The sequence below is a fragment of the Puma concolor genome, chromosome A1, assembly GCF_028749965.1.
Source record: "Puma concolor isolate L17-30 chromosome A1, mPumCon1.1.hap2, whole genome shotgun sequence".
Classification (NCBI taxonomy): Eukaryota; Metazoa; Chordata; class Mammalia; order Carnivora; family Felidae; genus Puma; species Puma concolor.
This window is the reverse complement of record NC_141667.1, coordinates 188,327,205-188,471,383: the sequence shown is the minus strand read 5'-3', so window position 1 is coordinate 188,471,383 and position 144,179 is coordinate 188,327,205. Positions and strand designations below refer to the sequence as shown.

The following is a 144,179-nucleotide window of genomic DNA, read 5'->3' as shown; positions in this document are numbered from 1 at the left end:
CAGATTATACAGCTTGTACCAAGCCACAGAGAACAGACAAAACTCATTTATCAACATATCTTGTTTTAACTAATAACCCAGTGTTTTTTTTTTTAAGTGGAAAAAGCAGTTATATAAATTTTTAAACTTTTCACTGGAGAGGAATTCTCTGTAATTACTCTTCAGAACAATCGCAAATACAAGAGCTGCTCCTGTTTTCTAATAGTAAAGTCCCAGATACCGTGGTTTGGATTCTAGCTCTACTGGTGCATGGATGCTTTCTCTACTCAGCTCTAGGTATCAGTTTCCAGGCCTCAAATTTTTATCTTTCAGGGGGTATTTAGTTGTTAATGAACACCTGTTTGGAGATCATTAGGACATTCTCCGTTAAATGTAGTAAAGGTTTTATCATTTTTGCATTTGTGCTTCTTGCAGTAGTATGGTTAAGCTGGAAGAAAAAATGTTTTTCCTTAATAATTTTTCCATGATTAGGCTACATTTACATGTTATTGTGGGGATTTACGTATTACAGTCAAAAAGCACTAAGATTTTAGTGATCATGAACAGAAAACTCAATTTTCTTTTGTTTATTAAAGAATGTAAGTGAATATATACGTATATTGTTTATTCTTCTTGTTAGAGAATACAGGATTGATCTACCACTGTGGTCTTCAGCCCAGTTAAATCTGAATATTTTAAATTTCTTGAGTGAAATAACTGTTTCTTAAAATGCTCATATTTCCCACAGTGCCTAGCAGACAGGAAGCATTTTCAACTCACCTTGAAAAAAAATACTTTAAAACTCCTTGTGTTTGTTTGATAGAGCTGTCATAACAAAGTAACACAGACTGGGTCATGTACACAACAGAAATTTATTTCTCATGGTTCTGACCACGGTATCAGCAAGTTGGGTTTCTTCTGAGGCCTGCTTGGATTGCACATGTGCATCTTCTTGCTGTGTCCTCACATGGTCTTTCTCACGTGTGCATGTCTATGTCCTGATCTCTTCTCATAAGGACACCAGTCGTATCAGATTAGGACCCACCCATATAGTATCTTAATTACCTCTTTAAATGCTCTATCTTCAAATACAGTCACATTCTAAAGTACTGGAGGTTAAGACTTCAACGTATGAATTTTGAGGAACATAATTCAGCCCATTACATTCCTTTATGTTAGTCTCATACATTTTAACTCTTATCAAGTTCGTATACTAAAACAAAAATAAATACTTAAATTATCTTTTTTATTTAAAATTTTGATTTTAGGGGTGCCTAGGTGGCTCAGTGGTTAAGCATCTGACTGGCTCAGGTCGTGATCTCCTGGTTTGTGACTTCGAGACCCATATTGGGCTCTCTGCTATCAGAACAGAGCCAGCTTTGGATCTTCTGTCCCCTTCTCTCTCTCTGTCCTTCTCCCACTTGTGCTCCCTCTCTCTCTCTTTCTCAAAATAAATATACATTAATATATATACATATATAATTTTTATATTTCACTTTTTTAAAATTTTTTAGAGAGAGAACTAGTGCAAACCAGAGAGAGGAGCAGGAGGTGAGAAGGGGTGGGGGGGAGAGAGAGAGAGAATCTTGAGCAGGCTCCACTCGTGCCCCACTTCAGGTGAGCCCTACTTCTTTCTCTCTGTCTCTTTCTCTCTCTCTCTCCCTCTTCCCCTCCTGGGATTCTCTCCCTCTCTCTCTGCCCCTTGCTCACTTGCACACTCTCTCTCTCAAAAAAAAAAAAAAAAAAGAGTCGGACGCTCAACCTACTGGGCCACCCATGTGCCTCTTAAATTATTTTTTTTCTGTTTTTGTGAATATATGTTTTATTTTTTTCTATTTTTTTATTTTTTAAAATTTACATCCAAGTTAATTAGCATATAGTGAAACAATGATTTCAGGAGTAGATTCCTTAGTTTCCCTTACCCATTTAGCCCATCCCCCCCTCCAACCAACCCTCCAGTAGCCCTCAGTTTGTTCTCCATATTTAAGAGTCTCTTATGTTTTATTCCCCTCCCTGTTTTTATATTTGTTTCCCTTCCCTTATGTTCACCTGTTTTGTCTCTTAAAGTCCTCATATGAGTGAAGTCATATGATTTTTGTCTTTCTCTGACTGACTAGTTTCACTTAGCATATATACCCTCCAGTTCCATCCACGTAGTTGCAAATGGCAAGATTTCATTCTTTTTGATTGCCGAGTAATACTTCATTATATATACATCCCACATCTTCTTTACCCATTCATCCATCGATGGACATTTGGGCTCTTTCCATACTTTGGCTATTGTTGATAGTGCTTCTATAAACATTGGAGTGCATTCGTCCCTTTGAAACAGCACACCTGTATCCCTTGGATAAATGCCTAGTAGTGCAATTTCTGGGTCATAGGGTAGTTCTATTTTTAGATTTTTGAGGGACCTCCATACTGTTTTCCAGAGTGGCTGCACCAGCTTGCATTCCCACCAACAATGCAAAAGAGATCCTCTTTCTCCGCATCCTCGACAATATCTGTTGTTGCCTGAGTTGTTATTGTTATTCATTTTGACAGGTGTGAGTTTTGGGATTTTGATTTGTATTTACCTGATGCTGAGTGATGTTGTGCATTTTTTCATGTGTCGGTTGGCCATCTGGATGTCTTCCTTGGAGAAGTGTCTATTCGTGTCTTTTGCCCATTTCTTCACTGGATTATTTGGTTTTTGGGTGTTGAGTTTGAAAAGTTCTTTATAGATTTTGGATACTAACCCTTTATCTGATATGTCATTTGCAAATATCTTCTCCCATTCTGCGGTTGCCTGTTAGTTTTGCTGATTGTTTCCTTCACTGTGCAGAAGCTTTTTATTTTGATGAGGTCCCAGTAGTTCATTTTTGCCTAAATTATTTTTAAATAAGAGTTATGATTATAGCATTTGTTTTTTCTAGCATTTGCTTGGAAAATTAGGTATACTAATTACAATTTAGTAGCTGTTATAAGCTATATAAATGTTCCATATGTGAAGAAGCAAATATTAATGAGGCTAATGAGAAAAATTGAGCTTCCATTTCCTAAACACTTCATATAAATAAAATACAGAATTCTCTGAGACAAATCTAGGACTTTTAATTAGCATCTCTTTTATTTATTTAGTTTTGAGAGAGAGAGAGAGAGAGCACAGGAGAAGGGCAAAGGGAGAAGAAGAGAGAGCAGACTCCACACTCAATACAGAGCCTGACTTGGGGTTCGATCGAGTCGGACGCTTAACCAACTGAGCCACCCAGGCGCCCCTAAAATCACTTTAAGTGTAATGTAAGTAAGGAAAAACCTGGGAGTGTTCTCAACAAAATTCCTTTTCTTTGTTGTAATTATAATGAAAGGCATTTCATTTATATGAGAAACTTTTGTCTCAGAAAAGGTAAAAAAGAGAATAAACTATACTTTGGAATTTTGGTTTTTTAAAAAAGAATTATTTATTTAATTAATTTTTTATGTAAGGTGAGTCAAGTGAAGTAGTGGGACTGGAGAAGAAACAAAGAAATCTGTAACTGGCTATGGTCAATTAATTGTAAACACCACTGCACTCAGACCAGCCTCTGGCTTTTTTTTTTTTTTTTAACCAAAAGAGTTTGGATCATCTGAAGATAATGATACAATATCCTGGGAAAATGGAAAGAAGGGGATGATTATCTTCTTTATGTGTTATGTATGCAAATAGGTGACCCAAGTCACCTATTACAGAAGGCCTCTATATCAACTTTATAAAATATGGATATCTTGCCTATGGCAAACATATATATTTCAAGAATATATACTTGATATTGGATTGAGGCTGTTCAACTTAGGGTTAGCTATAGCCTTTTCATAGATGCTATTATTAGGTTGAGAAAGTTCCTGTCTATTCTAGGTTTTGAGAGTTTTTATCATAAATAGGTGTTGAATTTTGTCCAATGCTTTTTCTGCATTAATTGGTAGTGATCACATGGTGTTTTTCTTTAGGCTATTAGTATAGTGAATTACAGTGATTGAATTTCTCATAGTGAACCAACTAGCCCTGTATTCCTGGGACAAACCCCACTTGGTTGTGATGTATTATTCCTTTTTATATGTTTTTGTATCTAATTTTCTAATATTTTGCTGAGGATTTTAGCATCTATGTTCTTGAAGGTATGATTCTGAATTTTCTTTTCTTCCAGTGTCTTTGTCTGGATTTGGTATGAGAGTTACTCTGGCCTCATTACATGAGTTGGGAAGTGTCTTCTATTCTATTTTTCTATTTACTTCTACTTATTCTATTTTTTGCTTCTATTTGCTGGAAAGAATGTATTGAATTGTTTTTATTTCTTCTTTCAATGTTTACTAGAATTCTCTAGTAAAATAATCTGGGTTGGATATTTCTTTTTCAGATTCTAAACTACGAATTCAATTTGTTGAGTAGTAATAGGATTATTCAGATTAGATAAATTTTAGTAGTTTGTAGTTTTCAAGGATTGGCCCTTTTCATCTTAGGTGCATAGGAGTTATTAAATTGATGTGCACAGAATTATTTATAGTATTCCCTTTTTATTTTCCTTTCCTTATTATTCTTTTATTGTCTGTGGGATCTATAGTGATATCCTCCCTTGCATTCCTGATATTAGTATTTTTGTACTGTTTCCTCCATCTTGCTAGAGATTTATAGATTCTGTTTATTCTTTAAAAAAATTTTTTTAATGTTTATTTACTTTTGAGAGAAAGAGACAGAACGTGAGTGGGGGAGGAGCAGAGAGAGAGGGAGACACAGAATCCGAAGCAGGCTGTAGGCAGTCTCTGAGCTGTCAGCACAGAGCCGGACTTGGGGCACAAACTCACAGACCACAAGATCATGACCTGAGCTAAAGTCAAACGACTACTATTGAGCCACCCAGGCGCCCTTCAATTCTATTTATTCTTTTCAAAGACCCTCCTTTTTGTTTCATTGGCTTTCTCTATTGTTTTTCTGTTTTCTCTATTGTTTTCTGTTTCAACTTGGTTGATTTCTGCTCTAGTCTTTGTTATTTCCTTAATTCTTCTTGCTTTGGGTTTCTCTCTTCTTTTGCTAATTCCTGAATTAGAAACTTAAATTATTGATTTGAGACTTTTCTTCTTTTCTAATATAAATATTTAATGCTATAAATATCCTAGTAGGCACTGCTTTAGCGATTGTCTATCAGTTTTAAGATTCATTGTATATTAAGATTATTAGCCCTTTGTCCATCTTATATGTCACTAGTATTTCTCCTTGTTTGCCAGTTTATGACAAACTTTACGTTTTTTTGTCATGCAAAATTTTTAAATGTTTATGTAGTCAAAATTATTATTTTCTTATTTGTCTCTGGATTTTGAATTGTGTTTAGAAAGTCTTTCATTACACCAAGGTTAAAAAGGAATTCACTCATGTTTTCTCTTTTTAAAAAAGTTTTAAAAAATGTTTATTCATTTTTGAGAGACAGAGAGAGACAGAGGATGAGCAGGGGAGGGGCAGAGAGAGAGGGAGACACAGAATCTGTAGCAGGTTCCAGGCTCTGAGCTGTCAGCACAGAGCCCGATGTGGGGCTCAACCCATGAACTGTGAGATCATGACCTGAGCCAAAGTTGGACACCTAACCGACTGAGCCACCCAGGCGCTCCACTCATGTTTTCTTTTAGTACTTTTATAATTTTTTAATTTAGGTTTAGATTTCTAATCTATTTGGAGTTTAGATATGGATCTAATTTTATCTTTTTCCAAATGGTTACCTAGTTGTCCAAGTACTTTTATGTTCTGAGGTTAATAGAAAACTCAGCAACCAAGAATGAATGAATGGATAAATGAATGACAAGATTGTTGAGAATACAGACTCCTCAGGAATTAAGTTTGAGATCATTCCACCAAGTGAAGAGCCCCAGCTAGCTGATATCTTTCCTGAGAGCAAACAAAATGTGGAAAGGATAGTAGAAGAAAGAAGTCACAGATGTCAACTACAGTCTCGGCCAATTACAAAAGCTGGGGCTATAGCAGCTTTGCATATTTTCTGTTTGCTTAAATGCGTATATTAGTGATTTTTTTCTCTCTCATTTATGATTTTATATACGTGTTTTTGAAGGTTACATTTACAATTTAGCCTTTAGATAACAGAATATTCAATTGGACTATGATTGAATTATAATACAGTAACTCTTGGCACTGTGTGTCTCTCCATTTTGGGAAGAGGGTAAGAACTTTTTCACGTGTACAGAGGACAGCTGTAACTTACCGATGGAGAACTTGAGTTGTTTTGTCATAGAATAGAGGTCTAAATGTGTGGAGAAAAGTGTATATGGAAGCTGAATAGCCAGAGGATGGGCTGTGAGGTTATCGATTTATTGTCTGTCAGCTACAAATCCACCATTATTTGCCCTACTTTGTAATATTACAGCTGGACTCTAAACACTGGTGTGACCCTCCAGGCAATAGCAGCAGGAACATACTTCTCTTCCAGATTCCTGTCTTCCAATATTATTCTTTAGAGCAGATTAGCAGCTGGCTGTTCAGAGGAGCTCCTGGCATACCCTAAGGTTATGATCTCCCTACCAGAAGCCTGAGCAGCTCTGGTCTGCCTACGCTTTCAGGCAATGGTGTATCACTTCTAGAAACCAGCTCCAGCCCACTCACAACTGCCAGCAATGGTGCACCCTTTTCTGCAGACCTATACTCAGTCAACTTCTTCGGCTACCAGCAGGCTATGTGCTACTGTGGTAGCCACTTTCTCTCTGAAGACGTCAGAATCTCAGCCTGAGCTATGGGATAGTCTGCTTCTGGTGATTAGTTCCTTTATTATCTATGGTTTCACAGTCTATAAAAAGTAGCTGCTTTTTTACACCTGACATTTCTGGACTCTTTTTATTCATTTTGGTAGATGACCACCTTCTACTTTCTAGCAATTCTTTATATTGTGTTATTCCTGTTCTAATAACTGGTGTGATTTCTGTCTCCTGACTGGACTCTGACTCATAAACCCTTTGAAAAGAATATCATTTTTTTGAATCGCAAATTGCCTATTGCTCATTGGTTTACTAGGTTACGAATAAATGTCCTACATCAGATTGCATTTTGTTTTATAGTGAACTTTCTGTTCTCTAAGCTCCTGTCCCCAAAAAGAAGATGTGCTATGGAACTTGATTTCATCTATTAGGAAATACACAATAGCAACCTTTGTACTTGAGTAAGTGTAAAAGTTTTGTTGAAACATTGTCATAAATAATTGCCTAAAGTCATGGAGTGAAAATTGATGACGGTTCGTAAATTTTATCGGTTGGTGCAAATGAATCAGCAGCAAGTTTACTGGTTTTTAAAGTCTTTCATTTTCAGAACTATGAAAAGTTCATTGTAACTCTCAGTAGTTAGAAAAAAAACAGTCACTTTTTTTTTTCTGCAACAGACCTTTTCAACAAAAGGATTTGTGACAGATTCCTGAAATCTAAACACAATGCAAAAATTTTGGATGGCTTTTTTTTTTTTTAATAAAAACCGTTAACATATAACAATCAAGACAAATACTGGCCCTTAGAGTTAGACTGAGCTTTCTACTCTCATTAAAATAAGCTGCAGGGGTGCCTGGTGGCTCAGTCGGCTAAGCATCCTAAGCATCCGACTTCAGCTCTGGTCATGATCTTACAGCTTGTGGGTTCAAGCCCCGCATTGGGCTCTGTGCTGACAGCTCAGGGACTTGAGCCTGCTTCAGATTCTGTGTCTCCCTCTCTTTCTGCCCCTACCCTGCTTGTGCTCTCTTTCTCTCAAAAATAGAATAAACATTAAAACATTTTTTTAAAAAAGCTGCAAACACTAATGTTATAGGGAAGTGGTTCTCAAACTTTAGCGTGTACTAAATCACCTCCTGGGCTTGTTAAAATCTGGGTTGCTGGATCCCGCCTAAGAGTTTCCTATTCAGTAGTCATAGGGCAGGACCAGAGAACCTGCATTTCTAACAAATTTTCATATGATACTCATCTGGGGTCCACACTTTAAGAACCAATGTTTTCTAGAGCAACCACTCAGGGCCTACTTCCTCTATTATCTCCCATTTCTCTCCCTTTCCTTCCATTTAGTCCCAAACTGTTTGCACTTGGTATTATTATCTGGGGTTCCATATTCTTCACACCACATTCTTCCTTAAATTCCTGTAACTCTTTTTCCAACATTATTGCAAGTTAGCACATTTTTTTTCTCTTTTTTTCCTCAGTCACCTGACCTTGACATTTCCCATTGCCAAAGACTTTTAATTGCCTGCCCTAATGTTCAGTGTAATATTATGCTAACTTAAATTGCAGCCCTGTAGCCAGTGTCCCTCCTTTTCCCCTCTCCCTCTTCTTGAAGATCACAAACACACTCTTCTATTCCTAGTAATGAATGGTAAGTGTGAAATTTGGAGAGATGAGTTCAGGGTGTGTTGATCTTTTCAAGTTAATCCATGCTGGGAACTAGGAGGACATGAAGCATTCCTTAATAATCCAATTAGAATCCTCCCAGAATCTATCATTTCAAAAATTTATGGAATGATCTTATCTCTTCTGAATGTTATATAATCTTTATTTTACTCCTTCTCTGCATCTGTCTTTCATGTGTCATGTGGGTAGCAGTGTTAAGAACAGGATTGCAACATTTCCTCTATGTTTAGACTTGATATTTCTTTCCTACCATGGTTCCTGATGCTTTTCCTCACTTCCTGCTTTTTATGATCTGATCTTTGCCTCTTGCTCCTAATGATTGATAAAATTCTTCTGATACTAACCAGAGGATCATATCCACTTATATGTGTCCTCTCTGAGTAAGCCCTATTTCTGGGACCATAATGTGATGTTAGTTTTGTAGAAATTGGCTTTAGAGTAGCAAAAGTAAGCACTCTGACATTTATGTGTTATACATTTTATTGTGTAACTTACAGTGATACATTTGCAGGAAAGAATAACAGAAGGTATGAAGCTAGGGAAGTCTTTCTTAACTAATTCCAGGAGAGAATCAGGCCTTATTGCAATAAGGCATCCCTTGCATGCAATGGATTGACTTCTCTCCTATGCATCTAGAGTGGTACTAGTTATGGAACCAACTTGGGAAAATTAAGAAAATTGTCACTCAAATCATTTTTCCATGTTCTTTGGTTGCGATGGGTAGAGAATATGGCTTCTAGTGTCCCACAGAATGGTGCTGATGGTTTTGTGATTGTTCAGGGTAAGGTCTTGCCACACTAAAGAAAGTCCCCCGTTGGAGCAAAGGCAGATTTAAGCTCAAGCTTTAGGGGCCTTTGCTTGCTTAAGCCTATCCCCAGGCCTTTGGAGAGACCATGTAAATTTTGAATTTGTCAGTTTTTATTTCTTAAATAGGGCCCTGCTCCCAAACTGACTACATTTCAGACCACAGAAAACCTGAATCTGTTACTGTTCTTCTTATTCAAACTATGTTCACCCGAAACTCCAGGATAATTACCTTTTACGGTTTCTAAACTGTCTTAAAAGTACATTACATGCATCTCATCCAGGTTCTAGGTACAATATTTACTGTCATAAATACCATATTGCTACATGGTACATCGGTTATATAAAAATGACTAGGGCTTATCCATGTAGAGTGGCACTGCAGTCATGTTACCTTGGCACTATGCAACAGTGACCAGTCTGCAAACATGCATGTGGCATGGCAGGCCTGGCTGGGACCCATCACATGTGGGTGCCAGCCTTAGGAGCTTGAACTTCGTGTTCTCCTTTCTTTTTCCTCTCTTTTCCTTTTCCTTTTCTTTATCTCTTTCTTTTTTCCTTCCTTCTTTTTTTTGTGAAATATAACAGAAAAAGAAGGAAGAAGGGAGGAGAAGGGGGATGCAGGGAAGTGAGCAGAAAGGAAAGAAACAACTTGCTGTGTATGGTATTTTAAAAATCATCTCACTTTATTTAGGCACATTACTGCCCTCTGACATTGCCCATAGTTACATGCTTTTATTTCCATTACATATACATACGTACATGCATGTGTGCATGTGTGTGTGCATGTGTGTATAAGTAATATCACAATCAAAAATATAACTTAAATGAGAGATTACTAAAAAATTCACTGTGAATCATATTGTTTCTTTTGATATCCCCCCATTCACTCACTCATACTAAACCAATAACACTATATAGTCTAGAGTATTTATTGGTGTGATTACTGATGCCATTTGAACTATATATGAGAAATAGATTTCTGGAGTTGCTTTTTTTTTTTTTTTTTTTTTTAGATTTCTGGAGTTTTAAACCCTCTTGAGCTATATAGGAGCCTTAGAATCTGTTCCTCTGAGTTTTTTGAAATATAGTTTCTTAAATTTAGGAAAATTGATTTATTTTAGATTTTAGACTTCCCAAAATTAGATTATGCCCAGTTTTTCTCTCCAGACCTATGACAAACTCTAAAATTACAAAACTTAAGCTCTTTAACACTGTCTCTCCTACGTCATCTCCTGCCATTCCCACCTTCGCACCTTGTGTTCCAACAAAATTGGGCTGCATAAAATTCTCTAATCCAGTTGGCTCCAGGCTAGTGACAGGAGTTGAGGACATTCACAAAGACACATGTTTCATGCCCCTCCACGTGGGTACTCCACTGTATGGGAGGTTAAGTTGCAAATAAGCATGCCAAGATCTCCAACATAAGACATCAATTCTAAAAGGTGGAGGATATTGACCTGTAACACTTTTAAGCTATAATATAAAATAAAACAAAGAAACGAATATACCAGAATCATGATTTTTTTTTTAAAAATCCATTGACATTGCAGAATAGTGCAGAGATCAGGTGCTGCAACTCTAGTTGCGTTGGGAATCCTTGTCATTCCAGGAGAGGTATTGTATGCAAAGCTATGAATAAACAGATCCCAAATAGAATGCCAAGGATTGCAGTTCTGTATCTTATTTTGGACAATTACTGATAGCATTTAGTGGGAAATACAGTTGACTGTACCACAGAAAATAAGATCTTCCTCCTGCATGGATTTTTTCCCCCGATGGAAAGAAAATATTTAACTGAGAAGCAGAAAAGAAAGCCAATTTTATATAAATGATATGCAAAACAAAGTTACTGATTTTAGACTTAATTTAGCTTGTGTTCAAATAAGTAAGGAGATGCCTACAAGAGAAATGACCAAAAATAAATGAAGTAAATAAATAAAGATAGGAGTTATGTTTGTCCTTTAAAATGGCCCTAAGGAGAAAGAGGATGAGTCATAAAGCACCTCAGCAGAGCTGAAGATTGGGGCAATTCCCCAGAACTCTGTGTGTGGGGAGGTGCGGGAGGAGTATGTTACTACTGAGCAAACAAGTACCTGGCAACAGCAGGGCAGTGATTCATGGCAGGGAGTCTCTTCTGAGACAGGAAGTGGCTCAGCCACTGCTAGACCCAGTCCTGAGATCTGTGTCTGTATAATGAAATTCTACCTGAATAAAAATGTTGGCTAACCAGCTGGAGGGAAGGGTGAAGCTGTGATGTTTGTCCCTGCCCACCCAAATTGTCCTAGAACTCCATAAAGAGAAGTTAATGCTGTTAGATCATTTGGGGGGGGGGGGGGGGAAGGGGTAGAAAGAGAAAAAGAACAAATCCAAGGCAAATTCAACAGCTAGATAAGGTGTAAAGATTTTTGGCTGGGGCGACTAGGTGGCTCAGTTGGTTAAGCATCCAACTCTTGGTTTTGGCTCAGATCATGATCTCACAGTTCATGGATTAGAGCCCCACATGGGGCTCCATGCTGACATTGCAGAGCCTGCTTGGGATTCTTTGTCTCCCCGCCCTCCCCACCCCCCACCTCTCTGCCCCTTCCCTGCTTGTGCGCAGGCTCTCTCTCTCAAAATAAATTTAAAAACTTAAAAAAAAAATTTTTTTTGGCTACTTGGTTGGGCTTTTAAGAAAGACCTAACAACAGCAACAAACACCTGAGAGAGCTACAAAGTGTAAGTTTAGCCCAGTTAGGAAAGAGGGTCATAAAGAACGAAACTGAGGGAAATCATTCTGGGTGATAAAGTTTGTGGACCTCAATTATTACTGTGCATCATATCAAAACAGAAACCCTCTTTCTAAAGCAGTGTGATTTACATCTGAACCTAAGGAATCCTATAGCCAGAAAATTAGAAGACAAAATGAAATATAAATTGATCTTTTGGTTCTTGTGAGAGCTCAGTAATAAGAAAATAGACTTCTTTTCTTAGAAATCATTCTCCATCTGTTATATTGTCGAATGCCTGCTGTAAGCTAATCCACACAATTTGAGCTGTATCTGAATTCAAAAATTGTAGCCCCCCTCCGCGTCGCCCTGCCCGGGGGGCTCAGTTGGTTAAGCGTCCAACTTTGGCTTGGGTCGTGATCTCGCGGTTCATGTGTTGGAGCCCCACGTTGACAGCTCAGAGCCTGGAGCCTACTTCAGAATCTGTGTCTCCCTCTCTCTGCCCCTCCCCTGCTCATGCTCTCGCTCTCTCTCTCTCTCTCTCTCTCTCTCTCCCAAATATAAATAAAAACATTAAAAAAAATGAATTCAAAAATTGTCGTTCCATTGATTTACACAAGGGCAGTCCTGAAGCTACTTTGAGAAGTAAAAAGTCAGATCCTAAATCATTCCTGATGATGTTAGAAAGTGGGTCAATGCATTATTTCCTCATATTTCTCTAAAGACTTTTCAATGATCTTTTCTGAACCAGTCCCCAAATTCTAATATACTGGTGCATACCTAACCTCCCCCAAGATACTGCATTCCTAAAAAATAAAAATAAAAAACAGGATGAAGTGGAAAATGGTAAAGAAGAGTTCTTAGAAATTATACAATAGACAAAATCTTTGTTAGAAGAGATGAAAGATAATGTTAAGAAAATCTCCCAGAAAAATAGGACAAAAGGACAAAGAAAAAGACCTTCAAAACTGTAATGGAGCCTAAGGATTGATCTAGGAGAACATCTGAAGAAAAGAGTAGTTCCAGAAAAAAGAGAACAAAAAAAATTTCCTGGAATTGAGGTCATGAGTCTTCAGATTAAAAGGACCCCATTGATTACCAGCAGAATAAATGGAAAAAGATCCAAACCAAGGCATACAGTCATGGAATTTCAGAATATCAGGGATGAAAGAGTCAGACTTGCTAGCAGTAATTTAGCATCCTAAAGGACAGTATAACTATTCTTCCATTATTTGTGAGACAATGATTTTCACCTAGACAAGTTAACAGTCAAATATGAGGGTAAATGAGGACATTTGCAGACACATGGGAATTCAAATGTATGACTTTTGCAGGAAACTACTGGAGAATATACTCCAGCAGATGAGGGAGTATACATGATAGCAAACTTCAGAGACTACAGGAAGAAAGGGATCCAACACAGGTAGGAGGCAAAGCAAAGTCCCAGAGTAATAATCGTGAAAGATCACCCTAAGTGAGAGCTGGGCAACAAGCCCAATAATGCATCAATGAATATCAGAACAGGAGGATGGGGGAGGCTCTCTCTGGGAAAAAAATAAGATTGATAGATTTGTTATGTTTCAGCACTTGAAAAATAATGATACTTGATGTATAAAAAGTGCTCATGAGAAATTGAGAAATGGAGCAGTTCCTAATGTTAAGAAATGACAGGAATATCTGGGTGGCTCAATCGGTTAAATGTCTGACTTCAGCTCAGGTCATGATCTCATGGCTCATGAGTTCAAGCCCCGTGTCAGGTTCTGTGCTGACAGCTCAGAGCCTGGAGCCTGCTTCAGATTCTGTGTCTCTGTTCATCTCCTGCTTGCACTGTCTCTCTTTCTCTCTCTCAAAAATAAGTGAAGATTAAAAAAACGGAAATGACAAAGTATGGCAATTAATGCTAGGAAGAACAACGTTTTATAGCAAAGAATATGACTCTGAAGTGTGAATATTTACACAGCCATAAAAACGTAAATACTGAATATTCATGTATCCAAAAATTGTGATGTAACTATCTTGGGAGGGTGGCAAATATAAGGAAGTGGGATTGGTGGTATAAGAGATATAAATCCTCATTTACCATAATAGGATATCAATAAATAAATTTGAAATTGATTAAATAAGACATACCAATATAAGCAGATTATTTAGAAAAATGGAGGTAAATACCAGGAAAAAAAAGTGTAAGTGTTAAAAGAATTTTACCTGGGGAATGAGATGGAGATGAGCAAGGGATTATAGTAAGAGTGCTGTATTTTTTTTTTAATTTTTTTTAATGTTTTTTTATTTTTGAGACAGAGAGAGACAGAGCATGAGCAGGGGAGGGGAAGAGAGAGAGGGAGACACAGAATCCGAAGCAGGCTCCAGGCTCTAAGCTGTCAGCACAGAGCCCGATGCGGGGCTGGAACTCACAGACCGTGAGATCATGACCTGAGCCGAAGTTGGATGCTCAACTGACTGAGCCACCCAGGCGCCCCAAGAGTGCTGTATTTTTAAATGGCTATTCCTTTACTAAAATCTCTCCCTCCCTTTCCCTCTTCCCTTTCTCTCTCTCTCTCTCTCTCTCTCACACACACACACACACACACACACACACACACACACACTTCTATGAATTAAGACTTTTGAGTATTCAAGTGTGTCTTAAACAAAAGAGGAAACCAAGAAGAAAGACTAATTTGCTTTCCACTTTTTAATTTTCACTTTTGAGAGAGAGGTGGGGGGCAATGGGAGAGTGGGAGAGAGAATCCCAAACAGGCTCCATGCCCAGCTCGGAGCCCAGCCTGGGGCTCAATCTCACAACTGTGAGATCATGACCTGAGCCAAAACCAAGAGTCAGACACCCAACTGACTGGGCCACCCAGGTGCCCCTATCTTGTCACATTTCTAATCTGAGTTCTTTACTGACTTCCCCTTGTCTTCAGGATAAAATCCAAGATCCTTAGCATACCAGATAGAGTTCTTAATTATATGGCTACTCCTAACCACTCACTCAGTACCCTTCTCCCCAAGAATCCTTAACCACCACAATCTCTCTAGGCACTGCATTCTTGTTTCTTAGGTTTTTCTTGTGCACCTTCAAAGCTCCTCATACCTGGAACACCTTTAGCCCACTTCTTAACCTTACTCCTTATCATTTAAGATGAAGGGATTAGGGTTAACTCCTGTACCTTGGCTATATTGATAGTGAGCTCCTGGATCGCAAACAAAGTATTAGATTCATTTTGGTGACCTCATTATATGCCACAACATCATAAGCTATTGTGGTAGGTACTCTGTCAAGGGAAGAGTGTCTGGATGAAGTACTGAATGATTAAATTAAAAAATTATTAAGCAGCCAACAAGTTATTTCTTGAGGAAGAAGTGTTAAGATGCCTTTTAAATTTTAAAAGACAACTGGAACTTAGAATATTAGAAAGGAAAAGGATTGCAGAGTTCATATAGTCTAGTTTATAGTTACTGTAGATTCACATAATTTAAAAATTAAATGTAACTCAGAGGTACACATACACCTTATCAAACTGAGTCCGTATTCAGCTATATTTGCTGCTTTGTTTTGTTTTCTTTTTTTTTCTTTGCCCTTGATTCTTTGTCTTTTCTTTGTTTTTCTTTCTCTTTACCATAAAATCACACTATGTCTACCACATTCCTTAATGCATCTAGTAAATGTAACTAGTGACCTCAATTCTGATGATCCTATATATATATATATATATATACACATATATGATGATAGGATGATAGTCATCCCTGTATCTGAATCTATGCTAAATAGGTCAAACATTTAACAGCCCATCTCTCTTATTTATTTTTTTTAAATGCTTATTTATTTATTTTGAGAGAGAGAGAGAGAGAGAGAGAGACAAAAACCCAACACAGGGCTCAAACTCATGAACCTTAAGAGTAGGACAGGAGCCGAAATCAAGAGTTGGATGCTTAACCGATTGAGCCACCCAGGCGCCCCCATCTCTCTTACTTCTGCCTGTGAGTAGGATGTTGTAACTGAATGAAACAATTTATTTCCTTTCAGCACAAACATTTATCATCAACTTTTTATGTTTTCTTCGCATTTTTTTCTAATTAATCATGTTCTCCACAGTAGTTAGAAATTATAAAATCTCCAAGCAAGACTGAGTTCCTATATGATAATATTGTTCTTCTTCAGGATGTACAGGGATCACTCATGTATTTGTCTATGCTAGGTTTTCAGACACATGTTCAAAATATTTATTAATATCTCTTGTTTCACCTTTTATGCTATAGTTTGTCTTATGTTGCAAGTAGCACAGTGTAGTCTGTGAATTAATTTTTTCTCCAGGTTTTATTTTTAAGTAATCTTTACACCCAACATTGGGCTCGAACTTGTAACTCTAAGATCAAGAGTCATGTGCTGTATCAACTGAGCCATCCAGGTGCCACCCCCAATGTTTTTTAATTTACATCCAAATTAGTTAGCATGTAGTGCAGCAACGATTTCAGGAGTAGATTCCTTAGTGCCCCTTACCCATTTAGCCCATCCCCCCTCCCACAACCCCTCTAGTAGCCCTCAGTTTGTTCTCCACATTTATGAGTCTCTTCTGTTTGGTCCCCCTCCCTGTTTTTATATTATTTTTGTTTCCCTTCCCTTATGTTCATCTGTTTTGTCTCTTAAAGTCCTCACATGAGTGAAGTCATATGATTTTTGTCTTTCTCTGACTGACTAGTTTCACTTAGCATATATACCCTCCAGTTCCATCCACGTAGTTGCAAATGGCAAGATTTCATTCTTTTTGATTGCCGAGTAATACTCCATTGTATATACATCCCACATCTTCTTTACCCATTCATCCATCGATGGACATTTGGACTCTTTCCATACTTTGGCTATTGTTGATAGTGCTTCTATAAACATTGGAGTGCATTCGTCCCTTTGAAACAGCACACCTGTATCCCTTGGATAAATGCCTAGTAGTGCAATTTCTGGGTCATAGGGTAGTTCTATTTTTAGTTTTTTGAGGGACCTCCATACTGTTTTCCAGAGTGGCTGCACCAGCTTGCATTCCTACCAACAATGCAAAAGAGATCCTCTTTCTCCACATCCTCGCCAACATCTGTTGTTGCCTGAGTTGTTAATGTCAGCCATTCTGACAGGTGTGAGGTGGTATCTCATTGTGATTTTGATTTGTATTTCCCTGATGATGAATGATGAGCATTTTTTCATGTGTCGGTTGGCCATCTGGATGTCTTCCTTGGAGAAGTGTCTATTCATGTCTTTTGCCCATTTCTTCACTGGATTATTTGGTTTTTGGGTGTTGAGTTTGATAAGTTCTTTATAGATTTTGAATATTAACCCTTTATCTGATATGTCATTTGCAAATATCTTCTCCCATTCTGTCGGTTGCCTTTTAGTTTTGCTGATTGTTTCCTTCACTGTGCAGAAGCTTTTTATTTTGATGAGGTCCCAATAGTTCATTTTTGCTTTTGTTTCCCTTGCCTCCAGAGACGTGTTGAGTAAGAAGTTGCTGCGGGCAAGATCAAAGAGGTTTTTGCCTGCTTTCTCCTCGAGGATTTGGGTGGCTTCCTGTCTTACATTTAGATCTTTTATCCATTTTGAGTTTATTTTGGGGTATGGTGTAAAAAGTGGTCCATGTTCATTCTTCTGCATGTCGCTGTCCAGGTTTCCCAGCACCACTTGCTGAAAAGACTGTCTTTATTCCATTGGATATTCTTTCCTGCCTTGTCAAAGATTAGTTAGCTATACATTTGTGGGTCCATTTCTGGGTTCTCTGTTCTGTTCCATTGATCTGAGTGTCTGTTATTGTGCCAGTACCATACTGTCTTGATGATTACAGCTTTGTAATATAGCTTGAAGTCCGGGATTGTGATACCTCCTCCTTTGGTTTTCTTTTTCAAGATTGCTTTGGCTATTCGGTGTCTTTTCTGGTTCCATACAAATTTTAGGATTATTTATTCTAGCTCTGTGAAGAATGCTGGTGTTATTTTGATAGGGATTGCATTGAATATGTAGATTGCCTTGGGTAGTATCAATATTTTAACAATATTTTTTCTTCGTATCTGGGAGCATGGAATCTTTTTCCATTTTTTGGTGTCTTCTTCAATTTCTATAATTATAAGCTTTCTATAGTTTTCAGTGTAATAGGTTTTTCTCCTCTTTGAAATCTAACCTCTTTGGTTAGATTTATTCCTAGGTACTTTATGGTTTTTTTGTGCAACTGTAAATGGGATCGATTCCTTGCTTTCTCTTTCTGTTGCTTCATTATTGGTGTGTAGGAATGCAACCGATTTCTGTGCGCTGATTTTATATCCTGCAACTTTGCTGAATTCATGAATCAGTTCTAGCAGTTTTTGGTGGAATCTTTAGGGTTTTCCATATAGAGTATCATGTCATCTGCGAAGAGTGAAAGTTTGACCTCCTCTTGGCCAATTTGGATGCCTTTTATTTCTTTGTGTTGTCTGATTGCAGAGGCTAAGACTTCCAATACAATGTTGAATAACATTGGCAAGAGTGGACATCCCTGTCTTGTTCCTGACCTTAGGGGGAAAGCTCTCAGGTTTTCCTCATTGAGGATGATACTAGCATTGGTTCATTCATATATGGTTTTTATGTTCTCGAGTTATATGGTCCTTCTATCCCTACTTTCTTGAGGGTTTTTATCAAGAAAGGATACTGTATTTTGTCAAATGCTTTCACTGCATCTATTGAGAGAATCATATGGTTCTTGCCCAATTGTTTTGTTGTAGTAAACTATATAACGTAAAATTTACCATCTTACCATTTTAAGTGCAGAGTTCAATGGTATTAAGTCCATTCATATTGTTGTGCAATCATCATCACTATCCATCTCTAGAACTCTTTTCATCCTGCAAAACTGAAACTCTAGTCCATTACACAATAGTTCCCCACTACACCCTTCCCTCAGCCCCTGGAAACCACCATTCTACCTTCTGTCTCTATGATTTTGACTACTTTAAGTACTTTACATAAATGGAATCCTACGGTATTTGTCTTTTTGTGACTGGCTTACTTCACTTAGCACAATGTCCTCAATGTTCATCCATGTTGCAGCATGTGTCAAAATTCCCTTGCTTTTTAAGGCTGAATAATATCGCATGGTATGTATATACTGCATTTTGCTTATCCATCCCTCTGTCCATGAACTTTTGGGTTGCCCATATTTTAGCTATTTTGAATAATGATGCTATAAACATGGGAGTACAAATAACTCTTCAAGAATCTGCTTTCAGTTCTTTAGAGTGAATGCCCAGAAGTGGAATTGGTGGATTATAGTAATTCTATTTTTTATTTTTTAAACAATCAAATGGTATGACAATACTGCTTCCCACAATGGCTGCACCACTTTACATTCCCACCAACAGTGCCAAAGGAGTCTATGTTCCCCACATTCTCACCAACACTTATTTTCGGTTTTGCTATTGTTGTTTTGTTTTGTTTTTGATAATAGCCATCTTAATGAGTGTGAGGCAGTAACTTGTTTTTGTTATTAGGTTTATTTGGCCTATTTTAAATAATTGGATAGCCTAAAGTTATTTTTAAGTATGTTTGTGGAGTTTTTTTAGTTGTTGTTAGCAAATAATAAATAAAACACACTGAGCTCATTTCCTGAATATTGATCTCTAATGCTTCTGACACCAAGTGATCGGTCACCTTGAATTGATGACAACCTTGAAATTTGGTGTTAAAGTCAGAAAAGACAATTTGCTTTTTTGTTTGTTTGTTTGTTTAATGACTCAGTATTTGATAATATTAAGAGTTATTGTTAAGGGGTTTTTTTTTTCAGTTTGCTTTTAGCTATGATATTGGATGTTTTGATTATGCTTTAAAAAAGAGTTCTATACATGAATTCAGCAAAGTTGCAGGATACAAAATCAATGTACAGAAATCAGTTGCATTCTTATACACTAATAATGAAGCAACAGAAAAACAAATAAAGAAACTGATCCCATTCACAATTGCACCAAGAAGCATAAAATACCTAGGAATAAATCTAACCAAAGATGTAAAAGATCTGTATGCTGAAAACTATAGAAAGCTTATGAAGGAAATTGAAGAAGATATAAAGAAATGGAAAAACATTCCGTGCTCATCGGTTGGAAGAATAAATATTGTCAAAATGTCAATACTACCCAAAGCTATCTACACATTCAATGCAATCCCAATCAAAATTGCACCAGCATTCTTCTCGAAACTAGAACAAGCAATCCTAAAATTTATATGGAATCACAAAAGGCCCCGAATAGCCAAAGTAATTTTGAAGAAGAAGACCAAAGCAGGAGGCATCACAATCCCAGACTTTAGCCTCTACTACAAAGCTGTCATCATCAAGACAGCATGGTATTGGCACAAAAACAGACACATAGACCAATGGAATAGAATAGAAACCCCAGAACTAGACCCACAAACGTATGGCCAACTCATCTTTGACAAAGCAGGAAAAAATATCCAATGGAAAAAAGACAGTCTCTTTAACAAATGGTGCTGGGAGAACTGGACAGCAACATGCAGAAGGTTGAAACTAGACCACTTTGTCCCACCATTCACAAAAATAAACTCAAAATGGATGAAGGACCTGAATGTGAGACAGGAAACCATCAAAACCCTAGAGGAGAAAGCAGGGAAAGACCTCTTTCTTTCTTACTTGACACATCCCCAAGGGCAAGGGAATTAAAAGCAAAAATAAACTATTGGGACCTCATGAAGATAAAAAGCTTCTGCACAGCAAAGAAAACAACAAAACTAAAAGGCAACCAATGGAATGGGAAAAGATATTTGCAAATGACATATCAGACAAAGGGCTAGTATCCAAAATCTATAAAGAGCTCACTAAACTCCACACCCGAAAAACAAATAACCCAGTGAAGAAATGGGCAGAACACATGAATAGACACTTCTCTAAAGAAGACATCCCGATGGCCAACAGGCACATGAAAAGATGCTCAATGTCGCTCCTCCTCAGGGAAATACAAACCAAAACCACACTCAGATGTCACCTCACGCCAGTCAGAGTGGCCAAAATGAGCAAATCAGGAGCCTATAGATGCTGGAGTGGATGTGAAAAACAGGAACCCCTTGCACTGTTGGTGGGAATGCAGACTGTTGCAGCCACTCTGGAAAACAATGTGGAGGTTCCTCAAAAAATTAAAAATAGATCTACCCTATGACCCAGCAGTAGCACTGCTAGGAATTTTCCCAAGGAATACAGGAGTACTGATGCATAGGGGCACTTGTACCCCAATGTTTATAGCAGAACAGTCAACAATAGCCAAATTATGGAAAGAGCCTAAATGTCCATCAACTGATGAATGGATAAAGACATTGTGGTTTATATACACAATGGAGTACAACATGGCAATGAGAAAGAATGAAATATGGCCCTTTGTAGCAATGTGGATGGAACTGGAGAGTGTTATGCTAAGTGAAATAAGCCATACAGAGAAAGACAGATACCATATGTTTTCACTTTTATGTGGATCCTGAGGAACTTAACAGGAACCCATGGGGGAGGGGAAGGGGAAAAAAAAAAAGAGAGAGAGGTTAGAGTGGGAGAGAGCCAAAGCATGAGAGATTCTTAAAAACTGAGAATAAACTGAGGGCTGATGGGGGGGGGGGGGGTGGGAGGGAGGGGAGGGTGGGTGATGGGTATTGAAGAGGACATCTTTTGGGATGAGCACTGGGTGTTGTATGGAAGCCAATTTGACAATAAATTTCATATATTTAAAAAAAAGCGTTCTTAGTTATTGTGGTAATCATTTCACAAAAAATGTAAGGCAAGGCATTATGCTGTGTACTTTAAACTTATGCAGTGCTGGATGTCAGTTATATCTCAATAAAATTTAAACAAAATAAAAATAACAACAAAAAAACTTATCATCTTTCAGAGATACATACTAAAATGTACATAGACAAAATGAAATAATGTCTGAAATTTTCTTCAAAATAATCCAGTGGAGGCCAGGGGTGAGAGAAGGCAGGTTATAGATAAAGATTGGTTATTAATTGATAATTGTTGAAACTACCTGATGAACCCAGGAAGATTTATTATATCAGTCTCTCTACTTCTGAGCAAATTGTGATTTTTCATTATACAAAGTTTGTTTTAAGCAGAGTTTGATCTATTAAGTATTTAAAAAGATAACAGGGTTGCCTGGGTGGCTCAATAGGTTAAGCATCTGACTCTTGATTTCAGCTCAGGTTATGATCTCACAGTTCATGAGTTTGAGTCCCTCATCAGGCTCTTTGCTGACAGTTTGGAGCCTGCTTGGGATTCTCTCTCTCCTTCCCCCCACCCCTCCCTCTATATCAAAATAAATAAATAAACTTTAATAAATAAATAAATAATAGAGAGATAAATGAACAAATAAGTAAGAAGATAACATTTGTTAAATATGATAGGAGTAAGTTTTCACTTAATGCAGAAAAGAAAAATGTGAAATAAAACATTTGTATCACACTCACATATCATTTTTCTTACATTTGATCCTTATTATAGATGATTAGTTTAGTTCTGAAATAATATTAAGTTTGTAGTATACTATAAAAAAAATTTCTGGTTACCAAAAATTGAGTAATTTATTGAATAAAATGGAGGCAAAAAACATAACTCATGAATTAATGCATAATCCAAACGTGCCACTTTCTGCCTAAAGCCATAGTACAGCTCCATCCAACAGAACTTTCTGCAATAATTAAAATGTTCTATATCAGCTCTATACAATATTGTAGCCACTAGCCACATATGGCTATTGAGCTGGCTGGTGTAACCAAGTGGCTTGTGGCACTGGGAAATGGAAATTTAAATTTTATTGATTTTCACTTGTATTTTTAAGCACTTTTCATTATATCTGAGAAATTATGTTTTTCAGTGAAAATGTATATCCCTTGGACAAGTGAAAAATAAAATTATAAACTTAGTCCCACCATATATTAAAAATTGGTAATTAGAAGTCCTACTATGTGACCTAAAATACTTTATAGTATTTATAGTACTTTATAGTATGTTAAAATTTAAACAGAAGGCTGTATAAATAATCTATAAATAATATTACAGATTTTAAGAGTAGTTAATTATTGTATTTGTCTTGTTGAAGATTTCAGTATTTAGCATACCAAATATGCACTTAATAATTTTGTGTGTATTTAATGTGTTGTAGGTTAACACATTTAATTCTTATACCAATCCTATCAGGTAGGTACACTATTTATATTCCCATTTTTCAATGAAGAAACTGAGACACAGAGAAGAAATAACTTACTCAAGTTAATGCTAGCAACTGGTGGGACTAGGATTTGAACACACAAATTTGGCTTAGGTCTACATTCTTAATTGCTTTGTATGTTTCGTCTCTTGAAATAAGTTACCAGGAAAGGAGTTAAGAAAGAATAATTAGTTAGTTGTTAAAAACATGTTCAGGGGCGCCTGGGTGGCGCAGTAGGTTAAGCGTCCGACCTCAGCCAGGTCACGATCTCGCGGTCCGTGAGTTCGAGCCCCGCGTCAGGCTCTGGGCTGATGGCTCGGAGCTTGAAGCCTGTTTCCGATTCTGTGTCTCCCTCTCTCTCTGCCCCTCCCCCATTCATGCACTGTATCTCTCTGTCCCAAAAATAAATAAAAAACGTTAAAAAAATTTAAAAAAAAAAAAAATGTTCAGAAATTTAGAGATTTTCATCACCTTGGAAAAATTGTATGTAAAGTATTATAAGTTCTAGTGGAAAAGGATATAAAATTGAATATAGAGTATCATTGACTATGTTTACTCTCTCCATTAGCCCCCTAAAAAAAGAAATCAGAAATAAATATTTTGTCTATTTTTTTATATATACAGATTTCTAAAATTAAAAAAATGTTAATTATAAAACTTTATTATAATCATAAAGCATACTTAAAATTTCTTTATGGTATAAATTAATATTTTATATCAGATAAAATAAAAAACTATATTATTATAAAAGTTCATAAAAATTTGTCTGAATAGTTTGGTTGTTTATTTTCCCAGATGCTAACTCTGAGAATTAGTTCAGTCTGAAGATGCTTTTATTTTTAATAAGTTATTAATTCCATATTCCTTAAAGATATGATTCTACTTACTTGTTAGAAAAACAAAATGAAACATTTTCTCCCTGAAGAGACAAATCACTGATACTCCTTAAAAGTGAACTCTTTGAAGTTCACTTTTAACATTTTAACCTCTTTGAAGTTGGCAAATAGATTGGGGATAGAGTAAAAAAAAAAAAAAAAATGCATGTTTCACAAATGATTCTTTTCTTCCTTGGGTGATCTGAATATTTTCTTTTATTTTTTTTAAAGTTTATTTTTGAGAGAGAGTGGGGGAGGGGCAGAGAGAGAGGGAGACAGAGGATCTGAACCAGGCTCTGTGCTGACAGCAGTGGGCAGGATGCAGGCCTCAAACTCACAAACAGTAAGATCATGACCTGAGCCAAATGCTTAACTGACTGAGCCACCAGGTGCCCCAAGTGATTTGCACACTTTAGAAGTCAAAAATACCTTTTGCATATGCCATATGTTTATGACCTGAGATGACTTTTTCACAAAGCAGGTGATGCAGGAGATACATTGAGTACGTTAGTCTGGACTTCTGAGATGAATGGCACAGACTCTTGAATTGTTTGCCATCAACATGAATCATTATGTTACTAGCTACCCTTTATTTAATAGCAATTATATGACAGGCACTACACTAGGTATTTTGTTATCTTATTAAATCCTTACCCCAGTGAGGTGGGTAATTTCATTTCCATTTTACAAGTGGGGAAATTAATATGCAACGGGAAAATTCAACTTGACCAGTGTCAGTTGCTATGTAAGTGACAGACTCAGCTTTCAAATTCAGGCCTACCAGGACTGGTAATTGTGAAAATTAAATAAAATAACCCAAGTGGAAACAACCCAAATATCCACTGATGGATGAATGGATAAATAATATGTGATATATACATACAATGTATATACATACAATGTATATACATACAATATACAATGTATATACAATGTATATACATACAATGTATAATTCAGTGTTAAAAAAATGAAATTCTGACACATACTATGACGTAGATAAACCTGAGGACATTATGCTAAATGAAATAAGCCAGATGCAAAAGGATGAATCTATGATTCTACCTACATGAAGTACTTAGAATAGTCACATTCATAGAGATAGTAGTGGTTGCTAGGAGCTAGGAGGAGAGGGGAATGGGGAATTCGAATTTCATGGGTACAGAGTCTCACTTTGGGATAATGGAAGAGTTCTGGAGATGAATCGTGGTGGTGGTTGCATAACAGTGTGAAAGTATGGACTGTACCCTTAAAAATAGTTAGAAGAGTAAATTTTATGTTATGTATATTTATGTGTTACGTTATATGTTACATGTATATGTATAAATATATGTTATGTATAATAAGAAGTAACTTAGGAAAACTCTTCTTTTTGTTTTTAGAGAAAGAGAAAAAGAAAGTGTGAGCTGGGAAGAGGGATGGGGTGGGGGGAGGGGGAGAGAGAGCCAGAGACAGAGACAGAGACAGAGACAGAGAGAGAAAGAGAACCTTAAGCAGGCTCCATGCTCAGCACAAAGCCAGACATGGGGCTGGATCCCAAGACCCTGGATCATGACCTGAGCTGAAATGAAGAGTTGGGTGCTCTACCGACTGAACCACCCAGGTGCCCCCACCCCCACCCCACTGCACCTTTTTTTAAACTAGGCTTTATAACCAGTACAGAGCACAGCACAGGGCTTGAACTCACAACCCTGAGATCAGCACCTGAGCTGAGATCAAGACCTGAGCTGAGATCAGGCGTTGGACACTTAACCAACTGAGCCACCCAGGCACCTCATGAAAACTCTTTTTAATTCCTTTTTTTGGTGGGGGGTGGGGGTGTCTGGGTGGTTCAGTTGGTTAAGCAGCAGACTTCAGCTCAGGTCATGATCTCAATGTTTGTGAGTTCACGCCCTGCATCAGGCTGTGTGCTGACTGCTCAGAGCCTGGAGCCTGCTTCAGATTCTGTGTCTCCCTTGCTCTCTCTGCCTTTCCCCAGCTTTTGCTCTCTGTCTCTGTCTCTCTGTCTCTGTCTCTCTCTCTCTCTCTCTGTCTCTCTCTCAAAAACATTTTTTTAAATGCTTATGTATTCATTTTTGGCGGGGGGAGGGGGGGAGGAATGGGCAGAGAGATAGAAAGAATCCCAGTCTCTGCACTGGCAGTGCAGAGCCCAATGCAGGGCTCGAACTCAGAACTGTGAAATCATCACCTGAGCCGAAATCAATAGTTGGACACTTAACCGACTGAGCAACCCAGGAGCCCCCTCATGAAAACTCTTAAGTAGAGTTATAGCCCATTATAGAACCAGTACAAGGTTGAGAATCACGAGACTCTATCTGTAATAATAAATGAAAGTGGGGCGGGGCGCCTGAGTGGGTCAGTCAGTTAGGCATCTGACTCTTGGTTTGGGCTCAGGACATGACCTCATGGTTTTGTGGGTTCGAGCCCTGCATCAGCCTCAGAGCTGACAGTGTGGAGCCTGCTTGGAATTCTCTGTCTCCCTCTCTCTTCTGCCCCTCCTCCACTCTCACTGTCTCTGTCTCTCTCAAAATAAATAAATAAATTAAAAAAAAAAAAAGTGGGAAGGAGATCATTAGTGAGATGCTATTTAAGTGGTCAGACCTAGTTCTATTTACATTTCGTATAAACCAGGAAAATATTCATGGAGAAATACTAGAGACTTTCTAAACCTCATTTACAAAGTATGGCATTTTTTGTTATCTCTTGAAATATTTTTTTTTGATGTTAAAAATTCTTAAGAAACAAGACAACATTCTATGAATGGATATACTATGCATCTATTGCATGGCAATCAAATGGAGGCTTCAATCAATTACAGTCAACAAGTCAATAATGAGGGCCTACTTTATGCAAGGACCCATATTAGGTACTGAAAGCAAACACATACATCCTATCCTCTGTAGCCAGTGCTTGTAGGCAGGGGAAGTGAGCATACATAAACAGCTGTAAAAAAGACAGGCGAGCAGGCCAAGTGGCTAAAGCCTTTGAAAGGAATGTTGAAAAGACGAGGCAGATAGACAGTGTGGCACTCTGACAGACATGCACACACTCACTCGCTGAAACCCAAGGTCAGACTTAAAAAAAAAAAAATCCAAATAGACCAGATGCTGATGGATAGTTTTGCACTAATTTATTCCTCCTGTCACTATTTTAGGATATGATTTTTCACCTTCTACTCCTGGCATTTTAAACACGTGCGTAAGAGAAGGCAGAAAGTGAAGCAAATTACCTATATCTGTCACTTGCCTGAAGCCTACTTCCTAACTCTGAGAAGAGTGAAAAGGGATATATGTGTATATATGAAGGACCCATTATCTCCAAAAAAATGGGTTACTGCAAGTCCCAAATAAACGCAGGTAATTAAATAGAAAAAAAAAGCAAATGACCAGACCAACAAAATGATCTCCACATGATTAATAACGATATCAAAAAGGAGTTCGACTTTATTAATCATCAGAGAAGTCAAAATTGAAATCACAATGAGATACAACTATCTTCCCATCATGATGGTCTAAATAAAAAAAGACACCATACCAGATGTTTGTGAGGCTGTGGCTCAGCTGGAATTCTCATACATCGATGAGAGGAGGGGATATTGGTATAATCATTTTGGAAAACTGGCAGTACCTACTCAAACTGAACATATACGTACTCTAAAATCTATCACATACACTTGTGGGAGTATACTCAGCGGAAATAAGTACATGTATTTACTGAAATACGTACAAGAATATTGTTAGCAGTGTTGGCCCTAGTAGCCTTGTTACGGGTTCAATTGTGCCTCTCCCTACCCCCAACTTACATGTTGAAGTCTTAACTCCCAGTGTCTCAACTGTGGCCTTATTTGGAAACAGGGTCATTGCAGATGTTCTTAAGGTGAGGTCATAGTAGGGTGTGGCCCTAACCTGACTAATGACCTTTTAGAAGGGGAGACTTTGGATACAGACACACACACAAGGAGAATGCCTTTGTAAAGATGAAGACAGAGATTGGGTTGATGCTTCTACAAGGCAAGGAGCACCAAAGTTTGCCAGAAATCCTCCAGAAGCTAGGGGAGAGGCATGGAATAGATTCTTCCTTACATCTCTCCAAACAAGCCAATCCCGATGACACTTGATCTCAGACGTCCATCCTCTAGAACATGAGATAATACATTTCTGTTGCTTAAGCCACTCAGTTTGTGATACTTAGTTATGGCAGTTCTAGGAAACTAATATGAGCCCCAAATTAGATGCAACCCAAATTTCAATCAGCTGTATTTATTCAGCAAAACAGGTAATTAAGATATGATATATTCTTGCAGTGAAATACTGCACAGCAACAAAATGAACTAGCTACACCTATACTCAACTGTTTAAATAAATCTTACAAATATAAAGTTAAGCAGAAAAATCAGACTCAGAAGAGTACATATACTATGATTCCATGTATATAAAAGTCAAAACTATAAATTAGTCCAAACTACTATATGGTGTTAAAAGTCAGGATTATGGTTATTGTTTGTCTGGGAGAAGACACAGGAATTAGGCCAACGGTTTTTCTGAGGTTCTGGAACTATTCCATTTCTTAATATGGGTTCTGGTTGCATGGATTTTTTAGTTTATGTAAAATCTGTGAGCTGTATGTACACTTAAATGCATACAAGTATGTATATTTCTTATTTTTGTAATGTTTATTTATTTTTGAGAGAGAGAGAGAGACCGAGCATGAGCAAGGGAGGGGCAGAGAGAGAGAGATGGAGACACAGAATCCAAAGCAGGCTCCAGGCTCTGAGCTGTTAGCACAGAACCTGACATGGGGTTCAAACCCATAAACTGCAAAATCATGACCTGAGACGAAGTTGGACACTTAACTGACTGAACTACCCAAGCACCCCAAGTATATACATTTCAATAAAAAGTTGTTAAATTAAACAAACAAACAAACAAAAACAACAAAAACAAACAGAAAATTCCTTTTACCTCAGTTGTTGGTGACCTTTGGTAAATTTCTTGAGACTCAAGGTCTCAGTTTTCTGATATATAAAGTGGTAGTAACAATAACACTTATTGCATACGTTTGTTGTAAAAGATATGATGCACTTAGCAAACTGACTGGCAGCATTTAATGAATGTTAGCTATTATTACCATAATTATAATGATTGACAAACATACTTCTGGATAAACAAATGACATATTTTCTATGGCTACACATATTGGAGTCTTTTATTTATTTTAGGATGACTCCTGCAGAGCACACGCCCAGACACTTAGCTTAGAAAAAATAAGATGTGGCCAAGTTGGGAGGCCTAACCAGCTTCTGGGTTCTTTTGGCAAGTCTCCATCTTCTTCAAACTATAATATTTATTTCACATTTTAAGTATAAAAGGTATTAAACATCACTTTTTTTTTTCTCTTGCAGTCACTAGAAAATGAAAGAAAGGAAAAGAACCTCCAGGATTAATATTACTTTTTATTTGTATGGCTACATTTCATTTGAGCTTCACAACAGGCTGTGAGACAGAGAGGGAAGGCATTAGTATTCTGATATTTAAGAGGAGCAAACCAGCTCAGCAGGTTAAGTGACTTGCCTAGGAGCCACACTGTTAAGATATTCAGAGTTGGGACCAAAGCTATGAGAAAATTAGGCGGATAATTCAGGAAGTAAAAGAAGGAGGGTGGGGCGCCTGGGTGGCTCAGTCGGTTAAGCACCTGATTCTGGCTCAGGTCATGATCTCACGGTTTGTGGGTTCAAGCCCGCCTCAGGCTCTGTGCTGACAGCTCAGAGCCTGGAGCCTGCTTCAGATTCTGTGTCTCCCTCTGTCTCCACCCCTTCCCTGATCACACTCTGTATCTCTCTCTCAAACAATAAACATTGAAAAATTTTTTTTAAAAAGGAGGGTAATTTAAGATGAATAGTAAGGGGCGCCTGGGTGGCGCAGTCGGTTAAGTGTCCGACTTCAGCCAGGTCACGATCTCGCCGTCCGGGAGTTCGAGCCCCGCGTCAGGCTCTGGGCTGATGGCTCAGAGCCTGGAGCCTGTTTCCGATTCTGTGTCTCCCTCTCTCTCTGCCCCTCCCCCGTTCATGCTCTGTCTCTCTCTGTCCCAAAAATAAATAAACGTTGAAAAAAAAATTAAAAAAAAAAATAAGATGAATAGTAAGAGAACCTTTGCTTGAGCAATGATGGCAAATGGAACTTTCTGTGATGATGCAAGTGTTCTTTATTTGCCTTGTCCAACACAGTAGCTGTTAAACATTTATGGTTAGTATCACTGAAGAACCACGTTTTTAATATTAGTTTAAATGTAAATGATCACCTGTAGCTATCATATGTATGTGCAATGTATATCATTTCCAGGAATCATGGGAAAGTCCCATGGTCAAGGGGTTGGGGCGGCACTGAGAGCTGGCATCCTGTTCACTGTATGTGTTTAGGTCATCTTATATCCCAACCTTATCTAAATGGGCATGCTTGTATGGGATTGGGATTGTTTAGTTTTTAAGCTTGCATGCAAGCTGTAACTTTAGTTGTAACTAATGTTAGGTATCTATTGTATTTTCAAAGACTATCTTTTTGGAGGGCTCATTTATTGTATGTTAAAAAGTAGACTTTCATGGGGAACCTGGTGCTAAACCATTTGTAGACGATCTGCTTCTGCATTGGGGTTTCATAGTTAGCAGAGCAGATCTCTCACTGTGATCTATTCAAAGTCAGGCCTCAACGAAAGGGTTCGAAAAGAAATATATATGAAGAGGGGCACGTGGCTGGCTCAGTTGGAAGAGCATGTGACTCTTGATCTTGGGGTCATGAGTTCAAGCCCCACGTTGGGTGTATAGATTATACTAAAAAATATATAAACTTTAAATAAAAGAAAAAAGAGGGGCCCCTGGGTGGCTCAGTCAGTTAAGTGTCGACTCTTGATTTTGGCTTAGGTCATGATCTCATGGTTTGTGAGTTCAAACCCCATTACGGGCTCTGCAGGGACAGTGGAGAGCCTGCTTGGGATACTTTCTTTCTCTCTGCCCCTTCCCCTACCCCTCAAAATAAATAAATAAGTAAACAAATAAATAAATAAACAAATACATGAATAAATAAATAAATAAAAAGGACAGGAGATAAAACAATATTTAATATGTTTATAAAATTTTTAAAAAACACACACAAAAAGGACAAAAAAAAGTAGATGATTTACTTGTTCTGAAGCAGCAACCCCTGAAAGAATTAGCAACAATCTTAAAATTTATCCTGTTTGGTGGCAATACATTTCACTATAATATTTCTTCCAAAAGAAATGTTGACATGTTGAGTTCATGATGCGTTGGAGTTCTAGATTTATTTTTACTAGTAATGTTTTGGAGGGCCGTTTCTTGTTGGATGTGGTAGGAACAGTCAATGGGGTATTTTTTAATGTTTTATAAGTTACCACATTTGAACTAAGCTGGAAGTGGAGTGGTAGTTTCAAAGATAATCACTTCAAGGCACATTTACCTCTCTCAGCCTTAGTTTCTGTATCTCCAAAATGAAGGTTTTGGAATAGGTGACAAGGAAGATCCCCTGAAATGCTAAAATTTTATTAATCCATGAAAACACACATTTCTCTCTTTTTCAGACATTTGGGCTTTAAGGAAATTTCAGTGACCTGTGAGCCAAATCATCTGTTGTGTTCAAACTGAAGGAATTAAATTTGATTTTCTATTCTATGTGCTATATTTGTAAGTACACATGTGTTTTTCGCAACATTTATGCTTTTGTTTGTGTTTTTTTTTTAATTTTTAAATGTTTTATTTATTTTTAAGACAGAGAGAGACAGAGCATGAGTGGGGATGGGGCAGAGAGAGAGGGAGACACAGAATCTGAAGCAGGCTCCAGGCTCTGAGCTGTCAGCACAGAGCCCAACGCAGGGCTTGAACTCACAAACTGTGAGATCATGACCTGAGCTGAAGTCAGACGCTCAACAGACTGAGCCACCCAGGCGCCCCTATGCTTTTGTTTTTAAAAGTCAGTATCTGGATGCTATCATCTGAATGTTTGTATCTCTCCCCTCCCCCCTCCCCAAATTCAAATATTGAAAATCTAATGCTGAAGTTGATGGTATTAGGAAGTGGATCTTTAGGAGGTGATTAGGTCCAGAGGCATTGGATTAATGTCCTTTTAGTCCCTAGATAGATCCCTCAGGACCCCTTCTGCCATGTGAGGATACAATGAGAAGCTGGCAGGATGAAACCTGCATGGGGTCCCTCACTAGAACCCAACCATGCTGGTATCCTGATTTTTGCCTCCCAGCCTTGAGAGCTGTGAGAAATAAATTTCTGTTTATAAGCCACCCAGTCTATGGTATTTTGTTACAGCAGTCTAAACACACTAAGACACTGGATAAAGAAGATTTGAGCTTGATGTCTTTACTGGGGAAATCATGCCAGATTTCTCAGTGATCATTCTTCGTAAGGAGAATTTATAGACATTTCATGGGAGCTTCACATATTTTTGACAGGTGAAGTGGAATAGTATAAATATTTTATTTTTTCTATGATATCTAGCATATATAAAACAACTCCTTTTTTTCATTATCTTGACTTACTTAGGCTCTGTAAGGCCATTAAGTTTGTTTGTTTGTTTTTCCCTATTTGAATCTTAAGGCCAGGAAATGGGTATGAATTTCTTCTTAATTATGGAAAGGCAGCATCTTGTAAGTCACTCTGTCTAAATACTGTCATCATTTTGTCCCTTCAGATATTGAATGCCCTTTATCCTCACTACTGAAACGAGGCACCTTTATCATACGGCAACCTTATTGGTAATGTTGTACAATGTTGTTAATAGCGAAGTGTCATTCTGACTTCAGATGATTTAACAAATGAGGCCTGGTTCCTGTTACAGAAGGAGAGCAAACAATGTCTTAGATGTTACGAAAATCTTGATATATAAGAGATATTTGTCTCTCCTAGTATTTTACACACACACACACACACACACACACACACACACACACACCCCTACATGCACACAAACATAGTATTTGTCTTCTTCCATGATCATCTTGGCTTGGTTAGTCAAGAGAAACCTGTCATAATAGGCAATGTACTCAGTGCCAGTTCTGCTCTTCTATGATGAAAGTGATTATCAGGCTTGCAGAGAAAACAGGAGACAAATAACACATAAAATCCTGCCTTAAAATGGTCAAAGAACAGCCTTCTGTACTCAAGGTAAAGCAAAGAACGTTTTAATAATTTATGAATTAGCCCAATTTTAAATACGTAATCCCTAAGGCAAAATGGCTGTTGATTTGATTTGCTCATGACTAAACAAAAATGAAAATGATAAATAAAAGTAGTGTTAGCTTATCAAAATTCAAATATTTTCTAATTGTTGCCTGGTGATGCCTCCATATATATAACAGTATGTATTTAAAATAAAGCTGATAGGAAATACTTATTATGGAAATTTATTTTAATCTCTAAGCTAACTCTCTGTACTTCATTCTCTCTTCTGTTTCTCTCTCTCTCTATTTTATAGAGACAGTTTCAGCTTGTAGTATTTAATAAACACGGGATAGTCAGTTTTCTGTGTCAGCTTGGTTAGGTTATAGCTCCAATTAAAACTCAAACACTAATCTAGGCATTGCTGTGAAGGTACTTCTAGATACTATGATCAAAGTCCAAGATCAGTTGACTTTAAGGAGATTATCTTCTATAATCTGGGTGGGCTTGATTTAATTTGTTGAAAGGTCAAGAGCAGAACTGAGGCTTCCCTGAGGAAGAAGAAATTCTGCCTGTAGATAGCAACTTCTAGAATCTTCTAGAGTTCCAGTGGCCTATACTATGGATTTGGGATGTTTAGCCAGCCCTCACAACAGTTTAAGCCAATTCCTCACAATAAATCTCTTCATATATATCTTCTATTGGTTCTTTTTCTTAGGTTGAGTCCTGACTTATAAAAAACATGAGCTGTATTTTAGATTCTTCCTATATTCTTACTATATTGATATTCAACAGAGTGTATGAGAATAAAGAGAGAGACAGGAAGTAGATACCTGATTGTCAAATTGCTCACTCAGATTTCCTCTCTTAAATTATAGAGCTGAACAGATGACAGGAATCTCAGAACCAGTTAAATAAGGAACACTATGTGAAGCTAAATTGAGATACAAGCCTCCAAACTGCTAAAAGATCCACGTACATGGTAATAGAGGTAAAACTTTGGAGTAATAATTATGCTCATTTTCATTTACCAAAATGACACAATAGTTTCTTGTATTTTCTAAAATCTACTTCAGAATTTAGTGAGCAGAAAATAATGGCTACTGAATTTTTTTAGGTAGAGTTAGAAATCTTCAGACAGAGAATGCAATTTTACCTCTTTTTAATCATTCTCTAGATAAATATACAAAATCATACATATTCCAAATGCAATTAACCATTAGGATCTATGGTCACACTAACCATCAGCAGCTACTTGGGGAGTAGTTTTATGTTTTATATTCTATGTTGTAGTGGAAGTGATAAAAAACTAGAAGTCAAGAAGTAAGGAAAATTTGGAGCATTTGCCTACCTGTGATTTAGGCCTGTGTAGAAAGCCATGTGCTGGCAAGGGCACGTCTGTCCACTGCTCTTTAACTGGTGAGAATAACAACAAAGAATCCTGGCACATGTACATGCAGTTTAGCATATCTGGTTTGAACTAGGAGGAGGGTATGGAGGATGATAAGAAATCAGTTTATCTCTAAAGGGAATGGCTCTGCTTCTGGGAAGGTAGGAGGGATTCCCAGTGGGAAGTATATCCCAGGAAAAGGGGTCTCTATGACTAGATAGCATCACTCTACAGAACTTCAAAGTCGTTCTTGGTGGGAAGACTGTAGATACATTATGCCCACATGAGAAAATGGTAAAAATGGAGGGTAACGGGGGTGGGGGTGGGGATTATTCTGGGGATGACGCATCAATTAATGTGAAAAGACAGTTGTCACTTCATACAATTTTGATATTAACCATGTTTTATCACTTTATGTCTTGGCACGTGTTTAGTTTGGGTTCTCTAGGAAGCAGATGCTGATATGAAATTATGAGTACAAGAGATTTATTGGGGAGTTAACATCTGTGAAAAAGAAAAGGATTGGGCAGGGAGAGTCATCACAACATACTACAAAGCTAACAAAGTCTCTGCCAGGTTAGCAGGGAGTTCGGAAGCAAAGATTGCCTCTTAAAAGGGTGTCAGGCAAAAGTGGCTCCACCTGTACCACCACCAGTTGATGGCCAGATGCCACCCTGAAAATAAACACAACCACAGGTTGAAATAAACAACCTGTGGTTGAAATAAACCACACAACCACACAACCACAGGTTGAACTAAAACAACCACAGGTTGAAAACTGAAGGAAAACCGGGCAAAACAGCTGGAGGTTGTTAGTTAATCACACTCCTTATAACTAGTCACAGAGTATTTTCTTGATAGGGAATCCAGGCAGTTTATCTCCATGTCTGCCCCAGTATTGCAATGTGGCTCTGGTAAAATTTTGGGTGGCTGAGTATTTGAAAATGAAAATTGATCAGGCCAGAATAAGAGGTGTTCGTGAAGGGCATTAACATTCTAAAATTCCACCTGAAGTATTTTATAGTGGTACACTACCATCAATTCCTTAGGTGACTAGAGTTGTCACCACCAAAACATTAGGGGTTGAATACATCCGATGTTGTTAAAAGCTTCTAAAATGATAAGAATATTGTTTCTCCCATTTCATGCTCCCAGTGGGACAACTCAGGGCTTCTACTTGTGATGGCCTGTTACAGGTCACACTGGCTTAGTTATGAAATGGGCAAAAGGAGCTCAGAGTGGCTCTTTTTGGGATGGTAAGAAAGCATCATTCATTTCACATAGATCAAAAAGGTGGGATTTAAAAAAGTCAGATTGGCTCTTTGTGATGCATCACTATGGGGGAGGGGTATTTTATAGCATAGTGCTTAATATAGTGGAGACTCTGGAGTCTGTGACCACCTGCTAGTGATTTGGCTTTGGACAAGTTTCTGAACCTCTTGGTGCCTTAGTTTCCTGACTTGTTAAACAAGGATTATAGTTGTGCCTACATCATGGAGTTGCTGTGAGGTTAAAATGACATAACACATGCAACGCCTGGCTGGGGAAAGGCTCAATATCCATTAGCTGTTATTCTACTTCTTTCCTCTTTTTCTCTTCCTTTTCTTCACTGAAAAAAACACTTTCTGTTGAATTTTGTTGTCTGCTGTCTAGATTAGCAAAATGTTCACAAAGCTTGGGAGGAGGGTAAAATTGAAAGAATCTGTTACTTTAACAGGATTCAGGATGTCTGCTTTTGGTCTTTGCTTTTCACCATTATGTTCTCAGTAGTGTTCTGGGTATGCTAGGTGCAAAAAATGGCCACTGCGCTGAGCAGTAGTCTATTTGAAAAACAACAAATGGGCATATAAATGATTAATGAAAACACAAGCACATATAAAATTAAGTTCTAAAGGAACAGTACAGACCATAAGTGATGTAGGAATCTAATTTCATTTTTCTGTCTGTTTCAACACTGTGTGTTGTTTTGATTATTTAAAGGTGGTATCATTTGGGGTGAAATTGTGAAGGTGACCTCTTGTACAATAATACAATAAAATGTCCTATGTTTATTGTCTTCGAATCCAAAATACATGAATTTATATTAAAAGAAAACAAGTTTAAAGACATTTCAGTATGTTATTGCCTCCTTTTATTGTTAGTCTATTCATACTCTCTACCATTAGATGTGTTGAGATGGTAAAAATAGGAAGAACTGGTCAATGCTTTGAATAAAACTATCAAGAAAGCTTAAATGTTTTTAGCTGATTATTTCTCAGTGAGTTTGTCTTTATTGTATTTTTGCTATTTTAACTAGCCTATCAGACTCACTCAGTGGCTTTTTTTTTTATTCCAGGACTCTCCTTTGGAAATTCAGAAAGGAAGTAAAAAGTAAAGGAGATCGCTGGGCCAGATTATGTGAGATCATAGTTTTTGGGGTATAGAAAGGTTAAAAGATACTTTACTTTGTCCCATCATACTCTTCTACTCCGTAGAAAAACATGCTTTGTGGCCTTTGGGAGATACTCTCACATAGTAGGTCACGTGTGCCTAATCGGACACTAAGACTGTCTTACAATGTTGCACACCAAGTGATTTCTTACTGTTATTTCCTTTGGCATTACTGAAGTGAGTACGATGACAAAATAGTCCTATCGTACTTCCTTATTTTCTTGTATCCTTCCAGTAACGTAGGGCTCTAGAGGCCTCCTTCCTTGGCGAGACGTGAGTATGGTTGAAGAGTCCCTGTTAGATTCTCAAATCTCATACTACCAAGAAGGGGACAAAACAGTATTTAAAAAGATATCCTTTACCTCACTAATGATTTTGAACGAGCGTTTTAGGAACGTCTTAGAGACGGATCTCCCCGCATTGTCCTAGCCTGGGTGAGTTATAAGAGGAAGTGTTGGGTAAACGGATGACCCTTCCTGAGGTGTTCTAGGAATGCGTTCCCTTCCTCCTCGACTCCGGTGTCTGCGTGGTGTGATTGTGTACCCGCCTGTGCCGGCGCCGAAACCCGTCCAATAGAAAAGACCTATCAAGGACGGTGATTTTTTTTTTTCCGTCCCTTTTGCCACCGCCCACTCCCGACAAGCAGACAACCTAGACAGTTCCCCAGACTTGTCTTACTTTTCCATTTCCTTCCACCCAGCCAAACCGCCCCCCCCCCCCCCGCTCGCGACGCGAACGGACGCCGGAAGACCCCACGAGCATGCGCGACCACTGCGAGCATGCTCAGTAGCTCGCGCGGCGTTCTGGAGCTTCACCGCGCGGTGGCCGACGCGGAGGTTTCCGCGACTGCTGCGGGAGCGACAGGAAGTGAAGCGGCCCGGCCGGGCGACCGCGGCGGCAGAAACGGCAGCGGAAGGGGCTCTGCGGCCAGGACGTCGTCGACGGGGGTGGACGAGGGGTCCGAGAGCGGAGAGGACTCGCCCGCTCGGAAGCCGGATCCCGAGCCGGGCAGGATGGATCATCACCAGCCAGGGACTGGTCGTTACCAGGTGGTGAGTTCCTGCGTCCCCGCCCCGGCCTTCTGCGCTGCCCAGGACCCCAGAGCTGCCTCCCGCCGTGGACCCGGGAGTCCCCTTCCTCCGGCTAAAAACTGCCTAATTCTTCTTTTTTTTCTTCACACCTTTCCTTGTGGAGCTTGTCTCTGACTCCTTCGAGACCTTTTCCTCTCAACCCAAGGCTCCTACTGCCTCCCCATCCCTCACCCGCACCCTATATTTGGCTGTAAGATACCCTTCTCCCTCCCCCTTCCTAAAACTTCTATTTGTTTTACTTCTCACCTTCTTGGTCATTTCCTTATTTCCTGACCCAGTCACTTCTGAGATATTTCCAGTGGATTGTCTGCTGGAAATGGTGCTGAGTTCACATACCTGCTGGGAAGAGGATCGCCGTCAAAAATGGAGCGGGTAGGGGGGAAGGAGATGTAAGAACGATGTAGGGTGGGATGTGGATTCGGTGAAAAATGTGGGTTGAAAAATTGTGTAACTACGGAGAATAGTGGTGCTGATCTGTGTCTTCAGCTCTAGTTAACCTTGCCATTTTGTCCTGTTCCATTTTGTTAGTATTCAGATTTTATTTCTATTCTCACTTGGGGGGGGGGGGGGAGGCAGGAGAGGAAACAGGTTTTGCTAGAAAAAATGCAAATCCTGTTTGAAAATTATTTTTCACTAAATACAGGGTTTTCCAGTTCAACCACACAAATCTTTGTATGTTAAAAGAGTGAAAAGTGTCTCTACATTTTCAGTGTCAGTTTCTCTAATGTAGTTTTTCCTGTAGTCTTAATTCTGGTAGTGTCGTTGGAGATTTCTAAACCCTCTTTAAAAAATGGGCTCAGCAATAGTTGACTGTTTGGTTGTAGCTAGGTAGCATGTTATAAACTTTCATGTGGTAATTAAACCTTTTCACTAAGGAAGAATAGGAAAACATTAATATGTAGCATTGATGGTGCAATTAATAGTGCTGTTTGTGAAATTTTGCAGATGTAGATATATTAGTGCAGATTTCACCTCTCAAATATGTATTTGCAAATGTGAGACTTAGTTACGAACAAAGAATTCCTATCAATAAGTGCATTTTGACGAATACGAACGAAGGCTACTGAAAGATGAAATTCCAATGTATGCAGTTGTGCATTTGTCTAAGATACAAGCTCATGATGCTTCCATTTCATCTGGTTTACATCCTGTAAACCTTCAAATGATCTATGTTGAATTTTGTGAAAATTTATCTATTTTCAGAACGGTTTAGAAAATATTGCTGCCACTGTGGAAGGCATTTTTCTTTTTTCTTTTCTTTTCTTTTCTTTTCTTTTCTTTTCTTTTCTTTTCTTTTGTTTTCTTTTCAATGTTTATACTTTTGAGAGAGAGAGGGATGGAGGGAGGGAGGGGGAGGGGCAGAGAAAGCAGGAGACACAAAATCCAAAGCAGGCTCCAGGCTCTGAGCTGTCAGCACAGAGCCCGACACGGGGCTTGAACCCACAAACCATAAGATCATGACCTGAGCTGAAGCGGCGTGCTTAACCGACTGAGCCACCAAGGCACACCCCTGGATAGTTTTTTTAAAAAAGACCTTCTTTTTGCAAATGTTAGCTAAAATAAAATGCAGAAAATATTGAGTACTCTTTCCAGTGTCTTTTTTCTAATCCCTTTCTTTTCTTATTTCTATTTGTTCCCTTAATGGCATTAGCTTTATTTGAATTCTTTCTCGTTGGGGTTTTGTGTGTCAGAATCAACTGTGTTCTCATACACAAGTCACTACTCAAAACATTTTTAACTGATGTAGCTGTGTCTTAAAATAATTTGTTACAGTTGCTTTCAGTAATTATGACTAGTTGAGATTTGACTTAATTATTACTAAAAAAATGTTTTTCTGACATCAGTGTATTGAAATTTACTTACCCAGTTTTAAGATATTTTTTCTTTTTCTCTACAACTCCTTTTGCAACAAATGGGTATTGCATACCCGCCCCCGCCCCCACGCCCACCTGGAGATGTGTCCTACATAAACTTTGAAATAGACTTTGAATGGGTGGAAGCATTCCTTCAGAGCAGAGGGCAAAAATTGGTTCTTGTAAAGATACTACTCCTGGTAGGATATCAGTTGTTTTCTTTGTAAGGCAAAATGTTTGAGAATCTTAGCATAGTTTAAATTTGGATTTTAATTCCTGTTGCTTTGTAATTACATAGCTATTTCATCTGTCTAGTATAACTCTGGGTTTTATTGAGGATGGCCTGATGAATAACTATATCTAGGTATTCTGAAGAAGCAGCTGAGTTGTTGACTATTAGACTATTTGGGGACAAGTCTGCAGCTCTGGATTATATGATGAACACAACTGCTGTGTAGTTGTCTTTACTCAGTTTTTTTGAAAACTCTGGAATGATTAATAAATTATTGATCAATAAGTAATTTCAGTTGTTAAATGTTAAGAGCTAAGTAGGAGACAGGCAGATATGCTTAGGAGTACAATCGTCTGTAATGTTAATTTATCTCTTATTGATAGAGTTAAAATTTAGGTTTCCATATTGGAAAGTTAGTGGTGATGACCGTCAGAATGACTCACGACCATTAACCAGTGTACAAGTTTAATGTGGAAACAGCTTTTTCTGTGATGTCTTCTTTCCTTCCGTTGTTATACGAGTCTGAATTTTGTTAAGTAAAGCAGTGGATAATAATGTAGAGCTACAAAAAGCCTGAATTATTACCCTTCTCATTTTAGAAAAAGCTAGATATGCTATATGGTTTCCTTGGGTTACGGGATTAAGTTTTGTTTGGTAGAAAATGAGCAATGTTGCCAAACTATGTAGTTGTTTTAGCTTGGAGTTGTTAGGCCACATTCTAACTTTGATGTTTTCTATTGTAAAGGATTATGTACCTATACCAAGCTGACTACTAAGGTTTCAGAGATGTTCTGTATACAGGTTAAGTTGGCACTGTTGATTGTAGCAGTAGTTTCCCAAACTGTTTTCCAGAATGATGTAATAGATGGTCTTAGAAGATTTATGGCATATATTAGCGTGTTAAAACAAATATTTGCATATTAAAACAATGAGAAATTCTGCAGTAAAGACAATGGTTTAGATATTTAATCTAGCTCTTCCTAAATTTTGATCACAGATTTTTAAAGAAAATTTTGAGACTATATTAACATTTCCAAAATGTTAGTTTTCTGTGAACCTAATGAAGTATTCATACTGTAAAGATCTCGATACTTTGGCCTTGTATTTGGAGAATTAGAGTTGTCCTTGATAAATCAGGGAAGGGGATTAACTGTTGATGGTTAAAAAAAAAACACATTTTAAAGTCATCTGGGCTTATATTTAGGTTGTGCTGCTTACAATTTGTGAGCTCTTACCTTAGTTAACTTATTTAGCATTTTGAAGCCTCAGTTTTGTCATATCAGTACCTACCTCATAAGGATTATTATGAGAATTATACGTTGTAATATACGTAAAAGATGTAATACAGAGATTGTTACGTGGTAAATATTACGGATAACAAGGTATATAAACTGTAAAGTATTATATACCAGTTTTTGTTTGTGACCACTTTTGTATTTTTTTTTATACAGCAACAGGAATATCAACTACTTCTTTCTTGTTCATGTCAAGTACTGTGAAAAGTCTTAAGATTTGATTTTATCCTATTTACAGGCTAAGAAGTTAGTTTGTTAATGTTTCATGGTTACTAGCAGAAAACAGGAGACTCCCAGATGAGAAACAAATAGCATTCTTACTCATAGCACAGCGAGCTGCATGAACGTCAACATATTTGGGTACATTTTCCTTGCACCCACATCCCATTATGGTGATGGGTCTAGATAGATGCACTTGGTGGGTCACAGCACAGGAACTCAGGACCAAGGCTCTAGCACTTTAGCAAGCAACAAACAAGCTAGTTAACCTCTCCCTAGGAGTAGAGTTATGCGCTGTGGTAACCTTGACCTTCTTTGTTGCCTAGGTGACTTATTACAAGAATCCACTCAGTACCAGGAAATAGATAAGTTTTGCAGACTTTAACACTCAGCAAGAATGTGCACAGACACTTAGGCCCATGGCAGACTGCCATACCCAATAAATAGTACATGTTCTGGGTGAGATAATAGATGGGAATTTTTAGGTGTAGTCATTTACTTTTGTTTTCCATGTTAAGGAAATACGGCAGTCTTTTACCCTATGTTGCTGTCTAGGTTTGCCTTCTTTTCTTGGCCCACCTCTGTTCCTTTGATCCTTAATTGTTTGTTTCCTTTGCATTTATCAGGATTCTTTGGTTTATATTCTTACCACACCACTTTTACATCATCAGAGTTGCCCATTGCTTAATCCAATAGATACTTTTCAGTTCTCATCTTACTTGATTTCTGTTACATTGACCCTGGGAACCTTCTTATTCCTGAGAGGAAGACACTTTCTATTCTTTACTTTTCTGACTTCTCTTTGTAACTCATTTTGTACTTACTCCTTAAATGTTAATACTTTCTAAGGCATCAACTATTGTAATAGCTTACTTACTACTTTCTTCCTTCATCCAACCATTCTTCAGAATGTCTTTTGCACTGTGTGAGTCCTATTTGTAGAACCTAAATTTTATTTTCATTTCTCTGCTCAAAAATCTTCAGTGGCCTCTTAATTGAATGACCTGTTCCCCACATTTAATATTAAAACTTTAAAATACATATATAGAAATGTTGAAAAATTATACTGTTAACCCCCATATACCAAATACCAATTGTAGGATCTACAGTTGCCAGCAGTTAATTTTTTGTGTTGTATACCTGTCAGTCCATCTTCTTCTTCTTCTTATTTTTTGATGCTTTCAAACTTGCAGATACCTTGCAGTGTACCTCACTGCAAACCACATGCTTATCATTAGCCTAGAGCTTGATATTTCATGGTTCTCTTTCTTTGAGGTTAAAATTAACATAGAGTGAAATGCATAAATCTTATGTCCTTTATTGGATGAGTTGTGACAAATGCATACACTTGGTAAGTCAAGTCACTTTCAAAATATAGAGCAGGGATCAGCAAACTATGTTCCAAGTACTGTTTTGTAAATAAAGTTTTATGGTAACAGCCATGTCTATTCATTTACAATGGCAGAATTGAATATTTGAAACAGGGCTACTGAAGTATTTATTATTCTGCCCTTTATAGAAAATGTTTATTGACCCCCTGATAGAAAACATTACTATTACCCTAGAAAGTTCCTTCATGACTCTTCCCTGTTGATTCCTATTCTCTAGTTGATTGCTGTTCTGATTTTTTTGACTTCAAATTAGTTTTGCTTATTCTAGAATCATATAGCATATAGTCAGCAAAACTTCTTTCACTCTCTATGGAGTTTTGGAGATTGATCTGTGTTATTGTGTATATCAGTAACTCATCCTTTTTATTGGGGAATAGTTTTTCATTGTATAAATTGAATGAATACACTAAAGTTTGTTCATCCATTGCTCTGTTGATGGACATTTGGGTTGTTTACAGTTTTTGGCTATTATGAATAAAGCTGGTAGGAATTTTGTACAAATCTTTTTATGGACATATGTCTTCATTTGTCTTGGGTGGAATAACTGAGTAATAGGGTAGGTGTATGTTTACTTTTATAAGAAACCATCGGACTTTTTTGAGTAGTTGTACTATTTCACACTTCTACCAACAATGTATGAAATTTTGGTTGCTCTACCAACTTCCAAAATTTTGGTGTTGTCAGTCTTTTTAATTTTAGCCATTCTGGTTGACTGATTGGAATTTTGAAGTATAAATTTTTGTTTTTAATGTACAGACAGAATGGATGGGTCTTCTCATACCTGTACAATGCAATATCTTAGCAGTTCCCCCTTTTAATTTTTAAGCACTAACTGCTGTTGTCCAGCAGTACTACTTATTATTAGTTCTGTAGCCATAATGTATTCTCTGTTTTACTTCCTTGGTTCTACATGTTTGTTTATCATCTGACATTCTGTACCACACCCCTCTGATTTGTTTGCCTCATAAAATACTGTTCTTAAATGTGAAAACTACGAAACCATAATTGAAAGGTAGGGCAAGTTACTTGTGTCTGTCATCTACATCAAGGCAGAGAAAAGTTGAGAATCACAGTATAGTTATAATGAATCACGTTGTTGTATGTCTTTCTGCTTTCTAGACTGGTGTATTTCAGAGGTGCATCAGGGTTCCTGTGAATGTCTGATTTTTATCTCTTTAAAATAGGTTTTAAACTTATAAAAACTGTAATTAAGGAAATTTGCACTCAAATGTATTTTATATCACGTTTCTATAGCTTGAAGATTAGTATTACGTTATTGTGTGTTGTCAGGGTAATTTGTTTTTGAATGGAGGGCATAATTAGTTTCTTTGGCTATTTCTGTGCTTGTAGTGATATTTACTGTAAGTGGGTTACTGATTTGATTAGAGCAGCTCTTTTTTTTTTTTTTAATTGTGCAAATGAACAAGAAACAACAAGTTTTGGTGAGGACATGGAGAAACAGGAACCCTCGTGCACCGTTGGTGGGAATGCAAACTGGTGCAGTCAGTGGAAAACATTATGGTAATTCCTCAGAAAGTTTAAATAGAACTATCGTACAATTCAGTAATCACACTACTAGGTGTTTATCCTCAAAATACGAAACACTACTTCAGAGGGATGCATGAGTCCCTGTGCTTATTGCAGCATTATTTACAATGGTCAAGTTATGGAAGCAGCCCAAGTGTCCATCGACCGATGAATGGATACAGAAGATGTGGGATGTGTGCGCGCGTGCGTGTGTGTGGGTGTGTGGGTGTTCATGTAAATATAAATCAGCCATAAGAAAGAATGAAATATTGCTATTTGCAATAACATGGATGGAGTTAGAGAGTATAATGCCAAATGAAATAAGTCAGAGAAAGACAAATACCATATGATTTCACTCATGTGGAATTTAAGAAACAAAACAAACACACAAAAGAAAAAAAGACAAACCAAGAATTAAATTCTTAACTATAAAGAGTAAGCTGATAGTTACTAGAGGGAGGTGGGGGGGGGGGTGAAATAGCTGATAGGGATTAAAGAGTATACTTATGATGAGTACTGAGTAATGTATAGAATTGTTGAATCACTATATTGTACATCTGAAACTAATATAACACTAAGTTAACTGTACTGGAATTTAAAAAGCTTAAAGTACTCTATTAAAAAATTATACAAATGAGTATACTGTATTAGCACACCTAATTGGAGGTTGAATCAAATGCTAGTCATTAATTAGGGCGTATTCATTACATGAGCTAGTAATTGTAAATGATTTGTGCAGTAATAAGTAAATGCATTGGAATTATATCATGAAAATATCACATTGTAGCTTATATGCTTATTTTATGTTTTGAGTACCTCTTGTCAGATTTACACTTAAGGTATGGGAACAGTGTTAGATATCATTATTGATTATGAAAAAGAGGTCCTATAACTTATTTATTCAATATATAATTTATGAAGTATCTTTGCCAAATTCTGTTTTAAGTGCTGGTGAACAAGACAGTTAAGTTCTTGCTCTATGGCTTATACTTTGGTGGAGGAGGTAGAACTAGGTAGTTTAAAGAAAATGAAACAGGCTTGTGGGATAAATAATACATTTCATCAATACTAAAATAGCAGTAAGAGAACAGTAATGACTTTGCATTATGTCAGGAATATGCTGAGAACTCTGCCAAGTGCTTTATGCGTACGAGCACATTTAATCCTTGGACCACTTCTATGAAATAATGTCATGATCCTCACTTTGCAGATGAGAAAAAATGAGACATAAAGAGGTTAAATAATAGGCCCAGCTGTGATAGATCTTGTATTCAGATATAGTTTTAGTTTTTTTTTTTTTTAGTGTTTATTTTTGAGAGAGAGAGAGAGAGTGTGAGAGAGAGAGAGTGTGAGTGTGAGCAGGGGAGGAGCAGAGAGAGGGAGACACAGAATCTGAAGCAGGCTCCAGGCTCTGAGCCGTCAGTACAGAGCCCAGTGCGGGGCTCGAACCCATGGACTACGAGATCATGACCTGAGCTTAACCTACTGAAACAGGTGCCCCTGTTTTAGTTTTATATTACTTTGTAGCAAACTACTCCATACACAAGCATTTTATTATGTTTCAGAATCCCATGGGTTGGCTCTTATCAACAGAGTGGTTTTTCTGCTCCATGCGATGTTAGCAGGGTCTGCAGCCATTTTGTGGCTTATTTGGATTGAACACTCACTTGGCTAGCAGTTGATGCTGACTATTGATTGGGAGCCCAGCTGACACTGTTGACTGACTCATTTCAGTTCTCTTGTGTGTTAAAAGTTAAATCAGTCCTAGGTCCAGCCCAGATTCAAAGGGAGAGGAAATGAACTCCGTCTTTCAGTGAAGGAGAGGCATGCATGTACATGGTGGTAATAAATTAGTAGTGACCATCTTTGGAGATGTCACACCAGTTGGTTTGACCCCTTGGTTGATTGGAATCAGGATAATAGAGAACTGTATCCATTCTGAAGGTATGACAGTTAGGATGAGACTTGATTGAACTGTTGTAGTTGCTGAGTATTTCAGGTGTGGTAGTGGCCTATGGTGGAAATGAATTTATTTAAGAAATATGAAGAAAACTGTGGTAGAGCAAGATGAAGGGAGTTGGCTCATAGTGTAATGGGACAAACCATAGTAATTTTATGAATTTGATTGAAGAATGGAACTTTCACTTACAACTTCAGTTTATAATTTTTGTTTTATGAAAACAGTGAAGTCTAGCTACATAATTTGCAAGGTCCAATGCCAAATGAAAATGTGGTGTCCTGCCCTGGGGCAGTCCCTTTCTGTAGGTCTGCTGTCTCAACCCACAGCAGATGGACAACTCCCAATGGATTGCATCCTCCATGCTAGGACTTGCTCCATACATGAATCAGCAATAGGAGAAGACCTTGCTGGTTTGCCTGTGAATGTGTCATGGTGATACCAGCCTGGGATGGGGTCTTATCTACTTCGCCCCTCTACTCATGGGGCAAAGGTGGGGCGATCAAGCTGAGCCAGAGAGTTCAGCTGACTGAGAATTCTTCCTTGGGAGGCGGGCTGCTTATGAACCAAGGTTCTAAGCCCCTGGCACATGGTCTGCTGTCCCTTTGGAGTTCACTTATAAAACAGAAGACCATGGGGGAGGGGAAGGGGGGAAAAAAAGTTGCAGAGAGGGAAGGAGGCAAACCATAAGAGACTCTTAAAAACTAAGAATAAACTGAGGGTTGATGGGGGGTGGGAGGGAGGGGAAAGTGGGTGATGGGCATTGAGGAGGGCATCTGTTGGGATGAGCACTGGGTGTTGTATGGAAACCAATTTGACAATTTCGTATTTTAAAAAAAACTCAGATTCAAAGATAAAATTATTAAGAATTTTAAGATGGTGACCACAAAGCATTAAACCCCAAGCATGGGGCCTTTTTGAGGCAGGATTCTGTGTGACTACACTGGTCATGTGCTCATGAAGATGTCCCTGAAAGTGGTCTTACTATGAAGGGGTGGTGGTGATGATGATGATGATGATGATGATTATGATGATGACCTAGACCAGGTGTTGTCAAACTTTCTGTAAAGGGCCGAGTAGTGAATATTTTAGGCTTTCCAGGGTAACATGGTCTCTGTCATAACTTCTCCGATCTGCCATTGTAGTGCAAAAGTATCCATTCTTAATATGTAAACAAATTGATGTGGCTCAAAAGCAGTGGGCTGGATTAGGCCTGCTGGCTGTAATTTGTCCACCCCTGTTGTAAATGATTTGGGAATGTACCTCAATCAGTCCTGAATTTGGGACCCTTTGCCAGATGCTTTTGCCAAATTATTTATTTCACCCAGTCTCCAAAACAAACCCTTAGGAATGTGGTAAGGTTGTTTTGTGTCACTTACTTGTAATCGGGCAGCTACCTAGTCTGTCACTAGAATGGGGGTAGAGATGAATGGATAGTGGAATAGAGTATAACATTTTGCTGTGAGAATGGCAAAGACAGGTTTCTCATGTCTGGTAGAATCTTCATTCTGTTGGAGTGGTCACGTCATTGAAGCCATTCTTGGCCCTCTTATTTGAAATAACTACACTTTCTTTACAGTACTCCTAATTCCACTTTCTCAGTTTTTCCCATAGTACTTATCACCAACTGATACTCTAAATATTTTGCATATTTAATTCCTACCTCCTCCTTTCACCACAGATGTAATCTTCATAAGGGCAGGGATTTTGTCTGTTTAGTTCACTGCTGTATCTTTCAATACCTCGTATATGGGAGGCCCTTAGAAGTATTTGATGAGAACGAATAAACAATTGATGCTAGCTCCAGACCAATTTTGTACACTCAAAACCTTGCTTATGTTATTTTATTCTATTTTTATATTTGTTTTTCATTGTTACTGACACTTGGGATCTCTAAGGTTGTTGTGGTGGTGGTGTGTGTTTATGTTACCTTCCAACTTAACATGTATTGCCTTGTCTTTCTGTGTATACATGATTGACATCCCCTAGAGTTGTTTATTAACCCATGAAGCCACTTGCAGTGGCCCGGCTTAGTATCTTCATTAACTATGGAGCTGTGAGTACTCCTTTGGTTTTCTCATCTGTTTTATATTGGTTACTTAACGACTATTTTCTTTTTATTCTTTCCTTAATGTCAGACTTACATTCTAAAACATTGTCTGATTATGTGTGTATTAATAATATTTCAGAGTTTTGTATATATTTTATGTTTATAGGCCTGACTTAAGTTTAAATAACTATAGAATACATTCTATTATGCTGATGTTTATTAAATGTAAATTTACTGACAAGATCCTTGTAATTTGGACTAGCCTACCTAGCATGTGATCATAATCCATCCTGTGTCTGTGTTTTCATGTCTTGTTGTTATGGTTTCTTTCAGAGTTTGATTACATAGCTGGAATTAAGGTGTGGATAAAATTCTTGTTAAAGACATGCCAAATGCAAGTTGGGAAATGCTGCAGTGGTCTAAGATTTACTATCAGATTATTTCAACTTGCTTACTTTTAAGATTTGTTTGAACATGAACAATTTAATATTTTAAAGTTAGGAATGTGCTGTCGTTTAGTTTGTGATGTTTCTCCAGAATTACCAGTTACATTATATAAAGAGAGTGCTGTTTAGCATAGGCTTTGAAAATCAGGAAATAAACTGGGTGGTTTTACCTCTTTACTAATTTTGAGGTGCTTAGGACTTGTAGACTTTAGATGTTGGACTGAAGAAATCCAGTAGTGACAGTTTTTATAGAACATCGTTCTCACTTAGAGCTTTCATTTATATCAGGGTGACTTCTGTGTGATTTCCCCAAAAGAGGAAGGGCCTTGAAATAAATCTTGACCCTTTTTGAGTTTTTGTTTAGAGAACAACATGAGCCTCTGCTTGATTTGTTATTGCGCTGTGCACTAAGGATATTTTGAACTCTTTTTACTTTTGTTCTCTTGCTCTGCTCCTCTCTAACCACCACTCCGAAGCATGCTCTCTTGCTTTTTGGCTTTTGAACATATTATCCCCCCTTTTTCTTATGTCCCTCCTTCCTCAGGATTAATTTCTGTTCTTTATTCAGATCTGTTTAGATGTGCTTTCCTCCAGAAAATCTTCTCTCACTGTCTGCTTCCTCCCTCCCCCATTTCCCACCCTTTACTACCAAGTTCTGTGTGTTATTTTAATACTGTGCATGGATCCCTATCGTAGTTCTTGTTCTTTGGTATGTTATTTTGTAAACCCAATGGGAAGTAAAGCTTAGGTCTGTCTTGTTTGTGATAGTATGTATCATAGTTCTGAACCCATTATAGATGCATAGTGCATACTTATTGAAGAAATAGATCAGGTCTTTCTGAATGATTTCAGGTGTATGCAGGAGTTACTGGTGTATTATCTTTTATTTGTAAAGTGAACAGTTTTCCAAAGTTACGACCAAAAAACCCAACAACGATGTTTTGCCTAGCCTATACAATGTTGATATTCGTGATGTCCATAATTAGGGTAGGTACTTTCTTTTAGAATAGTGCTGAGGAATCTGTTTAGATGAATTCTGCAATTTTTACATAATTCTTCATCTGACTGGTGGCTTGTATTTGCAAGATAGTGAACCATGGTTAGGTTATTTGATCTACTTATGGAAAGAAGGAGAATAAACTGTGTCCATTTATTGTGGAAGTTAGCTAGTGATCATTTTCTTCAATCTTCTCATTTTATAGATTAACTGAAGGAGGGGGGTCTGTTCCAGGTTGTGCAGCAAAGGTGGGAGGACAGATGTTACTTTATTACTTGCAAACATATCAGTTAAGTTAAAATATATTACATTTCATAATATATGTTACAGTAGTAGATATTAATATTAATGTCAAATACTGAGAAATAGTCCCCTTTTCCATTCTTTGTCCTCTAAGCCTTTCTCCTCAAAAAAAAAAAAATAATCTTTTTTAGCTGCTTTAACTCTGCATTTTTAACATATAATATGTATATTCATTTACTTATTGATTAATTCTACAGTTGATCCTTGGACAACGTAGATGTTACATGTATTATATACTGTATTTTTATAATAAAGTGTGCTAGAGAAAATCTTTTTTTATTAACTTATTTATTTTTATTAGAAAGTGCACAAACGGGGAAAGGAGAGAGAGGCAGAAGGAGAGCTAGAGGGAGTTGGGGGGAGAAAGAGAGAGAGAGAGAGAGAGAGAGAGAGAGAGAGAGAGAGAGAGAATCTTACTCAGGCTTCATGCTCTGCGCATAGCCCAACATGGGGTTTGATCCCATGACCCTGGAATCATGACCTGAGCTAAAATCAAGAGTTAGACGCTTAACTGACTGAGCCACCCAGGCGCCCCTCATTATAATTTTCTTAAGATTTTCTCTCCTCGGGGCACCTGGGTCCCTCAGTTGGGAGTGTCTGACTCTTGATTTCAACTCAGGTCATGATCTCATGGTTGTGAGATTGAGCCCTGCATGGGGCTCCGTGCTGGGTGCGAGCCTCCTTAAGATTCTTTCTCTCCCTCCATCTCTCTCAAAAACAAAACAAAACAAAACAAAACAAAACAAAACAAAACAAAACCCAAGAAAGTTATAATGGAAATACAATTACAGTACTGTATTTATTGAAAAAAAATCCGCATGTAAGTGGACCCACACAGTTCAAACCCATGTTGTTAAAGGGTCAACAGTATTTTCTTACATGTCCTGCTTTCCCCTTTCACATCTTGATTTTTGTAGTCTCACCTCTAGCGTCCAAATCTTGGCTCCTCGCTATAGGCACTGTAACCTTGGGCCAGTTACTTAACCTCTCTATGCTATAACTTCCTCATCTATAAGGTAAGGGCAGTACAAATGCAGGACCTACTTCATAAGATTATTGTGAGGATTAAATATATGAAAGGTACCTAATTTTTAAATCAGTAATAGTGTTTACATTTTATGACATGAAAATATTGTTTGCTACTGAGTCAGGTGGTGTATTTTGTGGAACTTTTTTTTTTTTTTTTTTTTAATTTTTTTTTTTTCCAAGCGTTTTTTATTTATTTCTGGGACAGAGAGAGACAGAGCATGAACGGGGGAGGGGCAGAGAGAGAGGGAGACACAGAATCGGAAACAGGCTCCAGGCTCTGAGCCATCAGCCCAGAGCCCGACGCGGGGCTCGAACTCACGGACCGCGAGATCGTGACCTGGCTGAAGTCGGACGCTTAACCGACTGCGCCACCCAGGCGCCCCTTGTGGAACTTTTTAATATTTTTAATAGAGTTGCCTAATTTTTATTTCTTTATTTTTCTCTGTATCTGAGTTAATTCTTTGCATACCCAATGGTGGTTTTTCAGAATTTGGTCTTCAGCTGTATTCTTTGTATCAGATAATTATTATTTTGTTCTTTGAAGATAGTCTTCCTAGAGCCCTTCTTCCTCCTTTTTCCATTTGTACTGTTTGTTTTCTAGGCTTAGTACAGAGCTATCATACTGAGACTTCTTTGTGTAATACTTTGCTATGTTGGATTCTGTTTCTTGAATTACTCTGATTTTGATTTATTCTTTTATTTCATTGTGACATGTTTTCTGGTAGGTTCCTAAGAAAAGATGCTTGGAGGTAAAATTCACTCAAAAATTTTGTTGCTGTTTTTTTTCCTGTTTTTCTGCTCAGATTCTCTGTCATTTCATTGATTTCAAGGTAATTTTGCTTTACTTCCTGGAACATAATTATAATAGCTGCTTTAAAATGCTTGCATGGTAACTATAATCTGAGTCATCTTGGAATTGGCATCTCTTGATTGCCCTTTTCCTGGAGAATGTTTTATATTTTCTAGTATTTTTTTATTTCTAGTAATTTTGGATTTTATCCTGGATCTTCTGAGTTTTGCTGTGGTCCTCTGGAGAATATAGCTGTTTTGTTTTAAGAGCCATCCTCTCAGCTTTAGATTTTAAGTACTGCTTCACACTATGTGTGCAGTGGTTCAAATATGGTATTAAATTTTAGGCCTTTACTAATCTATCTTGGGTCAGTCTTACACCTACATGGTTCCAAAGGTAGTGATGCTTCTGTACTTTCTGGCCGGTTTGGCTGCATTCCATGCTTCTTTTGGCCAGGAATAGGATTTCTATTGGGGTTTTAGTAGCCCAAGCCACAGTGGTTTTCCACAACTGTGGTTCTACCTCAGAGCAAAGCTGCAAAAAGAAATAAAAGGCGGGTGGTGGTGGGGTGCTGGTATTTTGTGCAGGTTGTTTCATCAAGTTTTAACTTTCCTCTACATCCCTATTTTCTTTAGTGTTCAGAGTGCTCAGGCAGTTGCTATCAGTGGGAGGGTTTGACTTTAGGGGGCCTATACTGCCATGCCGGAACTAGATCCAACTGTAGATTAGTGAGATTTTTTATTTTCTACTCCCTACGTTAACTTTCTTTTTAATATTTTTGTTTTGTTTTTCTTTCATGTTGGAGATTTTCTTTAAGTTGGGTACTCCTCTAAAGGAGATATTTTTCTAAAAAGATTTGTGTTTTATAAGATGTGTTTATGTGTTCTTGACTTACATAGGTGGGCTTCAGTGTTGTATTATTTCTTGGTGAACCAACCAAGAATTAACAAATGTTAGTGTCTGCAATTTAGTTAGGAAGCTATGGCAATAGTTTAGGTAAGAGATAGTGGTGGCTTGGATTAGAGGAGTGGCACTGAAGGGAAGTAGATGGGTGGATTCAAAGATGGGGTGTGTGTGTGTGTGTGTGTGTACGTACTGGAATCAGCATAAGAAGTACTCAAAAAGGTCATTTTGTGGCAGAATGGATTACTACCCCTGATTTTTTTATTGGAGGCATTTTGAGATAGAAAGAGTCTGAATTTAGAGACAGTACAACCTGTATTTGAATCTTGGACTCTGCTTCTAACTAGGTGTGTCAGTTCAATTCATACTTGTTCCACCATGCGCATTTTACTCAGCCATACTCAGAGGGTTATCGTAGAGACAAAAGTGGGTGATACATGTAAAGTGGCTTTGTCTTGTTTTTTTTAAACTAACACTTATTGGAGTTTTACTGTGTCAGGCATTATTCGAAGTGTTTACAGGTGTTAATTTTATAATTCTTATAGAAACCCTGTGAGTAACCATTTTGTGTTTAAGATGATAAAACTGAAGCCCAGGTAGATCACAAGAGTTAATAAGTGCTGGAGCCTAGATTTGAATCTAGAAAAGATTCTAACCCTGTTGTGTTTAAACCCAGTGTGCTTCTTATTCTTAGCCCAATTCAGGTGATTGAGGATGGGCTCAGAACTGTTTGTGCTAGCATTTTATTTCATTTGTCTATACGTAATATATGCCTACACAGTGCTATTCATTGACTCTAGTTAAAAGCAAAATTACTCTATAATGAAATATGTACTTTCAAGTCTTTCACTGTTTTACTTACGCTAACTAAAGATTTCTTTTGAAAGCAAAATTCAGTTTTGCAGAGAGTAAAGCATTTAGATTACCATGTTTCCCCCTCCCCCACCCCCCCGAAAAACCTATTTGGTAAATTTGTTTTATTATGTGTGCTGAGATTTGCTGACAGTTGGAATTTGAGTAACATAGAGAACCACCTACTCAGCTTCTCTCTGGGAAGTAATTTTGCTCTGGTTTCTTCAGAGGCACAAGTTATAACATGTTTGTCTTGTGCATCTTTGCTCCTAGGGCAAATCAATACAGTAATGGAATTCATGTGTGTAAATTTTTATTAGAAAATGCCAGCAGTCACATCAAGTTGTGTGGAAAACCTAGGCATAATGGTGTTTCTGTATTGACCATGCCTTTAGAAATGTGGCAATATAGTGATCACTATAGCATGAGAATAACTAATATTTATATGGGAATAAAATACATAGTGTGAGTCAGTGTAGAAACACATGATTTTTTGAAAGGAACAGAGAGAATGTGTGTGTGTTTGGCTTCTGATATTGTGATTTGTATTCTGTGATTGATATTCTGATATGTATTTGATTTATCAGCCAACTTTTGAAGGTTTGCTTTTGCATGTAACACTGATGGATGAGTCCTTTGACTTTTGCCTGTAGTGGCATCTTGGCATTTGCTATCCTTCCTGGATGAATCATTAACAGCTTTTCTCATAATTGTTATTACTGTATTTAGTTTTGCTTGAGGATTCTGTTCATAGCTTCTCTGTGTTTGCTGAGGGAAAATTGATGTTTCAGGCCTGGGTCCTTGCTGGTCTTGGCTCTCTGGTTTATCTGTGATAGACGATACAGACTTTTATTTTCCTTTATTCTCTCTGTTGTAGCCCTAGTTATACTGTATCATGGCCTTGCCTAGAGCTCCTAGTTGTTAGAAGCTAGAAGTTCTAGGGATTGATGGGTTGGAATTTATACCCATTTCTTGCACCCAGTCTGGTACCTAGAACATATTAGGCACTTAGTAGATGTTAGATAACTGACTACTGAATGAAAATGAATGATTCACAGAAAGAAGATGAAGCCCAAAGACCAGTGAAGATTATGCAGTTAGGAGGGGTAGGAAATTTAGATCTTCTGATACCAGGTTATCTTCTTTTCTAGTTTATTCACTAGCAGCTACGCAGCCATCTAAGAGAATGTGAAATCAGAAGACAGTACACTGTGCTATTTTTTTATTTTTTATTTTTTATTTTATTTTTTATTTATTTATTTATTTATTTTTTTTAAATTTTTTTTCAACGTTTATTTATTTTTGGGACAGAGAGAGTCAGAGCATGAACGGGCGAGGGGCAGAGAGAGAGGGAGACACAGAATCGGAAACAGGCTCCAGGCTCTGAGCCATCAGCCCAGAGCCCGATGCGGGGCTCGAACCCACGGACCGCGAGATCGTGACCTGGCTGAAGTCGGACGCTTAACCGACTGCGCCACCCAGGCGCCCCTGTGCTATTTTTTTAAATGGTGAATGCTTGTAATAGCATTTTCAGCATTGTTACATGGGGTTAGTTGCTTATGCCCTTGGTAAATGAAACTAAATCTTATCAATTACACACTATCCAGCTTCAGTCCAGTCTGTGTCTTCGAGGCAGTCTCCACAGCTCTTGATTCAGTTTTAGCTAAGACTTTTTAAAGTTGGCAGAGTAAAATAAGGACCCCTACAAAAGAAACAAAATGAGTAGTCAGAGGTAGGAGGAAACCCAGAAGGAAATAGTTCTGTGGAGGCTAAAGAAAAACCAATTAGAAGTACACTCAATCGAGTTGAATGTATTAAAGATTTTCTTATAATGAGGACTGAAAAAAAGGCTTTTGGATTTAACAATTAGGAGGTAGGTGTTCCTAGCAAGAGCTCTTTGAGTGAAAGCCAGTTGGTGATGGATTGAGAGGAAATGAGAATTAGAAGTGCACAGAGTAAGAATAGATCTCTCTCTCTCTCTCTCTCTCTCTCTCTCTAGGGTGTTTGTCACTGAAGGAAGGAAAGAAAGGCAAGATGGAAATAGTTCAAAAAGCACAGGGGAAAAAAAACTTTATTTTTAGCTGATGGCAGTTTTTCTCTTTTAACTATGGCATGAATAGAATATACATGTGGGTAGAGAGGCAGAAATTAGTGGAGAAAGGAAGGAGAGACATAATTTAAAGAGAAAATGATCCTTTGGGAGGCAGGATCTTCTCTGTGCAGTTGTCTGGCATTTAGGAGTAAAGAATATGTTAGGATGGATGCCATAATGCTAAATTTAGAGATGCAGGGGAGAGAAGTTGAAGGAATTTTTGCTTGAAAACCTGTTTTCCTCTGTGAAGTAGGAAGCAAAGATTTTGACTGAGCTCCACGGTCGGAAGTGGAGGATAGGAGGTTGACAGAGCTGAAACACCTGTCGTGGTGAGGACTATTCTGATGGCCCTGCTGAGATGAGAAACTAAATTTGCGTGGCACAATTGTGTGATTTGTTTTCCTCTTTCTACCTGGAGAATAGCAGAGAGACTCATTCCAGATTGGATCTCAGTAGTGTACATGTAGCAGAGGATATAGGAGCTAGAAAATTGAGTGTGTCATGTAAATTTTTCACTTTATAATCCTGGCTGCATAGGATAGAAAGTAAAACCAAGTGGCAGTGAATGGAGGGCCCAAAGAATAGACTTAGTGGAAGTAAGGAAGTGAGAAAGGCAAATGCCAGGAGTTTGTGAACCAAGTACTAGATGTAGAAATCTTTTTTATAGAAGCAGGAATAGATGACTGTCAGGTCAGGAAAAGTGGTGAACTGAGGTAGTCTCTGGATAACTCAACTCTGAATATCATCACTTCCTGTTTTATAGCTGGGGTGTTAAGTTGGTTTAGTGATCCTGTAACATAGTAGGACTTAAGGCAGAGGGGATGTTGGGGGTAGAGAGCTGGCTTGTAAGGCTTAACTGGGGAATGATTTTTGACCCTTGTGAATAGTAATAATAAGATGTAAGTGGGTCTAACAAGCTGTATAGATAGTGTAAACTTTAAGAGAGCCTCTTGATCTAGATCTGGCAATATCCAAGAAAATGTCCCTTTTCTTCTTGTTCCCGGATAAGGGGGAGCTGTGGGAGGATTGACATATTTGTTTGAGAGGCCTTTGAGGGTTGTAATGCCATCCGGGGAAGTTGGATTTTGATTAAATGTGGAGAAACCATTTTCTAAAGTGACTGAAGGTGTGGAGGTTTTTCATGATCTTATAGGATTTCTAATGCTGGAATGGAAATTGTTAGAAGCCAGATTATAGAGTTTAAGTTAATCTGTTGGTTTTTGTACAACATATTGTTCTATTTTCTTATTGTATAGCACTTTGTTTTTTAACTTTTATTTTAAAATAATTTTAGACTTATAAAAAGTGTGGAAAAAGATTCCAAAGAATCCTGTATAGCGTGTATACAGTTTCTTCAGATGTTGATTTTTTATTATATTTGCTTTGTGATATTCCCGTTACATTGTATGTATATGTACAAACATACACTGTTCCCCCCCGCCCCCCCCAAGCATTTTTGAAAGTAAATAGCAGACATGCTGTACTTTTACATCTAAATATCTCCGTGTATATTTTGTAAAATCAAAGGCATTGTCTTATAAACTTATAGTGCAAATTATCAAAATCAGTAGCATTGATATAATATAATCTGCAAAGTTCACTAGTTTCCCTAAGATCTTTTATAGCAAAAGAAAATATTTTTTATAATATCAGGATGTAGCTCTTTATTAAATATTGTGCTTCTGTTAGTCTCTTTTAATCTGGAACAGTTGTCTAATTTTTTAAGTCTTTCATGACAATGTTTTGGAAAGATTCACATCTGCTATTTTGTAGTATACTCCACAAATGTCCATTTTTTTCCTAACAATACTTTCACTAACTGGCTTTAGAATTTACTGGTTATTATTGCCTGAAATAGTTATACCTATGGTAGTCGTCATGGTAATTTTCTAGTTCTTTCATTTCTTCTACATTTATTTAGAGTTGTACAAGGAAACATTTCCTTGCCTCCAGTTTATTTATTCATTTATATTAGTATGAATTAATGGATTCTTATTTTATTCTACTGGTTATAATTTGATACTATTACCATTTATTATGAGGCTGAGCTCATCCCAGATTTGACCAGTGGTTGCCTCTTTCATCTCCCATGTCCTTTGATATGTCCCCATCATGTTTGCACTTTCCTACCATACAGAATCTAGATAATGTGAAATATCTGATTTCTAGAGTTTAGTGTGGATTGAGGAAGTACTGTTTACACTTAAACATAGGGCTATAGTGGAAGCAAACTGACCAGCACAACAGTCACTGCCATAGTAGCTTACTACTATTGCTCTACTGGGTGCTTACTGAGCATTTTCTCACAGAGTTGTTTGTGGAAAGTTTGCAGAGTCGTTTATTAGCTGAGTTGTTGAATAAAACAGAATATTGGCGGCATGTTGCTGACGATGTAAGTGTGCCATCCTTGTAACTGGAGTACTAAGGACTAGATAGTGTTCCTGTGCAAACAGAATGACTTTGTAAATGATGTACATGAATATGTAATGTGATTAACAAAGGCAAAGGGACCCCATAAAGCAAACTCTGCTATAGATGGATAAGAGACCAAGAAAAAGCCCTTATGAGTAATTTTGGCCTCTAAAGTGTGTTTTATTAGAAAATCATCACACGAAAATGGGTACATATTGGTATTACTTTATGTATTAGTGCTATTAACTAATTGATGGAAAATAAAGATGATCATATCAGTTTATATACCTGACTTTCTTTTCTTGTAAAGATAATGGTTATAAAAGGTTATTGGATGTATGTAGAGTATGTGGTGATTTTTTTTTTTTAATTTTATAGTGTCTGTTTTCTAGCTTACAGAAACTTCTTTCTTTAAGCATAGATGGAAATGTCTTTAATATATCACTTTGTGTCTTAAGAATAAAAACGAATGTTTCTTACTTTCATCTCAGTTCTAGAGAACTTGGAGAGAATAGAAAAGTAAAAAACAAAGAAACATAAAGTACAACTTGCAAGCACTCATGCTGCCCATTTTGTCACCTGTCAGTTTGAAACACTTTTTCTTATTTAAACATAGAATAATATATAATTTATCCACAATTTTGTCAGTTTTTTAATACTATATCATGATCATTTCCTTATGTCATTAAGTATCCTGTTAGAAACACCATCTTAAATGGTTCCATTCTTTTGATACTCCTATATTAATTTGGATGAATAGATTGTTTCCAGTTTTCCATTACTGTAAAACTGTGATGAGCAGCTTTATAAAGAAGTCTTGTTTTAAGTTTCTGATTAGTTTGTTTGGGTGTAGTCTTAAAGTAAGAATTACTAAACTAAAGTGTGTTTTTGTAATGACCTTTTTAATTTTTCTAAAAAGTTATATATACTTATTTTTAAAAATGTAGGCAGTAAGAGTACAAAGAAAGAAGCAATATAGGCATCCATACCTTAGCAACCAGAAATAACTTATGTTAGCATTTGGTGTGCATAATTTCATTTGTGCTTATAGAAAGGAATAATGTTATAAAAATAAGATAATGCCATGCTATTTTAAAAAACGAAAACATGAAATATGATTTTGTTTGAATTCAACACCAGGGGAAAAAAATCTAAATGAACAGCTGAATTCTAGATAAAGGTTTAACACAGAGCTGTTCAGTTATGTAAGATTTCACCAAAATTAAGAAAAAAATACAAAAACCAGTAGGGAATTACGATAATTTAAAAAAAACTGCATGTTTTAATTTTAGGTATTGGAGATTAAATCCCAGCTGTGATAGATGAGATAAATGATACTTTCTCTCATCTCTTTTTTTCCTCAGTCCCTCATTTCTATGTTACGTATATTTTTACTTTTTCAGGTTATGTAATGTTTGCTTTTTGGGTTTTTTTGTTAAAGTTTTTTTTTTTAATGTTTATTGATTTATTTTGAGAATGAGAGAGGGGTGGGGAGCATGTGCAAGCAGGGGAGGGGCAGAGAGAGAGAGAGGGAGAGGGAATCCCAAGCAGGCTGTCAGTGCAGAGCCCAAGTATTCACAAACCATGAGATCATGTGAGCTGAAATCAAGAGTTGGATACGTAACTATTAACAAACTGAGCCACCTAAGCGCTCCAGATTTTTGTTTTTGTTTTTGTTTTTTTTTTTTAAGTTTATTTATCTTGAGAATGAGAGAGAGAAAGAGCGTGAGCAGGGGAGGAGCAGAGAGAGAGGAGAGAGAGAATCCCAAGCAGGCTTAGCACTGTCAGTGCAGAGCCCAATGTGGGACTCCATCCCACGAACTGGGCAGTCATAACCTGAGCCAAGGTCAAGAGTTGGACACTTAACTGACTGAGCCACCCAGGCTCCCCTGATTTCTGCCAGCAACTTAGACTTTAGCTCCATGTTTAGCATTAGTTCTGTATTTAAGAGGATTCAGTGCTAACCACCATATCTTTTCCTAATACTTTTCTCTTTGCTTTGTATTTGACTCATTTTCTGATTGCCTGTTTTTCATTGTGGATTAATTTTTTTTAAGGAGTCGTGGGTGCTATAAATATACATGGAAGACAACTTGGTCAGCTCAACTTTTTGTTTTAAATGTAAATATTAAAATTATGAAACATTTCAAACATAAAAGTACAGAAAATAATATACAAGATAGTTTTATATCCACTGTGGAGATAATGGCAAATGGAGATAATAGCATTTTGTCATATTTGTTTCAAGTTTTGAACTTTTTTTTCCTTTTTTTAAGGAAAGGTATGCTTAAAGCCTTGCATTCATGCCTCCCCCTTCTTCCTTGTACGCTATCTTGAAGTTGATGTATATGATTTCTATGGATGTTTTTACTAAATAAAATAGATAGGTTTTAGATTTATGTGAAAATGTACTTACTACAGTTTTTTTGCTGTTTTATACTTTTGCAGCTTGCTTTTTCACCTGGAATGTTTTAAAGATTTATCTATGATGATTCATATTGATCGAATTCATCAATTTAAAGTGTTGAATTGTGTTATAAAATCATGAAATAATATTCATTTCCTGCTGGCAGACTGTTGTTTTCAGTATCTTACTATTACAGATAGTACTGCTGAAAGCAATCTTGTACATGTATTTTTATGTCCTAGTGAGTTTTCTAGTGTTGACATCTGGAAGTAGAATGATTGTATCCTACACACCTTCAGCTTTCATAGGAATTGCCAAATTGCTCTTCAAGGTAGTTCAGTGAATTTATACTCTTACTAGTTTGAGTCCCAACACTATCCTTCCTAACAGTTTGTGCTCTTTTAATTATTAGGAATATTTTCTTTTTTTCATTAATAATTTATATTCCTTCTGTGTGATGCTGTTTTGTTTCTTATGTCCAGTAAAATTTGTTTTCTTAGAGTTTTCATTTCTACTAACTTTTATCAAAAGATCACCCCTTTTATGACCTGTTTTTGGTTTTGTACTTATATTCTTTCATAGTAAACTATTTTTTGATGAGTAAAAATCCTGTGTATGAACTTTCGTTACTTCTTTGTGCTCTGAGTCCCTGATGCTTCTATCTGTACGTACAGTCTCAGGTAGTTTGTAATCCAGTGACCCTTACCCTTGCCAACTCATTGATTTGCTTATGGGAGAGGATAGCTGCATGTGATTTTTGTGACTTTCTTTGTTGTTGGTTGTCTTGTCTAGCTGTGGTAAGAAAGGCTGACTCTAGTGTAGTTTTTCTGAAGACTTGGGTGACGTGGGGTTGGAATTTATTTTCTTGTTTAATGTAATTCAGAGATTTTTTTCTGAAAATATGGTTTAATTTTAGTAGGCTTAATAACAAACATTTTCTTATTAACTAATAATAACTGCCCACAAAAGTTGAATGACTAAATATTTCAGGTGTCTACTATATGTAGAGCACCGAGGAAATCATAGAAATATATGAAGTATGATTCTTGATCTTGAAATGTTAAGTGCATCTATTACTTGACTAAACTCCCTCCCCCATTTTGGTAAAAAAACTCTGGGAGGCTTAGACAACTATTTTATGTGAAGCCTACTCAAGCTCTACACTCAGCTACCTGTTTTAGGGTATACCAGGATGAATAAAGCATACTTTCTAAATTTCTGAAGGTTATGATCTGATCGGGAAGGTGGAAACATTCCCAAATCTAATTAGAGGTTGTCAGGGTCCCTAAGCCCCCACAGGGCATCCTGAAGCACAGTACAGACTTGCAAGTGGTAGTTTGCTGGAAGGAAATGGTTGCAATTAGAATTGACTAGATCTTGTTTTTCATTCTTGTGCCTAAATGGTTTTGATTTTAAAAGCTCTTGAATGTTCAAATTCTGATTGCTGAATTAGGGGCTTATTTCATGTGTGGTGACATTTATTTTCATAGTTTCACTCTATTTTAATGTCTGAGATCTCAGTTCTTTTTTTCAGTTGACGTGTTGGAAGCAGACAATAGCAGTTTTGAAATGAAACCAAAACCCTTATTTGTTTAAGAGAAAACTAAGATGTGCCTTGATAAAATATCTGATGACACTTTTTTTTTGTTGTTAAGTTTATGTATTTATTTTTCTGTAAGAAAGAGTGTGAGCAGGGGAGAGTCAGAGAGAGAGAGAGAGAGAGAGAAAATCTTAAGCAGGCTTAGCACTGTCAGTGCAGAATCCAATGTAGGGCTTGAACTTAAAGTCATGAAGCATGAGATCATGACCTGAGCTGAAATCAAGAGTCAGACACTTACCCAGTTTAGCCATCCAGGTGCCCCGACACTTGGTTTTAAATAGCTGTTTTGCAGCCTTGTTCAGGTGATGGAGCATCTAGAACTCATGGTACCGTTTGTGGAGCACTATGAAATAATGATATTCTTTCATGCTAAGAAGAAAGGTTTTACTAGCAGAAATATGTTATATTATGAAATATAAAACAACTAAAATTCTGTACTTTCAAGAGAAGAAGCTGAAAATTAAGCATGATTTGCCAACTGACAGTTTTTTATTAATATTCATTCATTGCTTATACATTCTTTCCTAATTGTTTATATTTTTGCTTTATCATAAGCTAGCTCTCATTAGTGGATAAATGTCCAGAGACAGGAAAGTTTTAGCGAAGAAAAAACACCCTAACATTAAGACAGTTCTGTTACTTTGCTTAATAGCATATTTATATATATAAGGAAGACTGCTATAATTTAGTTTTATTGGTAGAAAATCTAACTTCATATACCAGGCAGCGGTGCTTTGTGGGAACCTGTGTTCCACGCTATTGGTTTAGATCGCTTGTGCTGTCTGCAGGGATTTCCTACCTCCTGCTATTATCACCTTATCCCTAGAGGCATAGATAAGGTAGCTCATTTTCTTCTTGGGTGATTAAAATGAGTAGCTGGACTCTACCAGTTGATTTTATTGCAACTCTAATCTGTTTTCTCCTTTAATTGAGGTGTTAAGGCAACATAGAATGATAGAGACTACCATAGGTTTTTGCTAGAGTCATGTTATCTTATAGCAGCCTTTGCCATCTATTAATATTATATAAAGGGCAAGAATCCCATTATATATAGGTTGACTATTGAATTGACCATTCAGTTTTCTTAAGAATGAAAGGGGTGGAGAAAATGCTAAGTTGAATGGAGCCCTGCAATAGTAGATATAAAAAGTAGGACTCTTCTGGGAAAAACTCTTCTGGGAAAAAACTCTTATGGTCTGCAGCCTTGCCAGAGAGTCATCCAAAATCTGCCTGAAAGTGTTGCCCTTCAGAAAAGCTAGCATTCTAATAATTTAAAAGATCTAATTAAAAAATTTTAAAGGTTTTTTATTGAGGTAAAATTTATCTCCTTGCATCTACGAACTCTTCTTCCCAGTTTTGTTTTGTGCTAAAATTAAATGTAAGAATATGGTAGTATACAAAATATACATTAGTTCTTCACGTACTTCCCCCCCCCCCAATAACTTACAATTTTTTTTTTCTCTTTCAAACACTGCTCACTGAACACTTCATAGTACATCCATACATTCTCATCTTGGTATGTTTAGAAAACATTCATTAGGTTTCTGGCTTCTCAGAAGCAAAGCTCACAGTTATTACGTTAATCTTTTATCACCTTAAGATAGAGTGAAGTGCCATAGCATAGGAGAGCTTAAAGGAAAATAAATAGTAGTTTACACATGAGAAGGCTGGACGGCAAGGTAGAGTTAATCATAATGGTTAAGGTTGTCTTACCATTAAAAATACTCAGCATACATCAGTAAGGATTAGCTACAGGTATGTTGAAGATAGCCCTCTTGTTATCCTAGTATCCTTCAGGCTAAAAAACTGTGGCTCCCTGTGCAACTTTTCATCACCCTGGTCACTATATAAAAGACATGTTTTACTTTTCATGTACTATTTTTAAAAAATATTTATTTATTTTGAGAGAGAGCACATGAGTGAGCCAGGGGCGGGTAGAGAGAGAGGGAGATAAAGACTCCTATATGAAGCTCAGTATCACAAACCATATCATGACCTGAGCTGAAATCAAGGATCAGAGGCTTAACTGACTGAGCCACCCAGGTGCCCCTTCCTGTGCCCATGTTTTTTTTTCAGGAGACTTATAAATAGGATAAGCTAGGAAGATAACTTTGGAGGTGCCTTGTTCATTATTGTATATATGTAGGTCCTACTCTATTTATCCCTGCCCCTTTTTTTGCTGTTTATGGTAATCCTTACAGAATGTCAAATAGAACCATTGCACAGCATGATTAAGGAAAAATTTCCACAAATGACACTGTCTGCTTTGATAAACATGTGATTTGGTTTGAGCCCTTGAATGGAGTTAGTTAAAAGGCACTCAAAGTAGGTTAATTTACAGAGGCACCAAAGAGATCAAATAAAAAAATTGCATTTTGGAAGTACTCTGCTACAGTGGATAGACATTATTGACTGAGTTATTGGGTTTTACTATTGATACATGGCAAATGTTCACTGTATAATTTTTTTTAAAAATAAAACTGGAACTGTAGGGCATTTGAAATAATTTAGGGTATGTTTAACAAGTTCCGAGCTCTACTTCTGAGATCATATATAAAAATATCTGTAGTTAACTCTTTTTATTGCAGTTATTTGAGTACATTTTGATAGGTTTTAAAAATGAGTTGGTCATTCTGGGAAACACATTTATGTATTTGATATGGTAAGGAGTGTTTCTTAGGAACCAGAGGAGAGCTGTTTTGTCATAAGGCGTTTTCTTTAGTATAGTTCACCCACATTTGCATTGTTAATGGTAGCGATGGAGCAGTGGTTTCCTTTTTTGACACCGTCGCTGTTAATTGTTTAGTTGTGAATGTTAGTATATATCTGTACTTCACTTTTATTTGCCTTAATTTGCTCGTCTAACATTTTTGCTTTTCAAAATATGATCAAAGATGACTAAGTTAGGTGTTCCCTGCGTAACTTGTACTAGGACACATGGAAGATGCTTTGTGACTCTGAGGCAGTGTTGCTAGTCAGGAGGGTGGTCGTGTAGTGCCTGCTTGGAAAACTGCAGGTAAATACAAAGCTCATGCAAAATTCACTTTATGATTATTTGACCTTACAGTTCAGTTTCTGTGAGTGAATTCTGTCACATAAACCTTGGTGTCATGGAGAAAAAAACTGTCTTAGTAACTTGAGAAGTGATTTTAGGTATGTTTATGGCAGTTCTGTTAAAATTTATGAACTTGACAAAAGTATTGTGTTAGTGAGATCACTTACCAAGACACATGCAAACAGCAGTGAAGTAAATTTTACTTTGCTTATATATATTTTTAATTTTTTAGAGGCATATGAGTGACTATTGGACTGATAGCACCCAATTATTTCAGGTCGCAGAATAAAGTATATTAAAGGGGAAGAAGGAGGAAACTAGTATTTATTAAATGCCTTCTGTGTATTAGGTTAATGTTAGGTGCCTTCCAAATATTATTTTACAATCCTATGAGGATTTTGGCTGCATTTAGAACTTAAACTTGGAGACACTGAGGCACAGAGAAGAGGTTTCTCAAAGCTCCTAAAAGGTAGAGCAAGAATTTGCATGCTCTTTTTAAACTCCAAGTGCATGTTCATTTCACCACATCACAACACTCAGATTTGTGTTTATACAGTTTTGCTCTGTGACAAAATTTATTTGGGGGATTTTTAACATTGAATTTCTTTACAAGAATAAATTAAGATGTGAAAATTGAATAATATTGAAGACCTGTAGTTTCTTTTCAAAACAAGGTTCTAATAGATTTAAAAGTATCTTAAAATATTTCATAACAGAAGGGGAAATAATAGTTACAAATAGAGGGAGGGAGGCAAACCATAAGAGACTCTTAAATACAGAGAACAAACTGAGGGTTGATGGGCGGGCATTGGGGGGAGGGGAAAATGGGTGATCGGCATTGAGGAGGGCACTTGCTGGGATGAGCACTGCCTGTTGTACGTAGGCGAAGAATCTTGAGATTCTACCCCCAAAACCAAGAGCACACTGTATATACTGTAAGCTAACTTGACAATAAATTATATTAAAATTCTTTTAAATAGTTAATAAGAACTCTTTTGCAAATATAGGGATCAATTATAGTACCTTTTTGATGAGTCACTTTTTAGATACTGATGCTTTTGGTTGACCTTGAATTAGTTTGACTGTATGTCGTTATCATCACCTCCTAACAAATTTAAAGTTTTTGAAAGACTTTTTAAAAGGTTACTTGTAAATGAAGTAAGAAGTCTGCAGCCCTGCTGCTCAGGTTTGAGTCCTGGCCTTACCCGTCCTGGCTGTTGTGATGTCTAGCAAGTTACTCTAGCCCTTTCAGGGTTGTTCCCTTCCCCCATTTTAATTTGTCAAATGGGGATAATACTATTTCATAGATATGTGGTGAGGATTAAATGAGTTAAATACAGTCCAACGTATTATTTTGCAATTCTGAGCTTTCAGTCCGTTTGTTGTGTTGAAGAGCGTCTTCCAAGATTTTATATACACATTGATTCATCTTGCTTGATAAGTAATTCTTCTGGTACTTGAGAAGACCTCCTTAGAGTATTCTGTATTTTTGAAATGTTTATATATTATTATTTCATTTTATTAATTCAGGTTACATTTCAGTTATCCTAGATGCTAGTGTAATAGAAATGGTATTGTGGTTGTATTAGTTGTTTTCTTTGTAGCGATTAATACATGGTAGATGATAATTAACTGTAGGATTGAATGGATTTGAATGTATTTTAGTCATGATTTTTTTTCTTTACAAGTGCTTAATTTGAACCTCAATTTTATTTAGAGAAACTACCAAAAATACAATTTTTTAATGACTGCTTAGGTCTCTTACAAATTTTGTTCATCTTTTTAAATGCTATTTTTCTTTGTTTTTAGCTAAAAAGTGATCCTTTGCCTAAAACAGTCTTTGAAAATCAGCTTAAATTTTTTAAAAATAATAATGAGAATTACATTATTGTTTTCTTTTTCCTTGTTCTCTTAGCTTCACAATGAAGAGGATAATTCAGAGTCATCTGCTGTAGAGCAACCATCGACTTCAAACTCAACACCGCAGACTGCTCCTTCTGCATCAGTACTTGAAACTGACTCTTCTCCTCCACCTTATAGCAGTATTACTGTGGAAGTACCTACAACTTCAGGTATTGTTTCTAGTTTGAAACGACAAGTAATATTTTTAATATCTCCTTTTTTTTTTTTAACCAGTATGGTTTTGTGTGATTATCGAGTCTGTTAAGAGGCTTCCTGGTTTTATGATTTTTTAAAAAAAGGTTTTCCCAAGGATAATTTGTGAAATGTTTACTCATATATTACTTGCCTCATATTCTTGTTGTTTTCAAAAAAAATTATAAGTATAAACTTGCTTATGCTTATTACTATTTCCAACAGAGTAGCATATTGCTTTTGGAAGAAATAAATACATTGTATATACACGACATATTTTTATATATTTGTGTTTGTGTATATCTACTTACATAGTTGTAAAACAAGGTATTATTGATGCTGAGTGTGAGCAGGAATGTGGTATGTGTGAACGGAGGTGAAGGGTGTACATAATGTTATCACATACATATGGTAGTAATCCCTGGACATACGACAGTGGTTCTGGCTTCTTACTGTTCATCTTATCTTTTCAGGTCATTCTAAAGAAATACCCTCCTCAGTTTCTCCGGCCACAATTTGTATTTTCCCAGGAATGCTAAGCTAATCATTATATAATTTATTTTTTATTCTTTACTTTTATTCCAGTACAGTTAACAGACAGTGTTATATTAGTTTCAGGTGTACAATAATTTAGCAGTTCTGTACATTTCAGTGCTCATCATAAGTGTACTCTTAATCCCCTTCACCTATTTCACTCATCCCTTTACTCACGTCCTTCCAATAACCATTTGTTTGTTGTCTATGGTTAATAATCTCATAGTCTCATTTTTGGTTTGTCTCTGTTTTCTTTCCTTTGCTCATTTGTTTTGTTTCTTAAATTCCACATATGAGTACAGTCATATGGTATTTGTGTTTCCCTGACTTATTTCACTTAGCATTATACTCTCTAGCTCCATCCATGTTGTTGCAAATGGCAAGATTTCATTCTTTTTTAAAAAAGCTGAATAATACTCCACTATATACATACACACCATATCTTTTGTATCCTTTCATCTACCAGTGGACACTAGGGCTTCTTCCATAATTTGGCTATTTGGCTATTGTAAATAGTGCTACAATAAATATAGGGATGCATATATCCTTTCAAATTAATGTTTTCATGTTCTTTGGGTAAATACCCAGTGGTGTGCGATTACTTGATCATAGGGTAGTTCTATTTTTGACTTAAAAAAAATTTTTTTTAATGTTTATTTAGTTGTTAGAGAGAAAGTGAGAGAGCACGCGTGAGAGTTGGGAAGGGACAGAGAGAGACGGAGACACAGAATTGGAAGCAGGCTCCAGGCTCTGAGCTGTCAGCACAGAGCCCGACGCAGGGCTCAAACCCATGAATGGTGAGATCATGACCTGAGCTGAGGTCAGACTCTTAACCGACTGAGCCACCTGGGCACCCCCTATTTTTGACTTTTTAAACTTCCATACTGTTTTTCACAGTGGCTGCACCAGTTTGCATTCCCATAGCAGTGCATGAGAGTTTATTTTTCTGCACATCCTTGCAAACATTTGTTGTTTCTTGGAGTTAATCATTATATAATTGAAAAAAGTTTAGGGGCGTCTGGGTAGCTCAGTTGGTTGAGTGTCCAACTTTGGCTCAGGTCATGATCTCACAGTTTGTGAGTTCGAGCCCCGCGTGGAGCTCCCTGCTGTCAGTGCAGAGCTTGCTTGGATCCTTTATCCTCTTCTTTCTCTGCCCCTCCCCTGCTTGCACTCTCTCAAAAATAAATATTTAAATTTTTAAATGTGCTTTTGTATACGATTGTAAATAATCTCTACGTATTTTATGTATTCTTTAGGAAACACTTTTTAAATCTATTATAAGAAACATTTTAATATTAGAAGACCCTTCACTAGAGTATTCATCTTTCTTATCTCTTATTCTGTAATCAATATCAATACTTCTCAAACTTCTGCCAACCTTATCTTGTTACCATTTCTGCTTCTACAAATTTTATCTAGACCATATGGGTGTGTAAAAAGATCATACCATTTACTTTTTCCATTTACAGTTTTATGCAATTGCTGAAAATGACTTTCTTACGAAGGTATTCTCACTAATTTAGTAAATGCTTACTCCTTTTATTTGTATATAATGTTTATTTGATCAATGTGCTTGTTTAGTGCCCAGTTTGATGGACAGTTTTTATATTGATTTATATCAGTTTTATTTGTCTTTGGCCATAGGATTTAACAGCTGGATTGGTGCTAGCTAAAATTTATTTTGGGCTAATTTTTTTTTCCATTATTCTACGAGTTTCCAGAATATAGTGCAGTGAATTTGCTATTCTAGTCTAGGTAAAAGAAAAATAAATCTATTTGATGGTAGTCTTGAAGAAAGAAAAGGAGTTATTTTCCTGATGCTTTGCCTGTGTTTGAATGATGGACAATGCTAAGATTGAAATTACAGGTTTTTTTCTTGTGGCCACCATGCCTGGCTGTATAACAAGCTACCATAAAACAGAGTAAAGTAGCAGTCATTTAGTGTTATCAGTTCTCATGGTTTTTGGGGTGGGCTAGACTCAGTTATGTGATTGTCTCCCAGGATCTCATGTTATTATTATCTTTTGGTGACCTGGAGCTGGAGTCATCTTGAGGCTTCCTTATTTACATATTTGGCAGCTGATGCAAGCTTCCGCTGGGGCCTCCGCTGAGACTGTTGGCCAGAACACCTGTACGTGACCTCTTGTGGCCTGGGCTTCCTCACTGAATGGAGGCTGAGTTCCAAGAACAAGCCAAATAGAATCTGTGTCACCTGTTGTGGCATTACCACTCAAGTCACACAGTGTCACGTCTGCCACATTTGATTTGTTAGAAGTGAATATCTGGGGTTAGTCTTTATTCAAGACAATTAGTCTCCACCTCTTGATGGGAAGAGTTTGAAAGAATAAAGGAGGTTTCAGTACCTTTAAAACTGTCAATGGCTTCTTCCTCCATCACTGAACCTTTTCCTTGTCAGTTGTCTTCACTTCGGTAGATGGCTCCACTAGGCCAGAAACCTTGAAGTCATCTTTTTGGGTCTTTATCACAGAATTATGTTTTTTTCTCCTTTAATTTTTGACATAATGAAATATGTTATTACTAGATTTCTTTTTTTTTTTTTTTTAATTTTTTTTTTTTTTCAACATTTATTTATTTTTGGGACAGAGAGAGACAGAGCATGAACGGGGGAGGGGCAGAGAGAGAGGGAGACACAGAATCGGAAACAGGCTCCAGGCTCTGAGCCATCAGCCCAGAGCCTGACGCGGGGCTCGAACTCACGGACCGCGAGATCGTGACCTGGCTGAAGTCGGACGCTTAACCGACTGCGCCACCCAGGCGCCCCACTAGATTTCTTTTTAAGCCAATTCATTTCTGCATTCATAGACTAAATTGTTACCATATTCTAATCCATTCTGGATTTATATTTGTTAATGTTTTTTTTCCCAAAAGTTTTGCAATTTTATTAGTGGGATCTTTAACCCTTGTACTGTCTTTGTGGTTTTAGTATTAATATTACGTATGGAAGCAACATAGCATGAATTGAGAAGCTTCTCATTCTTCTATGCTCTAGAATAGTTTTGATAATGGAGCATGTCATTTTTTTTTTTTAAATTTTTATGTATTTTGAGAGAGAAACAGTGTTAGTGGGAAAGGGGCAGAGAGAGAGAGAGAGAGAGAGAGAGAGAGAGAGGGAGAAAGAATCCCAAGCAGGTTTCACACTTAGTGTGGAGCCTGACATGGGGCTTGATCTCACAACCATGAGATTGTGACCTGAGCCAAAATTAAGAGTTAGATGCTTAACCAGCTAAGCCACCCAGGTGCCACACAGATCATGTCATTTTTAGAGATTGGATAAATTTCCATTGTAAGACAGGTTGTCCTGCTACCTAGGTATTCAGTTATTCTTATAATCTGTGTGACTACTGGCCTTATTTTTACACTTGTACTAAAAGGCCATTCATGACTGTAATTGAACACAAGAACTGAGTAATTCTAGAAGTTTGCTTCTCTTTAATGAAAAACATCAATAGTGTTTTTCTTCAGCCTTTTACTGTTAAATTTTAAGCATGGACAGTACCAGTTTTCTGTGGAGATTATGTTCTTCAGTAGGTCACTTTATGACTGGTTTTATAGATCTGAGCGCCATCAATAATAATAGTTGACATTTGTATAATGCTTTACAGTTTACAGAGTCCTCTTGACTACTCTTAAATCCTGTCATATAACAGCAAGTAACAGCCTTGCTGAGTTGGTTTTATGGATGAGAAAGTAGAGCTTCATAAAGTGCTTAAGTGATTTGCTTGAGGTCACACAGCTTAAGACGAGCAGCTAGGATTGGAGCTCCCCAGACTTTAAATTTTCTGGTTGAGAACTGCTGCCTTAAAGGGTAGATAAAAAATAAGTAAAATTAACCAGTGAAAGTTAAAACTATAGCAGTGCTTTTTCCCAGTTTGCATTGCATTTGTTAGTTTCATTTTGCCTTTCACGGGAGTAAAAACTTTTCAAAAATTACATATCTGTTGTTAATGTAAAAGATCTCATCCTTTTGGGTAATGTATGTCATTGTTCCACTTTTTAAATTTATAATTTTAATGTTACTGCCTTAAAATTTATAACCATTGCTTTCACTTAAATTTTGCTTCTATTCGAGGCTTCAGAACTAAAGAAATCTATTTTCCTGACTGTGTGTGGTGTTTTTACATCTGAATAAGAAGTCATTTCTAAGGATTTATGAGCCTTGTACCATTTTGGTGGTACTCAGTGTTCTGCTGCTACTAGCATTACCTGTCATTGGATTAAAAATTGCCTAGCTTCATATCCTTAGCTCTTATTGATAGCATTTAAAAAACTTCTTTTAAAACCAGTATACATTAAAATACAAAAGGAAAAGAATTGCTAGAGTGAAATGTGTTTTCATGTGGAAATGCCAGAAATTCTGATAGAGAAAATTATAAACTGATATAGAAAATGTGCAAATGCTGTATTTATAATCGAGGAAATAACGAAAGTGATGTCAGACATTGGGGTGTGGACAACTTTGAGAGTCTGATTTTCTTGGCAGTGATGCTAGCATGAGTCTAATCAGTATATCAACCTGTACGTATCGCTTTACCTGTACTGCTGAAGTTGGTGATAAGTGATGCAGGTTTTTTTTCTAAATTAGCACTCTTTGGGGCTCCTGGGTGGCTCATTTGCTTAAGCGTCCAACTCTTGGTTTCAGCTCAGGTCATGATCGCACAGGTTCGTGAGTTCGAGCCCCGCATCAGGTTCTGTGCTGGCAGTGTGGAGTCTGCTTGGGATTCTCCTTCTCTCTCTCTCTGCTCCCTTCCCAACTTGCTCTGTCTCTGTCACTCTCCAAATAGATAAATAAACTTAAAAAAAAAGTAAAATTAGCACTCTCCCCTTGCTATTGTGTTATATTTCTGAAGATGATATTTTAAAAATCATCTAAACATTGGGGAGGGAAAAATTCTTCATAAAAAGAAACTTTGAAAAACTAGGTAGATATGGAAAAAAATGAGAAGAGGGGGAGAGGAGTAAAAAAGAACTAAAAATCACCAGTCTTTTTTAGGAAAGAGAAATGTTGAGTTTGCTGAAGAGATTTGGACAGTTGCTAAAACTGACATGTAAAAAAAAAATGAACCTCACATGTTATGAGAGCAAATATTGGTAATTAGGAAATCCCTGGACTCTGCCACTTGTTGGTTGTGTAATACTGGGCAAATTCCTTAAGTTTTCTGAACTTGAGAGTTGCTAGGATTAATGTCTATAGAAGTGGCATATTAAATAATGAGTACTATACAAGTGTTATTATTCCTGATACTTCTACTTTTAGGCTATGAGATTATGAGCAAGTAAATTAAATTCTTTGAGCATAGCAGTAGGTAGAATGGATGCTCATATGTGATGACTTTCTCACCTCCCTTGTCTTGCACAGATTTTCAGATTTCATTCTTGATATTTTTGTTTTTTGTAACAGCCTTTAGATGATATTTATGAGTCTTTTCCCTTTATAATAGATACGGGACTAAACTAACACATAGGATTGAATTAGTAACTTACATACTACCTAGCTTTATAAAATAAGACTACAAATAGCAGTAATAGTCTTTAGTAGCCTGTTGTAAATTATTAAATTATGTTTTTGACTATAAAAATTTTATTAAATAGTTTGTTTTAATGGTTGTCCTTTTTTAATCCCTTTCTTCAGATTCAGAAGTTTATAGTGAGTTTTATCCCGTGCCACCTCCCTACAGTGTCGCTACCTCCCTTCCTACATACGATGAAGCCGAGAAGGCCAAGGCTGCTGCCATGGCGGCTGCAGCAGCAGAAACAGCTCAGAGAGTAAGGCGATCTGATTGCTTCCTTTTGAGAATATCGTCTAGTAATTCTGAGTACATTCAGTAATGTCAGAAATAGTTCTCTAAGAGTGTTTGTGCATGTAGATTGTTTTTTAGTATTTTCTCTACTACTACTTATGTGTGTTGTCATGCTATGGTGAAATTGGCACTCTCCTAGTTAAATCCACCTTCTCCACCGTTTCTGTTTCTGTTTATTTCTATATCAGTCTTCCTCCTACACTCCATCTTAGTTTGTGGACATCCTAGTCCTTATCTTTACCAATATGTTTCCTAAGTCTTGATTTGTCTTCCCTCACGTGCTGACTTTTACCCCCCTCACTCTAGTTACTGCATCCCATTGACCTCTTCACTGTTGATATCCTTATTTCCTTCTTTATATAATTTGGATTTTGTGGTCCTTAACTACAATCATAAAGCATCTTTTTTTCCCCTACTCAATTGTGTATATTAGTATAGCCAGTCTAGTGACTCTGAATGAACTCAGTGTAGGTTAAAAAACACAGAGAAATAACATTACAAGGCCTCCAAATTATGTTTGTCAACTAACTTTTTAATATTTTTTGGCGTTTTAACACATCCCACACTAGAAGTTTAGAATGATGGTCAAGGATTCCACCTGCCCCTTCTCCCCTTACTGTCTCAGTAGGAGAGCCAGTGATACATACGGATGCTACTTCTTGTTCTGGTAAAGGAATGACTATCTCAGTAGTGGACAGTCAACAAGATGCATGTGCGCTATTTTACAGTCCAGTAAAAGATGGAAGTTATTTCATTTCAGCATGGCTGCAAGCCGGGCTAGAGTTTGTTGCCCTTTTTTCTTGCTTTAGACGTTAGAGATGAGTACCATTTCAGAGTCCTAGATTCATCCCATTTTTTTTCAGGAAAAGACACCCAAACTTATGTTTACACAGAAAGCTAGAATGAGGTGAGGGATAAAGGGAGAGAAAGGAGTTTTTGTGCACAGCGTTCCCCTGCCATCAGGCCAGAGCCCAGCAAGTAGTGTATTTGATAGGTGAGTGTTTTCTCCTGGATGGGTTTCTTTTATCAGTACAGCACTTTCCATGCCTGCTCCCACTCTTGTACTCCAACACACAGAGTTAAATGTCAACATAAATAGCTTTGGGCACATAAGTAAAAACAGCAAGCCTCAAATTTATTATTTATGCCTTTTCCCTCTGAGGGGTAAAGCAAGTCTTTGTTAAGACTGTGGCATAAATACAGCTCAGTCAATAAGGGTTTTTTGATGCTTGGAGGAGAGAATCATAGAGAAGGAGCATAGATCTGTATAGAGTGTGGAGTTTCTATCAAAATCAACTCTAGGTTGCCTGGCACATATGTGGTTGTCCATGCATTGTATACATGCATGCACTCTCCGTGAACCAGAAGGACTCTTTCTCAGGGAGTGTCTCTCTAGAGACCTTGGAAATGGCAGAGGTCCTTAAAAGGATGTTAAGCAAGTTTGGGACCTCTGTTGCCCTAACTTGCACACAGTAGGGTAGAACTCTCCAAAGAAAGAAGCAAGCCTTGTCTTGCTCTCTGTGAGGAAAAGCTTTTAGAACATGGCTTATTCACCAGGTAGTCTTATCTTACAACCTAATAGTGAGCAGTGTTTGTTTTTTTGTACCTTATTTTAAAGTTTGTCAGTAACTTGTCTTTTGACACAAAAACTAACACTTTATAAATTGTGAGCCACTCCAGGACGAGGACCTTGTGGTTACATTTCTAGCACCTCACTATTATCTGGCACATACTTGGTATTTAATAAATTACAGTTTATTAAGTTGAATACTTTTTAAAAATTAGCAATGAAGAGAAAGAAATTAGGAAGAAGAAAATACCACACTTGTTCTCTTACAGCTTTTCATTTTAAAATATATTGGTGTCTTTTACCAGTTTTGGGATTTATAAAGCTGTGTTTAATGTTGAAATTATCACAGAGTTTCTTTTATTTTTTAAGCATTTTATATAAATGTTTCTCTGTTATTTTAATGGTTGAGTGAAATTCCATGGAATCAATTATGCTACTGTAATTTAGTGGTCATTCCTCTCTGGTAAAGTTATCAGATTATTTTGAAATGTGTGTTGATGTGTGTATGTTTTACATTGTTAATGTCGTAAAAGATATCTTTGCATATGTGTTTTCTTTTTACAAATGATGTGTGATAAAAATATCTGGACTGATATTTAGAAAAAATATGAAATGTTTATATTCTTGCTATCATACTGACTGGTTTGGAGGGGCTTACACTGGGTTTTAATGCTTATTTCTTGAATTAACTTGCAATTATACAAAATCTTATTGTGTATTTAGTCATTGCCAATCACTGAATTTTCTACGATATATGATTGCAGAGTACTTGAGGGATCTTTTGGCCCAAATAATGAGCAATATGGTTCTGAAAGTCTTTTTCTTTTGGCAGTGTATGTAGTGAGACTGCCATGAATATATTAGCATTTTCTTGACCAGTCTCCTGAGCCTCAGTTCCCACTAAGAAACACAAAGAGGACCAAGTAATGTTTCCACACACAGTGTGGAACCTTGAGTTTAGTGAACCCAGTGTATTTTTAATGGTCACTAAACATGCCCACATCTCTGCCCTAGGGAGTGACACGCTCTCTCTTCCAAAGCCGTCTGCAATATAAACATCCTTGAAAAGATAGTACAGAAGAAGGGCAGCCATTGCCTCCACCTGGAAGACAATCAGAAACATGAAGGACTCATCAAGAATTGTCTCCTGACAAGAGTCCACTGTTGGTGGGCGTTTAGATTGTATCTGATCTTTTGCTCTTATTAACATTGCTGCAACAAATTATCTTTAATACATGATTTCTTGTAAGTGGGAATATAAGAAGTAAATTTGTACAGAGTATTTCAAGAACTGGAATGCTGGGTCAAAGGGTGTGTGGGTAAATTTTTTTTTTCCTTTTTAAGAGTTTTTATTTCAGTTCCAGTTAACATACAGTGTGATATTAGTTTCAGGTGTACAGTTTAGTGATTCAACACTTACATTTGACACCCAGTGCTCATCACAACAAGTGTAGTCCTTGATCCCTATCGCCTTTTTGACCCATCCCCTGCCCCTCTGGTAACCATCAGTTCTCTATAGTTAAGTCTGTTTCTTGGTTTCTCTCTTTCTCCCTATGATCCTTTGTTTTGTTTCTTAAATTTCACATATGTGAAATCACGTGGTATTTGTTTTTGACGGACTTCGCTTAGCAAAATACTGTCTTTAGCTCCACATCACATCCACATCATTGCAAATGGCAAGGTTTTATTCTTTTTTATGGCCAAGTAATATTTCATTGTATGTATGTACCATGTCTTCTTTATCCATTCATCAATCAGCAGACGCTTGGGCTGTTTTCATAATATGGCTATTGTAGATAATGCTACACTGAGGTGCGTGTCTCCCTTTGAAGTAGTATATTTGTATTCTTTGGGTAAATACCTAGCAGGGCAGTTGCTGGATCATAGAGTTATTTCGGTTTTAACTTTTTGAGGAACCTTCCTCCATTCTGTTTTCCGGAGTAGCTGCACCAGTTTACATTCCACCAACACTGCAGGAGGGTTCTGTTTTCTCCACATCCTCACCAACACCTGTTGTTTCTTGTGTTTTTGATTTTAGCCATTCTGACAGGTGTGAGGTGGTATCTCATTGTAGTTTTCATTTGCATTTCACTGATGATGAAGTATGGTGAGTATTTTCTTGTGTCTGTTGGCCATCTAGATGTCTTCTTTGGAAAAAAATCTATTCATGCCTTCTGCCCACCTTTTAATTGGATTATTCATTTTTTGGGTATTGAGTTTTATAAGTTCTTCATACATTTTGGATACTAATCCTTTTTTAGATATGTCATTTGCAAATATCTTCTCCATTCCATAGTTTGCCTTTTAGTTTTGTTTCCTTCACTGTGCAGAAGCTGTTTGTTTGTTTATTTATTTATTTACTTATTTATTTTTGAGAGAGAGAGAGAGCGCGCAAGCAGGGGAGAGGGGGAGAGGGAGGGAGACACAGAATCCGAAGCAGGCTTCAGGCTCCAAGCTGTCAGCACAGAGCTGGATGTGGGGCTTGAACTTATGAGCCACGAGATCATGACCCGAGCCGAAGTGGGATGCTAAACTGACTGAGCCACCTAGCCGCCCCTATTTACTTACTTAAAAAAATTTTTTTTAATGTTTATTTTTGAGAGAGAGACAGAATATGAGTGGGGGAGGGGCAGAGAGAGGGAGACACAGAATTCGAAACAGGCTCCAGGCTCTGAGCTGTCAGCACAGAGCCTTACCTGGGGCTCGAACTCATGAACTGTGAGATCATGACCTGAGCCGACATCAGATGCTTAACCGACTGAGCCACCCAGGTGCCCCAGAAGCTTTTTATTTTGATCAAGTCCCGATAGTTTATTTTCTCTTTTGTTTCCCTTGCCTCCGGAGAGATGTATCTAGTAAGAAGTTGCTACGGCTAATGTCCAAGAGGTTACTGCCTGGATTTTCCTCTAGGATTTTAATGATTTTGGGTCTCATATTTAGGTCTTTCATCCATTTTGAATTATTGTTGTGTATGGTATAGGAAAGTGGTCCAGTTTCATTCTTCTGCATGTTGCTGTCCAGTTTTCCCAACAGCATTTGTTAAAGAGACTGTCTTTTTGCCACTGGATATTCTTTCCTGTTTTGTTGAAGATTAATTGACCATATAGTTGTAGGTTACATTTTTATTTTTGATAAATATTGCCAAGTTGCCAGCCATAGAGGTCATATAATTTAGACTCCACCAATGATCATGAACATTCCTCTTTCCCATTGGATGCAAATGCACAGTGTCAGTCACATCTTTCTTGATATCATTTTCATTAATCCAGTATTTAGTTTTTATCTTTTTTGTTTAACCCTTTTTAAGGGTGCCCATGAAAAATTAATTCCTGCTAATGTTTTTGATTACTTTGTGCCAGATATTGTATTCTCTGTATCGTTTTGTCTATACAACAAATTGAGGACATTTGATTTTATTTAATTTTTTATCTTTATACTTAAGATAATAAAGTTGTAATTAGTTTTTAGTGTGCTAGTCTAATGTTACATGTTTTACAGATTCAGGAGGAAGAGTGTCAACCAAGAGATGACTTTAGTGATGCAGACCAGCTCCGAGTGGGTAATGATGGAATTTTTATGCTGGCGTTTTTCAGTAAGTGATTTTTCATTTCCACATTGTTTCTTTGGGTATACTGGCTACATGTGTATTTAAAGTAACATAGATAGTGAAGAAAGGCAAATATTGTTAAAGTGTATCTAATTAGTGTAAAATATAAATTGTTTCTGATATGTGATCATGTGAGACCATAAAAATCCTAGAATTTATTAAACACAACTGTGTATTGCAATCATTATGCTAGATACTGACTGTATGGAGTTATATAAGCATATTTAAGCTAAATATGTTTTTGCATGAAAAATGTTGCATGTCCATGCAGTGATGTAGGACCAGGCAGAATGAAACTATTAACTTCTGCTTTTGGGGCAAAGGACTTCCATTTGAGCGTCTTTATAAGGCACGAAAGAAGGGTTGGAAAAGGAAATATTTTGGGCAACTGGAATAATGTGATTTGAGACACAAAAGAAGGCAAGTATGTCTTCTTTGGGGGAATGGTAAGTGATTAGAAGACCAGAAACCTAAGTAAGATTTTTTTTTTAACATGTTGCAGAATTCTTAGTTTAATATCTGAACTTATAAAGTATGCTTTATGCTTTGAGGGAAGACTGTGTTATAGTCTTAGTATTTAAATTCCTAATACACGGATTGGCATATAGTATACTCAGTACATAATATTATGACACTTGAATTGGTTAATTGCTAAAATTAAGTTTTAGAAACCCAATATTCATGTAAGTAAGTTTCTTAGACTAGGATATGGTGAATTTCTGCCCTCAACCTGGTTAAATGACCAAGCGTTCACAGAATGCATATTTCATTCATTTTAAGTATAATGTTTATTTTGATAATAAAACTGAGGAATATTTTACTTATTTAAAGTATTACATTCAAATTTAAAAATAGAAACTTCTTCTTGAGTTACTTTTGAGTCTGGGAAATCGCTAATCCTCCATTTTGAAATGGTTTCTTGCTTGCTTGCTTTCATTTCACCTGCTGAAGAATAGAAGTAGATAACCACTCAGAAATGGTAGGTCAGTGGGAAGATAGTTACGTTTTCTCTTCAAATTTAGTACCTTATGTTCTGCTTCGCAGCCAGCTAATGTATATGCAATATTTAAATCTTGTGGTTTTAGTTAAAGTTTGTAATTAGATACAATGTTGGGTATAGTAGAAAGGAACACTTTGGCTACAGATAACTACTGTCTTGTGCTGTCAGTCTAGTAAACTGGCTTTTTTCTTAGTTTTAGTTTAACTAGTAAGCCTTTATTATCAAGTCTTCCACATATTTTGCTAAGAGCATAAATATTAATTCCTCTAATGGTTATAGCTTTTAAAAATCTTAATTGGAAAAGAGAATTTAAATTAATTGGGCTATTTTTAGTATAAAGACCTGTTTCTTAGGAATAAAAATGTGATTTAATACCACCTAGTTATTTGACTCAGAGCTTAGTGATTATTTCTCTATTTCTCGATTTCACTTAACCCTGCTGTCTTTTTAACCTGTATTTTTTTTTAGATTTGAAAACATTTTTCTTGATTAAACAGTGTTGTGTTTGGTAACCTAGACACGTGGTTGACCTTATTTGGCCTGTGGTGGTATATAATTTAATATAAATATATTTAATATATTTAGTGTAAATCACCTACTTTTACTGCATTTTTACTAATGCCTCTACACCTTATTTTTTATGCATCCCATTCTATAAGTACTGCACCAATATTATAAGAGTAAAAATATATATTATTTTCAGACTTCATTTCCTAATATATTTTTTTGTGGTAGACTGTAGGCCAGTGTTTGAGTTTATTTGCTTTGATGGGCATAGATTTATTTGTAATCACTACCACCTAGTGGCTGTTCTTCAAACTGCAACTTGGTATATTTTTCATGCTTCCACTATCTAATAGTAGCTATTGTCTAGATTCTCTTCTATTTTCTATTTCTTTGGTTCAGAAATAGATTTTTTTTAATTTTTAAAAATTTTTCATTTTAATTTCAGTACAGTTAACATACATAGTGTTATAATAGTTTCAAGTGTACAATATAGTGATTCAGCAGTTCTGTACATTTTCAGTATTCATCATAAGTATCTTCTTTAATCCCCATCACTTATTTCACCCATTCCCCTCCCCCACCGCCTCCTGTCTGGTAACCATCAGCTTGTTCTCTATAGTTAAGTGTCTGTTTCTTGGTTTGTTTTTCTCTTTTTTTTTTCGTTTGCTTGCCTTTGTTTCCTAAATTCCACATGAGCGTAATCATATGATATTTGTCTTTCTCTGACTTATTTCACCTAGCATTATACTCTCTAGCTTCATCCTTGTTGTTGCAAATGGCAATATTTCTTTTTTTTTTTTTTTTTTTTAGTTTTTTTTTTTTTACGTTTATTCAGTTTTGAGAAACAGAGAGAGTGCAAGCAGGGGAGGGTCAGAGAGTGAAGAAGACACAGAATCCGAAGCAGGCTTCAGGCTCTGAGCTGTTGTCACAGAGCCCAATGCAGGGCTCAAACCCATAAACTGTGAGATCATGACCTGAGGCGAAGTCGAACATTCAACTGACTGAGCCACCCAGGTGCCCCGAGATTTCATTTTTTTTTAATGGCTGAATAATATTACTCTGTGTGTCTGTGTGTGTGTGTGTGTGTGTGTGTATACACATCACATCTTCTTCATTCATCTATCGGTAGACACTTGGGCTGTTTTCATAATTTGGCTATTGTAAATAATGCTGAAATAAACATAGGGTAGCATATATCCTATTGAATTAGTGTTTTTATATTCTTTGGGTACATACTCAGTCGTGTGATTACTGGATCATAGGATACTTCAGTTCTAACTTTCTGAGGGACTTCCATAGAGTTTTCTACAGTGGCTGCACCAGTTTGCATTCCTACCAGCAGTGTGTGATGGTTCCTTTTTTTCCACATCCTCACCAACACTTACTGGTTGTCAGAAATAGATTTTCTTTAATATGGTTTATAGCTTAAGCATTTCAGGTAATAAAAGTTGTGTGAATACAAACTACGGTGAATATCAGTAAGAATATTTCAGTTAAAACTCTTTGGTGGCTTAATTCTTGCCTATTCTGTTTCAACATCCATTTTTCAGTCTCTTACCATATGTAATCCTAAAAAAAGGTTACACATAAATTTGTAAAATAATTGCATGTTTATGTTCAGAAAATGTAGAGAAAGAAATGTATGTATCCCTTGATAATTTTTGCTTTTCATAATCCCTTGAAGTGTCACAGCAAAATGTCTCATACATGCCTAACTTGCTTGTTTAACAGACTTCTTAAGACAATGGAATGAAAGTCAGTTGTTAGTTAAAAGCTAGAAATTAAGATTGAATTCATTGGATAATTGATAGCCTGGAAATGACCTTGAACTCTAGTGCTTAAAAATGGAATGGACTCTGTTTAGAAAACTTTACTTCTAGGGTTTATTCCTACCTTTTATACTTACTGTAGTGATCTCTGTGGTGTGAACATTTTGTAACTTTACTAAATGAGAGCCCGTTACTACATGGAAGGAGCTTTGAAAACAAAAAATCGAGTTTGGGTCTTACTTATATCAGTGTTCTAACTTTAAATTTTAAATAATTTTGAGCATTAGTTTCTTCATAATGAGCTGGTAACAGCTGCCTTTCATGATTTTTGTGAGGCTTAGTGATATGATTAAAGCATTCTCCCAGTTGCTACACAAATACCATAGATACGATGTGTCCTTCTCAGTGCATCGTATCAGGAGGCAGTGATCCAGTTATGTCTTTTTACTGGTGATGTCAGTTCTCATCAGGTTAAGGTGGTGTCTGCTAGCTTTCTTCACTATTTTTTCCTTTTGTAATTAATAAGTGTCTTGTGGCTTTTGAAAATTTAAAAGTAAAGTCTTATTAATGGATAACTGTAGTGTACAATATTGCTTTCTAGGCTGTTCTGCTACCCTCTTTTCTGTAGATGGGAGGTATATGTAAGAAAGAGATCACTGCATAGAAGACATGAAAGGCTTGGATGTGCCTATCCTACCTATACCTCTTACTTGCTTTGTGAGTTTATGTGGCACTTTGCTGTTCTAGGTCTCAATTTGTCCTTCTGTAGAATGGAATTAATTCTGACTTTGCCCTTCTTAAAAGGCTAATGAGAAGATCAAATAAGTTAAAATATGTGAAATGTCATAAATTATAGAGTGCTGTTGGGTGAAGGTAGTTTGTAGTAATGTTCTCCTTCCACATCCTTAATTGAGAATTCACCTTTTACATGATTTAAACTGATTGGCAGCCTTCTTTCAAATGTCATTAACCTGTCTGACTCACTTTCATACAAAGAAGGGCACTGTGAATGTGACTGTGGAGAGTGTAATTGGAGCAACACTTTGCATTCTTTACCAACTTTTCTTAATTGCCCTGCTTTGTAGCTGCTTGCTCCCCCCAGTTTTATTTTTTCTAAGGAATATAGGTTTTGGAAGTCTGTTCCTTCTTTGGATTCCATGTTGGGCCTTGACTGTGTGGGGACTAGGTGCCCTATGCCTTTTAAGCTTTGTCCTAAGTTTCCAAGGAAACATGGCACAAATGAAGTAAAGCTGAAAGAAAAGTGTTCCTGTCTTTTTCCCTAGGCATATTACATTCACCTGCCTCTACTACATGTTTCTTTTATGGATTTTACACACTTAAGGTTTAGCATACATTTATTTTCTTTTTTGCCAATTCAGACATGTCATAGAGGATTCAGAATTTAATGCTTCTGCCCTTTCTGTGTTTTAAGACCTGTTCAGCTTTACTTGCTATCTTATAGGCCAAGCCCATAAAAGGTGAATCTGTTGGGGCCCCTGGGTGGCCCAGTTGGTTAAGCATCCCACTTCAGCTCAGGTCATGATCTTGTGGTTCGTGAGTTCAAGCCCTGCGTCGGGCTTTCTACTGTCAGCACGGAGCCCTCTATAGATCCTCTGTCTTTGCCTCTCTCTGCCCCTACCCTGCTTATGCTCTCTCTGCCTCAAAAATAAAATAAACATTGAAAAATTTTTTTTAAAAAGTGAATCTGTCTACACTCAAGTAGTCACCAACTTTGTTTTTTTCCTAGTGCTTAAATCAATTACAGATGGATAAAGTTATGTATTAGTCTCTTAGAGCTAATACCACCATATGGGTGGCTTAAACAGTGGAAATTTATTTTCTCACAGTTCTGGAGGCTTGAAGTCCAAGATCAAAGTGCTGGAAAATTTGGTTTCTGGTGAGGGGTCCTCTTCTTGGCTGTGGACGGCTGTCTTGCTGTGTCTCACATGGTCTCTTTTCTACATGTGGGTGGAGAGAGAGCTCCCTTAGTGCTCTTCCTCTTCCTATAAGGTCACCAATCCTAGTGGATTAGGGCTCTACCTTTATATCCTTAATTATCTCCATAAAGGCCCTATCTCTAAATTCAGTCACACTGGGGAGTTAGGGTTTTAAGGAGACACAGTTCAGTCCATAATACGTTATATTGCACGAGCATAGCTTGTAGGAATCCCTGCTGCTGGCAGAGTGCAGAAAGAGAAAACATGATGACTCAATAGGTACTTTTTTGTTTTTTGGATCTTATTTCTGGTGTGGGTACAGTGGTATGTGTACTAGATACCAGTAGATCTGATTTTGAAGAAAACAATGTTGAATTTTCCCCTGAACTAAACATGCTCAGAGGTGAAAATGCACTTTTGGAATATTTCGCTGTTTTGTATTTTCCCCATCAGTGCTTCCTGTGTTTTAACCATGTGACATGCTTGTAAAATGATAGACTGAGGCATCACTGGGATAAAGTAATAAGTTGCTCATGGCTGCTGGCAGTCTGTCCTCTGCCCCAGACCTCACCCACCCGCTGAGGAGGAGGAGAGTAACTGTCTCAGCCAGTCACAGCACACGTATGGCACTTAGGTTGGGAATCTTTACTGCTATTTATTAATGTAAATTCTTTATTTTAAATAGACAGGAAGATATTACATAAAGCTGTTGCATGGTTTCTCCACAGATAACACAAATATTAACCCATTGGATGTAGAACAGCTATGTCTAATAGTATATTCTATGATGCTGGAAATATTCTGTATCTCTGCTGTCCAATATGGTAGCTTCAGCCAGATGTGACCATTGCGCACTTGACATGTGGCTAGTGTGACTGAGGGACTAAATTTTAAATTTCCTGTCATTTTAATTAATTGAAGTGTAAATATCCCGCTTTGTAGAGCAGGGTAGGTTCCTGGAGCAAGTGGAAGAAGCATTGTGGCTGGGGGGCACTGGGTAACAGATGCAGAGGACAGCGAAGTACTGATCAGTATCTGGGTTTACAAAAAAGAAAATGTGGAGTGTAAACAGGTTTTATTTCCAGTAGTGTCACCTGAATTTTTTTTTTTTTTTTTGGAAAGATATAACCTATTCTGTAAAGAGATCATCTTGTATGGGTAGTAATAATGGCTAACATTTCCTTAGGGATCACCATGTGCCAGATTCTATACCATGTTAAACTCTTTAAATTGATTATCTCACTTAATCCCCTTATCAGCCTTGTGAAGTAGTACTACAGATCAGAGAACTGTGGCTCACCAGAGTCAGCAGTGAGTCCAAGGTCATTTATCTAGTGAGTGAGTACACTTTGACTCAAACACAGGTCTCTTACTTCAAATTTCATTCTCCTGACTGTTGCACCATATAACATAGCTTACCATAAATGATCAGGAAAGCATTTGGAGAAAGAAGAAATTATAGAAGACATTGGGAAGGAAGAAATTACAGGAGTAGGGAAATTGCTTTGAAGAAATAGCTATTTCATTTAAATTTATCCTAAAATGTTTCCTCTCTGTCTTCAGAATTCTGAAAAAGTCAGCATTTCTCTAGGTAATTTACTTTGTTTACCCTGAGAGTTGGGTGGAGATATTTGGGGTAAGAGGATGGGCAGTGAATAGGACAAAGTTCTGTTCAAATTGATCTTCGGTTTTACTGTTGTTACTGTTATTATTTGATAATGTTACTCTCTTGGACACAGGGCACTCTGATTATATCTCAAGGACCTGTGTCAGAATGGTTTCTGCTACAAGTAATAGAAAACCCTCATTCAACTATTTTAAATAGTTAGGAGATTATCTCACAAAACAGAAAATCCATGAACAAGCAGATCCCAGCCGTAGCAAGTATCAGTGCTATAGCTCTGCTCCTCCTGGATTTCCTTCATTATCTAGCCCGTTTGGAGTTACAGTTTAATCCTCAGGCTGATAGCAAGATCCCTGCAGTGGTTCCAGGTGTCACATCCAAACTAGACATCTGGGGGAAAGCAGTATTTAAAAAAAAAAACACAGTATGTATATATACATACACACACATATAGTAGAAATTCATAAACTAGGCAAGAATGTAATAAACTTCTATGTATTTATCACTCAGATTCAACAGTGATTAATTTAGAGCCACTGTTATTTAACCTATATTCCATTCTCCATCTCCTTGATGTGTTTTTAAGAACTGAAGAATGGTTTTCAGAAATCCTATTTCAAAAAAAAAATTGGCAGGGAGTTTTGGCCTCCTGTGATTTTTTTCCCCCCAGACTACTCAGGATTCACCTTTTGGAGTTAAGTATGGAGTCCAGACTTCCCTAAACTAAAGACTTTGTAGGTAGGTGGATTCTTCAGGAGAGGGAAAAACAGGTTTTGTTAAGTAGGAGGAAGAGGCAATGAACAGTATCTTCTCTGGAAATATTTTATAATTTATGTGACTCATCTTTAATATTGCTTTTTAAAAAATCCAGTTTGGTTGGCTGATTGCTTAGGGTGGGATCACAAGGGAGCTACCCTGTGACTTGGTTTATTAGCTGGTTTAAAAATGCAGTTTAACCTAGTGGTGACACATTTTAAGGAATTGATTCCTCTTGGCCAAACTGACAAGAAACCAAGCGTACCTGTTTGTTAATGTATAGTTAATAACTAATACATTTGCAAAAGGTAAACTACAGTCTATAAAGAAGACTTAATTGGTACAGAGTCAAAAGAAAGGGGAGTGTTGGGCGCCTGGGTGGCATAGTCGGTTAAGCGTCCGACTTCAGCCAGGTCACGATGTCGCGATCCGTGAGTTCGAGCCCCGCGTCAGGCTCTGGGCTGATGGCTCAGAGCCTGGAGCCTGTTTCCGATTCTGTGTCTCCCTCTCTCTCTGCCCCTCCCCCGTTCATGCTCTGTCTCTCTCTGTCCCAAAAATAAATAAACGTTGAAAAAAAAATTAAAAAAAAAAAAAAAAAGAAAGGGGAGTGTTATTTCCATTGTGCAGTAAAGTAGTGTTAATATTATGTCTTTGTTAATTTGTTTCCAAAGTGTGATCTTTAAAAGAACTTTTTACTTCTCTTGCTTTTAGTGGCATTTATTTTCAACTGGCTTGGGTTTTGTTTATCCTTCTGTATCACCAATACCATAGCTGGAAGATATGGTGCCATATGTGGATTTGGACTTTCATTGATCAAATGGATCCTTATCGTTAGGGTGAGTGTTTTGATAGTGTCTATTACTCTTATCTCTAAAATTAAAATGTATGAAAATCTGTCTGTGGTTCATGAATGTTCATTTTATGTCTAGGAGTTCAATTATTTTGAGACTTATTCTTACCTCTTATTATTGTAGTGATCTCTGTGAGATGAACATTTTAAATGAGAGCTTGTTTACTACGTGGAAAGAGCTTTGAAAACAGAAAAAATTGAGTTTGAGTCTTATTTATATCAGTGTTCTAACCTTAAATTTTTAATTTTTCTGAGCATTAGTTTCTTCATAATGGGTTGGTAATAGCTGCCTTTCAAGATTTTTGTGAGTCTTAGAGGTGATAGAATTAAAGTATTCACCCAGTTGCTGCACAAATGTGCTCAGTAAACTGAGTCTATGACTATTGTGATCAGTCAAAACATAAAAATTTCTATCAGTTAGTAAATTGTCATGGATTTAGTTATTTTCCCACTCTTTTTGGGGGTGGGGGTAGCATTAAGAACTCAAAAGTAAAGTAAGGCCCCTGAGGTGGCTATCAGAACTCACCTTTTTTCCTTTGTGTTCCTTCTCAGCCTTTCTTCTCATTTCTCTGTTGTTTCTGGGATTCACCCTCTGTCTACTTCTTATCACTTACGAGATGGTGTGTTGGGAGATAATGCCAAGTCCTCTTCTTTCTCCCATCTCAAAGCTTGTCCATAATAATTTTCTGTGTCCATTCCACCAGCAGTAGTGTTGTTAGCATAGCTTTCCCCCAGCTCTTTGCCTTTTGAAGGCCCCCTTTGGCTCCTTTTTATGAAGCCTTTTCCCTGGTTTCTTTAGGGTAAGGCCTAGGAGAATGATCAGGAGTGCCTTTATTGTTTTAATAAGTTTTCTTACAAGTAACCTATACATTTAAATGCTATTCTACAGTTCATAAAATGCGTAATTTCAACAAATCATATTTATTTAAACATTGATTTCTAATTGAATGAATGCTCAAATGCTCCTAAAATATTCGGTACAGTCACATAGTAAAATGTCAGCTTCCCTTACGTGCTTCAGACACTTGTTATGCACCTATATTATCAAATTGATTTAAAAAATTAAAACTGGATTTAATGTGTTTTTGCTTTATTTTTAAACTTACTGCCTCCCAGAGTTTCAGTAATCTTATCAGACCTTGTCTGTGTTCAGACCAGATTAAGGTTTTGGCTATTAATCAGTTGATTCTTGGGTGAGACCTTATTGCATGGATTCTAAGATGATTAAAACTAGAGCCATTGTAAGAATAGCCCCCTGGCAGATTCTTTTTATAATTTCATTTCAAAAGTTGTGGAGTGGATTCCCACGATGAGCAGAAATCTGTTAAGGTGTTATGGACCATACAAATATAAAGAGATGATATAGGAGTAGATGATGTAGAAGTTACTACTAGAGAACCTCAAAAGAATTGAAGTTAGATATGTCCATTGGTTATGGTTATATTAGTAATAGAACTAATTACTGTTATTCAAATAGGATTTCTCATCTTAGTCACAGAACACAAAATGATTTGAGGACTGTTTTTCAGTTCTCCTAAGCTTAATAAATTTGTGTATTCTAAATTTATAAAAAAGAAGGTAGTCTAGTCCATTATATGCAACCTATGCCCTAGGGGTATTAGCTCCTAATTCTCCCATAGTAGCCCTAGTTGGGAGGGGGTTGATTATCTAGTAATTAACTCCAGTTAATGTGATGAGGTGGGGAACTTAAATTCAAAGACTAGAGGTGCTCAAAGCTTTGTAAGGTATATACTAGCATCAAGTTTGATCACCAGGACTGTTTAGTTTCCCTTTATAATAGCGCTACTGAAAGGTACCTGACTGGCTCAGTCAGAAGAGCATGTGACTCTTGATCTCAGGGTCGTGGGTTCGAGCTTCACATAGGTGTGGAGATTACTAAAAAAAAAAAAAATAAACTAAAAAAAAAAAACAAAAACCCAAAACCATAAAATGTGCCTTTAAAAAAAATAAAGTACTGCTACTGAGTTAAGGTTAATGTCATGCCTTTAGTGTATACTGAGAATTGATACAAGAAAAGGATTTTTAAAGATCTTTTGTATAAAGTAATAATGGCAGCCATTCATTGAGTACTTACTATGTTCCAAGCAGAATTTGTTACCAACATGAAATTCTTGACCCCCTACCTGTATCAGTGATGCTCATGACAATGCAGCCATTATATTGACGATGAAGCTAAGAATAAAAAAAAGTCTAATAACTTGCTCCACATCCCATAGTTTGTATGTGAATTAGAAACTAGCTTGGTCCCAGTTCAGTGCATGTTCTCTTGGTTCTGTACTGCCTCTATGACACTGCATTTTGACTTTTATTATAATGCTCCAAACAATAAATTCCCTGTGGAGCTCAGTGCTGAGAGAAAGGGTTTCTCCTAAAAACCTGTTTTATTTTATTAGACAATAAGTAATTTATAAATCATACTGCAGCTTTTCTTTTTGTTTCTGAGTTGCCATGAATCTCAGATTTAATGTAAATATCTTTAGCCAATTCTGGTATTATTTCTGTCTACGGCTTTTGATCTTTTTATTATTTGTTTGAAAATGCATATGTGTTTTGTTAAAAACTAACAACTCTTTTTGAAAGTAGACAGGATGTAAACAATAAAATGCTGGTGTTACATTAATAAAATAAAATTAGATAAATTCCTATTGTCAGTTAATTTATTTTTCAAAATTTGATTTTTGCATCCTGTGATTGGCCAGTCAACATGATGGATTTATTCATTAAAAAACCCAACTTGGCTCAGCCCTGCGACTGTTGGTATCTTAAACATTTTTGCTCACTCAGTAATGAGTTCAAAAGCTCATTAGTTTATCCTTTTTACGTAGTGGACTTTACAAAGTCTCTCTTTGATTTCAAGGTGAAGGTAATTATATTTTTTACCCAGAAGTAAATAAAAACTAACTTTGGTAAATATTTTTGGTGAAGAATGATGATGTTCTTTCTGGTTGTCTCTTGCCTGTTAGTATTATTTATTAAATATATTCTACAATATATTTAAATATTAGTTAAATGTATTGGTTTGCTTCTTTATTTCTTTTCGTTCTTATAGACTCTAAAACCCATATGAAAATCTTTTATTTATAATTAGTAATCACTTGATTAAAAAATATAGTGCAGTCCTACTTTACAAGCTATGTTTTCCTAATTTTTTTACCTCTCCCTTGTACTTATTTTAATGATGTAGGAGTCTGGAATTTGCATCTATAATGGCACTTTAAAAATTTTAATCTCTGAAGTTTTTGAAACTCTAAGCTGAGAATTTAGATTATAGTTGATTTATTAATTATAAATACTTCCTATGGAAATATTTAAGGTTTTAAAAATAGATTTAGATAATCTTTAGTACATTTGCATCCTCCGTAGTGATATTTTTATTACAGTTTATAAGCATTTTGGTTATTACCAAACCTATAGGATTTTTAAAACTGCTTCTGTGGAAAATACCAACAGATAGTTGGAAATAATTATCAAAAAAAGTTGGAGGTAGATACTTTTAATTTCAGACTTGAGGGCAAGTCTCCATTTGATAAAATCATTTTTAGTTAAATCAGATTCAGTTTGGAGACCAATGGAAACAGAGTAGATAAAACAACGTAATTTTCAATAGTTTTAGACTAGGTTATATTACTTTCAACAAACAACTGTTTGCAACACTGTTTAATGCTAAAGGGTCGTAGAGAAGAATTATCTGAAGTAACTCTGAAGAAAATTAGTTTGACTTTTTTTTTTTTATTTTTTTTTTTTCAACGTTTATTTATTTTTGGGACAGAGAGAGACAGAGCATGAACGGGGGAGGGGCAGAGAGAGAGGGAGACACAGAATCGGAAACAGGCTCCAGGCTCCGAGCCATCAGCCCAGAGCCTGACGCGGGGCTCGAACTCACGGACCGCGAGATCGTGACCTGGCTGAAGTCGGACGCTTAACCGACTGCGCCACCCAGGCGCCCCTAGTTTGACTTTTTACAAAATTTTTTTTCAGTAATTAAAATCATGACGTCCAGAGTCTAATCAAGGAAAAGATAGCCGTGTTCATTGTCATCAAACTCTCCCTTCCCATCTGCCTGTTCATATTCTCATTTTACAGAACATATAAAACTGTCTACCGTGGTCACTAATAGGAACTGTTGAAATGCCACTTCAAGGTTCATTTAGCTGTTCTCAGCTCACTGTTGAGAGCTGAATACTGGAGCATCTAGTTTGAAAATAAAAAGAGTCTAATGAGTTGGGGGTCTTTATGTGCCTAGTATTCTTGGCAGTGATTAACAGTAGGGGGTGTACAGAAGGTCAAAAGCTCTTCTTTTTAGAGGTCAGCCGAACATCCCCATCTGATAAGATTAAACTAATGTGGCTTTTGGTGTTAATATCTAAAGCAGCGGGTTGCTGTAGTGTGTTTGGGATAGTAGTTGTGGCTTTGAGAGATTATGAAGAAAGAACGGACATGTGAACTCTTTAATGAGAAAGTTGGATTCAGATACATAGAATTTACCTTTCTTTCTTACAAGCATCTTGAAACTGATTTTTGTTTCTAAAATACTTTGTATAAGTTTGTTAGCTATTGTATAAAAGATTTTAAAGAGTTTTTTCTCCTCAAGTAACTATGTATATATTACATAATGTATTAAGTAATTATGTATGTATTACATAATGTATTAGGCATTTTTTTTTCTCTTTGTGTTAAGTGCTAGAGATTATTTGAGGTACATGATTCTGAAATTGAGGCTGATCTTTCATTTTCAAATTCAGGTACATAAATATGGTTAATATATTTATGTTCACTCCATAGTTTTCTGATTATTTTACTGGATATTTCAATGGACAGTATTGGCTTTGGTGGATATTTCTTGTACTTGGTAAGTTTATTCTTAATTAAATTTCAGTTTAATTTACATTTAGTTTAACTTTGACATTTCCCCAAATTGTAAGATGTAAACCCATTGTGTTGGAACGTAGGTGGTAATAATTTTTCCGTTGTAAAGTTCTCCTGTCCTAGCACTTAAATCATCTAAGCTATTTGGGTAATTATACCTAGCACTCTAGATTTTGGATTTAAAATCCAGAGCCTGTCGATTTAAAAAATCAGTTGTTGGATGATAATTAAATATATAAAACTTGAACACCCTAAAATGATTTTAAAAAATGTCTTCGGCATTTATCTTGGAAAATATACATGCATAATTTCTTTTAACGATCCTAGGAGATGTTGAGAGTAGGATAGTTGTTCTATGCATTTTACTTATTTTTGGAACATTGAAACGTTCTTTATACTTTTGAAACATACCCTGCATTAATCATTAATCAGCCAGGCAGAAGACTTCATGCCTAACGACCCCAGTACTTCTGTTGAGTTTTCTTCTTACAAGGCATGTCTTTTTATTAATATTGATGAATTTTATGGATTTCCAATTTTTGTTGCCTGGTGATTTTCACTTTAGATGTATGGTAAGTTAATCTTAAAATCACATGATGCCTTTAATCCACATTTCAGATTTATTTACTGGCGTGAAGAATATACTGAAGTTCAAAAGCCCACATTTCTCTAGGAACATTATTGTACCAGAAAATAATAGCATTTCAGTAGGTGGCAGTGTTCTCATTGAGTTTTTGTTTAGTCCTGCTATTGGATCTTTAGGATCTTTATGGAAACAAATTCTTGCGATCAGATAAGGTCACTAAAGATCCTGTATTCTTTATTTAATAATTATAGTGAAATTATTCTGCTGTTGTGATTTTGTTAGGGAGCCAGACTCTTACGAGGGTTTAGGCAGTTTTTTTGCATTGTTAATTGTGTTCTGACTGCCTGAATTCTGTGATCGTTATTGAGCTACTTATTTAACAGTGAAAAAAATATATAGTCTATTAGATATTTAAGCATATTAGGTGAGTATAGTTGCTTCTGAATATATTATTAACGATTGGACCTTAGGAAGACAACTATAGGCCTGAGTGGAATGCAGAGGATGACCTCATTTCCACATCAGAACCATAATCTATCTAGCATTTAGGGAAATACGAAAATTTAATCCATGATGAAAATGTTGCTCACACATATACTCAGAAGAATGTTGAGTACATTGTAGAACACTGAGAAATGATAGCTGCTGAATGATTGATTGGTTTCTAGGTATGAATTGGCTTATTTTAGAAAATGGTTGAGCAGAATAAAATATGTCTTAGAAACAGCAGTTTTCATAGACAAAAGAAGGGATTTCACAAATAATTTTGGTTTACATTATTCAATAATGCTTTTACATTTGGATCACAATAGCATTATCTTTGAACAGCATCTGCAAGAGCATGAGGTGGAATTCAGAGTGGGAGTCACAAATGGAAGGAGTTAGGATATGGGAAGCAGATGTGATCAGATTTAGCTGAAATTTATACCACTTGTTTAAGTCATTATTTGTGTATCTTCTATCTTTTTCGTTTATTACAACCATGCTCTTTTTTAGTACTTTGGTTACTGTCTTGCATTTGGGGTACGAATTTAGTTTGGAACTTTGCATTTGTATATATTTGCTATATGTATATATATCTTCTGTTTTTGTTTTGCATCCCCTCCCATTACTAGTTAAATATTTACTGAAGTTAGTAAATGTTTCCCTTAGAATTCTATGCGTAATAAGTATATCAGAGAATTTACTAATAATGCTAATAATGTCTTGCATTTGGGGTACGAATTTAGTTTGGAACTTTGCATTTGTATATATTTGCTATATGTATATATATCTTCTGTTTTTGTTTTGCATCCCCTCCCATTACTAGTTAAATATTTACTGAAGTTAGTAAATGTTTCCCTTAGAATTCTATGCGTAATAAGTATATCAGAGAATTTACTAATAATGCTAATGCTTTTTGTGGTTAACTAATATTTTTCATCTGAAACTTTGAAGCATTTCACAGGCAATGCTTGCTCTCCTTCAATTACTAAGGAGACCTGTTAGCAAATGGCTGTTATTTAAAATTCCTATTACAGAGAATACTAAATAGATATAGTAAGATCTATCCCAAATCATTTAAGAAATCACTAGAGTGGTTGCTTCATAGGTCTTTCCTGATTCTTCTTATGTAAATTTGTATTATAAATTAGTCTTATTATTACTTGAAAATAAGAAGTAATAATTAAAATTATTTATGTAACACACATGTGTTCAAATACAGATTTCACAGATGACAGGCACTTGATATTGCTAGACAGGCTTCTTGGTTTTATCCCACAGTTGTTAGCAAATTACACGCATATATTCCTTCTTGAATACTTTATATTAGCAAATATGTCTTAAGTTTGCTTAGTAGTTGTATTAATTGAAAAGTTTTATATGGGGGTGCCTGAGTGGCTCAGTCAGTCAATCTGACTTCAGCTAGGTCATGATCTCATCATGTATCTTGAATTCAAGCCCCGTATCATCAGGCTCCGTACTGACTATGACAGCCTTTTTGGGATTCTCTCTCTCTCTCCCTCTCTCTTGCTTGCTCTCTCTCAAAATAAATAAATAAACTTAAAAACCCAGAAATTTCTTTAAAAACAAAAAAAAGAAAAGTTTCATATAAAAATGGGATTTCTGTGAGTTGAATCACATTAAATGCATTAGGTAGCTTTTCTATTTAAAGAAATGGAATAAATGTATATATTTTTTATAATTGTGGATTTTCATGGCTGGATTTGCTTTACTTTAATTTAGATACATCTGGACTTAACAAATTGAAAGAATTTTTGGGAGGCAGTAAACTTTTATTAAATTTTTCTAAGATGGAATTATCATTATAATGTAAAATAGGTTATGGAATGAATGGAATTTTACAGATTAAATTCTTTAAGCCGAGAAGATTTTGTTTATAATTGTCTATTTTAAATTTGTGGTACCCCCTCTGTATAAGAACATAATGTATCTGTGATTTTAACCTCTCAGGCCTGCTTCTTTTCTTCAGAGGATTTGTTAATTATCTAAAAGTCAGAAACATGTCTGAAAGTATGGCAGCTGCTCATAGAACAAGGTATTTCTTCTTATTATAGAGGTAAGAAATCTTAACATATTCCCTTCATGTATTCATATTCACCAGATGCATATTGTTTGCACTCATATTGTTTGCTTAAATTTAGCATATTTAATATATTGATATACTGTTAATCAACTAATGAAAATTTAATAAGTTGTGAACTTTTTAAAATAGATTTTAAAAATTGAATTTCTTTGGAAATTTCAATTTTTTAAATACATAATGAATAAGCAAACTTTAAGTCAGACTTTTTACACTTCTTTTTTAAAGATTAACCACAGGATGTAACCATTAGCACAAAATTTAAAGGGTCGAAAAAATAGGACAAGGCACTTACACAGAAGGGATGGGCACTTTGTATAAAACAATGTGGAAGTCACACATGTGTTGAAGAAAACAAGAAACAAATTTGTGATTGGAAAGTAATTTTCTGTGCACTGATCTTAACAAACTAGATCGGAGAGTAAAAGTTGTGTGAAGAAAATAGGAGCTCTGATATTGTTTACTTGAAGTGTGTCAGTTTATACTAATAATGAAGACTTCAACTTGAATAAACGGGAATAAAGAAACGAGCAGGGATTTCTTACTAGTTATCCAGTGAGTTTCTGGAAGCTGTGTGCAACCAGTAGTATCTTCACCTGAAGGGACCTTGTATCTCTATTTTCTATAATAGATTCTTTTTTATTGAAATACAGGTAACATACGATATTGTATTAGTTTCATGTGCATAATACAGTGATTTGACATTTGTATATTTTGTGAACTGGTCATCACAGTAAGTCTAGTTATCATCTGCCACCATACAAAGTTAATACAGTATTATTGACTGTATTCCCCATGCTGTAAATTACTTCCCCATGACTTACTTGTTTTGTAACTGGAAGTTTGTACCTCTTGATCCGCTTCACTCATTTTGCCCCCCTCACTCCAAAACTCCTTCCCCTTTGATAGCCATCACTCTGTTCTCAGTATCTATGAGTCTGGATGTTGTTTTATTGTGTTTGTTTGTTTGTTTGTTTTTTGGTTGCATTTATAAGTGAAATCATGCAGCATTTGTCTTTCTTTGACTTATTTCACTTAGCATAATACCCTCAAGGTCCATCCATGTTGTCACAAATGGCAGTATCTTTTTTGTGGCTGAGTAGTATTACATTTTACACACACACACACACCCCCCACATCTTCTTTATCCATTCATCTATTGATGGGCACTTAGTTTCCATATCTAGGCTATTGTAAATAATGCTACAGTTAACAGAGGGGTCCATATATCTTTTTGAATTACTCTTTTCATTTTCTTCACACAGATAGCCAGAAGTGGAATTGCTGGATCATAGGGTAGTTCTACTTTTAATTTTTTGAAGAAGTTCCATGCTGTTTTCCAGCATGGTTGCCTTAATTTACTTTCCCACCAACGGCTCACAAGGTTTCCCTTTTCTTCATGTCCTTGTTAACACTTGTTTCTTATCTTTTTGATTATAGCCATGCTGACAGGCGTGAGGTGATAATCTCATTGTGATTTTCATATGCGTTTTCCCTGATGTATAGTGATGTCGGGCATCTTTTTCGTGTGCTTGATGGCCATCTGTATGTCTTTGGAAAAATGTCTATTCAGATCCTCTGTTTATTTTTTGATGGGATTGTTTGGTTTTTCAGTTATTAAGTTATACGAGTTCTTTATTTTGGATATTAACTCCTTATTGAATATATGGCTTACAAATATCTTTTCTCTATATACTATTTTTAAAACAAGCACCATATACTTCATGTCTATAATTGATTTGAACTTTTAAAGTATTTGAACTCCATAAGCAAAATGTCTGCTAAAACACTTAACTTCTGTATCTTCCTACAAGTACAAAACGTTCCAAAGTTACTATAACTAAATATCCTTTTTATAAATAAATTGTATGGTTTTTTTATTTGAGCGCTTAAACTTTATAACATGAGTTTTACATTATCTAATATAATTTATTTATTTCTGCTGAAGAGTAGAGTGAATGTAGTTGTATTTCTGGATAATATTAAAGTATACTTTTAAATGTTCTTTTACCTCGGGGTGCCTGGGTGGCTCAGTTGGTTAAGTGTCTGACTTAGGCTCAGGTCATGATCTCACAGTTCGTGGGTTCAAGTCCTGCATCGGGCTCTGTGCTGACAGCTTGGAGCCTGGAACCTGCTTCAGATTCTGTGTCTCCTCCTCTTTCTGCCCCTCTCCCGCTTGTGCATACGCGCGCTCTCCCTTTCTCTCTCAAAAATAAACCAGCATTTTTAAAGAATGTTCTTTTACCTCTACCTAGAAGAGGTCAATTTTCTCTTTAGCCACTAAAATGTCTTTGCAAGAAATAACATTGAGTGTATTGTGATTATCTTGTTTGCATTTTCAAGAGTCTATAATATACATATTTTCTAGATGGTTTTCTATAGAAGCTTAAATGTTGGAATATATTCTGATATATGCTGTTTTATGTCATCTTTACCAAAAGAGCATTATATACTTGATGTACTACTGCTATAAAATGGGTTTTTGTACTATCATTTAGATATTTGCATTTTAATATACTTTAAGACTAATTCTTTCTTTGTCCCTAGACTACATCGACCAGACATTCTTTTCTTATATCAATGTGAAATTTCCAGATCATCTGTAAACCTACAACTTTAATAGAATAGAAGACTACTAAAAGCAGAAGACAAATTAGTGAAGAAAAGATAGATCTTCAAGATTGAATGGCAGGGTGGTTTATGCTTAAAGGCCAATTCTGTTCATTCTCTTAAATATTTATATTTCATTCGTTTTGCACATTTGCATATGTGCCCATTTAAAAGATTTGCGTATACTTGAAAGAGACCGTAAAGTTGTATCAGTAAAGTCCAGTCATATTTGGTCAATCGGTGTTTGGTATAATTGAAAGAGCTGAGTAAAAAACAGTCTTCCAGCATGTAAATGCCATTGACTTTTGACCTGACATTTAGTATAATAAAATGAAATTATTAACCATGTCAAATGCTTTATAGTTTCTGGCTTCTAGATTCATCTAGTAACTCTACACATGGAACATCCTTTGTTATATATAGGTTTTTGAAACCTGCAGTGCTGATTATAGAAAAGCTTTGTCAGATTTGTGAACATGATATTTACATTATTATTTAGCATATTCTTTCTGTAAATAACCATGCATAAATTACTTTCTGCATTGTTTTAGAAACTGTCTGGATATCTTTTAATTTAAAATTAAGTGAACTTAATATATAGAGAAAATTTGGGTGTTAAAGATAGTTTGTTTTAGGACAATTTTAAGCAAATGTGGGTATTCCACATGTCCTTTATAAAAAAAAAAAAAATCTTCCTGTTTTTTTTTCTTTTTAAGGGACATGCCAGTTTTAGGGACTCTTAATTGAGAAGCTTGGTTTTTAGCATTGCCATCTTAGAGATTCTTGGAGGAAGAGATTGTATTAGATGTTCTATTTATTTCATTTAAGATGTTTTTGAAAGTTAATTTTCTGAATAAGATACTCTTCATTTGCGTTTGTCTTTTAAAAAGCCAATAAAAGTATCTTTCAATTATGATTGTAATAATTTTTTCTTTAGAGGTTTTAGTTTGTTAAATGAAGCAAATCAGAACTTGTACTAGTAGCTTCTTGCTTTGATTATAGGATTAACCTATAAAAATCCTATCTTGAATTGAGATATGCAGAATAATCTGTCTTCAAGTTATGGAAACGTGTGGAATATGGGGGTGTGGTGTGTGTGTGTGTGTGTTGCAAGAATATGTGTGTCTGTGACCATTATTACAACTGGAATCTACATTCATAAGCTACTGCCATTTTGCAAATCATTTTATGTCTCATCTGTTTTCTTTTTAGTTATATTTTTGCTTTTGAATGCCAACATTAAAAATGATGGAAATTATATCCTCTTTTCAACTTAAAAATCATTTAATACGGATATATAGAACATACAAAATTGGTTGCTCGTTTATTATTTGACGCTGACTACTAAAAAATACATCTAAAAGTATTCAGGGACATTTTTCCATTTCTGAAAAAAAATAAGTTATACTTTATAACTTCTTTTGTATTTCTCTGTATTTTCTGATTTATTTCATTGTCTTTGATAAATAAAACATGCAGTTTTGTTTTGCTAATTGAGCCTATTGTTTTTCCTCATTCATTCTCCCTGCATGGAATTTCTTATTGTTGATTGAGGTACCTGTGTTACCCCCTTGAGGTCAAACAGTAGCATGGGGTAAAGAAAACAAAATATTTAATTTAGTTGCCTGATTTGGAAATTAAAGTTAGAATGTACTTCTAAGAAATATGATCTAATACTAGATCTCTTCTTTATCTCATATTAAGTTCCTGTACACCTGTACTTGTTTTTTTGTGGTAATTTTTAAATGAAATTAAGCTTTCATACATGGTAATTTTAGATTACTAGATCACCTATCACATCACTTTATTAAAATGTAGTATTTTAGTTCTTGTGGTATTTATACTTGGTTTCTGATTATGGATGTGTCACTTTTGGTCCAACATCAAAAACTTCATTTTCTGTTTGGATTTTTTTTTTTTTTCCCTTTCAAATCTATAAGGTTCAAGTGTGCATGTTGCCGGATGCTTTCTAAGTGGTACAATTCAATGGTAGCCTTAAATCTCATTAGTCAGGGGCATCAGAATATTAGTTTTAAAAACTTAACATTCTCTTGTGGACCTGTGAAATCCTGCACACTTCCCTTCATTTGCTGTGAGCTGGGGTAGAGCAGCTGCTGTTGTGCTTGGGGGATTCTGAACCACCTTTGCACTCTGTCCTGAAGTTCACAAATCGGAATTTGTTAGGATGTCTAAATAATTTTTGAATGAATATGAATCGGGGCTTGGAAGTTAATGTGAATATTTATTAAATTATATTGATTATATTTGAGTAAGCTAGTTATGGCCAGGATAATCCATTTTTATGTATTTATGAAATCAACTGAATTTAAGGTAAAAATACATTTTTCTGTACAGTGTGCTCAGGATCGAATTAGAAATTTGAAATTAGAAGGTCTTATACTCAGTTAAAATAAAAATCTCCGTTTAACAGAGAAAAAAAATACTAATGTCTAGCCTTTTGAGACCGTGAGATACCTCCCTTGCCTTTGAGGTTGTTCATAAATTTTAACCTGTTAGGACAGTAATCACTAATTCCCAGCAAAACCTTTCGTCACAGGAAAAGTGAAATCCAAAAAGTCCAATTGGAGAAAAAAAAAAAAATCAGGGTTTCTTAATTTAATATTTCTTTTTCAACTGGTCCTTTCTGTCCCCCAAAGCACAAACATAACAGTGGTGAATGTGATACTGTATTTAACTGGAGTGACATGTCCTGAGCTTGCTCAGAAACAGTTGTGATTATTTGTTTTCTCAGCTTAAATAGTGCCTCTTCTCTGAAAAGTGTCCTAAAAAGGAGAATAAGTTATATGAACACAGTGTCTATATAGCTGTACCTTTCACTGAGAAGTGACTGCCTAAGCCCACTGCCCTTTGGGAGAAGGAGCTGGCGTATTAGGTCAGGAGTTAATTGTTGTCACAGCCTTTCCTAGCCAGTGCATTTGTCTGGCCTGTAGAATACGCACAGTATCTTTTTTTTTTCTTTCTTTTTTCTTTTTAAATAGAAATTGTATTGGAATGACTCCAGCTTATAGTAAAGAGTAAACAATGAGCTTGTATATTTTAAGACTGCTGTTAAATGTTATGTTAATTGTTTATTAGTTATATAATTCCTCCGACATATGAAATGTTAGTGTATTCTTTTAAAAAATCTCATTCAGGATAAAGTTCAACTGTTAGATGATGATGTGCCAATTATTGTAAGAATATCCTTGCCCATATATAAAACATGCTGACATGTGTTTTACTTGTTAATAAAGTTCTATAGATGTGGAAATGTGAACCTGTGCATCCTTTTGAAAATCAGTTTAAGACTGACAACATATTGCCACCTTGGCCTCACAAAATGGTTATATGGTAGACGTCATTTAAGATGAAAACACCTGGCATGGAATTAGGTTAGAGTGGGGAACAACATTTAACTTGTCACAGTAATTTGTTGGGAGGTGATTGTAGTTTATTTAATTTTAATAAATGCAAAAAAACCAGCTTTATGGAAATAATTTATGTTCATTGCTACTTTGCAAAATATCAGTGGTAACCATGGGCCAGACCTGCCTGTGTTATGGGCTTGTATTTTCATTTGGGACATAAGACCTAAAGTGCAAAAAACTTCAAGTTACTTAGAAAAAAAGAAACCAAAAAGCTCATTCCATACTTCATAAAAGTTTTTAAAAATGTTTATTTTGAACTCCACATGTTTGCGTTAACTTTTCTTTCTTGAAGTTTTCAGCTTAGCTTTCATTCTTTGATTTTGGTTTTGAGAGATTGAGCTACCAGCTTTTAAAAACCCACTTGATTTTCATGAAAACCGTAAAAAAATTCAGTAGTTAGAGTATTACTGTTTTAGCAGTTGAGGTTATGGCAAGCGAACGTCATACACTCCTGGTTTACAGAAACTTACAGGTGGCTTTCCTATCTCTCACACTTGCAAAATGAGTCACCTCATTACTTTCCCACTCCTTGTGTGTTTGTTTTACTTAAAATCAACATTTTACCTTCAGTGACACAAGCAGGGGTATAGGCTATCCTTACAGCATACTTTCCTCTTTTAGCTTTGTCAGAAGCATAGCAAAGTCAAGAAACATAAGTTTACTCAAAGCTCCAAAGAAATTTGGAAGAGCCTCTGCCCTCAGCATATGAAAAGTAGCGGATAACCTTGTTGGAAAGTATTAACTACTCAGAGATTCAAGAACAGTTCTTGTACATAAATCCCCTGTGTGGAAATACATTTATCATTCCTTTCCCATCAAACTTACTTTATCAGCCATCTGAATTCCTGCTTAGTGATTTGGTTTGGCTATGAAATCTATGTATGGGATTTGGGCTCTACAATTGTAATTTTCATCTTATTCAGAGATAAGACCTAAAGACTCTTTAATTGCTACCAAGCATTGGTGATGGCATAAATGGGAGATATCACTTCCTAAATCCAGCTTTTAAAATGGCCAGCAGATTATGGAAAAGAACATCAGTTCATTGAGAGGTATGAACTTTTAAAAGATAAAGGAGTCTTAACATTTCCCTAATCGAGTGGGATCTCCAGGGGTGAATTCTTGATTGAATGATTCTTAGGACCTCTCTTTAGAGCTGTGTATGGTGCATTATAATCACCTGGAAGTTTGGGTAAATTAACATTCCAGCTTCAACTTCCAGAGGGTCCAGTGTAATATACCTGCCCAGTGGACAGCACATTTCCTTCCCGTAGTTGGAAGTTCCGGGATTTGGGTCTGATAGTACTGCTGATTCCTTTTTCACCATTGTGTGCTCTCTCTAGCTAGCTCCTAGTACACAGGTGATTAGTTAACAATGTTAGGATCAATGGAAGACTTCTTGCGGGGAAAGGGAAAAGGCACATAAAACAGATCTTAAAGAGTTAATGAGCATTTCTTGAGTTCTTGCTTTATGACCTCTCTGAATGAGAGCCCTTCTGGTTTTCGTGCCTTTATACACACAGCGAGGTTCTGCAGGGCTGTATCAACAGGGCAGTGTGGGAGCGTTGTGGCAGAATAGAACTGTTTGTGCTGAGAAGGCAGTTGTTTTCTCCATAATCCTGTAAAGTGAGCAGAATTGGATTAATTTTCAGACAGTTGATTCTGCCTCAAAAAACGTAACTACTTTTCCACTAGCACCTTCCCTTCTCTATCCTTGAGGAGCCTATGGATTATTAAGAGAAGCAGCTTTATGTAACAAAGACTGGGTTTGGGAGCCAGGTTAACAAAACCTGAGCTCAAATATCAACTTCCATGTAAGCTGAGGCAATTTGCTTAACCAAAGCCTCAGTTTCCTCACCCGTTTGTTAAAGGGCACAACATGTACCTGAAGATTAGGGGAGGTTTAAGCAAAAGAACAAGGTGGGCAATATTACGTCTTTGCTCAGTGTTTCCTGACCAAGACTGCCTGTTAGTGTCAGCAGATGCCTCAAGGATTTGAAACAAGCCCGACCCTTGCCTGATGTGGGCATTGCACCTGCCAAAAAGGGTGATTATAATATCCTGTTGATCTAATGTTTGTTCCTTGTATCTTCTTTGCAGCAAGTGGAATCAAAGCAAAATTTCTTAGGTGACAATTGACTTTAAAGGACACAATCATGCCAAGGGGAAGGAAGTTGCCTGTTTGATGAGCAATAAAGCACTCTAGCTGGTGGGGAGAGAAGAAGCTCACACAGATCTCTCCAGGCCAAAGCGTGGAGGCCCCCAAACCAGTCCCTCCAAGCTTTGCTGTTGAATTGGAATGAGGTTACTTTTTTTTTTTGTAGTGATGTTATTTATAAGTATCCCCTGCTTTTTGAAAGTCTGCAGTATGCCACTTCACTTCTGTGAAAACCTATGTTCTCGTTTTTGCTAATTGAAAGAAATCCGAAGATTTTAGTTTAATGAAGAAAGGTGAAAAGCAAAAATAGCATTCAGCATTTGTTTTGCAGCAAGCTGTTAAAGGAGCAGCGCGCACCCCAGGTGGCCAGAGTGGCCCCGTCAAGCTGCTTCCCATGACCGGCTCCTAGTATCTCAGCATCAGGCTGCCAGAGCTCTGAACTGTGTGTGTGAGCATCTGTGACTTATCATGGTTGGTTTTGTGCATTTGTTAGCAAGATGTCTCCTAAGGTACCAGAAAAGCCTGAGAGAGATGATTTTTTGGATCCAGGAATACTCAAAAATTAATGGTAATAAATTTAATGGTAATTGCTTTCATATAAATCTGTGGTAATTGCTGCTTTATACATTTTGGCTTACAAAAGGTTTCATAGGAATGCTCTACTTTTGGATAGCGGGGGAAACCTGTAATTGGTGACATATTGCTTTAACTCAGGGGACCCGTGTGCTAAAATCCTGGTTGAGAAGCGATCGGAAGATAGTTTGTGGGCAGGTTGTTTCTGATTCTAGGAATTCTAGGACTCACCAGCTTTCTCTTATAATTATGGTTTCTTAATCTTCAATTTATTTTCAAAAATGTCTATTACGTTAGAAGGGAAATACTTAGATGGGAGTTAAGTCCCCTCCCTAGACTCTACCCTGATCATAAATGGGGTCAACTAAATATTTTTGAATGCTGAAGGGCTGGTGCTGTTGCCTTCACATGAAATCCATATACCCTATTCATTTTTCCACCTTCTTTAAAAAGAGCTTTTGGGAAGGCCATTCTCTCACCATCTCACTCTGATTCTGGTCCTCTTGGTTTTCATAGCCATGTGTATTATTTCTATCAAGGCACTTAGGACACCGCATTATCATTACTGACTTTCGTGTTTTTATCCTCAGTTGCAGATACTAAATCTTATTCAACTTTGCCTGCCTCCCCGACACCCAGCACAGCTCAGAAAATGGCTGGATGGGATGGCTGCTAGTGCCAAGCTGTGTGTGCATCAGGATATGGGAAATACTTTCTGCCCTTTAACTCAGGGTCCGGTGGAGGAAGATTTATAAACAGAAAAATGTGCTAATATGAGGTAGGGACAGAAATCATGGATCTGAACAACTGACCTCTGGGAGAACCAGGGCTCCCCTCACTACGGAGGTGACACTGGAACTAGATCTAGAGAAAACAGATGTGCAAGTATGTTTACGTGTATTACAAACATTTCATAGTTTGCCATGTCTTCCATGATGCTCTGCCTTCCTTGGTCCTCCTCAGAAGGAAATAAGCGTTCTTCCAATCCTCAGGACACTTCATCTGAGCCCCGTTATTATCAATCTGCTTTCTGCTGTGTGGCAGTCATTTGCATTCATGCCTCATCTCTCCTTCTGGAGGCTGGGCCCATGCCTGCTGTAGCTTCCTAGCCTCCGATGTGCCCGGCACAGAGGAAGCGCTTGCAAAACCAAGCCTGAGGTTCTCCACATGACCCTGTGAACCACTCGCTTTGCCACTGCAGCTACTACTGGCCTCAGAAGTTAATGATGGTACAGGCACCCTCTTCTCTAATTACACTGGTACAAGACGTATTAGAATAAACTGTGATCTCTCCTTTTCACATACCTTCCAATGTTCTCTCCCTTTCCAGAAGCAATCACTGTTAACTATTACAGAATCCTACAGACTTTTTCCACATACTTTTTTTTTTTTTTTTTTTTAAACTAGGTTGGCCCTGTCTTCTATGATGTCAGCAGAACTGGTTTCATATGAAGGTGAGCTGATCTGAGGTACAACGTCTGAGACAATGTGCCTTTTTCTCTGTATCCCAGGAGACCACTCTCAGGGGAAGAGTACCGTTTATTCCTGCAAGTGTACTTTGTTTCTCCTGAGAAACCAAGGTTTATTTTCTTGGTTCTTTAGTCTCTAGATGAGGCATGACATGTGACTTCAGGGCCTTTGGGAGCTGGGCTATTCCAGGATCTGAGATCTGCAGCATTTAGATGTCCTGCTTTGTGATCTTTTGATAGGTCTATTTTTGGTGAGAAGTTCTCTGGAATTAGGTTATTATAAGGAGGAAAGGGGTCGGAGTCGACAAAATACCCAGGCTGGGTAGGTTTAGGGAAGACCAAAATGATTCTGGGTTTCAAACTAATTCCCCTTGTTTCAGGACCAAAATTGTGTTCCAGGATGTGGCAGTCACTATTCTCTGGCTAAACCAACAGACGTTGGCAACCCCTCATTCTCTTTTTCCCAATTTTTCCTTTCTTGAGCTCAAGTGTGACATCTTGAGCTGAAGCAACTATTGTGCCATTGAAGCAACAGTTGATAGACTTAAGTATGACAGCAGTAAGAAAGGAGGAGCCTTGATTTTGCTGACATCACGGGGCACTGCATGAGCCCTGGACCTGCCTACCTTCCAACTTTCTGCTCAAAGAAAAATAATTGCTTAGGTATTGTTACTCAGGTTTTTGTTACAGATATTTAAGAACAATTCAGACTGATACAGGTGTAACCATCCATTTCCCCAAAGCCATCCATTTTCCCAGAAGAGCAGCTCAAGGTCATCAGAAGCCACCAACATGAGCCTGCCCACGGGATCACTGATCATCCAGTCTCCTTGCACTTGGTTTATTGATTGTCAGTCAACTCAATACAGTGGCAGTGTAAGCAGCGGGTTTACATCTGCTTTGCTCACCCCTTCATTCTCTTTTTTTTTCCTCTAATTGGGAGTCCCATGGAGCGACTAACTTCCCAACAACTGCTAACAGATAGGCTTAGTGAAAATATCAGTAGCCATAATTCAGCCCCTATCGCAGAGACCATTCAGTGCTATCCACACTTCCTGTCAACAAAACTTTGCTAGGGGAAGCAGGTGCCATTTTTAAATTATTGCTTGGTAAAACAACCAATGAGAATGGCTCAGGTGAGTTAGGCAATCTCTTTTTACAGTGATCTAGCTCCCAAATTATGATTTTGGTTTGTATTTTCAGAAATGAAATTAAGTCTGATCCTTTGGAGCCAAGTAGCTTTCTAGATAGAGACCCTGCTGCCCAAATAGGCCCCCCAAAACACCATGTCCGCTCTCACCTGCCTTGAGTTCTGCCCTCTGACCAGTACAGGAGATATGACTCCGAGACTCATTGGCTGTCCCCACCAGGGAAGTCTGTGCAGACACTTCCCTAATAGTGTATTTGCAATGATTATGTACAGTTTGGAGCTTTGCTTTGCCTTCCCCCTCAATGTTAGCTGGAAATCCATATTTTCTCACTCCAAACTATTCCCCAGAAAAAAACCTATTTTCTCAAAGAGTTAAAGAATATGTAATGAAGCCCTATAGAAATACATACCTCTTGCTTGTTAACGTTCCAGATTCTGAAATTGATTTCCCTCTCAACTCTGTGTAGCACAATGCAGAGGAGATGTAGAGAAAGAAGTCTGGCACTGTTTATACCTACTTGTTAACAGCGGTTGCCCTTCCCCTCTTTTGTTTCTACCTCCCTTACTTCCTGCCTTTTCTCCCTTTTCTGCCTTTTCCTTCAATTACCATTTTTTTGTTAACATAAACCTAGTTTGTCATTGTCTGAAGTCAAGAGTAAAGGCCAAATATTAAAAATTCTGAGTGAGAAATTACTTGTAATGTGAGCCCCATCCTGTGTATTAACTTCAGCCATTTGTCTACATTTGGCAAATCTCTGGGACCTCAAATTCTAGGGAAATGTTTCTAATAATGCTAATATTTTACAATTTGTGAACTAGAGGTGTGTGTTTGTTTGTTTGTTTGTTTGTTTTTAAGATTTAATGTACTGTTGGAAGATGGGGGGGATGTTCCTCCACCACTTTTGATGTTTCTTCCTTGTGGATGAAATGTAATTAGTATAACTTCTGACCTCCCTTTTTATTAGGTCTTCCCCTGGGGAGTAATTTATTTGATGGATAAATTTGAAATGTAAACACCTAGGCATGTTCTGCTCAGCTTCTCTTCTTCCTCTGGGGAGCTAGCAGCTCACAGGGGTTGCAGTTGTGCTCTGTTCTTCAGGGCAAGCTCTGTTCTGCTCCTGCCCAGGGAAGTCTCACATGACCTGGGTAGGGTACATCTGCCTAATTCTGGAATCATTTAACTAAACTATACCCTCCAATTTAGTTTTATCAGCAATAAAGTTAGTATTTTAATTCTCCATGTTCCACTCTTTTGTTGTATTGCTTACATATATATAACCCACGTGGGAAAGAGAAGTGCTTTACTGGGACTGTCAGAAACTCACAATACACATCCCATTAGACTGCTGTTGACTAGATGTCTCATTAGCCATCTTCAATATACATGAGTCAAATGCAAGACTATCTGAATTCTTAAATTTGAAATCTTTCAGAGGAGGATTTTTTGGACAGATCCAACAGACAAAATCAGTAAGGATATGCTAAACTCATCACCATCAATGAACTGGATATAATTGGTATCTACAGATTACTTCATCTAACAAGACACATTATTCATTCACCAAAGTAGACTACGTTCTTGGCCACAAAGTAGAGCTTAGTAAATTTAAAAGAATAGAAATGACACTATGTCTGCTCTCAAATCACAATGGAATTAAGTATCCATAACAGAAAGATAACTGGAAAATCCCCAAATTTGTGAAGATTTTAAACAACACACTTCTAAATAACGCGTGGGTCAAATAAGAAATCTCAAGAGAAATTTAAAAATACTTAGAACTAAATGAAAATGAAAACATAACTTATTGGGGTGCCTGGGTGGCTCAGTTTGTTAAGTGACTGACTTTGTTTCAGCTTGGGTCGAACTCATGGTTCATGAGTTTGAGTCATGCATTGGGCTCCACAGCTGGCAGTGTGGAGCTTGCTTGGGATTCTCCCTCTTTTCCTCTCTGCCCCTCCCCAGCTCGTGCTGTCTCTGTCTCTCTCAAGATAAATAAACTTTAAAAAAAAAAAAAAAGACAGCAAAATTGGTGGTGAAAGCAGTGCATAGAGGGAACTTTATAACAGTGCATACATTAGAAAAGAAGAAAGCTAAAATCAATAATTCAAGTTTCTACCTTATGAAACTAGAAAAAGAGTGAATTAAATCCAAAGTAAGCAGAAGAAAGAATTAGAGCAGAAATCAGTGATATTGAAAACAGAATTTCAGTAGACAGAGTCAAGGAAACCAAAAGCTAGGTCTTTGCAAAGGTAAAGAAAATTAATAAACCTATATAAAGCCAGGCTAAAAAAAAAGAGGACACAAATTAGAAATGAAATATCAGAAATGAAAAAGGGACATCATCATTACAAACCCCAAAGGATAAAGGAATATGAGTAATAGCTCTATACCCCCAAATTTAATAACCTAGATGAAATGGACCAACTCCTTGGAAAACACAATTTGCCAAAATTCACGCAGGAAGAAACAGATGATCTGAATAGGCCTATCTCTATTAAATAAATCAAATCAGTAATTAATAACCTTCTAAAATACAAAGCACCAAGCCAGGTGGGTTCACTGGTGAGTTCTACCAAACATTTAAGAAATTATACCAATTTTCTACAATTTCTTTCAGAAGACAGAAGCAGAAGGAATGCTTCCTAACTCATTCTATGGGGCTGGCAATACCCTAATACCAAAACCAAAGCCATTACAAGAAAAGTAAACTAGACCAGTTGTTCCCATTACCATAGACACAAAAATCCTCATTACAAATCCGGATTAGTAAATCAAATCCAACAGTGCATAAGAAGTAAGATTTATCACCAGATATGCAAGGTTGGTTCAACATTTAAAAATCAATGTAATCCATTACATCAACAAACTAAAAATGAAAAATCACATAAATATATCAATAGATGCAGAAAAAACAGACAAAATTCATCATCTATTCATGATAAAAGCATTCAGTAAACTAGGAATAGAGGGGAACTTCCTCAACTTGATCAAGACTGTCTCCAAAACCCTAGCGCTAACATCATCCTTAATGGTGAGAAACTCCAAATTTTCCCACTAAGATCAGGTACAAAGCAAGAATTTCCCATTTCACCACCACTTTTCAAAATTGTACAGAAAGTCCGTGCTAATGTAATAATGCAAGGAAAGGAAATTAAAGCTATACAGATTGGGAAAGAAGAAATAAAACTGTCGTTCTTCACATTTGAGATGAATAGACAAACTCCTGGAACCAACAGGCAATTATAGCAAGGTTAAAGGATACAAGGTTAATATAAAAAAAAAAAAAAAATCAGTTGCTTTCCTTTATATCAGCAATGAACAGGTGGAATTTGAAATTAAAAACATAGTACCACTTACATTAGCACCCCCCCAAAATGAAATACTTAGGTATAAATCTAACAAAATATGTATAAGATCTATATGAAGAAAATTATAGAAGTGATAAATAAAATTTAAGAAGTAAATGGAGAGATAGTCTATATTCATGGATAGAAAGACTCAGTATTGTCAAGATGTCAGTTCTTCCCAGTTTGACCTATAGATTTAATGCAATCCCAATCAAAATCCCAGCAAGTTATTTGGTGGATATCAAGCACCTGATTCTAAAGTTTATATGGAGAGGCAAAAGAGCCAGAATAGCCAACACATTATTGAAGAACAAAGTTGAAGAACTGACCTGACCTGACTTCATCACTTACTACAAAGCTACAGAAATCAAGAAAGTATTGTCTTTTCTTGGTGAAAGAAGGGACAAATAGATCAATGGAACAAAATAGCCCAGAAATAGACCTAAAAAAATACTGTCAACTGATCTCTTACAAAGGAGCACTGGCCATACCATGAAGCAAAAGTAGTCTTTTGAACACATGGTGCTGGAACAACTGGCCATCCACATGCAAAAGATGAATCTAGACACAGACCTTACACCTTTCACAAAAATTACCTCAAAATAGATGACAGACCTACGTGGAAAATGCAAATCTATAAAAATCTTAGAAAATAATACAGGAGAAAACCTAGATGGCCTTGGGTATGGTGATGACTCTTCAGATGCAACACTAAAGGCACAATCCATGAATGAAATAATTGATAAGCTGGACTTCACGAAAACCAAAAACTCAATCTCTGTGAAAGACACTGTGAAGAGAATGAGAAGACAAGTCACAGAGTGGAATACAATATTTGCAAGAGACATCTGATAAAGGACTATGATCCAAAATATACAAACAACTCTTAAAATCCAACAATAAGAAAACAAACAACCTGATTAAAAAATGTGCCAAAGAGGGCCCTTGGCTGGCTTGGTTGGTAGAGTGTGTGACTCTTGATCTCATGTTGGGTGTGGAGCCTGCTTAAAAATACATAAATTAATAAAGGGCGAAAGACCTTGACATCTCACCAAAGAAGATACACGTAGATAGCAGGTAAGCATATGAAAAGGTATTCCACATCCCATGTTATCAGGGAAATTCAAATGAAAATAACTATGAAACACCACTACAAACCTATTAACATGGCCAAAATCTGGAATACGGACAACACCAAATTCTGGAGAGGATGCAGACCAACAGAAATTCTCATTCATTGCTGGTTATTATGCAAAGTGACACAGTCACTTTGGAAGACAGTTTGGCAGTTTCTCACAAAGCTAAACATACTCCAGGATCCAGCAATTGCACTCCTTGGTATTTACCTAAAGGAGCTGGAAACTTATGAACACACAAAAACCAGTGCATGGATGTTTCTAGAAGCTTTATTCATAATTGCTAAAACTTGGAAGTAATGAAAATGTACTTCAGTAGGTGAATGAATAAATAAACTGTAGTATCAGACAATGGAATAGTCAGTGCTAAAAAGAGGGTTTTGCTTTTTGTAAGATTGAACAGACGTCACTGGGATTGTATACAGAAAGCTCAGAAAACATTAGAATTATCCTCTTAAAAATAAGCTATTGTCCCCTCCAATAATTTAACCATTTTCCTGGTTGTATGATTTCTGCACTGTCATCTGGATTTAGGAATCCCAGTAGTCAGTAAATTACACAGTGCCCGTTTTCAGTCTGTTGTTTATGCCAGACATGCCCTAACAGTCCTTGGTGTGAGCAGTAACGTGACTTAGCAAAAGGAAATTTGAGTTGGTATCTATCTCCTTTGAGCTTCCATAGCTGTTGGACCTTCTTTTATAAGATGCTGTGTTTTCTTTTTGTTTTTGTTTGTTTGTTTCTTTTTTTTTTTTTTTAACCACATGATATGGTCATTTCTGGCTTTAACTTGTTGTCTTTGATGGCAACTTCTTTTGGCAACTCTTGGCCAGTTGTATGTCCTTTGTATTCCCAAACTGTGTAATATTTCTCAAATTTCAATAATTATGTTGAAGAACAGAAGAGAAAGTGGGCAAAGAACACAGAAGGAAAGCTAGGAGGGAGAGTGGAAGGAAAGAAGGTAAATATGTAGATGAGAGCGAGGGCATTAGGGTCACGTGGCCATAGACAAGAAGGCAACTACATAGGAAGGGAGCGTATGTTGTGCCAATAATTCAGGCTGTGCAGTGACTCTAGCAGCCATGGTAGATGTTTCCTGTCATGGTCCATACGGAGAGCTGCAGCAGCAGGACCAGAGGTCCGTGCTCATCCAAACTCCACAAGTAGACACTCCTGTTGCAAAGCTCAGAAATCTACGCGAGAAAGTTATTAGAGGGATGTAGGGATATTGGGACTCAGGAAACCTAAAGGCATGAAATGTGGCTTATATGCAAAAAGACCTGAAACTAGGCACTGAACAGTGAGCAGGGGCCAAGTCAGAAACACATTCACACAAGTCTTCTCTGGAACCCCATGGTTTCTTGTCTCTTCTCCCTGTGTGTCTGCTTTGTTATTATTTTTTTCTTTCTACAGACTGATTTCTTCAGTTTTTCCTTCTTGTGCCTAACTCATAACAGTCATCTCCAAGTGCCTGCCTCAGCCCTTTACTTGACCTGACCTTGAACTTAACAGAAGTTAGCTTATGAAGTCTCTCTGTGTCCCAACCTCAAACTCTCTAGAGATGGAATTTCACGTGCCTCTCTCCCAGGCGCCCTGGATTCTGTCAGTCTGTGGTACTCACCCACAGCGTCACCCGGCAGGAGGGAAGGACAGGGTCACAGCTGCTTTCATCTGAAGCCGTGGCAGGGGCGGATTCTTGCATAGAAATGAGAAGGCAATTATTGCATCTTTAGTATACTGCGTACCCCTAGAAATATGATCAAGGTGGAGGATCCCCCAACCTAGGATGAAATTTCATCTTAGGTCAGAACTGATTTGGGCTTAAACTTAATGAAGTTTGAGTGAAAGTTGTCTTCCTGTCAAAATGGTACAGCTTTTCCAGATTTTGTTCTACGCAAAATAAGATTGTTAAAGGATTTTTTCTGAGGACCTCTGCTTCTAGAAAGATGGAGCGGACATGCTTTTCTATTCCACCCACTGAGTATAACTAAAAACCTTGAACATTATATAAAACAGATCTACCAAAAAAGGTGGAGAGAGGAAGGCAGACCAGCTAGGGACCTTGGGATTCGAAAACAACACTGGGGTGAATTCCTTGAGCTTTCCTTTGCCTTGTATATCCCAGACATGGAGCCAAAGAGGCCAGCAACTGGAAACACCAAAGGCCACAGACACAAAAAGTGCCCAGCAAAACCGTGGTCTCTCTACCCACAGGACCAGAAAAGGGGCAACCTAACAGGACAGAAAACTTTTGGGCAACAGCTACTCTACAGCAACCAACACCACAGAAACAAATTGTGTCTCCTCCAACCTTGACCAACAAAGCGTGGCGTCCAGACTTCAACGCTCACCAGGTGGTCACGAAGCATTCCACCCTCCACCGGGAGTCAGGACTTTGGTCTTCCAGTGGTAATAGGACCACCCCAGTGTCACCATGTGGGGAGCTGGAACACCCTTCCTGCCAGAGAAAGCCAGCTAAAACAGGTTTCAAGAAGACCCAGAGTCTCATAACACAATATGGAATGTCCAGGTTTCATTAGAAAATCATGCATCACAAAAAGGGTTTCAATGGTACAGTTACTAAAATCTAAACCAGGAAATAAAGGCCAAGAAATGCTCATGTGACTGTTAAAGTATTTAATCTTTTTTAAGAAAATGTGTATTTATTTTGAGAGAGAGAGAGTGAGCAGGGGAAGGGCAGAAAGAGAGGCAGACTGGATCTGAAGTAGGCTCAGTGCTGACAGCAGAGAGCCCCATGCAGGGCTTGAACTCGCCAACCATGAGATCATGACCTAAGCTGAAGTCAGTTGCTTAACCCACTGAGCCACCCAGGTGTCCCTAAAGTATTTAATCTGACAAGTAACTTAAATATTTTTTTTTAATGTTTTTATTTATTTTTGAGACCGAGTGAGACAGAGCATGAGCAGGGGAGGGGCAGAGAGAGAGGGAGACACAGAATCGGAAGCAGGCTCCAGGCCCTGAGCTGTCAGCACAGAGCCTGATGTGGGGCTTGAACCCACAGACTGTGAGATCATGACCAGAACTGAAGTCGGATGCCCAACCGACTGAGCCACCCAGGCGCCCTAATCTTACAACTTAGACTGGAGAGAAATCCAAGTAATTTCAGTCCTCAGTTGTTTATTTCAACATATTTCAAGAATGCTAACAGGTAGAAGCAGATAAAGACTTATGACTGAGTTTAGGCCCTGAGCTTATGCTGTGCTGCATATATGAAAGATAGAGCCCTTGGGAGGAGAGTTTGAAAGGAGAATAGAATGGAAGGAACAAGATTATCCAGAGAACCATGAGGATCTTGAGTTACAAGATCAAAGCATCAAGATGTACGATGGGATCTATACACTAGGGAATTTTTCTGGAAATATCTGGAAAATAAAGCTAGTAAGATTCTTGGAGGGAGGAGTATGGTTTTGCTTTTACTGGAGAGGTATTTTATATTTTTCTAAGTAAGTAGATGGCCTATTTAGTTGCCCATGTCAGTAAAAGTTAAAAATGCTTTAAAAAATCTTAAAAATTTCCATTGCTCCTGTATATTGTCATTGCTGATCAGTCCACAGATTTCTGGATGAATTTTGAACATTTTTCAAAAAGCGGAAAAGATATCATTCTTAAGTGAAGAAAAATACTGCCAATTCTTTAAATAATTTATTTTGTACCACTCCCATCCCCCAGGTCTGGCACGCTTAGCTCTCACATATCTGTAATGGGGGTATGAGGGATGAATGAGCTGTTTAATTGTGTAACCAAGTTTGCCTTCTTTTAATGTCTGAGAAGAAGGGGAAGAGAAAGATCAGATGTGTTGACTTAAGGGTAAGTAATAACTGAATGCTTTTTTGAGGGGCTAGATGAGTATCAGAGAAATGGTTTATGTAAACTTTGGTTTCTGCCCGCTGCTGATGCCCACCCAGAATGCTCTCTATAAAACCTTTAGTCTTGCTCTCCTCAGGTTCAGCCTTCCTGAATTTACCATATAAACTTTTAATGAGGGCCCTATTTGCAAACCTCCCTTCCGGACTGGCAAACACAAGTTGATAGGGAACGTCTATGCCTTTTTTCTTATAATTTCCCTTTCCTTGTATTTCCCCCGCTTAACCTTACTTACCAAGGCAGGAATCACACACACACCGCAGAGAGTACACTTAGCGGCCAAAGGAAAACAAAAAGCCAACATTTACAGTGGTAGTTTACAGCATTTTTGCAGTATTATTTCAGAGTGAAATGATGTCAAATCATGTTGTACAGCTAAAGCTAGTATGACAGTATTTGTCAATTATGTCTCACTAAAGCTGGAAAAGAAAAAAAGGGTTTTAGAAAAGGGTGAAATGCGTTCGGCGCTTTGATTTAGAAAAAAATGAACTACCTGAAATTTAAATTTAAAAAATAAATAAATGAATAAAAATGGTATCTGTTTTAGCCTATGTGGAAGTTTTTAGACATAAAACAAACGCTTCTTAGTAAATGCTAGAACCTACCTAATTGTTGAAGGATAAAGTGACATATAATGATACCTGGAAACAAAAGGAAGAAAGGGTTGAGATCTGTTATATTTTGATTTAAAGTAAGCAGCTAGAATGCATTAGTGCTATTAGCTATCTTGTAAGATAATTTTACAAATAGAGAAAAGATTTGATTCACTGTTCAAACAAAGCAAAGCCACTTAACTCTCAGTATTATTCCCTTCTTATTGTGTATTCTGTCTTTCCTCTGGAACGTACGTACAAAATGTGAATTAAATTTAGAATTTGAATGAGGAATAAATTCCGAAAAAATTATTCAGTTATGTTGAATTAGTAGATCAGCCATAATCACACCCCCTCAAATGTGCATGTTTGTAAGAGCAGCACAATTAAAACAGGGTACGTTGAGACTCTGTGCTGTTACTGTTTGTCAGCTGCTTTTCAAACACTGAAATGCCAGTAGATCATGCAACCAGTACAAATTTGATTATGTCATCGAAGGACTATAATGCTCTAAAGAAAAGCCATTCTTTTTTCACATATTCTTTAAAGCATAAGAATTAATACGTTTTCAATGGAGAACTCACGTGCCCCTATAATCAGAAGATGTCAGTGGTCTTTTCAAAAAAATTCCAGGGGCTCCTGGGTGGCTCAGTCAGTTAAGCAGCCAACTCTTGATAGCGGCTCAGGTCATGATCTCATGGCTTGCGAGGTGGAGCACCCCCTACCCCCCACCCCCCTGTTTGGCTCTGCATTGAGAGTTTGGAGCCTGCTTGGGATTCTGTCTCTTTCTGCCCCTCCCCACTTGTGTGTGTGCACACGCACACACTCTCAAAAGAAAGAAGTAAAACATACAAAAATTTAAACAAAATTTAAACATTGTCAAGTTTTGAAAGAAAAAAGAAATCACTTCCTTTTTTTTTTTTTTTTTTTTTTTGAGAGAGAGAGAGAGGGAGAGGGAGAGAAAGAATCTCAAGGAGGCTCCACACCCAGGGTCAAGCCTGACGGCGGGGTGGCGGGGGCTCAATGTCACAATTGTGAGATCATGACCTGAGCCGAAATCAAGAGTCAGACGCTTAACCGACTGAGCCACCTACACACCCAGAAATCATTTCTAATCTCATTATCTTGACAAAATTTTCATTTTGGCTCATTTTTTTCCTGATTTTGACCCCATGCAGTTGTTACTATTTTTCAAACAAATTGTGTTCTCTTTTTTCCTTAACAATGTTTTACCCTAAAATCTATTTTTTATACAATTATCATAATTACTGTTTGTGATAGTTGTAATAATCTCATTTATGGGAACTTATCATATAGAAAGTATTCAGCAAAGAAAAAATACTTTATATAAAGATGTTCATGACACCCTTACATATAATAATACATAAAGTAATGATCACATAATAGTAATATATTACTGAATAATATAAAAGTAAAATAATGAATACAGTCACTGTCCAGCAATGGTAAATCATGGCCTATAAACTGCATGGAATATGACATTAGTGTTTTCAATAGTGGCCGAAAGGCTGAACACTCTGATTCACTCTTTGGTCAGCTCCAGGGACTCTTAATGGTCGAGTGTCAGGGTTGGTTGAGTAATATTTCTGTGCTGCCTTCTGTGTTATGTTTCCAACAAAACGTCTTATTTGACAGTCAGAATGTGAGAAGAAATGAGTAAGAGAGGCCCGGGGATGGCAGTTAGAACAAAAGTGAAATACACCCTAAAATGTGGCAGTGCCACAAGCAGAGACGAGTTGACAAATTGTAGACGTTTTTCTTTCCCCTCAGGATTTTCTATAACGAGGGACTAAAATGCTGGGCTGACTTAGGTCACCTGGCTCCAGAAACCAGAATAAGGGAATCTGGATATAGGTCAGAATGGCAAAGATACCATGTGGAGGGACTGATTACACTTCACTGAGGTGTTGAATTGAGATGCTGGCTGCAGGCAGCCTGGGTGGGGCAGGTCCCACACAAATCAGAATGTCCAGCTCCCAACGCAAACTGCAAATGCTCCTTCAGTGGAAAGAGCCAAGGTCATGGTTGATGCCCACAGTATCCTTGCTGTTCTGACCTATATCCATACAGGCAGGGCAGATTGGCCAGGTCAAATTTGGACTTTGTGTTTTTACTGGGTATACTTATTCCACTGGTAATATATTTAAGAAATGTCTTAAAGTTTATTTATTTTGAGAGAGAGTGGGAGCACCAGTGAGGGATGGGCAGAGAGACAGAGGGAGAGAGAGAGAATCCCAAGTAGGTTCCGTGCTGTTAGCGCTTGATCCCATGACCCTGGGATCATGACTTGAGCCAAAACCGAGTTGGATGCTTAACTAACTGAGCCACCCAGGTGCCCCTAAGAAATGTCTTAATTTCATGTCATTATCTTTAAATTTTTTAAAAATATTTATTCATTTTTTGACAGACAGAGAGACAGCACAAGCAGGGGAGGGACAGAGAGAGGGAGAGACACAGAATCCTAAGCGGGCTCCAGCCTCTGAACTGTCAGCACAGAGCCTGATATGGGGCTTGAACTCATGAAATGCGAGATCATGACCTGAGCCGAAGTTGGACGCTTAACCGACCGAGCCACCCATGAGGCCCTCATGTCATTATCTTTAACAAAGGTCCCTCAATATATGTAAAAATTAAACTAAAAATAAAAGTGGATTAGGGTTTTCATGAATAGGTTCATTGTTCATTGATACTTCATTAATAAATGTTCTATTTCAGGGGTGCCTGGGTGGCTCAGTAGGTTGAGCGTCTGACTTTGGCTCAGGTCATGATCTCGAGGTTTGTGAGTTTGAGCCCTGCATCAGGGTCTGTGCTGACAGCTCAGAGCCTGGCGCCTGCTTCGGATTCTGGGTCTCCCTCTCTTTCTGCCCCTCCCCTGCTCATGCTCTGTCTTTCTCTGTCTCTTAAAAATAAATAAATGTTGAAAAAAAAGTTAAAAAAAATAAAAAGTGTTCTATTTCACTTATTCATCGGAAGTTAAAGGAAAATATCTTACATTTTAAATGTCATACTTATTTTGAAATGAATATCAAAAATGATTGCAAAATATTTTAGTGCAATGAGATAGTAGCCTACAGTATTAATCTATGCAGTTTTTTTTGGTCTCCCCTGTGACCCCTACCATGTGCCCCTCAGTCAGGCAGCAGGGAAGGTTAATATTAACATTTCTCGGTGTATGGTTATTAGAACAGCAAGGCGAGGACTAATAAGTAAGGGGCTCGACTAAAAGTGAATGTTAGGTTTCATGTTCTCAAATAACACATTCATTGCAGGAATAGCAGTTGGAAAGGAAAAGTTTTTTGAGTTGTAGGAAAATCAGTGTCAAAACTCAGAACTCTGGAGAACTGAAGTATATAAAATATTATGCCACAAAAACAAGGTAGAGAGGGCTATTACACAGATCCAGGTAGCCCACCTACCAAGACTAGACAAAGTTATATCTCTCTAGGGGAAGAAGAGAGTAAGCAAGGAAAGCCACGATTAGCGGATGAAAGGAGGGAATGAAGGACTCCATGCAGGAGTGCACTGCAACTCTTGTTTCCTTGGTGGGAACTGGGTGACAGGCAAGGTTCCAGATTTCTCCTACATTACAGCATGGGTCATGATGTCTAGGCAAAGTGGCAAGGAGAGCATCGAAAGCCTTACCCTCTCCCTAAGATGGACACAGAAACAGGCAGAGAGGGCTGTTGAACATATGGAACCCCACAGTTAGGACATGAGTGATGCAGAAGACCTGCCAAGGAGTTTAGACTGCGGGCCAGGTGGGACTATGGCCATGGGACTATGGACTATAGATGTCCCACATTAGAGACCAGTGAGAATGAGGACCAGCAGGAAATGCCAGGATGAGCAGATGACAGCTGGGCCCTGAGGCACACCTGCTGCCTATGCCTGGATGTTGTAGATCTTTCTGTATCTTTGATGCAATGTTGGAGAAATAGAAAGGGGATGGGAAGGGCATTGTGAATTGGCCAAGGAAATTCTGCCGGACTAGCATTAATTTTATGTCATCAGTGAAACGAGGGCTCGAGAAAGAAAATAAGTTTCGTTATAGAAAAATAGATATGTTTTTGCCTATCTGAACTCGCAGGCTATGAGATTCAATGTCTCTACATAGTTATTAGTACAAAGACCTCATCAAAAATTTATATCAGAACCTGACATATCCAAATAAAATTAAGCATCTTAAAATAATCACATGTAAAAGGTTAAATATCAACCCTTGGAGAGAGATTTTCATTTTATAAATTCATTCCATCAAAATGTAATGAATTTGGAAGGGGATCTTGCTCAGTTTCCACAGTGTTCTTATGACATAAATGTCAGCGCTGTTACAGTAGTTTCCTTTGTGGAAAAAAAATATTGTAACATTTAAACTAAGTTTAAATGAGGACTTTGATTCAGGGGAGTCAATAGGTTAGAACTTTGCCTTTTCACTATTAACCTGAATCTGTATCTGGTTCTTTGAGAAGAGCTTTCTGCTTTGAACATGGAGGTGCTCTTCCAGCTATCATGGTTCTTTTTTTTTTTTTTTTTTTAAGTTTATTTATTAATTTTGAGATAGAGCACGAGCAGAGAAGGGACAGAGGGACAGGGAGAATCCCAATCAGGCTCTACCCTGTCAGCACGGAGCCCATCCTGGGGCTTGAACCCACGAAACCGTGAGATCATGACCTGAGCCGAAATCAAGAGTTGGAGGCTCAGTGACTAAGTCACCCACGTGTCCCCCAGCTATGGTGTTTCTGCAGTCCCATGGACACAGCTAATTTGTCCAAAGGTATACAACTGACCTAGGCCGGGCCGATCAGATTCTGTTCCAGAAATTCAGAACTTAAAAACAGAGACTAGGAGTTTTTGGTAACTGAGACACTGGAAACTCATGTGGTGAGGTTCCCAGAGCAGCCCTATGTGGATCCTGAAAGCTTGTTTTTCATCAATCCTTGAATTTCATCAGCTTTTCTAAAAACATCTTTCCATCAGTTTTGCTTAACTAGATTGGTTTCTAGTCCTTAAAAACAAAGGGGTCTAAAATCCTACTTACTTATAAATTTACTAGAAACAATTTAGGCAACAAGGCCCTACTCCAATGACCTGGGTGAAATCAGGTCTTGCTTGGGATGCTGGCCTCTATTTTCCTGACTGAATACACATCTCACGTTAACAAGTGTTCTTCCTGAAATCAGCTCACAAAGGTTGTTGAGGCAACCCTGTAAAACTTAGCCCTTGTTCCTGGAGTCTTTTTTTAAAGAGAAAAATAATTTTCTGTGTTCATCTAATTTATTCTTAGATCATCACAATTACTTACCAATGGCATGTATGCACCTATTGGGTACTACAGAACTTCTCAAACCTTGGAATCAGATTAGACACCACCACCCTTGTTTCCTGTTCTAAATTGATGTTTCCAAGTCATGCTTGCTTATTTTTTATCACAGCAATCGCTGACAACTCAGCTTCACAAGGTATGGTGTTATGGAAACAAATATAGTGTGATCTCATGTTAACGTTGTGAAACTAATTCGAATGAGTTGTTTGTCCATTGTCCGATAAATGGTGCTGTATTTCTCTCAAAAACGTTAACAGCCTGGGGGCTCCCATTGTGACTTGGCTGCTGTAATTCTGTCAATTTTTTGTTTGTATACATTTTGAAGCTAGGTCACTGGGCATCTAGTATTATAATTGTTAAGCTTCTCATAGTGGGTTGGATGCTTTTATCATTCAGGAAAATCTGTCTCTCAAAATGCTTCTTGCCTACATTGTTTGATAAGAGGATTTCCGAAAACGTGTCTTTCTGTTTCAGCGAAACTGTTCTTGACAGCATTTGAAACCTGTTCTAGAGAATATTTATATGTGCTTCCTGATGAGAAAATATTAGGGCTGCTTGAAAGTGAAATTAAGATTCCGGAGTACTCTTTTCTGGCCTATTCCTGTTGGTTCTGTAAATGTTATTTAAAATAATTCACACCGAATTTTAGAGAGCCCTAAGTGGCCCACACACCCTTTTGCACAGGTCTGCTCTTTGGAGTCCCGCTCTGTCCCAGGGAGTCTGCCCACTGGAGGAAACCTCTCATCCCGGCCAGCACCATGACTTTTCATTTTGCCTCCCTTCCCTTTCCCCTTGGAGACCTGTAAGTGTACTCTTTAGGTCGAAGGGAAGAAACTATGAATGTCTTACTCACAGTTTTACTTATAAAATTTAAAAGTCCACAGAGTGAACTGTGAGCTGCCCATTTCCCATCAGACATGTAAAGGGCTTGCGTGTCCCTCTTGTCCTTATAACAAGAAAAAGCTGAACAAACTGAAAATCAAGACCTGCACTTAGATTTCTCAGAGGATGCAGGTCACAAGGCCAGACATTGCCTCAAGTATTGAAGAGATAGGTGAACACAGAGAATTACAGTTTAATGGGAGCAGAAGGCAGTCCCAGGGTAGAAAAACTTACACTGATGAATTTCTGGAGGCTTAATGCAGATGAGCTAGAGAGTTAAAATCTCTAGGAGGCTCAGTTTTAGGAGCCTGCCATGCTTTTGTTAGATTTACCTCCCAGTGCCCCACCAAGTTCTCAAGGTGAAAATCAGAGAAAAATCTGGTGCGTCTGGTGGCAGGAAGGGGTAAGGTCTCTTTGAAGTCTGCCCAGAGCGTTCTGTTCTTTTGAACAAAATCCTGCCTGCTGGAGACATTATTTGTCAGAGGCTCCCTGACTTAGGGGCAGGGAAACACCCAACTATACCTCCCTCTAGCCTTCCATGTGGGAGAAGAAAACACCCAACTACTGCCCCCTCTAGCCTTCCTGTTTCATCTGAAGTTGAGGAGCATGTTTGAAGATCACATCCCAGGGGCACAGGCTCACTAAAAGTTGAGACCTGGTCACAGGACTAATAGAATACTTCCCCTCTCCCCACCTGTTACTACCACATGGCCTGTGCCTCTGTATAATAACTAGGGATTGCAACAGAAGGGACTGTCTGCCTCAGATCCTATGTAAGAAGGAGTGTCTAGGGAAACCCACAGACAACAGGGGAGACAAAAAACAATGAAGGTAGAAGGAATTTTAGCCTCTGACACCTGCAGCCACAAGAGTAAACACAATCTGACTTCTATACAGACAAACATGAAACCTCGCACTGACAGCCCACTTAACTGTGAGTTGCCTTGACCCAGGATCTGATCACGCAACCTCAGATGAAAGTAGGAGGCCTTACCCTTCTCAGAGAGTCAAAGGAACTCTGTTCTCTAAATAAAAATATTGCAGTATTTGCAAGTTCCTAACTGGCCACTTGACAATATTCTCTTTATTTTGCAAATAGTTTTTTTTTTTTTAGAATTTACATATTGAATACTATGCAGGGATATTTATAACCTGCAATGCATAAAGAACAATAGTAACTAGAACACGTGAACACCTGTCTCCTGCCACCAGGCCTGTGACTAGGATAATCCTAGGGCTCTTCAAGGCCTAGTGGATACTCCTGGACCCTAGCCTTCTACCTGTACCACAAGGGAAATTCTCCTGAACTTTGTATTTGTCATCCTCTTGCTTTTCTTTATAGCTTTTCTGTAACTTTAAACTTTTATTCATTTTTTGAGAGAGAGAGAGAGAGAGAGAGACAGAGACAGAGAATTTGTGGCAGAGGGGCAGAGAGAGAGGGAGACACAGAATCTGAAGCAGGCTCCGACCTGTCAGCACAGAGCCCGACCTGAGGCTTGAAACCATGAACCACGAGATCATGACCTGAGCCGAAGTCGGACACTTAACTGACTGAGTCACCCAGGGGCCCCAACTTTTCTACAACTTTATAACCAAGAGATAGATGTTTTTTAGTTTTGCACAGTTTTGAACATTATATAAATGCAACCGTCCTAGGTGGATTCTTCTGCAGATGTTTTATCAATGCTGAGATTCATCCATAACAATACATGTGGTTGTAGTTCATCTCTTGATTTTCTTGGCACTAGTTTCTCTTTTGTTAAGGTGTATTATTGTTCTGTAGTTTGGGTTGAGTCATTAAGGACCTATGTCAGCCTGTTATTATTGTACACTTTCATGTATGTTTTATATATATTTATTTTATGTATATTGTCCACTGGTCATAAGTATTTTCCCTTTTTACTCCCTCCCATTCACTCCTATTAACACATGGGGCTTGGGCCCAATAGTCTCTCATGGGCTCCCTTTCTTCCTCTGTGACTACAACATTCAGAGGCAGGAAAAGAGAGAGGCTCCCCCCAGGTGTGTTTTAAAACCTCTCCAGAAGCCCCTCAGAGCCTTCCCTCACATCTTTTTGCCATTCCTAACCCGTTCACTGGCAAGAGCAATATAATTATGATGGCCGAGGCTAACAAGATGGAGGAACAGCCAGCTTCCTTGAAGCGTACCGCCTCCCCAAATGCAGACTGAGGTAACACTCTCTCAGACAGAAGTGAACAAGGGAAAAGAGAGCACTTGCCACACAACCCTGCCGCCTCACAGGGTGACAGTGGAGATGAAATGATGGGAGACAAGCAAAAGATGAACAAATGATGTAAGAAAAACCAAAAAATATAAGATGCCATTAGATTGAGAAACTTAAAGCATAAAATATGTTATTTCCTAAGAAACTACTATCTTCGCAGTTTTCAAGAATAACTATGAACAAAATAAAAAATAGTATTTTTATAGGTGTGTTCTGAAAAACCAGTATTTGAGATGTGCCTTATTTCAACAACTACCATCCAGGGCACAGTGGAATCCAGGGTCTATGAGATGAAAGACCCTCTAAGTTCTGGGGTCTTACTCTTGTAATAGAGGGTTGATGGCATTCTGTTAGATTTGTAAACTGAGGTGGTAGACTAAATTTCCTGTTCTTCTTGGGACGCCTGCGTGGCTCAATTAGTTAAGCGTCCAACTTCAGCTCAGGTCACAATCTCACAGTTTGTGAGTTCGAGCCCCGTGTCGGGCTCTGTGCTGATAGCTCAGAGCCTGGAGCCTGCTTCGGATTCTGTCTCCCTCTCTCTCTATCTGCCCCTCCCATGCTTATGCTATGTCTCTCTCTCTCTCTCAAAAAGAAACAAACATTAAAATTAAAAAAAATAAATTTCCTGTTCTTCTTTGTGACTTAGGAAAACTAAAACTTAAGAAGGAATTTAATAAGATACTTGAGGCTTAGGTTTTTATAAAGGAGTATCTTTCCTATAAACATTGCCACATTATTTTAAAAATCATCTTTGAATTTAGATTTTAACTTTTTTTTTTTTGTCTAATATTGTCTTGAATGAGAACATGGTTGACAAGACTCATCCATTTGAAGTTTTCTAGGAGAGATTACATTGGCTAAATAATTTGGAGAAATTAAAGGCTTTATATTAGATATAGTAATTCTATAATTATTAATTGATAACCAAAAGATCATTATATTAAGTATAATAAGCTTTCTAAATATTTATATTGTCTTCTATCTCTTAAGTTAGAACTTTGGTAGCAAGATATGGTTTAAATATTTGATTTGTGTTACATATAAAGATAGAAGTTATGTCTACTGAAAGTGACTTTATATTGTGGAAAAAGACATTTTTGACACATTTCTTTTACAGTTTACTTAGATCTGAGCTTTTGGGCTTGAGAGCATTATGGCCAGTTTTATAAATCTACAAGGCATTTTGATGCAAGAGTAAAGAATGGAAATAATATAAATAAATTTATAATAGAGTTTTATAAAAGCGGTAGCTGGGAATGAGGCATTGTGGTAAAACTGAGCAAAATTACACACCTTGTCCACATGCTGTGTCCATTTAAAATTGGAGATCATAAAGAGAAGTACATCTTTTCTTCTGTTAAGTCCATAAGTTGTTGTTTTGCTTTTTTATTTAACTTTTTTAATTAAAATTTTTTTTCGAATGTTTATTTCTTTTTGAGAGAGAGACGGAGTGCAAATGGGGGAGAGGTAGAGTGAGAGGGAGACACAGAGTCCAAAGCAGGCTCCAGGCTCTGAGCTCAAAGCCTGCTCTGAGCTCAAAGTCAGCACAAAGCCTGATGTGGGGCTTGAACCCAAGAGCCGCAAGCTCATGACCTGAGCTGAAGTCATACACTCAACCAACTGAGCCACCCAGGCGCCCCTGTTTTCCTTCCTTCCTTTCCCTTCCTTCCTTCCTCCCTCCCTTCCTTTTTCTTTCTTTCTCTTTCTTTCTTTCAAGTGAAGAGAGGATGTAGAGAAAAAGAATTACAGAGAAAAGATCCTGAGCAATGGTAAGAAGGGGAGAGAAAACAATAAATGTCAAAACTCAAGGAATTTTGTGTGGTGAGCACAAAGTCAAGGGTAGTGTGTAATGGGAGAAGAGCCTAGAGACTCAAGCAGGGGCCGATGATGAAGTCCTAGTGGGAGACGAGGGAGACAGAATAGCTCCCCAGGAGAGGGGAGAGGGGAGATTCCTGCTGGATCATATCCTCGTGGGACAATGGGTGACAGAGTTAAGATTCCAGGTGGTGGCATCTCTGGGCTGTAGCTGCAGGCCAGCTTGCAGAGGCTGAGCAGGTGCCTTTAATCTTCTCATTTACAGAGCACAGTTTTCCAAATTATAGGACACTTACATAGGGTAATCATCTTAAGTGGTGTGTGCATGAACATTTTTAATCATTGTGTTCTACAAAAAAGTATCTCCATAGTACAATTGGGACCTTCTGAATGTTATTGCTCATACATAAATTAAACATTTTAAATAAAACGATTCGTGTTTTAATTTATTATTTTTTAAATGTTTCATTTATTTATTTATTTTGAGAGAGAGAAAGACTGAGCAGGGGAGGGGCAAAGAGAGAGGGAGAGAAAATTGCAAGCAGGCTCCACACTGTCAACCCACTAACTCTGAGATTATGACCTGAGCAGAAACCAAGAGTCCCATGCTTAACGGACTGAAAAACCCTGGTGGCCCTGAACACTGAAACGTTCCTAATGAGAAAAACTGTCCTCCAAAATAAGGTGGACTTGGACAGTATTACATTATGTCTGGCAAGGGGGAACCTATGCCATTATCCAAACAGAATATTTTGTGTTCCTACATACTAATGCATCATCTTTATTAAATCACATGAGGACACAAGTAAATGTCCTGAGGGATCCAATTCCCAGCCTAGGGGACTTAATAAATCAGAGTTCAGATCATGAGGCTCTTAATGGACAAAATTAGTACTCACTTTGTGAATCATGGTCTTAATCTGTGTTTTCTCTCGCAGATACTAAATTGTTACTGTGGCGTCTGCCTCCAGCGCAGCCAGTTAGCTACCAAAGGAGGCACCCCCGTGCCAAGAACGCCCCCTGCGGACCGCTCAGGACACACTTCCCGGGTGGGAGGGGCGTGTAAGAGTGGAAGCGCAGGCCCGGGGGCTGCAGTGTTGGAGGAGGAGGTCATCCAGAGGACGTGACCGCTGGTTGACCCAGAGCTGGATTGGTAATCAGAAGTTCCCCACCCTTCCGCTCTCCGTGGAATGTACCTTCCGCCCACCAGTTCCACGGCGGGATCGCTTTTCGAGGGCACAGCCTTGAGGGCACAACGTGTTGTTTAGACCGTCTAGATGGTATACGTGGCTGAACCCAGTTAAGGCCTCTATAAACGGTCTGGTCTTACGGCTGCTGAAGACAAGCCTCGTAAGTAGGCTTATTTTAAAACTGCCCTCCTTGCTTTTTTAAAAACTGCCGCCTAGCAGCCTGGAAGGGTCTGCCTCTTTCTTCCATCTCTCCTCCCTCCCTCCACCAGGCCAGTTTCAAATTTCAGCGCGGAAGCCCCCACCCTAGGAGAGTCGTAGGTGGAGGCAGGAAGTAGAATAGGAGTGACCAGGGGCAGGGGGAGAGGGAATGGGCCGTTACTGCTTAATGGGTGCACGGTTTCGGTTTGGGGTGATGAAAAAGCCCTGGAGATGGATGGTGCTGATCACTGCACATTATTGTGAATGTACTCAATGCCATTGAGCTGTACAGTTAAATATGGCTAAAATGGTAAATTTTATGTTAGGTCTCTTTTGCCGCAATAAAAGAAAAAACCCCTAAGGGCGCCTGGGTGGTTCGGTCGGTTAAGCGCCAGACTCTTGGTTTTGGCTCAGGTCATGGTCTCCCGGTTCATGGGTTGGAGCCCCGCGTGGGGCTCTGTGCTAACAGTGTGGAGCCTGCTTGGAATTCTCTCTCCCTTCTGTCTCTGCCCCTCCCCTGTTTGCGCGCGCGCTCTCTCTCAAACATTAAAAACAAAACAAAACAAAACATAGACTTTGTATTAATTGAGTGAAAAATCACTAAGGCGGTCACATCATACTTGCAGTCTTACAGACTGCACCTTTACCACTGGGCCTCTGAGACAGTCTTGCCAGAGCTGAAGGTCCTGCAAGATCTTTCAGGAACTTAACTCTTTCTACTTCTCAATTTACCCCTCTCTCAGAGAGACTCAGAATCAGGCCTGCGCTGTGTAACACATACCAACCCTCATTCTGTATCTCTTCCCTTCTCCGGAGCTTCGGTGCACTGAAAACATAACTTCTGACTCCTTCTTTAGCTACAGTTCCGGTCGGTACCCTCACTGGATAAGCCTGGAGACCGCATGCCCATCAGTTCAAGTAAATAGGGGCCCACAGGGACAGGGGAATTGCTTCCTGATTTAGGATACCAGTTTCAGCCCGGAAGTATCTACTAGTGTAAGATATATTATATATTATAGTATAAGATAGATCATATTATTCTGAAATGAACTTTTTACTTTGTGTTTAATCCCCTTACAGGAAGCTGGTGGAAGGGAGAGGCCATGTCTTGACTGTGTATGTTCCTAGGGCCTAACTCTGTGCCAGACACATAGGAGTAGGTATTCAGGAAATTTGTGCAGTTAAATTAGGGATCTTCAAGTCAATTAAACCAGTTAAACTAACATTTAGTAAGTACCTGTATTAGTCATCTATTGCTGTGTAATAAATAACCCCAGATTTTATGGTTTAAAATGCTAATAATCATACGCTACTATTTACAGTTTTGCTGAATCAGAAATTCAGGGTTAGCACAGGAAAGAGGGCTCCACGAGGACTAGGTCCACAGGCAGATGACTTGAAGTCTGGGGACTGGAATCATCTGAAGTCGCATTCACTCCCATGTCTAGTGCTTGATGTTGGTGTGAGCATGTCTGGCCTCTCCACGTGGCCTGGGCTGCTTCCCAATATGGTGGCTGAGAATCAAGGGTAAGCATCCTAAAAGAGAGAGAAGCTGAAGCCATATGTTGCCTTGTCTGACTCAGAAGTTACACGGCATCATTTTTGCAACTTTTGGAACAGTTGCAAGGTATGCCTAGATTCAAGAAAAGGAAACAGACCCTAGTGGAGGTGTGTCAGTCTCACTTGGTAAGAACATGTGGGAGGGGTCAGGTTAACTGTGGCCATCTTTAGAAAATACATTTGCCGGGCGCCTGGGTGGCGCAGTCGGTTAAGCGTCCGACTTCAGCCGGGTCACGATCTCGCGGTCTGTGAGTTCGAGCCCCGCGTCAGGCTCTGGGCTGATGCCTCAGAGCCTGGAGCCTGTTTCCGATTCTGTGTCTCCCTCTCTCTCTGCCCCTCCCCCGTTCATGCTCTGTCTCTCTCTGTCCCAAAAATAAATAAACGTTGAAAAAAAAAATACATTTGCCACAGAGCTTGTAATGTGTCAGGGACTGTGTCAATGCCTTTCTCTAGGCTTTTTTTTTTTATGTTTATTTTTGAGAGAGAGAGACAGAGAGACAGAGTGCTAGTGGGGGAGGGGCAAAGAGAGAGAGACACACACAAACACACACGAAGAATCCGAAGCAGGCTCCAGGCTCCGAATTGTCAGCACAGAGCTGGACGTGGGCCTTGAACTCACGAACTGCAAGAGCAGGACCTGAGCCGAAGTCAGATGCTTAATTGACTGAGCCACTCAGGCACCCCTCTAGGCTTTTCTTTAGAATATCTATTTAAGTTCTTTTAGATGATTAAATAGTGATCAATGAAAGCAACATTCTTTTGCTCTCGTTCTTCTACTTCGTGTTCTCTTAAGTCTAAAAATGCAGAATATAATTGGTCATCGTTTTCATTATTCAAGGTTGATTTACTTATTAACTTGGTTTTTTGGTGAGTATTTATTGAGCACTCACTGCCAGGAAATAATGTTTGGTGATAAGGGGAGAGGTGCACAACACAGAAGTGGTTTCTGCCCACGTAAAGACTGTGGTCTGGTTGGTGATGGAAGAAAGCCTTGTACCATCATTTTATCCATGTGCAGAATGAAGACTGAGTCAGATAATAGACTCATAGATCGACAAGGGTATCATCAGGGCCACCATTCTTAGTAGGCCATGTTGACCAGATAGCTGACCATTCTAATTGTAAAGCTATCCAGGATATAAAAAAGGAAATTTCTGATGATAAAACCTGATGGCAATTCAAGCTCAATTCTCTCTTGTCTGGTTTTCTGTCAAGCCACAGAAGTGGTTAGTTCTCTCCTTATAAAAACTTGTTATATATTAAGTAATTATTATCAAGTCACTTAACAGCTCTTCCCTTTTCTAGCTAAACTTCCTCAATTTTTAAACTTTTCCTCATGGGGCCATTGTTTATTCTGTAATCATTTTATTATTTTGTCTCGTTTCTGTAGGGAATCTCAAACTGTATTTTGAGTAAAGCCAAGAAGCCACGGGAGTGAAAGAATAACGTGTGGGCTCCAAATGCATTTCTGTGAGTACACACTGATAACACTGACTTTTAATGCGACACCAGCTTGTAGCTTAGAGTTCACGGACTCTTCTTTTCCTCTTCTTTGCAATGTGAGTTCCAAATCACATTTGTAACCTTGCTGTAGTTTCTGCTTTGTTCTTAAATGACCATGTTTACCACCACCATTGGAATTAACACTTTACCAACTGAAATAGGGTCTGGGATTTTATTTTCTTATTTTGATACCTTAAATAGTTTAGCTTTTTCTCTGACCTAGGGTTGAATGTTTGAATCTAATACGTTTAGACAAACCAGTTCTAAACACCCCTGAACCTGGTTTCTTTCATTCTGCAAATATTTATTGAGTACCTACTATGTGCCAGGTGGTGTGCAATGCACTAGGGGGTCAAATGCCCAGCAAAAGCTGACATGGTGCTTGCGTTCTCAGAATCTAGTGCTTGCCAAGGGAACTAGATGTTGATTGAATTGCAGACCAAGAAGATGCCTGCTTAACAAGAGGTAGAACTGTGTGCTCTTATAGAAAGTTGTGAGTTGGAGCTCAGAGCCTGATATTTTAGTTAAATAAACTTTTAATATTTGAACAGTTTTAGATCTACAGAAAAATTGAGAAGATACTACAGAGCGGTCCCGTATACCCAGTGCGGTTTCCCTATTATTAACATTTTACATTAGTATGATCTGTTACAATTAATGCACCAGCATTGGTACATTTTCATTCAAGTCCATAATTTATTCAGGTTTCCTTAGTTTTCACCTACTGTCCCTTTTCTGTTCCAGCATCCCGTGTACCACATTACGTTTAGTAACCGTGTCTCCTTAGGCTTCCATAGGCTGTGATCGTTTCTCAAATTTTCCTTGTCTTTGATGACCTGGAAAATTTTGAGGGACACTGGTCAGGTGTTTGTAGAGTGCCCCTCAGCTGGGATTTGTCCAGTGTCTTTCTCATGATTAGACTGGGGTTATGGGTTTTGGGGAGGAAGTCTATGGAGGTAAAGTTCCATTCTCATCACATCAGATCTAGGGTACGTGCTATCAACATGACTTATAAGTTGATATTGACCTTGACCGCTTGTCTGCGGTTGTGTTTATTAGGTTCTTCATTGTGAAGTTATGCTCACAGTTCCATGGCAGCTTCTTTGGAAAGAAGTCGCTATGCACAGCCCACACTCAAGGAGTGGGGAGTTGTGCTCCACCTCCTTGAGCGCAGAGCGTCTCGGTGGATTATTTGGAATTTTTCTGCATGACAGATTTGTCATTCCTCCTCCAGAAAGTTTATTTTATAATAGCTAGCTTTGTTGTTGGTTAGCCACGTGACCTCTGGCAAGTCGCTTTGCCTCGATGAGTTTGTTTCCTTATCTTAAAAATCTGTCTTCTTCACATAGAGTTTTGAGACATGGTAGGCCAAAATGCTTTGTGCTTTATGAACTGTGACTATAGGAAGGACTTGATGATTGTTTCTCCTACGTCAGCTTTCTTGTCCCCCCTGGGACAGCCTTTCCTGAAGGTTATCTACGCGTGCTTTCTGCCTAGCTGTCAGTGGAATGGCCACTGGTGGAGGGGGATCTGAGGCCTCAGGGGGCAGTTGCTGGCTCTGGAGGGACCCACAGATCCCAGTAGGGAGTCCTGCATTGCTTTCCATTTCTTCTCTTCCTGCCAGGAAAGTTCCTCATCTGGGGTGATTGCTGTGGTTAAGATTACCCAATATCGCTGTTTTAAGGCTGCTAACCAGGTCAGAGGGATGAGGAAGAGAAGGGCTTTTTCTAATCAGGTGACACGAAGAGAGCCCAGAGCATTTTGGTCCAAGGATTTCAGTACCCCTTGCCTACTCTTTCCTCTCTTTGCTTCTCTCTCAGTCTCTCTCAGGAGTATTTTTGGTTTCAGTTTTGTGCAAGTTCCTAACACAGTTGCAGGTTGTGATTAGGATGATTGTCTTTATACAAGACACTTGAAAGTCAGGTTCAAACACAGCACATGCACGTTCTTTGCAGAAGATGTCAAGCTTGTTGACTGGAAGCCTGCCTGCCAGAACAAGATCCTTCTGCGAACACCAGAAACAATCTGCTATTGTCTCCTGGGATGAAACGGTGCCAATAAAGAATGAAAACTCTGAGCCAAGAGGAGGAATACCGCATTAACTGCTTCACCACTAAAAGTAATTATGGGAAGGGAGAGACGGGGTAAAACCCTCTCCTTTGTTTTTAGCTTGCAAGGACACACAGAGCACAGATGTGACCAGAGCAAAGCCCGCCGTGTGTCTTGGCCCAGTGGAGAGAATGGTCACTCCTGTGTGTGCACTGATCAGGGTCAGAGCCCCTGCCTGCCTTCTGAGCACACTTGATGCTGCCGGTGGAGAAAGCCGGGCACCCCCTTAGTTTCCTTTCTGCTTGGTTGTCTTGGTTCCAGAAGCTGTTACCACAGGGACAGGCCTGTGCTGGGGCTTAGGGGGAGGGTGGGGGGAGTGTGCATAGCTTTAAGGGCACCTTAAAAGAAGAGGATAAAATGCAGTATCCATGGAGGGAATCTGGGAAGAAGAAACGAGAGGGAAAAGACCAAAGAAAATAAATTGAATTAGGTAATGGGGAGGCTTATCTTGTTTTTTTTTCTAATTGTTTTATTAATTTTTTTAAATGTTTATTTTTTTTTAATTTTTTAATTTTTTTTTATTTTTTCAACATTTATTTATTTTTGGGACAGAGAGAGACAGAGCATGAACGGGGGAGGGGCAGAGAGAGAGGGAGACACAGAATCGGAAACAGGCTCCAGGCTCTGAGCCTTCAGCCCAGAGCCTGACGCGGGGCTCGAACTCACGGACCGCGAGATCGTGACCTGGCTGAAGTCGGACGCTTAACCGACTGCGCCACCCAGGCGCCCCTTAAATGTTTATTTTTGAGAGACAGAGAAGAGAGACAGAGCACAAGTGGGGGAGGGGCAGAGAGAGAGGGAGACACAGAATCCAAAGCAGGCTCCAGGCTATGAGCTGTTAGCCCAGAGCCTGACGCGGGGCTCAAACCCATGAACTGTGAGATGGTGACCTGAGCCAAAGTCGGCTGCTTAACCAACTGAGCCACCCGGCTGCCCCAGGCTTGTCTTAGTTTTATTAATTCTTTGATTTGTGACTGACTGAACATGGGGACAAGAGAAGACAGGGGCAGGGGGCTGAAATTCTCACAGCCCCTCTTCCATGTTCACCCCTAGCCTCTTATGAATAAAAGTAAAGGAATATTAATTAAATCTTTGTGGGATCTCCATTTTCTTCTGTCCTACAGTCCTGGTCAGCAGCCAGCCTGCACTGCAACTCCTAGCAAACTCTCTGCTGATGTTCTGAGCCCCCTGCTCTTCTCCTGACCACAAAGCCGGTCTACCCTAACGCCTGTCCTCACACAGAGTTCAGCTTTACTTAAAAAATTCAGGGGCGCCTGATTGACTCAGTCGGTTTAGCATCTGACGTCAGCTCAGGTCATGATCTCACAGTTTGTGAGTTTGAGCCCCGCGTCAGGCTCTGCACTGACAGCTCAGAGCCTGGAGCCTGCTTGGGAATCTGTGTCTCCTTCTCTCTCTACCCCTCTCCTGCTTGTGCTCTGTCTCTTTCTCTCTCTCTCTCAAAAATAAATAATCATTAAAAGAAATTTAAAGGCTGTGCAACAATTCAAGACTCTAGGAGATTTGGGGAGGTACTGGGTTCATGTGAGTAATCACTAAGGGTAATGAATGAGCCTCTGGGACGGCAGTCAGATTTCCCTGCTATTATTCAAGGTCTCTCCACACACATGTCTTCCAAGGAGAAGCCCATTTCTGAGTTACCAAGATTCCTAGCTGGGCAGGGCCCCATTCTAGTTTCAGGCACTACAAGTTTGTCTGTGGTACTTTGTGAATGATCTGTGGTAGAGGTGGAGGGGGGAGGGGAATCTGCCCTTGTTTTAACATTGGTTTGATAATTTCGATACCTGAATCACAACTGCGTCTGTTTCTATTTTGATTTTTTAATTGTAGTTCTTCATCTGGGTGTGCCTGATAATCTTCCAGGGAAATTTTATGAAACATTGTAGAGGGTCTAGATGATACTCTCTTTGGAGAGGTTGTTGTTTGGTTTCTGGAAGGCAGTTAGTGGAGATCACCTTAATCCATTAGAGGGAAGCCAATTTGAGCCTGAATCTCCCTCTTATAGGCTTTGACTATTTAAGGTTTGCCCCCCCTGTTTTTTAATGTTTATTTATTTATTTTGAGAGAGAGAGAAAGGGAGGGGCAGAGAGAGAGAGAGAGAGCGAGAGAGAGAATCCCAAGCAGGCCCCTTACTGTCAGTGCTGAGCCCTGCGCAGGGCTCAAACTGGACAGTTTGTCTGGGCACTTCCACTTTGGCGACCCTGAACTCTTATTATTATTAATATTTTTCCTAGCACAGTGAGACTCTTAATAGCTCTGCTTAGTGTTTCAGCCACTTAGCAAGCACTTTCTGGATCAGCTTCTCTATCTCTTGGCCAGCACCACAGACAAATGGATGACTATCCATAGGAAACATGGGTCAGACTATCAGGCTGATTTTCCTATGGATCCCTTCTGTCCAGGATCTTGATTTCTTATATCTTGGGTTTCTTGATAGTCCTGACCTCCCATTTTTGACTCTCCTGTTCCATCAGACTGCTAAAAGTTTTGCTCAGTTTCTCTGCATCTCAGCAGCCACTTTCTGCCCACCCTCTTGATTAACTTTTCTTCTTTCAAGGATCTTGATCTCTTCAAGGAGCTACTTTGATAGTTTTCAACACATTAAATAGGTGTGGGTGTGTGTGTGTGGGGGGGGGGTGGGGGATGTGTGTATGGTCCTGCTTGTCTGGTTTTAAAATTTTTTAATGTTTTATTTATTTTTGAGAGAGAGAGAGAGACAAAGAATAGTGTGAGCGGGGGATTGGCAGAGAGATTGAAACACAGAATCTCAAGCTCTGGGTTCTAAGCTGTCAGCATAGAGCCCAATGTGGGGCTAGAATTCACGAACCATGAGATCATGACCTGAGCTGAAGTCAGACGCTTAACCGACTGAGCCACCCAGCTGCCCCTTGTCTGTTTTTCTAAGTAGAATTAGTCTGCTCAAAGCCAGATAGCAAAGTTCTGCCCTTGTTTTTTTAATTAATTAATTAATTAATTTTTCTTTTTTAAATTTACATCCAAATTAGTTAGCATATTGTGCAACAGTGATTTCAGGAGTAGATTCCGTAGTGCCCCTTATCCATTTAGCCCACCCCCCTCCCACAACCCCTCCAGTAACCCTCAGTTTGTTCTCCATATTTAAGAGTCTCTTATGTTTTGCACCCCTCCCTGTTTTTATATTATTTTTGCTTCCCTTCCCTTATGTTCATCTCTTCTGTGTCTTAAAGTCCTCATATGAGTGAAGTCATACGATATTTGTCTTTCTCTGGCTGACTAATTTCGCTTGGCATAATACCCTCTAGTTCCATCCACATAGTTGCAAATAGCAAGATTTCATTCTTTTTGATTGCCAAGTAATACTGCACTGTATATATATATATATACCACATCTTCTTTATCCATTCACCCATTGATGGACATTTGGGCCTTTCCATACTTTGGCTGTTGTTGATAGTGCTGCTATAAACGTGGGGTTGCATGTGTCCCTTCAAAACAGCACACCTTTGTCTCTTGGATAAATACCTTGTTAAGTATTTAGTGCAATTGCTGGGTCATAGGGTAGTTCTATTTTTAGTTTTTTGAGGAACCTCCATACTGTTTTCCAGAGTGGCTGCACCAGCTTGCATTCCTACCAACAATGCAGAAGAGATCCTCTTTCTCCGCCTCCTTGCCAACATCTGTTGTTGCCTGAGTTAATGTTACTCATTCTGACAGGTGTGAGGTGGTATCTCATTGTGGTTTTGATTTGTATTTCCCTGGTGATGAGTGATGTTGAGCATTTTTCATGTGTCGGTTGGCCATCTGGATGTCTTCTTTGGAGAAGCGTCTATTCATGTCTTTTGCCCATTTCTTCACTGGATTATTTGGTTTTTGGGTGTTGAGTTTGGTAAGTTCTTTATAGATTTTGGATACTAACGCTTTATCTGATATGTCGTTTCAAATATCTTCTCCCATTCTGTCAGTTGCCTTTTAGTTTTGCTGATTGTTTCCTTCACTGTGCAGAAGCTTTTTATTTTGATGAGGTACCAATAGTTCATTTTTGCTTTTGCTTCCCTTGCCTCTGGAGACGTGTTAAGAAGTTGCTGCGGCCAAGGTCAAAGAAGTTTTTGCCTGCTTTCTTCTCGAGGATTTTGATGGCTTCCCATCTCACCTTTAGGTCTTTCGTCCATTTTGAGTTGTTTTTTGTGTATGGTGTAAGAAAGTGGTCCAGGTTCATTCTTCTGCATGTCGCTGTGCGGTTTTCCCAGCATGACTTGAAGAGACTGTCTTTATTCGATTGGATATTCTTTCCTGCTTTGTCAAAGATTAGTTGGCCATACATTTGTGAGTCCATTTCTGGGTTCTCTCTTCTGTTTCATTGATCTGAGTGTCTGTTTTTCTGCCAATACCATACTGTCTTGATGATTACAGCTTTGTAATACATCTTGAAGTCTGTGATTGTGATGCCTTCTGCTTTGGTTTTCTTTTTCAGGATTGCTTTGGCTATTTGGGGTCTTTTCTGGTTCCATACAAATTTTAGGATTATTTATTCTAGCTCTGTGAAGAATGCTGGTGTTATTTTGATAAGGATTGCATTGAATATGTAGATTGCTTTGGGTAGTATCAACATTTTAACAATATTTGTTCTTTCTATCTGGGAGCATGGAATCTTTTTCCATTTTTTTGTGTCTTCTTCAATTTCTTTCATAAGCTTTCTATAGGTTTCAGTGTATAGATTTTTTTACCTCTTTTGTTAGATTTATTCCTAGGTATTTTATGGTTTTGGTGCAATTGTAAATGGGATTGATTCCTTGCTTTCTCTTTCTGTTGCTTCATTGTTGGTGAATAAGAATGCAACCAATTTCTGTGCATTGATTTTATATCCTGCATTATATGCGTTTTCCATATAGAGTATCATGCCATCTGTGAAGAGTGGAAGTTTGACCTCCTCCTGGCCAGTTTGGATGTCTTTTATTTCTTTGTGTTGTCTGATTACAGAGGCTAAGACTTCCAATACTATGTTGAATAACTGATGAGAGTGGACATCCCTGTCTTGTTCCTGACCTTAGGGGGAAAGCTCTCAGTTTTTCCCCATTGAGGATGATATTTGCGTTGGGTCTTTCATGCACAGCTTTTATGATCTTGGGGTATGATCCTTCTATCCCTACTTTCTTGAGGGTTTTATCAAGAAAGAATGCTGTATTTTGTCAAATGCTTTCTCTGCATCTATTGAGAGAATCATATGGTTCTTGTCCTTTCTTTTATTGATGTGATGAATCACATTGATTGTTTTGCGGATATTGAACCAGTCCTGCATCCCAGGTATAAATCCCACTTGGTTGTGGTGAATAATTTTTTTAACGCATCGTTGGATCCAGTTGGCTAATATCTTGTTGAGGATTTTTGCACCCATGTTCATCAGGGACTGCTCTTGTTTTAAATGCCACTGATAGAAATGTTCTAAAGTTTCCTTTTCTTCTGCCTTGTTTTGAGTCTTTAGTTTTAACCCAGGGACCAAAAAGGTACTTGTTTGACTTTACTTACAGTTTAAATATGACATGTCTCATATTTGTGATTGTGAATGTGTTTCTATAGGACAGAAGTTCACATTTCTTGCTTCTCCCATTGTTACTTACAGAGTAGTAAGTAATAATAACTGGAAAGTAGTAAGTAGTAAGTAGTAATAACTGGAAAGTAAATGGATTTTATAGTTACCATCTTACTGGCAAGAAATATCCCCTCCACACCTCTGGGAATCCAGCTGAATCATTCCAGGTGTCAGCCAGACAGAGACTTCCTGCCTGAGATAGGACAGACCATCTGCACCTCACTTGAGGCAGAGGAGAAAGGCAAGCGAAAAGACAGACCACATCAATTTCTTCAGCTGTAAAATGAATTGGATGAAATCTTGACATCATCAAAATTTCTGCAGGCCTTAATAGTTTGTGAACCTTTTAGTAAACTCACCTCTGTTCTTTGGTCCTTTTATTGAGGACATTGTTAAGGCCAGCACCCATCTGTACCTTTATTTCCTCTGGCCACTCACATGCTCCGTGGCACTCTGCGATGAGAGACTGTAATCTGCATGCTGATTTTTGCATTAACACCACTGTATTAGTGTCCTAGGGCCGTCATAATGAATGGCCATGGACTTGGTGGTTTAAAACAAAGAAATTTTGGGGCGCCTGGGTGGCTCAGTCAGTTAAATGTTCGACTTCGGCTCAGGTCATGATCTCACACTTTGTGAGTTCGAGCCCCGCGTTGGGCTCTGTGCTGACCGCGCAGAGCCCAGAGCCTGCTTCAGTTTCTGTGTCTCCCTCTCTGTGCCCCTGCCCCACTTGTACTCTGTCTCTCTCTCAAAAATAAATAAATATTAAAAAATTAAAAAAATAAAACAAAAAACTGTATTGTGTCGTAGTTTTGGAGGCCAGAAAGTCTGAAATCAAGGTTTCAGCAGGGTTGGTTCCTTCTGGAGGCTCTGTGGGAGAACCGTCCCATGCCTCTCTCTTGGCTTCTGGTGGCTGCTGGTGGTTCTTGGCCTTCCCTGGCTTGTGGCTCCATCACTGCAGTCTCACCTCCATCTTCCCATGACTGCCTTCTCTCTGTGTCTACTCCTCCTATGAGGACAACAAACACTGGATTTAGGGCCCACCCTAAATCTCAAAATCCTTAGTTACAGCTGTAAAGGCCATATTGCCACATTCTGCGGTTCTGGATAGGCTTGAATTTTTTTTTTTTTTTTTAAGTTTATTTATTTTGAGAGAGCATGCACGAGCTGGGGAGGGGCAGAGAGAGAAGGCAAGAGAGAATCTCAAGCAGTCTCCATGCTGTCATCCCAGAGCCCAATGTGGGGCTCAATCCCACGAACTGTGAGATCATGACCTGAGCCGAAATCAAGAGTTGGAGCCTTAACTGACTGAGCTACCTAGGCGTCCCTGAGTAGGCTTGGCATTTGGGAGAACCCTATTCAACTCACTATAACCACCAAATCAGTCTTAAAATAAGAAACTTTGTGAGGGCAGTAATTCTGTGTCTTGTTCACTGCAGTATTCTCTGTGCCTAATTGAAGGCATTTAACACTTGTTAAATAAATGGATGGATAAGGTTGAAATTGGGTCTAAGTGGTAGAAACCCAATATATATGGCCAGCTGCAGTCAAATTAAGATGTCACTCATGGGCTAATCTTGTAGAGTGCTTGCTTTTTATGAGTTTTCAGTGTTTTTATGTAAGGTTTTATACCTCAAGTGGGTTGATGGATATGCAATCCATTAGTGAAAAGCATATTACTGTGTAGTCTACTTTAAAAAAAATTAACCTTTTTAAAAAAAAAAATTTATTTTGAGAGAGAAAGAGCAAGGGAGGGGCAGAGAGGGAGGGAGAGAGAAAGAATCCCAGGCAGGAGATAGCATGGAGCCTGACATGGGTCTCAGCCTCACCAACCATGAGATCATGATCTGAGCCAAAATCAAGAGTTGGATGCTTAACCAACTGAGCCACCCACGCTCCCCCTCAATATTACCTTTCTTTATATTTGAATTAAAAAAAAAAATGTTTGTTTATTTTTGAGGTGGGAGGAGGGACAGAGAGAGAGGGAGACACAGAATCCGAAGCAGACTCCAGGCTCTGAGCTGTCAGCACAGAGCCCAACGTGGGGCTTGAACTCACAGACTGTGAGATCATGACCTGAGCTGAAACCAAGAGTCAGACACTTAACCGACTGAGCCACCCAGCCCCCCGCCACCTCCAAATTACCTTTATATTCTTTACTTTTACTTTCTTTTTTCCCTCTTTCTTTTGTTTTCTTCCTATTTTCTGTTGGATTAGTTTACTGTTACCAGTTACAGGTCCTCTGTTTCCTTCTCATTTTCTTTCCTTTTTTGTGTTTTTTCCTTTTTTCAACTCCTCATATTGTGCTTTCAAAACGTATGGGTCTGCGATGTAAAAAAAGAAAAAATGTATTTTTTCTATGACTATATATTTCAATATATTCAGTAAATATATATTTCAGTAAGATTTAGATGAAAGAGATCACAAGCCTTCAGGTAGATTAAGCTGAAAAAAGAATGATACTTAGTGATTTTTTTACTGTTCCCCTGAAGAAAGGAGACACAGCTTATTTTGTATTTTATTTTATTTATTTAAAACAAATTTTTTTAACGTTTATTCATTTTTGAGAGACAGAGACAGACAGAACATGAGCAGGGAAGGGGCAGAGAGAGGGAGACACAGAATCTGAAGCAGGCTCCAGGCTCTGAGCTGTCAGCACAGAGTCCAATGCGGGGCTTGAACTCACGAACTGCAAGATCATGACCTGAGCCGAAGTCAGACACTCAACCGACTGAGCCACCCAGGCTTCCAGTATTTTAAATTAGTCATAAGAGGAAGGTATTGCGTCTGCATCTCTTCTAACTAATAAACTAGGAACATAATGAGGGAGGCGACATTGTACATAATAAGCCTCTAGTTGTCCGACTAAGGAATCCTTTCTCACGCTGTTTCCTGCAGAGTGAGATTGTGCGGATGCCTGCAAATATGTAAACTTGCTGCACTGTTTGAACATCCCTATTACCTTGCTGTGCCTCAGATCTGGTTCTTTGATTTGTTCTCTCAAGCTCCCTAAAGCTTCTTCTATGGCAGTTTGGGTAGTATTTAGGAATCTTGCTGCATATGCTCATTATATAACACAAAGCGACATAAAACACTCTGCCACATAACCGTCCCCTGCTCAACTCCTGTGATTCACTCGGTGCTAGGTTAATAGCATTTATGTTATTCATAGATCTCAGTTGACCTTGATCTGCTAGAAACTCCTTCCTTTTTATCTCTGTTCCATACTGGGGAGATTTTGTCCCACATAAACAATGGTTCTTTTGTACATCAAAGCACATACCCCCCTACCCCAACATCCAAGTTTTAACTTTCCTGGCATGCATAGTATGTATCTCTCTTCTGTTCAATGTCTGTTACTTCTTACCTATGTTTAATTGATGGATAATATAATTTTCTATTTAGTTTGCAAAAGAAAAGTATTTAAAAATTAAGTTTTTGGTATCTGAACAGCAAAAAGACTGCAGCTTTGTGAATGAAAAAGTTCACAGAAATGATTTTTCTTCTGTTTTTCCAATTTAAAAAATATAGATTAAGTGGGGATTTAGTCTCATATACCTCCGTTTATCCAGTATCTTTCAAATAATAGTATTTGTCTTGGAAAACAAAAGAGTTTTAGTCACACTGAAATATCCCTGTTTGGGTTGAGAGTTTATTATTTCTCTATGTATTTTGTATATATGTGTATATATTAAACATATGTATGTATGTGTGTGTGTATATATGTGTGTGTGTGTGTGTGTGTGTGTGTGTGTGTATATGTAAACCCACACACACAGTCTTTCTGTGAGTAATGATACAGGCATTGGATAAAAGTTTGTTGGTAATAATTGAGAGTTTAATTCACAGAGTCAATTCTGCCATTCCTTTTGGGAAACTTCTTGGAAAAGCACTTACCAAAACACAACAAACAAATGAACAAAACAGAAAACAAAATCTAATAACAAAAACCTCATTTCTTAGGAATTACTCTGTAATGTAAATCTCACCTCTCAATAAAACATCTTATTTATAAAGTACCCCCTTCAGTTAGCTTATTTTTTGTAATCAGTGAATACTGATCTGGTATTAAGTACTTCTGTGTAAAACATTTACAACTCTGTTCTCCATCAATGACTCTAGTAGGTGGGTAAAATCTTTTAAAGCCTTCTTTCATGGAGTCCAATTCGGAGTGTTCAAATCGTCTCTTGTTTTCACTTGAGGATTCAAATATTTATTTATTTATTTATTTAATGTATGTATTGTTCTGGTATATTACTTTTCTGTGAGGAGATATTCCGCAATTATTTGTGGTAGCAAAATGTGTAATGAGAATTATTTACCATACTTAAAATGTTTTTCAACATTCTCAAACTTTAGTTTGCTTAATAGTGCCTGGACAGCATTTTTCTTTTTTAAATGCAGACTCCGGGGCCCCATTTTGAGAAATGCTGACTTAGTAGATGGGGGGGGCACGGGCCCAAGCCTATGTTTTAAGAAAGCGGCTCTGTTGATTCCAGTGTGCTTAGGTACAGATTATACCTTGAGGAACATGTTTCTGAACGATTATGGAACAAAGAGCTTAGTCCTTTTGCTGGGGAACCTAGAAACTGAGGGTTGAAGGGCACAGTGGAAATGTATTCTGGAACGCTAACGGTGCACCTAGGTACACATTGAGTATAAGCTAGGTGCAAGAAATACTTGACAGATCTGGCCTTTAATACCTTGCCAAAAGTAGGAAGGGGAAGCCCTTACAGAAATTGGTGTAGAAGGTCATGTGGCTTGAGGGGTGTTGTTGGAGGTGAAGGTGTTAGGACATTTCTTCTGTACCTCTACTTGGTTTATTTAAAATGAACTGGGCCCTGTGATTATTCATGCAAAAGACCAGGGGCACCTAAAACTCTTCTGTGGGAATAAAATTACTCACCAGCCCATCTATACTTGTTTTTGTTTTTTAAGTGTTCCCATAATCATGCCATAAGGATACTTTGGAAATGAAGTGACTCAATCATTACACAGTTTTTTACTCCTTCAGGATAAAATGCTCATTTCCCTGGATGAATAGGTATAGGCTTCTCATAGTCCAGATTACCATAATTAATGTGGAGCCTACTTTAAAATTAGGTCATATAGTTAATGGTTTTGATTTACCTTTGGCTTTAGTTAATTACATGAGATAATACATGTGAAAATGTCTGGCATGGAATCTGGCATGTGCTAAGTACTTAGTTCCAATTGCCTAGTTAGCATCTCCTCTCAGATAGCTTGCAACCACCTCGGACTCAATATAAGCCTCTGAGTCTTATTGATTTGACTTCCTCCATATCTCTTAAATCAGCCACTTCATTCATTGCTCAGTGGACCAGTCATGGCCTGTGTGAAGTTTCTGGGCAGGTTGTGTGGATGGCCCTCAGGTCCAAAGAACTTAACGCATAAAAAGAACAGAGAGGTCAGCATGCAAGGGGAAGGAGGCCAAAACATGAAGTACCCTTATAAGTCACATTAAAAGTTTTTGAAATTTTATTCTAAGAACAATGGGAAAAGTTTGAGGAGTTTCAAACATGGGAGCGGCATGATCAGATTTGAGTTTTACGAACATTGCTCCCTTCCATCTCTCCAACTCCTTTTGTCCTAACATAAGACCAGGTCACAAACATCTCTCCTCAGGAGCATTACATCCAGTCCCCTTCCCCCTTCCTTCTCCTCTTAAATGCGTGCTCCACATTTCAACCAAGCAAAACCCACAGACAAAACCCCTAGGAATCTGATTATATCATTTTCCTCTTTCAAGTCTTTTAATGGTTTCCCAATGCCCTTAGGATAAATTCC

The 144,179-nt window shown here is 37.8% G+C and overlaps 1 protein-coding gene and 2 long non-coding RNA genes across 3 annotated transcripts; 2 read left to right on the top strand and 1 right to left on the bottom strand.

Moving 5' to 3' along the window:
* The first annotated feature begins 37,730 nt into the window (after positions 1 to 37,730).
* Positions 37,731 to 101,481, top strand: NDFIP2 (Nedd4 family interacting protein 2). Its single transcript, XM_025925077.2, has 8 exons — positions 37,731 to 38,021; positions 67,386 to 67,542; positions 73,749 to 73,882; positions 78,986 to 79,079; positions 87,399 to 87,523; positions 92,341 to 92,407; positions 95,465 to 95,570; positions 98,142 to 101,481. Exons 1-7 carry the CDS (start codon positions 37,749 to 37,751, stop codon positions 95,566 to 95,568), a joined length of 954 nt encoding a protein of 317 aa, XP_025780862.2. The 5' UTR covers positions 37,731 to 37,748; the 3' UTR covers positions 95,569 to 95,570; positions 98,142 to 101,481.
* Positions 101,482 to 102,528: 1,047 nt separating this feature from the next.
* Positions 102,529 to 127,223, bottom strand: LOC147584680 (uncharacterized). Its single transcript, XR_015252378.1, has 3 exons — positions 127,127 to 127,223; positions 115,954 to 115,989; positions 102,529 to 103,251 (listed from the first exon to the last, which is right to left on the bottom strand). It is a non-coding gene; the product is annotated as an uncharacterized LOC147584680 (long non-coding RNA).
* A 130-nt stretch (positions 127,224 to 127,353) lies between these two features.
* On the top strand, positions 127,354 to 132,998 carry LOC147584679 (uncharacterized). Its single transcript, XR_015255784.1, has 3 exons — positions 127,354 to 127,577; positions 130,566 to 130,645; positions 132,634 to 132,998. It is a non-coding gene; the product is annotated as an uncharacterized LOC147584679 (long non-coding RNA).
* Positions 132,999 to 144,179: the final 11,181 nt, after the last annotated feature.

Bases quoted from the DNA above. Each gene is read 5' to 3' on its own strand.
- NDFIP2 (XM_025925077.2), top strand. From the start codon at position 37,749: ATGCTCAGTAGCTCGCGCGGCGTTCTGGAGCTTCACCGCGCGGTGGCC. The intron at 87,524-92,340 runs GTGAGTGTTTTG...TTCACTCCATAG, and splicing joins AATGGATCCTTATCGTTAGG to TTTTCTGATTATTTTACTGG. The intron at 92,408-95,464 runs GTAAGTTTATTC...TTAACCTCTCAG, and splicing joins GTGGATATTTCTTGTACTTG to GCCTGCTTCTTTTCTTCAGA.